The sequence below is a fragment of the Miscanthus floridulus genome, chromosome 19 (assembly GCF_019320115.1).
Source record: "Miscanthus floridulus cultivar M001 chromosome 19, ASM1932011v1, whole genome shotgun sequence".
Lineage (NCBI taxonomy): Eukaryota > Viridiplantae > Streptophyta > Magnoliopsida > Poales > Poaceae > Miscanthus > Miscanthus floridulus.
The window spans coordinates 88,635,252-88,779,430 of NC_089598.1; the positions used below are offsets into that span (position 1 = coordinate 88,635,252).

The 144,179-nt window shown below is 45.5% G+C and overlaps 2 protein-coding genes and 1 pseudogene across 9 annotated transcripts; 2 read left to right on the forward strand and 1 right to left on the reverse strand.

The window, feature by feature from the left end:
* The first annotated feature begins 54,830 nt into the window (after positions 1 to 54,830).
* On the forward strand, positions 54,831 to 63,045 carry LOC136528063 (probable F-box protein At3g22720; annotated as a pseudogene).
* A 7,716-nt stretch (positions 63,046 to 70,761) lies between these two features.
* LOC136526906 (ABC transporter G family member 36-like) lies at positions 70,762 to 101,926 on the forward strand. The gene is made up of 22 exons (XM_066519479.1): positions 70,762 to 71,081; positions 87,426 to 87,546; positions 87,665 to 87,753; positions 87,829 to 87,913; positions 88,154 to 88,313; positions 88,401 to 88,477; positions 88,584 to 88,637; positions 88,721 to 88,811; positions 88,930 to 89,231; positions 89,319 to 89,600; positions 97,271 to 97,587; positions 97,693 to 97,853; positions 97,940 to 98,200; positions 98,408 to 98,688; positions 98,798 to 99,127; positions 99,198 to 99,488; positions 100,053 to 100,136; positions 100,212 to 100,345; positions 100,540 to 100,767; positions 100,855 to 101,026; positions 101,127 to 101,381; positions 101,464 to 101,926. Exons 1-22 carry the CDS (start codon positions 70,762 to 70,764, stop codon positions 101,731 to 101,733), a joined length of 4,365 nt encoding a protein of 1,454 aa, XP_066375576.1. The 3' UTR covers positions 101,734 to 101,926.
* Positions 101,927 to 102,444: 518 nt separating this feature from the next.
* LOC136525286 (stromal processing peptidase, chloroplastic-like) lies at positions 102,445 to 113,229 on the reverse strand. Of its 8 annotated transcripts, none has more exons than XM_066518291.1 (24): positions 112,991 to 113,229; positions 112,677 to 112,875; positions 111,735 to 111,964; positions 111,173 to 111,371; positions 110,855 to 110,902; positions 110,533 to 110,640; positions 110,197 to 110,385; positions 109,809 to 110,105; positions 109,419 to 109,520; positions 109,181 to 109,315; positions 108,186 to 108,410; positions 107,868 to 108,071; positions 107,559 to 107,729; positions 107,270 to 107,419; positions 106,903 to 107,040; positions 106,563 to 106,790; positions 106,273 to 106,425; positions 105,815 to 105,938; positions 105,545 to 105,659; positions 105,125 to 105,245; positions 104,937 to 105,017; positions 104,561 to 104,662; positions 103,461 to 103,611; positions 102,445 to 103,073 (listed from the first exon to the last, which is right to left on the reverse strand). In XM_066518291.1, the coding sequence occupies exons 1-24, from the start codon at positions 113,206 to 113,208 to the stop codon at positions 102,991 to 102,993; spliced, it is 3,771 nt and encodes a 1,256-aa protein (XP_066374388.1). In that variant the 5' UTR covers positions 113,209 to 113,229; the 3' UTR covers positions 102,445 to 102,990. The 8 variants fall into 8 exon arrangements, with proteins under 8 accessions (XP_066374388.1, XP_066374387.1, XP_066374389.1 ...); XM_066518290.1 differs by having other exon boundaries at positions 105,545 to 105,662; XM_066518292.1 differs by having other exon boundaries at positions 105,545 to 105,626; positions 110,855 to 110,920.
* Positions 113,230 to 144,179: the final 30,950 nt, after the last annotated feature.

Consider the following 144,179-nt stretch of genomic DNA (forward strand, 5'->3'; position numbering starts at 1 on the left):
AATGATGGATTAATTAGGCTTAATAAATTCGTCTCGTGGTTTACTGACGAATTCTGTAATTTGTTTTTTTTATTAGTATCAAACACCCCCATACGATACCCCTTATAATATCCGATGTGATACTCTAAAACTTTATATGCTGAATCTAAACCAAACGTAAGCTGAAATTGTCTATGATAGACGGAATAGTGGCATGGCTTTTGGGCGCCAACTGCGAAGAAGGGTAGCGTTCTGCTTCCATCAGGAAAGTTACCCACCCGGCCAGAGTGGTTGGGCCGTCCTCCAGAGTCCAGATGGCTGGCCGTTGCGAGGCCCAGCTGCATTCGGCGACAAACAAAACCGTACGAAATGTCAGGGTGATGGGGATGGGGACAAAACTCGCTCCACACAATTCCTGCGATGTAGGAGTACTTTCGTACGTTCACACAGCAGTCTCAGTTGAAGGACGAATTTAAGACCGACGAATTCTTCTTTTCGTATTCTATCTACGTGCAGAAATAATTCATTTACTTTTAATACAATCTTTCTTTCCCGTCTAATATGGCGTGTCATTGCACGTTCTAGAATCCATGCTGCGTACAATTGTCAGGCCTTGTTTAATTTTAGGGGGTAAATTTTTAGGGTGTCACATCGGGTATCATATTGGGGTATCGGGGGTGTTCAGATATTAATAAAAAAATTACAGAATCCGTCGGTAATCCATAAGACGAATTTATTAAACCTAATTAATCCGTCAGTAGCACATGCGATACTGTAGCACCACATTGTCAAATCATGGACTTATTAGGATTAAAAGATTCGTCTCGCAAATTAGTCGTAAATTATTCAATTAGTTATTTTTTAGTCTATATTTAATACTCTACGCATGTGTCTAAATATTGAATAGCATAAGGAGTAAATTTTAGAGGAGGAAATAAATAAGGCGAAACCAAGAAACAAAATTGTGGCCCTGAAGGCGTGACTTGAACGCTATGACCGGACGGAGGTCCAGTGGCAAATGAAACCCTGCCGAGTGCCGAGTCCAGAGTCTGCCTGGAGACTGTACTGGAGTGTCAACGCTTTTGACAGACGATGGATGGACCACCAACGAACCCAACGGCCCTCCCAGAGTCCCCCAGTCCCAACCGAAACAAAAGCTAGGAAGCAGCCGTGAAAAAGGCGCGCAAGAGGGTTCCCGGGCGGGTCAGGCAGCCGCCGGAACCGCTCGCCGTCGCCGTCCCGGTGTCCCCCACCCACCAGCTTACTAACAGCGGGCTTGACGTGGGTGAGGATGGAACTGAACCGGGTTTAAGGATCTGTTAGTAGCTACTAAATTCAGTAGCTTTTAGTCACTTTAGTAACTTTTTAACTAAATGCTATGATTAAAAACTACTAAAAGAGTTTTAGTTCTCTCTAGTAACTCTGGAGTTACTAAAAGTGACTAAACCGTTTAGTAGCTACTAAAGTTTAGTAGCTCAAATCAAACACCTCGGAATCTATTTTATCTGACGCACAATTTAAACTATAAAACAATTAGGCTAATACTTTTTAACTATTATAATATAAAGTTTATATGATTAGATTTATAAAGAATTATACTATCCCATAATTATAAGTTTATAATTAAAAAATATAATATAAATCAAATAAATAATCAAAGTGTAATCTAGGAGACCATATCATTATGACTTGCGCCACATAAAATGAACCGGAGGGAGTATCTCTTATAAAGGTAATCCCCGTTGATAATTTATCTTATGCAAAGTGCCTACATCAGCCTTCACTAGAGCATCTTACTAGCACATTCAACTATCTCGCCATACAAAGTGTCCATATCAGTATCCACTAACACATTCCATTATGTCTTTATTTAAGCTATTCATATTAGCAAACCATATCATTTACTAACATATTTAGTTGTTCACATTAGAATAATAAAAATCATCTACTAACATGTATTATGATATTTATTTAATTGTATTAGTAAATATAAGTAATATAATTTTATCCGTGGACGTTCTAAGTGTCTCTTGTGGCCAAGTGCGCGGCTCAATAAAGAAAGAAACATCGTATGGTGGTGCACTCTGGACGGCGACTAGGCTTGTTTGTGTTCCGTGCAACTGTGCTCCAGCCTTCGTTGCGATCGAGCCGTCAGCCGTCAGCCGTCAGCCGTCTGATGGGACGTCACCATCAACTAAGTATGTTCTGTTCGTTCGAATAATAGTACTCCCTCCGTTCAAAAAGACTGCAATCCTACGGTTCAAAAAATTTTCCAAAAAAAAATGCTAAAGTTAGAATACATGAACCCACTTGTAAAAAAAAAGAGTAAAGTGCACCGACGGTCCCTAAACTTGTACTGTTGTGTCATTCTGGTCCCTAAATTTGCAAATCGACTGTTTAGGTCCTCAAACTTGTTCATTTGTGTCATCTCGGTCCCTAAACCTGTTCGGTTGTGTCATCCCGGTCACTAAACTTGCAAATCACCCGTTTAGGTCCTCAAACTTGTTCAGTTGTGTTATCCCGGTCCCTAAACTTGATTTTGAGTCTCATCTGGGTCAAAACAGGATGATCTAAAAACTTTATATAAAAAAATAATTCATAACGTTTTTATATGAACTCGAATGAAGACAAACTTTATATCAAAATTGAAGCCCTCGATGCGATCTACGACTTTATTGTTGAAAAGTTTTTGAATTAAAATTGTTTAAGGTCCCAAAATATTATTGTATATTTATAGATTTTAAAATTGAAATTTAAAATCACGAGATGACACAGATGAATAAGTTTGACGGTTGAGGGGTTCGTGCCTACGCTCGAGTTTGGCGATCTTATCCTCAAGCTGTTCTGAATGAATGCTACTTTTGATTCCGCCAATGCGGCGATGTAATAAATTATGTAATTCTGCACTATTTGTACTCTGATATTATCGTTGTATGGGTGTGGTATTCGACTGGAAATCTGGGTAATATGATTTACAACGGTCTTATTACACTTTGACTCTGTGAATTTACCTTCGTAAAAATCAGGTCGCTTCACTGACCGCCCCTGAAACCCCTCAAACGTTGCTATAAAAAAGAAAGAGTAAAGTGCACCGAATCGACTGTTTAGGTCCTCAAACTTATTCATCTGTGTCATCTCGTGATTTTAAATTTCAATTTTAAAATCTATAAATATACAATAATATTTTGGGACCTTAAACAATTTTAATTCAAAAACTTTTCAACAATAAAGTCGTAGATCGCATCGAGGGCTTCAATTTTGATATAAAGTTTGTCTTCATTCGAGTTCATATAAAAACGTTATGAATTATTTTTTTATATAAAGTTTTTAGATCATCCTGTTTTGACCCAGATGAGACTCAAAATCAAGTTTAGGGACCGGGATAACACAACTGAACAAGTTTGAGGACCTAAACGGGTGATTTACAAGTTTAGTGACCGGGATGACACAACCGAACAGGTTTAGGGACCGAGATGACACAAATGAACAAGTTTGAGAACCTAAACAGTCGATTTGCAAATTTAAGGACCAGAATGACACAGCAGTACAAGTTTAGAGACCGTCGGTGCACTTTACTCTTTCTTTTTTATAGCAACGTCAATCCGTCAGCCGTCTGATGGGACGTCACCATCAACAAAGTATGTTCTGTTCGTTCGAATAATAGTACGTACTATCTGTTCTGACGGCACAACACCTTGGGCCGGCGATCGCCTAGGGCCCAGGCCTGGAGGGGGACATCAGCCCACGGGAGGGAAAAGGCAGCACCTTGCCACAGCCCACGGGAGGGAAAACGATTGGTTTTCTCGAGTCTGGACTCTCTACTTCCAATGACGCCACGACGATTGGGGACCTGCGCATGCTAGATACTCCCTCCATCTAAAATATAAATGACTTTCTAAAATGTTCTAAACAGATTAAAGATGATAGCAAAAGCAGCATGTATTCTTATCTTCTTTTCTCTCCTGAAGAATATCTTCTAGATTTGGTAGTAGTTATCATCTTCATGTACCCGTAATTAGCTTTCGCAGAATATGATCTATTTTACTAAGTTTGGGCCATGGAGTTAACTAATCAATAAATAATAAATAAAGATATATAGTGGCCAGATGCCTTATCATCATGCTGCACAACTGTAGAGTAGGTCAATGGAATCAATCAGGTGAGAAAAGTTTAAGTTAAAAGGAAGAATATTTGAGAAAAAAAAGGAACCCATCACCTACTTATGCAAGGAGAACATAAAGGAATATCAGGATTTAGGAATGCATGGCGCATAAAATTCTAGAATTGATACTTTACTATTACAGTAAACATCTTTAGAGGCAGGTAAAATAGGTTTTCAGGGGCGATCAGCCCAACCGCTGTAATGTCACCGATTGTGAAGATGGGGCGTCTCTAGCGACGGGCTTTTAACCGTCCCTGAAAATGCATTTCTAGGTGCGGTTTTGTTAGGATCACCACCCCTGAAAATGGTATTTTCAGGGGGCGGTTCCATTAGGAGAACCACCTCTGATAGTGCATTTTCAGGGGCGGTTGCAGTAGGCAAACCGTCTCTAAAAAATGCTTTTTCAGGGGCAGTTTCAATAGGGGCAGTTTCAATACATGAACCGCCCCTGAAAATGCATTACCAGGGGCGGCTGCTGCAATGGAATCATCCCTGAAAATGTTTTTCAAGGACGGTTGTGGCAATGCAACCACCTCTGAAAATGTATTTTCAGGGACGGTGTTATCAACCACCTCTGAAAACCAGTTTTAAATTTTTGAATTTGAAATTTTCTGCCAAATTTGAAATCGTGCTTTCCCACAAAATTTCAGACCCGGTTGTAAATGATTCAAATTAACTTCATAAATACACAATAGTGCACTAGTTATACACACATGATGAACAAAGTATTTGTACATTACAAATTACAATTCAACATTAATTGTGCTCCTGTCCAAAGAATGAAAAGAAGGGATACATGCATTTTAGGCGAAGGGACTTAAACTTGGGATGTGTTGCAAACTCAGAGCCATGATCATAGAATAAGCCCTTCGGATTAAGAACTTCCAAAAATCTTCTTAAACAAGTTGAACATCGTTTTGGGTAATTACTTCGTTTGGCCTCATTACTTCATGCTACACAAAAAAGGAACAAATTAGCTAGATTCATATTAATTAACATATGCATATGATATGGTTTGATAGAGCAGCTTACGTCTTCAGGGTTATTGCGGTAAGTCCCTGTGGGGGTATAACCCCCGATACCCACAGGGTTGCACATGGGCCGAGCTGCTAGGGGAGGCCTAGCCCACGAGACCATGCAGGGGACGCGCTGACAATCGAGGCCCAGCGTGCAAGACGCCGCCGCGTGAAGTACGACGTAAGTCAGCGTGCCTCGCAAGACTATGTGATGATCCTCGACGATCTACAAAATCTGCTCAGATATGCTAGATTGTCGTGATATCTGTAACTTCCTATCTTGTAAACCGATCAAGATAGAAACAACCGATCTGTAACCCTACCCCCCGGCTATATAAGGCGGGTAGGGACCCCCTTTGTTTTTCATCTGAACACATGCAATACAATCCACAAAGACACATGACGTAGGGTATTAAGTTAAGCCGATGACCCGAACCTATCTAATCGCTATCTCTTGCGTTTTATGTCACCATCCGGTTTGCTCACGTACACCTCCACCGATTCATCTACTACCGTGGGCATATCCCTCGGTAGACTGCCGACCAGATTTCATTGACAGTGGCGCGCCAGGTAGGGGGTGTGCATGCTGAATTCATGGCCAACCAGATGGTTACCTTTCCGAGCTCCATTGCCCTTCCCGAGCCGGGCCAGATCTTCACGATCAGATCCATGACTTGGGTCATCGGTCTTGACGACAACGAGAGGATCATGGAGGTGGTGCAGGATCACCCTACACCGATGGCACCAACATCTGTAATGACATCTCTGATCTCGATGCCCCACCGCTGGGTTAGGAGATCTATCAGCAGTGATGATTTGATCACATCCATCGATTGGGTCACTGATCGCCTAGCGGAATGTTAGCTTCTCGTGGATTCAGTCCTAGACCGATCTAGAGCGGGTGACGGCTTTCCTACACTCCAAGATCACCAAGCCGCTGCAATTGAGCGACCTGCTTGGCCACACCATTTGAGGCGACTAGACTCTGATCTGGTGATCATAGCTACTCCAGAGGGGCACACGGTGTGGCTCCAACCACTTCCCGCTACCGGCCTACGCTTGGCTGACTATGAGGCCCTAACGGAGAACTCACGGAGAACTTACCGCTACACGCCAGCCACCAAATCTTTGTCGACCACGTTGAGCGCAACCACGCTGCCGATCTCTACATGATTGACCCAACTAACTTCGGTCAGCCTGCGCCCATGGTCAACATGGTGGCTATTTGCCAGCTTTTAGATGATTCCGATCTTCTAACTGAGTCTCTCCACAACATTCTGGATGAAACCCCCGATGATTATTCTAAGGGCTCAACCCAGACCGTGTCGAGCTACCCTACTTTCCCTCCAGGGTTCATGGGCATGATTTTCCACGTCAGCCATGACAACATCACCAAGGATGGCGAAACCACTGAAGAGCACGAAGCTCGTCTGGCGAAGAACACCGATCGCCAATGTTGCTGAGATGCAGAAGTAGCCCATGCGGCCGATGAGGATGGTCACGGCCCATCCCGCCATCAACGTAATCTAGAAGAAGCGTTCGACATGGTGGACGACTAGCCAGTTTACCAGTCCCCGAGCTCCAATCTAGCCATCAGTTTCAACGAGCTCGACAAACTCTCTCACACTCTAGAGGTCGAGAAGGTCTGAGCACATATCATAGCTGCACAAGTCTAAGTCAATGAGTTCTAAAACAATGCCCCATCTTACTCCACCGTGTCAGCTCATAGTCGCTACTCTCGTCGTGACGGAGGAGGCCAATAACACGATGCCGATGGCCCCCAACCTATGGCCAGAGGTCCCTACCTCTATAGGGGATCTAGAGGCAACTACAAAGCTTTGCCACTACTTTGATGCCTACCACATAGCAGTAGTCACTGAGTACCTGCTCGGTGACATCCTCTGTAACAAGGAAGCTAGCGGCCGCATCATTAAATGGGCGGTCAAACTCGGCACCTATACCATTGACTTCAGGCCCCGCCACATGATCAAGTCGTAGGTGCTCACTGATTTCATCACCGAGTGGACGGACATGCAGACTCCTATCCTAGTTGACTACCCCAAGCACTGGACCATGTACTTCGACGGGTTGCTCAACCTTGATGGTGCTGGGGCAGGTGTGTATTTTATCTTGCCATCAGGGGATAAGCTTCGCTATGTCCTCCACCTACACTTTTGAGCATCCAATAATACCACTGAATACGAGGAGGCACTTCATGGTCTCTGTATAGCTATCGAGCTCAGCGTTAAACGCCTCTAGGTGTACGACAACTCCACACTCGTAATCAATTAGCTCAATAAGGATTGGAATTGCACCAACGAGAAAATGGATGCTTACTGTGCTGCGATAAGAAAGTTAGATGACAAATTCTACGACATCGAATGCCACCATGTGGTCTGGGCCAATAATCAAGTAGCCAAGGAGCTATCAAAGATAGGATCAACCCAGACTAAAGTTCCAACCAGAGTGTTCATCCATGACCTTGTGGCCCCTTCCATTAAGCAACAAGAAGGCATTGAAGAAAAAACACCTGATGAGCAAATTGTCGCAGCGGTCCCTGGGCCAAGCAATGATTGGAGGGAACCCTTCATTAAATACCTCACCACTATAGATGTCCTGGCTGACAATATGGAGAGAGAACACCTTACTCACCGCAGTAAGCATTACATCCTAGTTGAAGGAAAGTTGTACCGCAAAACCACAAAAGGGGAGCTACTCCAGAAGTGTGTCTCCGTGGAAGAAGGTGAGAAGATACTCAAGGAGATCCACGCAGGCACCTGCGGCAACCATGCCACCTCTAGACCACTAGTCGAAAAGGCTTTCTGAGCTGGTTTCTATTGGCCCTTAGCCATAGCTGATGCTGAAGCACTCGTTCGCTGATGTGAGAACTTCCAGTTTTTTGCCAAATAAATCCATGTCCCAGCTTAGGTCTTGCAAACGATCCCTGCATCATGGCCCTTTGCATGCTAGGGTCTGGATATGATCGGGCTGTTCAAGCCCACGCTAGGAGGTTTCCGCTGGGTCTACGTCTGCATTGACAAATTCTCTAAGTGGATCGAATATAAACCCCTAGTCCAAGCTACAGTGAAGAAAGCAGCCGAGCTGCTCGATGACATAATCCACTGATTCAGCCTACCGAATAGCACATCATCGACCTAGGGTCCATGTTCACCAGTAGCAACTTTTGGGATTTCTATGATGAAAGATGCATCTCAGTCAAGTATGTCTCTGTGACACACCCAAGGGCCAACAGCCAAGTTAAGTGCGCCAACGGTATGATCCTAGATGCATTGAAGAAACAGCTCTATGAGAAGGAACAAAAACACCTAGGCAAGTGGCTTAAGGAACTACCAGCTGTAGTCTGAGGACTAAGGACCTAGCCTAGTCGTAACACCGGCGTCTCTCCGTACTTCATGGTTTTTAGCTCTTAGGCTGTATTGCTAGCTGACGTCGCCTTCCGAGCACCCAGGCTAGAGAATTACAACATGGAGAACTCTGACCAAGCTTGGCTCATTGAAGTGGATAGCTTAGAAGAGGTACATCTGGTCACCTATGTTCGGACGGCAAAATACCTCGACAGCTTATGAAGATACTACAACCGTAATGTCAATGATCGATTCTTTGTGGTCGGAGACTTAGTACTCTATAGAAAATAGAAGACAAATGGGATGCACAAGCTCTCCTCACCTTGGGAGGGCTCCTTCATCGTCAAGGCGGTCACTCGACCATGGTCTTATAGACTATGTGATATGGATGAAAGAGACGTCCCAAACTCTTGGCACATTGACATGCTTAGACGTTTCTACCCCTGAAGCGTCCACTTCAAAGATATGTACCTTTCATATTTAAGTATTCAATAAAGTTTCTTACACTGATGTTTCTTCATATTGTTTTCTCCACACTTTTCCGCTAAGTGATTCTGATTCTATGTACATCTCAAAGATGACACGCCAACTACGCCTAATGCAAATACCTGATCAAACACGTTGACGCTCGGACGTGTCCAGAAATGACCCTATCTCCGACTTCTCCCTGCACGTGTATGAGCGTCTGCCCTCTGTGTCATGGGTGGTCGGCAGCGGTTCCTTAGTGATGCCCTATTCTTCCCACACACACACGGCCCCAGCGGCTCGTGTTATGGTTAACAAGCTAGCTAGGGCTAGGGACTCAGCTACACACCACCGATTGGATGGTTTATATCAAATATAAACTTAAACATACCATAGCTACAAGTGTTCAACAAAAATTGCCATGTACCCAACACTAGTTTTTCCTAATCTATGGAGCACTGCTCTCCCCCTCAACAAATAGCTCAACATCTTCGGCCAACCTCTTCGCTGGCTCCTCCGCATCATCTTCTAGCCTGGCAATCTTCTCCGCATTCATGCCCTATGCATATTCAGTCGCCACTTGTTGGAGATTCATCGAAGGGTAGTGTGACCTCAGCCACGTGAGCGTGTGGACGATGGCCCCATGGGTCGCGCTACGTGTGAACTCCTTGAAGTCTATCCATGCTGTCCAGTAATGATCCACGACCGATCGGTATGGCCCATCACCGGGCAGGCATCCCCCCTTGGGTTGCTCAGGACCGACGCAATCTAGCACGGGCTAGATTCCTATGATCATTGTCTCTAGCTTATCATCACGTGCCTTCACTTGTTCCACGAGCACCTAGAACTATGCCTGGGACTGGTGTTGATACTCTACAAACAATACAACTATATGCTAAGCATGCGCCTAACACCACACAAGTCAAAATTGCATGAAAAATACTCACATTAAAGATCCTCAATGGCTTTCTCAGCTTTCTCCTCCATTTTCTCCTTCACCTCTAGAAGCTGGCTGAAGGCTTCCTAGGAAAGGCTGAGCTCCATCTCCAGTGCTGCATATAATCGACAGACATTTCACAACGCTGACTACCAGCAAAGCAAAGTTATAAGACATACCTTTCTACCGATCAGCGCTATGGCTAAGTTGTTCGACCATCGACTAGCTCTCCGCCTAGCTCTCCGCCTCTATTTGCTGACGCTCCTTCTCCAACGCTAGAACCTTCACCTCTAGATCCTCGCTGTGGTGGTGCTCTTGGAGCAGGCGTGCCTGGAGGTCGTTCACCGATGCTTGTAGACTCTTATTCTCCTCTAGTACCAGAGTCATCTCCTCCAGCTGCCATCGGCGCTGCTCAAACACCTTCATCACATTCTACAGAGGACAAGCGGATTAGTAGATTGCGTTCTTCAAGGGACAAAAAAGATCTCTTCAAGCTTACCTCAATACGGCCAATCATTGATGTCAGATTGGCCCTTAGCTTCTTTGTTTCCGTGCTCACCTCCCCCTCCTCCAGCACCTCAAACTCTTCACCGTGCTGAATGACAGTGTGAAGAAGTTGGGGAGGTGGGGTGGGCTCCCGCACTATCTCTTCGACCTCAATGGCGGCCACCAGCAAAGGCGCCCTCCTCGGCTGCTGCCATGCTTAGACAGGGTGTCCGAGTGCTGCCTCTGCCATCGCCACCACTTGTTCAGCAACGATAGGTGGGCATCACATCACACTGGTCGATGCATCACCTGCAGTCTTTGTACTTGCTTCGGCAAGGCCACTTGACGTCGCTGCCACACCCCACACCTCCTCCACACTAGGATCGCTCTTGTCATACAATTCGCCGCCAAGTGAGGTCGGTCCAGTTATTGAGGGCTCCTCCATAGTAGGTGTTGTTGGCCTTGCAATCATCGATTGCTCCATGGTGGGGGCAGCCGGATCCATTTTGGCATGCTCTGCCTCGACATGGGGAGTTGATGGCTATAGGTCCTCCATTGATTCTGTGCATCAACAAACAAAAATTCATCAAGAAATAAACCACTGCGCTGAAGAAATATGTCAAACAAGATAAGACACTTACAATTGGGACTCCCGCTGTGTAGACTAGAATTAGCGCCCCTGCCTAGAACCAGTCTGTCCAGCGACCAAATCGCTCGGCGTCTCCACCGCCACCACCAAAACCGCCTGGGTGGTCTCGGGGACTGCGGTGGTCACTCGTGCTGCTTCCACCAGGGGCGTAACTATGGTCTTGGGGTCTCTAGCAGCCACTCGGGAAGTTGCCCCTAGCGCACACAAGTTGTTGCTCCTGCTAGCATGGTTGGTGGGGGTGTCCCAACCCTTGGTGAAGGTGGTGCCACCAGACCATCATCATCTGACAAGCTCGAAACCACCATTTGCTGCCTCCAGTGTTGAGTGGGAGCGATGATGCTCACCGGCTGCTCTTCTCGACGGGACGACCCTCCTGTTTTCCTTCTCTTTAGGGATGGCTTCTCGCCCGCAGGCCACTTCCCCTAGAGTTTCTCATGGACATGCAATGCCTACTCACCTCCATCTCTGTCATTGTGATCATCTGAGCTGTCCCCACCAGCTTCAGAGCTGGCCCGATGCTGGGGACTGCTCGGCCGAGCATCAACACCCCTCAGCCAGTCGGCTGATGGCACTGCCGAAAAGTACACCGCCCGGTCCTACCCATGAATCTTCAAGAGCACGAATGACTATGCTACAACAAAAAAAGAATCAAACAAAACTAGAAACAAGACTTTTACCCATGGTGGGAGGTTCCCTACACTAAAGGCTCTCTGCTGGTCGTCAATCTTACGGGGACCCATGAGGTTAAACAACACCCCAACCCATCGCATGACTTCATCTCGGTCAATTGGCTCGGGCACCTCTCGGGTCCCATCAATATCCCTACAGAATTCATATGCGGGATGTGCCCTCTTCTTGATGGGCTAGCATCGCCAAAAAGTGAAATTCATCGCTACTATAACCCCATCCACCCTTCTCTGGTCGACCAATGTCAAGAGCTCTCACTTGCTCCATTCCATTGACACCAGGTCTCTTCGACCACTTGGCATTGCTCACGGGAATCTGATCAATGTCACATGCCACATGGTGTTCCCCCTATGGCATGTAGAAATTCACTGCGCCCAATACTTCATGTTTGTGTTCAACGGGGTAGATATGTATTGGCCAACCATCCCATCCCGAAGCTGCAAGTATGCGCTTCCTACTATCCTAGATCCAGATCCCCCTCGAGCTTTCAAACAGAAGAAGTGGTGGAAGAGATCAAAATGTGGAAGAATGCCAAGATAGGCTTCACAGAAATGGATAAAGATAGAGACATGAAGGATGAAATTTGGGTCCCGATTATAGAGACTAATCCCATAATAGTCTATCAACCCATGAAGGAATGGATGGATCGGAAAGCCAAATCCACGATAAAAGTAATCTTCAAAAACCACTAATTCATCACCGTGGGGGGTAGGAAAGCTCTCACCATGAGTCGAACGCCATCCCACCGTCACCCTATCAGGCAGCACACCGTCCACCACCAACTAGTTGAGCGTCGCCTTGTTGCTCATGAAGCTCACCCATTCTTTGGCATGGTTGAGCTTGCGCGATGCCCTACTCGAGCTGCTGTGGTTTCTTTTGGGCGCCATCTAACAGATCTGTGGCCTAGAAGGAGACTATGAGCCTACGGTTACCTTGATGGCAGAGCAGTTACCGAGTGATGCGATGTGGGCTCGAGGAAGAAGATGAAGTGGTGAAGGAAAGGGTTTTTGGGACCCCCTCGCATTCTCCCTCGAAACCTCCACGCGTTGTTGGGTGGTCAAGCGGGCCTTATTGGCCGATGCGTCAAACTGCGTTGAACGTGGAGTGAAGAAACAGAGTCCAATGCTACGCGTAGTTTCAACGGAGTCAAGATATTTTATGACCCTGCTACAAGATTCCTTCACTATCTTCCAGCATGCTCGGGGACTAAGTGTGTACACTTCACCTAACGGTGAATGTACTGATTGCCTGGTCAGGATATTTTTCTTTTACCCTGCTACAAGATTCCTTCATCATCTTCCAACAGGCTCGAGGACTACATTGTGTACAATGCACCTTGCGGTGCATGTACTATTTTTCCCACGGTGTTTCAACTAAGTCAAGTCTATCATCTAATGCCTCCGCTTTGCCCTGATGAACACATCATTAGAGCCATCGCAATAGGCACTTAAGTGTGTACACTTCATCGGCTGAGACTTCAATTTTTTTACTTGAGCTCCTTACATCCTGCTGGCAAACCTTGAAGCTTCAAGCGAGCCCGAGCTCGGCTCTCGGATTGAAACACTTGGACATCTGTTTCTATAGCTCGAACACCATGTTCAACAGCTTGGATGACGTATTCAATAGCTCAGATGCCTATTTCAATAGCTCGGCTACCAATTAATCTGGACGGACGCCTATTTTTGACGACTGACGACTAGCTAGATTGCTCAGATAAGCTCAAGACGGCGTTGCTCAGCAGATACAAGGTGCTCGGGGACTAGCTGTGAGGGTATAACCCCCCGATAGCCATAGGGTTGCACATGGGCCGAGCTACTAGGGGAGGCCCAGCCCATGAGACCACATAGGGGCCATGCCGCTAATCGAGGCCCAGCGTGCAAGACGACACCACGTGAAGTACGTCATAAGTCAGTGTGCCTTGCAAGACTGCGTGATGATTCTTGGCGATCTACAAAATCTGCTCGGATATGCTAGATTACCGTGATATATGTAACTTTCTATCTTGTAAACCGATCAGGATAGAAACAACCGATTTGTAACCCTACCTCCCAGGCTATATAAGGTGGGTAGGGACCCCCCTTGTTTTCATCTAAACACACGCAATACAATCCACAAAGACATAGGACATAGGGCATTACGTCAAGCCGACGGCCCAAACCTGTCTAATTGCTATCTCTTGCGTTCTGTGTCACCATTCGGTTTTCTCATGCACACTTCCACTGATTCATCTACTACCATGGGCATACCCCTCGGTAGACTGCCGATCAGATTTCGTCGACAGTCCCGTTGGCTCTCATCCAATGACATACATAGTAGACACAAAACACGCTTCCGGTAGGCTACCTCGAGGACTGTAGGTCGGTGACATGCAAAAATAATAATATAGTGAAACACATTGTTTTATATAAGGAATATGAGAAGCTATCTGAGTTAGAAAATTGTCGTACCCATTGATTTACACAAACATCCATCTTCTTCTTCTTCACTGGGTCATGCACCCCACCTTCTTTAACATACCATCTGTACGCGCTATTTAAGAAACAAAATAATCACTTTCACTATAACGATAATCGGATGAAAAATAGTGTCACAAGTAATGAAGTACAATTACTTACATTTGTAACACGTTGATGAAATTTTGGTACATTTTTCTCTCTTTTCTCAAAGAGTCAAAGATGGAAATCCTGCCAACTCTCGAATTGATGCTTGCTAAAATGAAGTGGTCGCCACATCAGTACAAAAAACATAATAGTGTCAATGTAAACCATCTACCAGATAACATCGTTGTTAAATCCCAGCCTCCTCCTTCCTCTCTAGCCGGCAATTTGCCATCCCCGCTATACACACCGCCCAACCGACGACCTTTCCCACAACCTCAGCGGTGCCGCCCTGCCCCACTCACATCTCGGTCGCTACCGGTGTTGATTCCCAGCGCCCTTCTAATGTTGATATAGCTTAACACATGTGTCTATGTGCATGCCCAAAGTTTAACACCGTGCGCATGCAAAATTAAACATTTGCAAGTTATTAATGGTTAAAGCTTGACTTGAGAAGTTGTCTTATGCATTTTTTCCAAATATGTATACCGTCATCAAAACTATATTACTATATCATCAAAAATTTTGTGGTTATTTTTTCTAGCTTTTCCTCCACCAGTTATTTATAGATTAATCTTCTTTGGTTTAGAGATTCTAGTTGATCCACCTGGTCATCAATGGCACTTGTTTTGCATGTAGTGTGTTCCTTTCAATCGAACGTGTTGGCGGGGTATCTCCAATTGGCTATTGCAAAGCTTGCAGACTGGGTTATTCTCTTCCAACCTTGGTTTTGTTTAATATAGTTTATTAGGCAAATAAACTACATTTGGGTTTGATCTTTGCCCTTCCAGATTGACAAGAGCTTCATCTTTAGCATGTTTCCACTAAATTGGGTGAGATATGCAGTACGAGTTGGTGTAGTTCCTATCATCTACGGTTCATATCCTCATATCCAATTGATGGATGCAATGAGAAGGGACGTGAAATTGTCTCATGTCCTTACATAAAGAATGAATGATTTATTATGTCATCAAGAAAGAGGATCATTGGCAAGGAGGCAAGCAAGAAGCAAGATGAGAAAGCATCTTATAAGAACAAGCATCGCATTTGCTACACTTGCTATGGTAAGGAGATATCACCCTATGCTTTGATGTCAATATGCATCTTAGAAACAATAAAAGCTACTCCAAATAGGCAGTATTATATGTACTAATTAGGTGCTATTTAGGATTTTCTACGTGACAAATAAATAAATAGGGGGGAGAGAGAGAATGAAAGTATATCATGGGCAAGATACAATTTTATCACGATATTATGTTTTGGCACTAAAGTGAATGTTCAACCTCCACTCTCATAGACACAACATCACAACATTATTTTTAAAACACTAGAGGTGAAGGTGATGTTATATGAGGTGACAGTATTGATACAGGATCAAGCTACTCCTAGTGGACAGTATCATATACATTTAATAGATGACCCAGGGATGTTTTGAGCATTAACTTTGAAAGAGAATGAGATACAACTTTAGCATGAAACCAGCCATTTAGTACTAAATTTAATAGTTTGCACCTAGCTTTCATATGCGAAGATATGAATCGTTTAATTAATTTGATAGTGTTGGATATTGTAGCATAATACTATGCATTGTAGATTTTTTCTTTTCCATAAAATTTATACCCTCCATTTGACGTGGAAACCTATATACATGAGTATAACACCATTGACTGGGACTAACCTTACCACAAAGAAGTAACACTTTCATCAATATAGAGTACTCCGAACTTAGATTCACTTCTTAATAAGCATGCCACCACCAATCAAAGGCACAAATAAATCATTAGTATAGAGTACTCCGAACTTAGATTCACTTCTTAATAAGCATGCCACCAATCAAAGGTACAAATGAATTATCGAAAATGTTCCATCTTAGGATTATTTAGAATTTAAGATATGTGAATAATAGTGCATATGCATTTATGATCTAGTGGAGTGCTAACACTCTTGAAAACAGTTGTGAAAATATGCTAACACATGTGCACAAGGTGATACACTTGGTGGTTGGTACATTTGAGTAAGGGTAAAGAAGATAGAGTTGAAAAGGAGTTAGTCGCGCTGGTTACAGAGTGACCGGACGCGTCCAGTGTGGCTACCGGATGCGTTCGGTATTTTATCTAGACTTCGGGTAGTCAGATGGAAGTGACCGAACATGTCCGGTGTGGCTACTGGACGTGATCGATATTTGGACCCAAGGTGGGCGACTAAGTGAAAGTGACTGGACTCTAGCTCAATGGAGTGACTGGATGCTGACGAGTTACTGTTCAGCGTCCGGTCAAAGTGATATAGCCCGATTCAGGATTGCAGAAAGCGACCGGATGCGTCCGGTCTCCATACCGGACGCGTCCGATGTGAACTAGCTATTCTCAGGTTTTCAGCGCTATAATTGATTGGACGCTGGGAGCATCCGGTCCGGTGTGATTGGACGTGTTCGATCGGCCTAGAGTGGCTCTAGGAGCTCTATAGACTCATTCGGACGCTGCGTCTCCTACATCCGGTCCGGTGTGACCGAACATGTCTGGTCGGCCCAGAGAGGCTCTAGAAGCTCTCTAGACTCGACTGGACATTGCGTCTCCTGTGTCCGGTCCGGTGTGACCAGATATGTCCGGTTGGCCTAGAGAGGCTCTAGGAGCTCTCTAGACTCGATCGGACGCCGCTTCTCCTATGTCCGGTCATTTTCTTACAGCGCATCCGATCACGTGGTATTATTGTGCGCAGTGATAGCCGTTCGGCGCCAATGGCTAAACTACTTGAAAGGGGCATGTGGTGGTCTGGCTATGACCAGACGCTATGACCAGACACAGCGACCGGAAGCGTCCGGTCGCCACATCGGACGTGTTCGGTGCACACGACCTGCGCGTCCGGTCGTCCCACAGTCAGCCTAATAATTGGGCCAACGGCTCTATTGTTTAGGGGTGTTTATAAATATTGTTTGGCCGACTCTAGCTCATGGTCTTGGCCATTTGCATTGACATAGCAACCTTGTGAGCTTAGCCAAAGCCCTCCCACTCATCTCCATCATTGATTCATCATCTTTGTGAGATTGGGAGAGAATCCAAGCGCATTGCTTGAGTGTTTGCATATAGAGGCACTTGGTGTTCATGTTTTGCTGCAAGATTCGCTTGTTACTCTTGGTGGTTGCCGCCACCTAGACGGCTTGGAGCAGCAAGGATCGTCGAGCGGAGATTGGTGATTGTCTCCGGCTCCGATCGTGGTGATTGTGAGGGGTTCTTGACCTTTCCCCGGTGGAGAGCCAAAAGGTACTCTAGTAAATTACTCGTGGCTTATGTGATCCTCATCTTATGTTGGTTGTGCAGCACCCTATTGAGGGTTTAGCGTGTGATGCCAATTAGCACGTGAACCTTCAAGTGAGTGAATCGCCACAACAGGGACTAGCTTGCCGACAAGCAAGTGAACCTCGAAAGAAAAATTATTGTCTTGATTGTATCCTTGGTATTCATTGGTATTCACTCATTGGTCTCTTGCCACGGCGGTATACCTCTCTACCACTCTCTTGTATTTCATTATACATTCACTTGGATAGATCTATTCACCCCCCTCTAGCCATTAGGACCTTTAAAGTGGTATCAGAGCAGAGGTCACCGTGATTTGAGGCTTAACAACCTTCAGTGTAAAAATGTCTCAAATCAACAACACCAAGAAGCCACCCCAATTTGATGGCACAAATTATCCATATTGGAAGTCAAAGATGACCGCACATATCAAGTCAATCAATAGAAGGGTGCGGAAGGTGGTAGAAACCAAAATTGAGATTGCCGATCTGGAGAATCCCCTAATTTGATGGCACAAATTATCCATATTGGAAGTCAAAGATGACCACACATATCAAGTCAATCAATAGAAGGGTGAGGAAGGTGGTAGAAACCAAAATTGAGATTACCGATCTGGAGAATCCCACCGTGGCCGAAGAAGTGCTTCTTCAAAATAATGACATTGCTCTAAATACCATTCATGATGCAATCAATGAGAGAACATTTGAGAAAATCAAGAACAATGAGATGGCTCATGAGGCTTGGAAGAAGTTAGAAGAATAATTCGAGGGCACCAAGGCAATGAAGGGCACAAAAGCATACATTCTCAAGGAGAAATTTGCTAGCTTCAAGATGAAGGAAGATGAGAGTGTGCCGAACATGTTCCATCGGATGGAAGTGCTTGTCAATGATCTCAAAGCACTTGGTGTGAAGGTGGAGGACAATGACTTCTCTCATAAGTTCTTGAAATGCTTACTCGTAAGATTTGGTATGTTGGTCACATTGCTAGTGAGGACCGGTTTAGACACAATGACACCAAACCAAATCTTGGGAGATATCAAGACCGATGATGCTTATAGAGATAATGATGAGAAGGGAGAAAAGAGGGAGAATAAGGATGACCAGAAGAAGAGTGTGGCATTCAAGGCCATATCATCTAAGGGCAAAGCAAAGCAAGAATCATCAAGTGAAGATGAAGACTTGAGCTTTGATGAGATGGATGATGAGAAGATGTCTCTCTTTGTCAAGAGATTTGGCAAGTTCATGATGAAGAAGGGCTACCATGCTATAAGAAAGAAGTCATCATCCAAGAACAAGGAAGAGTCAAGAAGGTGCTTCAATTGCGGAAGCAAAGATCATCTTGTTGCTCAATGCCCATACAATAGTGACAATGATAATGACAAGAAGAACAAGAAGAAGGACAAGAAGGAAAAGAAAGTGAAGAAGGACAAGATTACCTTCAAGAAGAAGAAGAAGGGTGGTTCATATGTGGTCACTTGGGATAGTGATGCTTCCTCAAGTGATGATGATAATAGTGATGATGACAAGACCACCAGGAAGAAGACACTTGAAAGCATTGCTATCAATGAGAAGCCTTCTCTCTTCGACACTCCATCATGCTTCATGGCTAAGGCCACTAAGGTACAAACTTGTGATGATGGAAGTGATGAGGAACATGATAATGAAAATGAAAATGAAAGTGATAGTGATGATGATGAACCAACTAAGGATGAACTACTTGACATGCTAGATGATGCTAAAGAACACTTTGACATTTAGAGAAGGGAATGCAAAAGCTTGCATAAGGAAATAAAAGCCCTTAAGGAAGCCCTTGATGAGCTCAATGCATCTCATGAGAGGCTAGAGGAAGCCCAGAAGAAGCTTGGCAAGGCTCACAAGAAGCTTGAAAAAGCTCATTCCACTTTGCTTAATGAACAAAATGAGAAGGAGCATGTTGAGGCATATGATGTAGGCTTAACTTGTGATATAATTGATGAATCATTCTATAAGTCTATCGTTGTTGCTCCCACTAACCCTTCTTGTAGCACTTCTACTTCCACCTCATCTAGTAGTGATGGTTTCACTTGTGATGCCTCACTAATGGTTGAGAATGCAACCCTTAAGAAGGAGGTCAATAAGCTCACTCACACCTTGGCTAAGGCCTATGGTGGTGAGGACTGCTTGCTTATGTGCTTGGGTAGCCAAAGAGTTTCTCTCTACAAAGAGGGATTGGGCTATACCCCCCAAAAAGGCAAGGCAACCTTTGTACCACACAAGACTAGTTTTGTAAAGAACAATGGTTGGTTTTGCACTAGTTGCAAGCAAGTTAGTCATAAAGAGCATGAGTGCAAGAACAAGAGCAAAAATGGTAATGTATCCTCAATTAAGATTAATTCTTTCTATGTGCTTACTAATGGTACAAATGGTGTGAAGGCTAAGTTCATTGGTGCACCATGGATGGGCTCAAAGAAGAAAGCCATTTAGGTACCAAAGAGCTTAGTGACTAACCTTTAAGGACCCAAGCAAGTTTGGGTACCTAAAAGGAATTGATCTTCTTTTGTAGGTCAATTACAAAGCCAGAGGAAGGCATTGAGTTCTTAATAGTGGGTGCACTCAACATATGACTGGTGATGCAAGAATGTTCAACTCAATCAACACCAATGGCAATGATGGTTATGATAGTATCACATTTGATGACAATGGTAAAGGCAAGGTCAAAGGGCTTGGTAAGATTGCAATATCCAATGATATGAGCATTTCAAATGTGTTGCTTGAAGAGAGCTTGAACTTCAATTTGCTATCCGTGGCTCAATTGTGTGATCTTGGATTCAAATGCATATTTGGGATAGATGATGTAGAGATCATAAGTATAGATGGCTCTAACTTGATCTTCAAAGGCTTTAGATATGAGAATCTATACTTGGTTGATTTTAATGCTAGTGAAGCTCAATTATCTACATGTTTGTTCTCTAAGTCTAGCATGGGTTGATTATGGCATAGAAGGCTTGGTCATGTTGGAATGAAACAACTGAATAGATTGGTTAAGCATGACTTGGTTACAGGCTTGAAAGATGTAGTGTTTGAAAAAGACAAGCTTTATAGCCCTTGTCAAGCCGGAAAACAAGTTGAAAACACACATCCTAAGAAAAGCATGATGAGAACTAGTAAAGCATTTGAGTTATTGCACATGGACTTGTTTGGGCCAACTCAATACACTAGCATTGGTGGTAACAAATATGGCTTTGTGATAGTGGATGATTATACTAGATACACTTGGGTATTCTTTCTAGTGGACAAAAGTGATGTGTTTATAACATTCAAATCATTTGTCAAAGACATTCATAATGAGTTTGAAACAATCATCAAGAGAGTTAGAAGTGATAATGGTAGTGAGTTCAAGAACACTAGAATTGATAAGTTGTGTGATCAATTTGGAATTAGACATTAATTCTCGGCCAAGTACACCATAATCAAATGGCCTTGTTGAGAGGAAGAATAGAACACTCATTGATATGGCAAGGTCTATGCTTAGTGAGTACAATGTGAGTCAATCTTTTTGGGTCGAAGCTATCAACACGGCTTGCTATTATAGCAACCACCTCTATTGTCACCCATTGAAAGAGAAAACACCATATGAGCTCTTGAATGGTAGAAAGCCCAACATTGTATATTTTCGTGTCTTTAGTTGCAAATGCTATATCTTGAAGAAAGGCACTAGATTAGGCAAGTTTGACAAGAAATGTGATAAAGGATTTCTACTTGGATACTCAACTACTAGCCAAGCATATAGAGTTTGGAATTTGGATAGTGGTACTCTTGAGGAAGTTCATGATGTTGAATTTGATGAAACCAAGGGTTCACAAGAACATGAGAACTTGGAAGATGTTAGAGGCATTCAACTTTCAAATGCCATGAAGAATATGGATGTTGGTGAATTAAGGCCTAGGCAAGTGAATGATGATGAAGATAATCAAGTGCAAGTGCTCTCTAACTCAAATGTGCAAGATGATACAAATTAAACTAGTACAAGTGGCTCTCATGATAATGAACAAGATCAAGTGGCTAGTGCATCATCTCAACCCAATGATCAAGCAAGTGCAAGCAATCAAGTTCCAATCCTCCAACCAACCAATATTGTAAGGGATCATCCATTGGACACTATCATTGGTGATATTTCAAGAGATGTGCAAACTAGATCAAGATTGGCTTTATTTTATGAGCATTTCTCATTTGTCTCATCTATTGAACCAAAGAAGATAGATGAAGTATTGAAACATGTTGATTGGGTGAATGCTATGCATGGAGAATAGAATAATTTCACAAAAAATCAAGTATGGGAATTAGTAGAGAGACCAAAGGGACACAATGTGATTAGAACCAAATGGGTCTTTAGAAACAAGCAAGATCAAGATGGGATAGTAGTAAGGAACAAAGCAAGATTGGTAGCACAAGGATATACACAAGTCAAAGGTCTTGACATTGGAGAAATATATGCTCTGGTTGCTAGATTAGAAGCAATTAGAATCTTGCTAGCCTATGCTTATGCCCACAACATCAAACTCAATCAAATGGATGTCAAGAGTGCATTTCTCAATGGTTACATCAATGAATAAGTGTATGTTGAGCAACCTACCAGTTTTAAAGATGATGAGAAGCTCAACCATGTGTGTACAAGTTGAAGAAGGCATTGTATGGCTTGAAGCAAGCACCTAGAGCATGGTATGAGAGATTGAGGGATTCCTACTCTCAAAAGGGTTCATGATGGAAAAGGTTGACACCACTCTTTTCATTAAGAGGATTGGCAAAGACTTGTTTGTGTTGCAAATCTATGTTGATGACATCATATTTGGATCAACCAATCAAGACTTTTGTGAAGAGTTTAAAAAGATGATGGCTAATGAGTTTGAGATGTCCATGATTAGAGAGTTAAGTTACTTCCTTGGTCTTCAAATCAAGCAATTGAAGAATGGTACATTTGTGAGTCAAGGCAAGTATATCAAGGACATGATCGAGAAGTTTGGCATGAGTGATAGCAAAGCCATTAGTACACCAATGGGAACAAATGACAACTTGGATAGTGATGCAAGTGGCAATATGGTGGATCAAAAATTATATCGGTCTATGATTGGAAGCCTACTCTATGTGACCGCATTAAGGCCGGATGTCATATTTAGTGTATGCTTGTGTGCAAGATTTCAAGCCTCACCAAGAAAAAGTCATTTGAAGGCCACAAAGAGAATATTGAGGTACTTGAAGCATATATAAAATGTTGGTTTGTGGTATCCCAAAGGAGCAAAGTTTGAGCTAGTTGGTTACTCTGACTCAGATTATGTAGGATGCAAGTGAAAGGATCAAGATGCCCAAGAGAGGGGGGGGGGTGAATTGGGATAATTCTAAATTTTCTTGCAATAATCAAATCCTACGGTTAGCCCAATTAACCCCTTGTGCCTAGAAAAGTGTTTCTATCAAACTAACACACAAAGGACTTGCAACCTATGTTCCAAACTTACTCCAGCATGACAATTCTATGAATGTAAGAACAAGTATTGAATTGCTTAAAGTAAATGCTCAAAGTAAATGTTCAAAGTAAATAGAGAGAGAGGAACACGGTGATGTTTTGCCGAGGTATCGGAGAGTCGCCACTCCCCACTAGTCCTCATTGGAGCACCCGTGCAAGGGTGTAGCTCCCCCTTGATCCGTGCAAGGATCAAGTGCTCTATGGGTTGATTCTTCGACACTTTGTCGCGGCGAATCAGCCAAAGCCGCTCACAACTTGAGTTAGGTCACCCACAAGCTCCGTCAGGCGATCAGCAAGCTCCCAACCACCACCAAGCCGTCTAGGTGATGGCGATCACCAAGAGTAACAAGCATGAACTCTCACTTGACCACACAAAGCCTAATGAGAAGATGGATGCGCACTTTGCTACTCTTGATTCACTAATGAGGCTACTCTCTTGGATTATCAAATCTCAATCACCTCACTAGGACCTTGCTCTTCTTGGCACTCACAAACGTGTTTCTCAGCTATTGGAATGAGCAAAAGTAACTCCACACACGAGTGGAGCTTCTATTTATAAGGCAGCCTGAAAAACGAACCGTTATGAGCTTCTGCGGGGTGACCGGACGCTCCGATCATGTTGGCCGGATGCTCTGGTCAGTTCAACCCACGAACCAGTGATAATGTGTTGACCGAACACTGGTAGGGTCCGATCACCACTGACCGGACACGTCCGGTCGCATTAAACCCTCACTGGATGCTTACTGTACTCGACTAGATGCTGAACCCTCAGGGTCCGGTCAGTACTGACTGGACACATCCGGTCACAGATTCCCTTCTCTAAAACCTTACTGGAGTCAACCGGACGCTAGACTTCAGCGTCCGATCAGTTGACCTCTCCAGTGTCCGGTCGCACTGAACACAGTCACCTTGATCAAATGTACTGACCGGACCCTGCGGCCAGCGTCCGGTCGCACTGGAGCCAGCATCCGGTCAGCATTTGACCCTCCATTCACTTCCAACTCTCGATCATATGTGAATGAAGTTTGCTCCAAAAGATCTTAGGCATTCATAGGAGCTACCTAGAGCTAGTTTTAACAAGTGTGCACCACACCTAACTCACTAGACTCAACTAGGTCAAGCTACCCGTCCATACCCCCCTTAATAGTATGGCCAAAGGAAAAACAAAGTCCTAAACTACTCTAAGTGTCTCTCCAACTCCAATCGACACTTAGAACTAGTCATCCTTAACCTTGTCATCCATCCTTTGAAAACCGAAACGATTTCCATCATAGGGGCATGACCACCTCGATTGCCCAATCGATCTCCATTACCATGACCTAACTTAATTGCCTCTGCAAAACACACGTTAGTCTTAGCAATCTTGTATTGACATTAATCACCGAAATCCAACTAGGGGCCTATATGCTTTCAATCTCCCCCTTTTTGGTGATTGATGACAATACCACCTCGAGTATGTTAAAGAGTGAGGTTTTTGACGGGCTTGGTTCATATAAGCTTTTGTCAATAAGAACAAAAGAGTTAGGCAAGCTTATATGACCCAAGCCAACACAATGTACTCAAAGGATATGAGTTAAGCATGAGTACAAGTAATAAAGCTCATTTGCATCGGAGTATAAACGCGGAAGCAAAGGCAAATGAGCACAACACAAGTGATATGACATATAAAAAATGCAAAGTAGAAAGGACACATGTCATATATCACAATCACGTAGATATCACTATCACATAGATATAATAATATGCATGAAAGTAACACACAAATGCATAATAGTAATAGTGTATCACACAAATAAAACTCCAAATGTATATAATAAGCTAATAATAGATATCTAGTTCCCCCTAAATGTCGCTCCCCCTGAGTCTACATACTTGAACCCTCTCTCCCTTTGGCGTCAAACACCAAAACCTAAGGGTCGGTCGGTTGGGCTGCAGCGGACGAGTCAGGCGCTGAAGTACGTGGAGCAAGATGAAACTGGGTGCCATCATCATCTGACCCTAAGCTCTGTACAGACTGACCCTCTGTGGCTGGAAGCATGTTTGAAGCGGTCTGGGTCTGAGCTGGGGTAGGTGCTGCCTGTGATGCTACTAGGACGTCTATCATAGGATCTGAAGAGGCGACAGATGAGGGGAGCCTCTGAGTAGTCACGGCGATAGGGGCTGCTGTAGAAGGACCAGCGGTATGCATATGAGGCAGTGTAGGCATGCTGGTCAACTCACTGAAGGATGCTCCAAAACTCCTAGAGACTAACATGTCAGGCACAAATAGCGAGGAAGACTGATCCAGTGAGAAGCCCATATGATATGGTGTGAACTGCGGGGCAACCACTAGTGAGGACAACCACTGGGACACCTGAACTATGGGGAAAGCAAACGGAGCTAGAGGCTATCCCTGACTCTAAAGCCCACTGGGCTATACTGCTGGAGTCGTCGTAGTGGTGGCAGGCTGAGCTAGCTAGGGCAAAGGCTATGGCTGTGGGGCCCCAAGTGCTGTTACTACATGCTGCATGAATCCCATAAGCTGCTGCTGCATGAGTAACTGCTGCTGATGCATCTGCTGCTGCTGCTGAAGGAGCTGCTGCTGCCGCTAGAACTCGTCCTAACGAGCCTGAAACTGTGCAAAGTTGGCAGTTGTCTCCTGAGCCTGTCGTGCCTGATCCTGCTGCATCCGCTCAAGAATAGCAATCAATGCGGGGTCCATCTGTGGTGTAGGTAGAGCTGAGCTAGAATTACTGGCCTCTGCATCGTGTCTGCATGGAGGCATATGAGGAATCGGCAGATAGTCATCATCCGAGCTGTCACTAGACTCGGTCGCCTCCTGTTGTGCCTCAAGCTCCTCCTCCTCAATAGCGGCTATGCCTCTAATGATCTCGTCCTGTTGAGCTGCTGACTCTGGAACATCTAGATGATGGCTGGGTTGAGCGGGTGCCTGTGGAGTGCTGTGCCTGATCCTCTATGCCATGTTATATGCTAAAAACTCTGTGGTGGCACCTCTGTACTCGGCAACCATCTCTGGGGTCCTAACCTGCATAGACTGGAGCATCAGGAATGTAATCCAATGTGCATATGGAAACTATCTGTGACCCTTGAAGCCCTCAGCTATAGTATCCGTCATCTCTGACAGAAGGAGGTCCCAAATGTCAAACATGGTTTGCTGCATCAGGGCATTAAGGAGCCAGAGCTATAGGCGAGTCAAACCCTCTCTATATCCCAACCTAGGAAGTAGTGTCCTCCTGATGATAGCCTCTAGCACACGAGTTGTAGGAGTCAGGTCACTGGGGTTCCTCCTCGACCCCTCACCAAAAGGCTCCTTGAAGCAATGGCACACAAGATCTGTAGGGGGCACCATCCCTCCATGAGGACGCCTGGGAGGCTCCTACTGTCCATAACATACCTCATGCAATCTAATAGGCTAATCCTGTAGCCTCAGTATCTCCTGGGTCCTGAAACTCATCACCCTATAGTCTCTACCATTGAATGCAAAGTGTATGAAGTTGTGATGCGGATCAACATAGAGTGAAGCATAAAACTACCGAACCCAAGATGGTACATATACTCCTGTCCGGCCAATCAGATCTGTCAGCCCCGGCAAATATGACAAGTAGGGGTGGATATGCTCTCCGACTGCTGCCACAATAGACTCTATACTGCAGACTCTCTGAGATCTGAACACTGCCCCACTGTTGAGATAAGCATTATAGAAATCCTCCTAGAGTGGTGTATAGAAACCCTCTGCTGCTCTCTCATCCCTCCTCAGAGGGAACCACACGTCAAACTCAACAAACCTTAGCTAGCAAACCTGTCTGGCTGTGGCGACCCTCAAGTCAAGATGTACCACTGGAGGCGGACCTTGTGGTCTGGGTGGTGGGCGTGAACCCCTGTGCTATGTAGCTGGCCTCGGTGGAACTGTTGCACTGGTATGACCAGAGCAGCGTAGCTAGGGTGCCTGCTCGGTCTCCTCGGCCTGCTAGCCCTCCTGAGTCTCCTGAGCTGGCTGAGGCTCTGCTGGTGGGGGCTGCTACTGTGGCTCCTGCTGGGGCTCCCCCTGAGGTTGAGACTCCTCAATAGCCAATCGACGTCCTGCCATCATGACAGACCCAGGTGGACTACCATGAAGTCGCTCAATCTCTTGAAGTTTGCCCTGCGCATCTAGTGCCAGATGATCTGCTATGACAACTCCACTGCGAGCACCGCCTCTCTCGGCACACTCTGCTACCTCAACAACTGCTGCAGCTCTCGTTGTCTCTGCATCAGGGTACTTGCGCTTCTTAGATGTAACTTGCTTTGTTGCCTTGCCTTTCGGTCCTGCAGGCTAGCGAGGCGGGGGCCTCCAATCGTCATCTTCGGGACCACCACCAACATTCTTTGTGCGAGCCATCTGATCTGAGAAGAGGATGAACTACCGCTGACAAAGATCAATTGTCAAACTGACACTCCCAAGGCTTGGCCTTGATCCGTACTCATGAGCTTGGCTCCGAGTTAACTGACAACTGCCACAAGAACCTCGATAGAACCGACTCGCTGCACGATGGAATAGATGGATATATAAATGAATACAATATATCTAATAGATGCAAAAACCCTAGGAAGCAAGCAATAGGTACGAAATTGAGGCGTGGGCATGCTACCTGACGAACCTGTGACCCGAGAAAGGATGAGACGTCATGCGGGGAATCACTGAACTGGCTAGGGTTAGGGTTCTCGAAGCTCTGTGAAGAATCGGCCAGGGATCAGTGACAATGTGATGAAGTTAGGGTTGCTGCGCTGAAGCTAGGTAATGTGATGAATTGGTAGTAGGTCCTTACCGGCACGGAGCGAGGACAGCACTGGAGAAGACACGTGCACGGTGAAGGAAGGACGGCGAGGCATTGCAGGCATGGGGAGGCGCTGTAGGTGGCGCTGTGGTCACGCGCGGTGGCTTAGGCGCGTGAGGAGGTGCGGTGGCATGCGAGGCTAGCGAGGGCAGCACTGGCGATGTCGGCGACGCGGGAGACTCTCAAGCGTGGAGGCAGCGGCTACGGCGATTAGGGTTAGGTGCTACTATGGGATACGATTGAGATCAAAAACACGGGTGGTTAAAAGGAGATCCCACGCATAACGGAGAAGGAAACAGGGAAAGAGTTCGGAAACCGCACGTTCTCCATTGACCGGACGCTCCGGTGGTAGCAACTGGACGCTACCACCTAGCGTCCGATCGATTCCAGAGAGGTCCAATTCCTCTGGAATCGCGACCGGACGCGTCCGGTGGTCCATGACCGGACACAGGCAGGGTCTGGTCAACTCAGCTGTTCCTTCTTCAAACGATCGGACGCTGAGATCCCTTCCTGACCGGACACACAAGCGCAGCATCCGGTCACTTCTTCAGCTTCTGTTCACCTCCTATGAACTGACCGGACGCTGGACAGCAGCATCCGATGCAGTGTTTGGTGGTCCTTTTCTAGCAAATCTTCAAAGTTCCTTCGCGCTGCCTATTCCCAATCAAGTCCCAACTTAAATAAGATCCAAATAAATACCAATTGGGACTGATGTGAGTGACCTCTCTCAAACCCTCATATTTTTTAAAATATTTTGCCTTAGGTTATAATTCTTTTTAAGAAAATATGCAATAAGAGGGCAAATGGAACAAAATGACAAAAACAATATCTATGCATATGCAATACTTGTAAGTAAATCTAGTTGCTTGTCAAGTTTGATCCAAGGTTAAGCTTCTTCACATGCTTTTCGGCGGTTATCTTAACCATGTTAGACAAGCCCTATATGCATTGCCAAAAATTAAACATGTTGTATATTACAATGAATGCAAGGGACAACATAAGCTCAATTTTTAGTGAAGTTGCTAAAGTCAAGTACATTGAGCTCATTCCGCAATCTACAAAATGTAGCCTCATCTAGCGGTTTAGTGAAGATATCCGCTAATTGATCTTCGGTTCTTACACCTTCTAGTGATATATCATTTTTAGCAACATGATCTCTTAGAAAGTGATGGCGGATATCTATGTGCTTGGTGCGAGAGTGTTGAACCGAATTATTTGCAAGTTTTACCCCACTTTCATTGTCGCACAAAAGAGGTACTTTTTCTAGAACTACACCATAGTCTAGCAAAGTTTGTTTCATGTATAAAATTTGTGCACAACAAGCACCCGCGGCAATGTATTCCGCTTCGGCGGTGGACAAAGCCACACTATTTTGTTTCTTGGAGGACCAAGACACAAGTGATTTACCAAGCAAATGGCACCCTCCGGATGTGATCTTTCTATCAACTTTGCATCCGACATAATCCGAATCAGAATAGCCAACTAATTCAAATATAGCTCCTTTGGGATACCAAAGGCCAATGCTTGGTGTGTGCTTGGGATACCTAAGGATTCTTTTTATAGCTGCTTGGGATACCTAAGGATTCTTTTTATAGCAATTAAATGTGTTTCCTTAGGATTAGCTTGAAATCTAGCACACATACACACACTAAACATGATGTCGGGCCTAGATGCGGTTAAATATAACAAGCTACCAATCATAGAACGGTAGAGAGTTTGATCAACCGGGTTACCTCCCTCATCTAGGTCGAGATGTCCATTTGTAGGCATTGGTGTCTTGATTGGCTTACATTCATCCATCTTGAATCTATTGAGAAGATCTTTTGTGTATTTCTCTTGAGAGATGAAGATGCCTTCTTTCATTTGCTTGACTTGAAAACCAAGAAAGAATGTAAGCTCACCAATCATGGACATCTCGAACTCCTTCGACATCAATTCACCAAATTTTTTGCATGAGTCTTCATTTGATGATCCAAAGATGATATCATCAACATACACTTGACAAATGAAGATATTCCCATCAAGCTTCTTGGTGAATAGTATGGTGTTGACCTTCCCAATGGTGAAGCCCTTCTCAATGAGGAAATCCCAAAGGCGCTCATACCAAGCTCTGGGGGCTTACTTAAGCCCATATAGTGCCTTGGATAACCTATAAACATGATTAGGATATCTAGGGTCTTCAAACCCGGGAGGTTGATCAACATAGACTAGTTCATTAATAAAGCCATTTAAAAATGCACTTTTCACATCTATTTGATATAGTTTCATTTCATGATGTGATGCATATGCAAGTAGGATATGGATGGCTTCTAATCTTGCAACCGGTGCAAAGGTCTCTCCAAAATCCAAACCTTCAACTTGAGAGAACCCCTTTGCCACTAGTCTTGCCTTGTTACTCACAACAACACCTTGATCATCTTGCTTGTTGCGGAACACCCACTTTGTTCAAATGACTCTTGCATCTTTTGGTCGCTCTTCAAGTGTCCAAACTTCATTGCGAGTGAAGTTGTTCAACTCTTCATGCATGGCATTGATCCAATCCGAATCTTTAAGAGCTTCTTCTACCTTAGTAGGCTCATAGCAAGAGACAAAAGAGTGATGAGCAATAAATGAAGTAAGTTTTTGAGATCGAGTCATTACACCCTTTGATGAACTCCCTATGATGAGATCTTGTGGATGATCTTATAGGAGAGGTGTATTTCTTATATTGACCACTTGAGGAGGAGGTTGTGGAGCATCAACATCTTGTGCTTGTACCACCATTTGCTCATGGGAGATATGAGTATCTTCATTTTCTACTCTCCCATCTTTTTCACCATCTTATGGCACACTTGATGAAGAAGGTTGACCAATGACTTGCACATCATCTTCATCATCCTTTGGCTTGATGTCTCCAACCAGAATATTCTTTATAGCCTCCCTCAATGGTTCATCACCTACATCATCAAGATTCTTATATGCTCCTTGGGAGCCGTTAGATTCATCAAATTCCACATCATATGTTTCTTCAACCAAGCCGGTGGCATGATTAAATACTCTATATGCTTTGGACTTCGATGAGTAACCAACAAGAAAATCAATATCATAACATCTTTGGAACTTCCCTAGGTGTTGCCGCTTCTTGTAGATGTAGCATTTGCAACCAAACACCCTAAAGAAGGAGACGTCCGGCTTCTTCCCATTGAGCAACTCATAAGGAGTCTTGCCAAGGAACTTTTGAAGGAATAGGCGGTTGGATGCATAATATGCGGTGTTGATTGCTTCCATCCATAGAGCTTCGGGGGTGTTGTACTCATCTAGCATTGTCCTTGCAAGAGTGATCAAAGTCCGGTTCTTCCTCTCAACTACACCATTTTGTTGAGGAGTATAAGTTGTGGAGACTTCATGCTTGATCCCAACTTCATCACAATAAGCTTCAATGTTTGTGTTGTCAAATTCTTTTCCGTTGTCACTTCTTATCTTCTTGAGCTTCACTTCAAATTCATTTTGAGCTCTCTTGGCAAACTTCTTGAAGCAAGATGCAACTTCTGATTTGTCATGAAGGAAGAATACCCATGTATACCTTGAATAGTCATCAACAATCACAAGACAATAGAGATTCCCTCCCAAACTCTTGTATGTTGTTGGTCCAAATAAATCCATGTGTAGGAGTTCTAGCACTCTTGTGGTTGACATGAAAGCTTTGGTTGGATGAGTATTTGCAACTTGCTTGCCGGCTTAACATGCACTACAAAGCTTGTCCTTCTCAAACTTCACATCCTTCAACCCTCTCACCAAATCATTCTTCATAAGCTTCTTGAGTGAGCTCATCCCAACATGAGCAAGTCTTCTATGCCATAGCCACCCAAGTGTTGTTTTGATGAATAGGTAAGTCTTCAAATTTGCATCTTCGGAGGTGAAGTCCACTAGATATAAGTTGTTGTATCTAAATCCATTGAATATCACTTAATTGTCATCTACCTTGGATACAACAACCTCCTTCTCGGTGAACAAGCATTGGAAGCTAAGATCACACAATTGTCCAACAAATAGCAAGTTGAAGCTCAATGAAGCAACATAGAGCACATTGGAGATGGAATGATCATTTGATATTGCCACTTTGCCCAATCCTTTAACCTTGCCCTTTGAATTATCTCCAAATGTTATTTTCTCTTGTCCATCTACCTCTTCATCTAGTGAGGTGAACATACGAGGATCACCAGTCATATGTTGTGTGACAGAACCGCCCAATTTATACAAGATCAAGTATGGCTGTCCCCGCTAATACGTTGACATGTGCATACTTTCACTTATATAAACCTGGTAGTCCACCGAGTGTCCCAAAAGACCTTGGTAAATCAACATCACAACCAAGATCGCGTGATTAAGCAAATACACATCACATACGCAGGGTTGCAGCAGAAATAATATTACAAATGGGTTCACAAATAATAGTACAAGTTTGGGTTTCAAAACCGCTTAGTGAAAACAACATAGCTTTCAAATGATTACATTAATATAAGTTTCAAATACATTGCTATCATAAGTGGCATCCTCAGACAAAAGCATATAGATGAGAAGTAAATATAGAATCACCAAGCCCACCGGTGGTTAGCCACCATCTTCAATAGGCCGAGAACTTCACCTGCAACATGGTGGGATAAACCCTGAGTACTCAAATGTACTCAGCCAGACTTACCCATCGGAAACCAAAATTTATGACACCAAGGATCATGCATGGATTAATTTAGTGGATCTGGCTGGACAAACTTTTTGCGTAAAAGCTTGAGTAACCATTAGCATTATTCACCTATACTAGCAGTGACTTTTAGCCATTACCTACCCTCTATATTAGCACATGTACTAATCAATCACTTGATTAAGTTGCAAACAATAATAACCATATTAGGTATTTCATGGCTCATTGTCATTATCATCATCATCATCATTCTTTAACCATATCTTTAAATTTAGTGAATCTACATTGCCGCTGCTCAGTCAAGTTCTCACTATCCGGGAGAGACAGCGATTCGAATCGATTCCTATCCAGCTGGAGGGTTATTCCTAACACAAACCCTGCTTCCCCTGTCAGGGTCGCAAACAAGTCACCTTTGGTGCAACTCAGGAGAAAAATAAAAGAAAAGACGTGGGTCCGGGCCGCCCTACATTCTCAGAGAACCACTCTGCCACGAAGTGCAGGATTTTAAGCACCTGACTTCCCTTGGGCTTACGCCAATGGCTCTCCGCATATCCTTACTACCTCTAGAATGTATCCAACCCCCATGGTTCCCGGCCTGAGTTGAGCTACTCAGCTTCACGGTCGGAATAACTTATCTGGCTAGCTAAGTGTTAGGCTGCGTTCAACATGACATGTGGACGTACAGCGTATCGGTCCTTAAACGACATAGACGGGCATAGATTCACACCCAAGACCTCCATGCCTTGTTGCTGCACTACCATCATCCCGTCCAGTCTCTTTTTATTATTAACACATGGTTCTTTTTCATGATAGCAAATATAGCCAACCATGACCAGAGCTCAACCTACATCTCGCAGGTGACAGGAAATCACCCGACTTCTACCGGTCTATGCATAGCTAAGCATCAATCGATCCTACACTTAATTAGGATTCACAGGATTTTATCTGGACAAGGTAAGGATATAATGCAACAATTGGTTCCAACCAATTCCTATACTTAATGCATCAGCAACAATAAAAGATACTCAAGATATTTGTAAAAACATAGGAGACTTAGAATGCTCCGAGGCTTGCCTGGGATCCGACACAAGTCAGTTCAGTTAGCTTGCACCATCTTGGTGACATCTCTGGTCCTAGCACTTGCTTAGTCCTTCCATCTTCGGGATATATCCACCAAACCAAATCTTTGAGTTCGGCTCCATCTCACATCCTTCACGTGGTTCATCTAGCGTACCTAAATAAGATGCAAGATGCATGTGTATGAATGTGATGAATGGTAACACAAGATGCATCACATAAGCATTCAAGACAAACACAAGATTATGCAAGACATAGACACCAATAGCTATTTAACTAACATCACACAACTAACTATAGAGAGGAAGCTATTCACATCAAACCAAACATCAAGATAGCAAGTACATCAAGCATGGCATATTAGTTTACTTAAGTTCTATTCAAATCACTTTAACTTACCAAGTTTAGACAACCTAATATACAATTGCTCATCTTCAGTTAAGGGCCTAGCATCTGCAACTAACAAGTTATCTTAATTAGCCTAGCATCTAAATCATCACATCCACTCATATCAAGCAAACAAGTTATTCACGGCAATCACAGAGTCAAGGCTGCAAACAGCAGCAGCTAATTTTACTCATCACAGGTGTTGTACTAATCCAAAAGACATGAAACAAGACAATCTGGAAAGCTTATGGAATTTTATACAACTCATATTTAATCATCTTAGCATGATTCTCAAGTTAACTAAGTCAAATATACCCATTTATAGAAACTGGTCCACAATTGACAGAGAGCAGCCATTTCTGAAACCCAAATTTAAATAGGCATAACTCACAAACCACAAGACCAAATACCACCAAATTTTAACAGAAGCGAGATACATGAATTATCTACAACTTTGTTATTATCACCAAAAGCTCATTCAAATCCTAACTAGATCAAACACTAGCATCTTTCAGATCTGCTCAGAATACAATCAAAACCTGATAGAAGACTTAAAAGTCATGTAACTCCTACACTATCAGGCCTATGGCCTTAAAATTTGAACACAAGCAAGATCATGAAATTTTCTACAACTTTTGTATTCACTACAACCATAGCAAACATCATTTACACCATGAAAATAATTGCACAAGCAAAACTGCAAATGCAACCCAACAGCAGTGGTACAGAAAACAGATAGGAACTTCATAGAAGCATAACTGGAGTTCTAGACCTCCAACAAACATGAACCATAACTTTTTGAAAAGCTTAGGAAGTTACCTACAACTTTCTTATTCTCATATTAAGATGATTCTACAGTTAGAAGGGTCAATTAATCCAATAATTGCATCTCTGTCCAAAACATAGACAGAAACTGACATGCCACTTTAAATAGCTATAAATGGAGTTATACATGTTCAATAAATGTAGTTCTAAACTTTTTAGAAATCTTATCAAATTCTAAACAACTTTTTTGTAAACACCTCAAGCTAATCCTACTATTAAGAAGGCCCCACAGTAAGAACAAGGAAACCCTCTCTGGGTTTGGGTAGAAACAGCCACACAGATTTAAGCAAGTATAACTCAAGATCTACTTAACCAAAAATCATGGTATTTAGCTTTTTGAAAAGCTTAATAAAAGTACTACAACTCATGTATTATCATGCAGTCATTATTGCATAACTTAACTAAGCCAATTAATTCAAACATGCAGGACTATTCAGAATAGGAGCAAAGCAATACAGTACATTTGTTATTTTTATAACTCTTAAAATATAAATCCTACACTTTTGAAATTTTTACCAGACAACAACAATCACCTTATGAGAACTCCATAAGACTTTCACATTTATTTGAGCAAAATAACTACAGTTATGAAAAAGACAAATACAACTAGCATTAAAAACCTAACTGCATAAATCTATTTTTACATCTAAACCTTTAAACTAAAACATGTAATATTATAGATCTAGTGCATAGATAATTTCACAAGGATTCAAAAAAGTCCTCATTTACTATTTTACGATGTTTCTACAAATTACTACGAATTTTCAAAGTGGAGCATTCAAATCTGTAAAAACCAGAGAAAAGGAATTGAATTCTTGCATCGGGGTCCCTACGGAAAATATAAATCAAACATTAGCGAAGAGGTCCTCCTAAGCACTATTCACATGTGTCACAACTTCACAGAAAGAACTTTCCCTTTTCTCGAACTCGAGCGCGAAGTCCTTCTCCTTGTCCTGTTCACCGAGTCGGAGCAGAGGCTTGGCCGGCCGGCTCGGCCAGCGAGAGCCGGCAGCGGCGGCGCTGCGCTCTAACCTAGGCCCGCACGCGCACATCTTGGCACATGGTGGCCTGAGACAGCACAGCCGCATACTACAGCGGCAGCAGTGACGGGCGCACTGGTGGCGGACGGCGACGGCGCTGCTCGTTGGGGCCTGGCCAGCTGGCTACGAAGGAGAGCTGTGGTCGCGCCGGGGCCCTGGCTCAGCCAGCCGCGTGTAGCAGCGGCCCAGCTACAGCCTATGTGAGCAGTAGCAAGAGCTGGCCGACGACATCAATGGCGGCCACGCCCTGGAGCTCGCGTGCGATGCCAGAGAGCGAGGAAGAGGCAGAGAGGGTGCGAGTGAGAGGGAACAAGCTCGGCACCCACCTCTGGAGGGCGCAGCGGTGCAAGCATGTGCACGCACGTGGTAGCGAGCAGGACACGCGACAGCAATGGTGGGCGCGCTCTGTGCATGGCGGCCACGCCCTAGACACGCGCCGCCCATTGGGGCTTTTACCGAGCACGTGGCGGGTAGCAAAGCGATCAGCGTGGGGCACGATTCTAGGCCATTTGCAGGCCAAATTTGGACATGGGCCCAAAAGCAAAGTTGCAGCCCACATAATGCTCTACAATTTCTATTTAAGGTGCACTGCCATAAGGGCTATGGATTAGCGATTAACTATGCTCCAAAGTGAGAGTGTCTGCGCATTAACAGTGATGAACAAAAGTCCAAAATTGATGGTCAAAACGAAGTCCAACGAGTGCCATCTTTTTATATGCTCTTCTCCATGAACTTAGCTCCAACCTTTATTTTGGGGTCAAGTCAAGTTGCTTAACGAATTTTGGAGAACGTGGAATGCCAACGTCGTTGCTTAGCGAAATTCCAGACTTAGAATAGTTCTAAGTGCTGAAGACTACAGCCGAATCAATCTTGTGACCTTTGTTTGTCAAGCTTAGATATAGATTTAGACTTGGGTCCTTAAATAAAGTTTGTAGTACACAAACTATACTACAACTTTTATTTAAGGTCAAACCTTGTATCTTGATATAAACCATTCTTTTACTTTGGTCAAAGCAACATCTCGTTAACCCTAGAATTAGAGTTTTCGACCAATTGAGGCCTTTTCTTGACATGTGCTCAACACAAACCCTTCATGACTTTGGTTGTAGAGTTCAATTAGAGTCATTTGGGCAAGGTTGCAAGGTTTGGTTGTTGACCTATATTTCCATTCACTTAATATTGCAATTCAAGCACTTAGTAAAGCCATTCCAATAAGGATATAACTTATCATTTCATGTGACTTTTTTATTCCAAACTTCATGAAACTTTTCCAGTGATCCATATAGATGGGTATTGATGTGAGAGACATGAAGATATTCCAATAACACCAGCCAAGCATCATATCTTGAAAAGGGCCTATATGTAAAGCAAGGGTGCAATATCCGAGTTTAGGTTGGGGCTCATTTCCATAGGTTCGACCTTGACATCTTCATCTTCACTTAATCTGTCATGTTTGAGCTCAAACCCATAGCTTAACTGGTGATAAACACCTAGAGTGTTACAGCCCTCCCCCCTTAAAGGAATAGCATCCCAAGATTCGGTGCGAAAGACTTTTAAGGGAAGAGAAACATGTCATCTAGTTTCCAACATCAGTGGTAGCATTAGGCTACTTAACTTTGGAGTATCAGAGAGGCTAATTTGGTCATGACACTTTCTGATACTTGCTCTTTGTCGTAAGTTGTTGTCTGAAGAATTTCCTTCATTGGCATCCATAAAGCATTGTTACATTGGGAGGAATCCAAGATAGCACTGTCCTACGTACTTCATCCTCGATGTACGAAGAGTGATACAAGCGTAGATTAAATACTTGTAACATCTACTTCCCTAGTGGATATAGCACAGAACTTATGGACTTTGCACTAGATCACAGTCGGTTGACGGATATTCCATGCAATGGTGTTATATTGGCTCCTAAGGTTTGAAAAACAGTTCTCTACTAAAGTGTCTTGAGCACAACTTTTCATAAAGGATGTGATCATAGATGGGGTAAACATCTATTGAGGGTATAAGAAGCTAGTTAACCAATATCCAAACTGGTTGTAGCGGTGCACTCACTCATATGTCAACTTATGGAAAGCTACATAATGTTCCATGTGTGCAATGCTCTTTCTCTGATAACAATACTGTATTACCTGAGTTAGTTGAGTGAGCGGTGAATGTGATAGCTGACTCTGTTGACTTAGCATTTTCGACGACCATTATTTAAGGGAATTCTCGTATCCAAGCGACAACAGTTATCTGAGTTGTATCTGAGGCAACCCCTTAGGTAAAACACATAGAAGACACCAAATGACAAGGCAACATTGGTAAACATTGCCAAGGATGATGGATAGCGAGGCCTAGAGTACAATAAAAGTTGCAAGTATTTCCTCAAACTAGGGAAATAGTTCCCTACCATGCATTTTGAGTATGATTTTCCTTCATGGTGTAGTTGCTCAGTACATTGAGTTGACTTGCACTATATCAAAACTATCTTTGTGGAACTACTTTTGACATTGGGGCTTCATTTCTAATGTCAGACAATATCTCCAAATTACAATTTTGAAATATGTTGTTTGACACCTTTCAAATTGCTTTCGAGTTGCAAGGGTACAAATTGACTCGTAGAACACCTTGACTGCTCACGCATTGCTGATCTAAGAGGGCAAAAGCACGGCACATAGGGGTGCAATTAATCTTCTCAAGGGTGTGGAGGGTTGCCTAACAGCAATGCACCTACAAGTTGTAATTTCTTGGCATGAATTACAAACACAACCGTCTAATGCAAAGGATGATCGCAGTCACAGCGAAATTGCAGATTCTGTACCCTTTTGTTTTCTATTCATATTTCACAAACTATTGCTCCAATATGCACAAATTTTGGTGGGCATGTAGATCCATGGGTCTTCTAACTACTCACCAAAATTCAACACAACTGGACACAGTTTGACCATCCAAACAATTCATCTACCAAAACTGCTCTATTCTGAAATGACAGCAAACCGAGCCGACAAGATATCTCTTAAATCTGATGTTTTACTCAACCAATACTCAAACCAACTTAAGATATTGAAGGGTCCTAAGCAAGGAATGAGATCACCAAGTTTGGGGTCAATCCAACTTCGTTTGAGTCACTAATCGCCGGCTTGAAGATAACCGGTTTAGTGCCACAAAATCTGGACAGATTTTGTGTTCTTTCTTTTCTTTGCTTCACACATTGAGGTATGTGTTTTGCACTCTATAATCTTTCTCATAGCAACAGCCTTTCTCTAGCTGAAGATGGAGGCTATAGTCTTCCTGACATGTTTCTTAGGTAACAATTTCCGCCGTTGATCTAGACACCAACTTGACGATGCACAAGCATTGAACTTGTGGGCTAATTTCACAGGGCGCGAAGCATTACTCCACATGGAGGGCATCCCTATATAGATAAGGAACCATTTTTGAATATTCTCAGGCACTTGGTCCAATAGAACCTTGAACAAATCCATTTGTGGTACCTATGGGCACAATGATGCTGATCGAAACTAGGCACATGCTTTCGCTAGCTCCTTACGTAGCCGATACAACGTCTTGTTCTATCTGTGTGATTGTCTAAGATGGAATTGACTTGATAGCACAGGTTTTGGAAAATAGAGCAGTAGTTGCATTGCTAAATGGCTTGCTATTACATTGCTTAACATTGCTCTGTGAGACATAGCCTTTGTAATTAGCAAAAGTTGTCACCTAGCTAGAGGTTAAGCTTCCGACTAGTAACTAATCAGTTGTCTCTCAACACTAGAAGTTCTCAACCTTCACTCTTGCCAACAATAGTTGTGATTAATGCATAACATATGGTCGCCATCGAAGTTAGCAGACAAGGGGTCACACTAGAGATTGTTGATCTCGACTATGCGATCAACATGCACATAATAGTCAAGACTTGGATAGCCAAGTCATAATCATAATGTGACGTTCGATTCTTATCCGACTAACCATTTGTCCAACATTAAGTGTTGTATGCCTTTCTGATCCAACAATGATGACATAAGTTGTTCACTAGGTGACGGACGTCAATACTGGGACAACCAAGTGGAGTCACTTGTCTACCACCTCTTGTAGTCCATTAATGTTTATGTCGATGACCAGTTCTTCAAAGGTTATCCTTTTTGTGACTTCAAAAGAAAGCTCTACTACTTTCGGTCTGATATATGGATCTTCGATAAGATATGGAGAGATAACCAAGGAAGAGCTCACGTGAAAATAACACATTAGTATAGTTCGACAATGGATCATGACTAGAAACCTCAATACCAGCGCGCACCCAGCAGCACAACCATGTGTCGACCACCCACAAGGAGGCCCTAGGTTCTGTCGTGGCACCGTAGATCGCTAATCGTGGCACCATTACTAAACATACAACCCACCAGAATTCTCATGTGGCACAAATTTGGTTGCATAGGAGCAAGCACAATGAGAAGGAGGGATATCAAACAAAGGTAGTCACAAGGTTAGGACTTAACAAGGAGGCGATCAGAAGATCAAAACACAGCGCAAAAGAACATAGCCTAATTGCCGAAGGCAACTAAGCAGGAGACTCTTGCTTAATTTCCATATACGCCTCTTGTCCACCAAAGTGATTACCAGATAAAGATTAACATGAGATTTGGTCTTGTCGAGCAGCAACATAAGATCAAGACTGATAAACATCCAGAGACTTGAAAGAGTTGGAGAAAAAATACATGAGATTCGAGGGACAGAGCCATTGCACTGACTAGGGACTCAGTTGATAAAGCAATGACATGATCTGTGAGGAAAAGGTTCCAAAGCCAGGGCAGATAGCGATTAGCGTTGCACCAGATCATCAGTAAAAGGAAGGAGCAATGAGATCTAATAAGGATTTTTACAGCAGGGACCTCCCAAATAGGAGTGGAACAACTATGAAACATGCAAGCATTCAAGGGAACTAAGCTTGGGCCTAAGGTCAAGCAAAGGCATGGATAAAGGTCTTCGTAGCACAACGTTCAAGGCTAGCAACCACATGTACAGGCTTAGGTTCCTAAGAGAGAACTTAATTGGAGACGACAACCATGAGATTATCAAAACTTAGACGCTGCTCTAGGATAGCGCTCTTCCACACTCATATGCTTACCGAGGACAAAAGGGTGACAACTACGGCACTACCTAGATAACGAGCATCCACGCCTACATCATGGTCTTAAGCGAGCATTTTGAAACACTCAATCCGATTAGCTTAAGCAACTATTACTAAGCACAAAGCTCGTACATAATAAGCAGTCACCTACAACAACACCACTACACATATCATGCAAAACATGGTGGTAAGGCACTATTATCTTTTGTTTCCTTTTTACTGAGTAGGTGGATATCTCTATAAAACAAGGTTTACTTACATTTAGCAATTTAGTTTTCAAAGGGGTGAAGTTTTTGCTAATTAATAACTTGTCATCTATTTCCTTTGGAAGCAAACATACAAGACGAAACTAATCACACACTAACTTCAAGCATAGCTATTCAAGTAGCATGGGACAAGGCATTTTGGCTAGCTTCACACAGGGAAAATAGTGACATCACATTGATCACAAGTTACTTAGCATAAGGACAAGGTGAGAGAAGCATATTTATGCACAAGCACAATCATGATGCATGCTCGTCCTATTCGTCCTCACGAAATTGCCAGCCTAAGGTGGTAATCATGTTCTATGTCGGTGGCATAACACGTACTCCCTCGATATATAGCTAGTCGTTAGCTACATTCAATCTACACATTCATAGTTAGCGTACCTGTAGACAAATTCATTGCAGCCCATCCCCACAAGAGATAAATAAGCACATAATGAAAGCAGTAAACTAAGATACTCTCCATATATACATCCCTAGCTATATATACTTCGGTATCCATAGTTACCCAACAGATATACCCACAATTAAGTACCTTCATATATACATGTGTGTAACATGTAAATATTCCAGTAACCAAAGCTAACTCTCCCCTAGACCAACAGTTGGATGGTCATGCTCTCACAACTCACACTTACCTAGGCGTAGAGGTAATTGATCCATACATTACCATTCAAGCGAATAGCATCCATACAATAGCACGCCGTATGGATGACAAAAGTAAAACCCCCATGTTAGTACTTAGATAGCCACCTAATAGTCCTTAACTAGGCATAAAGGAGGATGTCGCTAGCATAGTTTTGCAAATAAGTTCTGACAAATTTGCCTATAGCTAAAGTTTTAGTCAAAATAGGCTTTTTAAAACCAAAACTTTGTTTTTAAAACTATGTACCTGATAGTATTATGCTTAATCTTGCTCTGATGCCAGCTGTGATAGAACCGCCCAATTTATACAAGATCAAGTACGGTTGTCCCCGCTAACACGTTGACACGCGCATACTTTCACTTATATAAACCCGGTAGTCCGCCGAGTGTCCCAAAAGACCTCGGTAAATCAACATCACAACCAAGATCATGTGATTAAGCAAATACACATCACATACGCAGGGTTGCAGCGGAAATAATATTACAAATGGGTTCACAAATAATAGTACAAGTTTGGGTTTCAAAACCGCTTAGTGAAAACAACATAGCTTTCAAATGATTACATTAATATAAGTTTCAAATACATTGCTAGCATAACTGGCATCCTCAGACAAAAGCATATAGATGAGAAGTAAATATAGAATCACCGAGTCCACCGGTGGTTAGCCACCATCTTCAACATGCCAAGAACTTCACCTACAACATGGTGGGATAAACCCTGAGTACTCGAATGTACTCAGCCAGACTTACCCGTCGGAAACCAAAATTTATGACACCAAGGATCATGCATGGCTTAATTTAGTGGGTCTGGCTGGACAACCTTTTTGCGTAAAAGCTTGAGTAACCATTAGCATTATTCACCTATACTAGCAGTGACTTTTAGCCATTACCTACCCTCTATATTAGCACCTGTACTAATCAATCACTTGATTAAGTTACAAACAATAATAACCATATCAGGTATTTCATGGCTCATTGTCATTATCATCATCATCATCATTCTTTAACCATATCTTTAAATTTAGTGAATCTACGTTGCCACTGCTCAGTCAAGTTCTCACTATCCAGGAGAGACGGTGATTCAAATCGATTCCTATCCAGCTGGAGGGTTATTCCTAACACAAACCCTGCTTCCCCTATCAGGGTCGCAAACAAGTCACCTTTGGTACAACTTAGGAGAAAAATAAAAGAAAAGACATGGGTCCGGGCCGCCCTGCATTCTTAGAGAATCACTCTACCAGGAAGTGTAGGATTTTAAGCACCTGACTTCCCTTGGGCTTACGCCAATGGCTCTCCGCACATCCTTACTACCTCCAGAATGCATCCAACCCCCACGGTTCTTGGCCTGAGTTGAGCTACTCGGCTTCGCTGTCGGAACGACTTATCCGGCCAGCTAAGTGTTAGGCTGCGTTCAATATGACATGAGGACGTACAGCGTATCGGTCCTTAAACGACACAGACAGGGATAGATTCACACCCAAGACCTCCATGCCTTGTTGCTGCACTACCGTCATCCTGTCTAGTCTCTTTTCATTATTAACACATGGTTCTTTTTCATGATAGCAAATATAGCCAACCGTGACTAGAGCTCAACCTACATCTCACAGGTGACAGGAAATCACCCGACTTCTACCGGTCTATGCATAGCTAAGCATCAATCGATCCTACACTTAATTAGGATTCACAGGATTTTATCTGGACAAGGTAAGGATATAATGCAACAATTGGTTCCAACCAATTCCTATACTTAATGCATCATCAACAATAAAAGATACTCAAGATATTTGTAAAAACATGGGAGACTTAGAATGCTCTAGGGCTTGCCTGGGATCCGACACAAGTCAGTTCAGTTAGCTTGCACCGTCTTGGTGACATCTCCGGTCCTAGCATTTGCTTAGTCCTTCCATCTTCGGGATATATCCACCAAACCAAATCTTCGAGTTCGGCTCCATCTCACATCCTTCACGTGGTTCATCTAGCGTATCTAAATGAGATGCAAGATGCATGTGTATGAATGTGATGAATGGTAACACAAGATGCATCACATAAGCATTCAAGACAAACACAAGATTATGCAAGACATAGACACCAATAGCTATTTAACTAACATCACACAACTAACTATAGAGAGCAAGCTATTCACATCAAACCAAACATCAAGATAGCAAGTACATCAAGCATGGCATATTAGTTTACTTAAGTTCTATTCAAATCACTTTAACTTACCAAGTTTAGACAACCTAATATACAATTGCTCATCTTCAGTTAAGGGCCTAGCATCTGCAACTAACAAGTTATCTTAATTAGCCTAGCATCTAAATCATCACATCCACTCATATCAAGCAAACAAGTTATTCACGGCAATCACAGAGTCAAGGCTGCAAACAGCAGCAGCTAATTTTACTCATCACAGGAGTTGTACTAATCCAAAAGACATGAAACAAGACAATCTGGAAAGCTTATGGAATTTTATACAACTCATCTTTAATCATCTTAGCATGATTCTCAAGTTAACTAAGTCAAATATACCCATTTATAGAAACTGGTCCACAATTGACAGAGAGCAGCCATTTCTGAAACCCAAATTTAAACAGGCATAACTCACAAACCACAAGACCAAATACCACCAAATTTTAACAGAAGTGAGATACATGAATTATCTACAACTTTGTTATTATCACCAAAAGCTCATTTAAATCCTAACTAGATCAAACACTAGCATCTTTCAGATCTGCTTAGAATACAATCAAAACCTGATAGAAGACTTAAAAGTCATGTAACTCCTACACTATCAGGCCTATGGCCTTAAAATTTGAACACAAGCAAGATCATGAAATTTTCTACAACTTTTGTATTCACTACAACCATAGCAAACATCATTTACACCACGAAAATAATTGCACAAGCAAAACTGCAAATGCAACCCAACAACAGTGGTATAGAAAACAGATAGGAACTTCATAGAAGCATAACTGGAGTTCTAAACCTCCAACAAACAAGAACCATAACTTTTTGAAAATCTTAGGAAGTTACCTACAACTTTCTTATTCGCATATTAAGATGATTCTACAGTTAGAAGGGTCAATTAATCCAATAATTGCATCTCTGTCCAAAACATAGACAGAAACTGACATGCCACTTTAAACAGCTATAAATGGAGTTATACATGTTCAATAAATGTAGTTCTAGACTTTTTAGAAAGCTTATCAAATTTTAAACAACTTTTTTGTAAACACCTTAAGCTAATCCTACTATTAAGAAGGCCCCACAGTAAGAACAAGGAAACCCTCTCTGGGTTTGGGTAGAAACAGCCACACAGATTTAAGCAAGTATAACTCAAGATCTACTTAACCAAAAATCATGGTATTTAGCTTTTTGAAAAGCTTAATAAAAGTACTAAAACTCATGTATTATCATGCAGTCATTATTGCATAACTTAACTAAGCCAATTAATTCAAACATCCAGGACTATTCAGAATAGGAGCAAAGCAATATAGTACATTTGTTATTTTTATAACTCTTAAAATATAAATCCTACACTTCTGAAATTTTTACCAGACAACAAAAATCACCTTATGAGAACTCCATAAAAAATTCACATTTATTTGAGCAAAATAACTACAGTTATGAAAAAGACAAATACAACTAGCATTAAAAACCTAATTGCATAAATCTATTTTTACATCTAAACCTTTAAACTAAAACATGTAATATTATAGATCTAGTACATAGATAATTTCACAAGGATTCAAAAAAGTCCTCATTTACTATTTTACGATGTTCCTACAAATTACTACGAATTTTCAAAGTGGAGCATTCAAATCTATAAAACCAGAGAAAAGGAATTGAATTCTTGCATCGGGGTCGCTACGGAAAATATAAATCAAACATCAGCGAAGAGGTCCTCTTGAGCACTATTCACATGTGTCACAACTTCACAGAAAGAACCTTCCCTTTTCTCGAATTCGAGCGCGAAGTCCTTCTCCCTATCCTGTTCACCGAGTCGGAGCAGAGGCTTGGCCGGCCGGCTCGGCCAGCGAGAGCCGACAGCGGAGGCGAGCGGCGGCACTGCGCTCTAACCTAGGCCCGCACGCACACAGCTTGGCACATGGCGGCCTGAGACAGCACAGCCGTGTACTACAGTGGCAGCAGCGATGGGCGCACCGGCGGCGGACGGTGACGGCGCTGCTCGCTGGGGCCTATCCAGCTGGCTGCGAAGGAGAGCTATGGTCGCGCCGAGGCCCTGGCTCAGCCAGCCGCGTGTAGCAGCGGCCCAGCTACAGCCTACATGAGCAGCAGCAGGAGCTGGCCGATGGCATCAATGGCAACCGTGCCCTAGAGCTCGCGTGCGACGCTAGAGAGCGAGGAAGAGGCAGAGAGGGTACGAGTGAGAGAGGGAACAAGCTCAGCATCCACCTCTGGAGGGCGCAGTGGTGCAAGGACATGCATCGCACGTGGTAGCGAGCAGGGCATGCAGCAGCAATGGCGGGCGTGCTCTGTGCATGGCGGCCATGCCCTGGACACGCGCCGCCCATTGGGGCTTTTTACCGAGCACGTGGCGGGCAGCAAAGCGATCAGCGTGGGGCACGATTCTGGGCCGTTTGTAGGCCAAATTTGGACATGGGCCCAAAAGCAAAGTTGCAGCCCACATAATGCTCTACAATTTATATTTAAGGTGCACTGCCATAAGGGCTATGGATTAGCGATTAACTATGCTCCAAAGTGATAGTGTCAGCGCATTGACAGCGATGAACAAAAGTCCAAAATTGATGGTCAAAACGAAGTCCAACGAGTGTCATCTTTTTATATGCTCTTCTCCATGAACTTAGCTCCAACCTTTATTTTGGGGTCAAGTCGAGTTGCTTAACGAATTTTGGAGAACGCGGAATGCCAACGTCGCTGCTTAGCGAAATTCTAGACTTAGAATAGTTCTAAGTGCTGAAGACTACAGCCGAATCAATCTTGTGACCTTTGTTTGTCAAGCTTAGATATAGATTTAGACTTGGGTCCTTAAATAAAGTTTGTAGTACACAAACTATACTACAACTTTTATTTAAGGTCAAACCTTGTATCTTGAATATAAACCATTCTTTTACTTTGGTCAAAGCAGCATCTCGTTAACCCTAAAATTAGAGTTTTCGACCAATTGAGGCCTTTTCTTGACATGTGCTCAACACAAACCCTTCATGACTTTGGTTGTAGAGTTCAATTAGAGTCATTTGGGCAAGGTTGCAAGGTTTGGTTGTTGACTATATTTCCATTCACTTAATATTGCAATTCAAGCACTTAGTAAAGCCATTCCAATAAGGATATAACTTATCATTTCATGTGACTTTTTTATTCCAAACTTCATGAAACTTTTCCAGTGATTCATATAGATGGGTATTGATGTGAGAGACATGAAGATATTCCAATAACACCAGCCAAGCATCATATCTTGAAAAGGGCCTATATGTAAAGCAAGGGTGCAATATCCGAGTTTAGGTTGGGGCTCATTTCCATAGGTTTGACCTTGACATCTTCATCGTCACTTAATCTGTCATGTTTGAGCTCAAACCCATAGCTTAACTGGTGACAAACACCTGGGGTGTTACATGTTGAGTGCAACCACTATCAATAACCCAATGACTTCCACCGGTTTTGTAGTTCACCTACACACAAGAGATTCAAGCTTTAGGAATCCAAACTTGTTGAGGGCCCTTCACCTTCTAAACAAGTGACTTAGCCACCCAAATCTTCTTAGGCCTATTCTTGTTAGGGGGTCCTAAGAATATGACTTTCATCTTTCCACTAGAATCCTTTCTAAGCATGTAGTGAGCATTGAAGGCAAAGGGTCTAGCATGCTTGGGCAAGGGTTATGGCGGTGGAGTTTGACACTCATGAGCAAAGTGGCCTTCTTGTCCACATTCAAAATATCTCTTTGGCTTTGGCTTTGGCTTTGATTGTTGTTGTTGAGCTTGAGCCTTCTTCTTCTCTATACTTGCCACATATCCAATGCCACTTCTATCCATCTTCATGACAGTGTTCATGAGTAGCTCACTTTGAAGGTGCTTGCCTCTAGCAAACTTGCTCAACCCAATCTTGAGATGCTCTTTCTCTAACTTAAGCTTCTTATTTTCTTCCTTTAGAGCATCATCTTTCTTCTCTTCCTTGAGCTTCTTGTTTTCTTCTTTGAGCTTCTCATTCTCAAGGACCAACTCTTTGTCATGATCAAGAGTTTCTAGCACAATGGTGTTGTGGCTTTTCATTTCTTCAAGATCTTTCATAAGCTTTTCATTTGTGTTCTTGAGCTTGACATATTCATCATAGTCATTGCACTCAACCACTTGCTTGCCTTTGCCACTAGAACCTTGCTCAATGCTCTCATCAATCAAATCATTACATGATGTAGCTATATCAATCTTAACAACATGGTTAGTAGCATCATGTGGCTCATTTGGTAAGAATTCTTGAGCAATAACAAGAGTATCATGATTGATCTTAAGAGTTGTATACTCATCTTTTAGCTTGTTGTGACTAGTGATGAGCTCATTGTGCACCCACTCAAGTTTATCATGTTTATCTTTAAGCTCTTTCTTAGAAGATTTGAGCTCCTTGAGTTTGGATGATATAGCATCATTAGTTTCTCTAAGCTCATCATTAGCCTTTTCCAATGTATCGCACTTAGCTAAGAGTGAGTCATTTTTAGCATCAAGCTTTTCATTTGTAGCTCTACTCTTTCTAATGATCTTAGTGTATTTTCTTAGTATTTTGACAAGATCATCATATGTAGGTGAATCATCATCATCGCTATCGCTATCATCATCACTAGCTTGCTCATCATCACTACTATCATCATTCTTAGTTACCTTGCGTTCACCCTTGGCCATAAGGCATAGGTGTGTAGAGGATGATGGCGATGGTGGCGGTGAAGATGCAAGATCAATAGCAATGGTGGCCACCTTCTCATTGTCACTATCATCATCGGATGATCCACTTGATGAATCAATGTCCGTGAGCCAATCACCGACAATGTAGGCCTTTCCACTCTTCTTCTTCTTGTAGAAGTCCCTCTTTTTGCCATCTCTCTTCTTGTATGGCTTGTTCTTTTTCTTCTCATCTTTATCTTCATTGCTTGAGTCATCTTTCTTGCCCTTGTTCTTGTTCTTGAACTTGTCTTTCTTGGGCTTTGTGCATTGATGAGCTAGATGGCCAAGTTTACCACAATCGTAGCAATCCATCTTGGAGATTGGCTTTCTTCTTGAGCTAGTGAAGAACTTCTTCTTGCCGTCAAACTTGATGCCACTCTTGTTTAGCTTCTTTAGCATCTTGGCGGTCTTCTTCACCATGAAAGCAAGACTTTCTTCATCATCTTCTTCATCACTTGAGCTCTCATACTCAAGTCTTGCTTTGCCCTTATCTTGGCTAGCTTTGAATGCTAAGTCCTTCTCTTTCTTCTTTGTAGAGGATGAGCCATCTTGTGGCGTGATGTGCATGTACATCTCATGAGCATTGATCTTTCCCAAGATTTGTGTCGGTGTAGCGGTGGAAAGATCACCTTGGTGTAGCATGGTCACAATATGCCCATATTTGTCAATGGAGAGGACACTCAAGATCTTTCTCACAACATCGGATGGTGTCATTTGAGTAAGTCTATGCCCATTGACTTCCTCTACAAGAACATTCAAACGTGAATACATCTCATTAGCACGTTCTTTGGGAAGCATCTCAAATGAATTTAGCTTTTTAATCACAATATGATAGCGTTCCTCATGCTCACTCTTGGTTCCCTCATGGAGCACACAAACGTCCAACCATAGTGCATGGGCATCTTTGTGGTTCCTTATGCGGTTGAACACATCTTTACAAAGGCCTCTAAAGATGGTGTTGCGAGCCTTTGCATTCCATTTTTCAAAATTAACCTCATCGCCTTGTAGGTTAGTGGCATCCTGAGGTTTTAGGAAGCCTTGTGAGGCGGCTCTAAGAATACCAACGTCTAGAGCTTCTAAGTACGCCTCCATGTGGATTTTCCAATATAGAAAGTCATCTCCCTCAAAGATAGGAGGAGGTCCATCCCCGTGAGACATCTTGCTCTAAGCGGTTAAGCTTAAAAATGTGAGCACGAGGCTCCGATACCAATTGAAAGGATCAAGATGCCCAAGAGGGGGGGGGGGTGAATTGGGCTAATTCTAAATTTTCTTGCAATAATCAAATCCTACGGTTAGCCCAATTAACCCCTTATGCCTAGAAAAGTGTTTCTATCAAACTAACGCACAAAGGACTTGCAACCTATGTTCCAAACTTACTCTAGCATGGCAATTCTATGAATGTAAGAACAAGTATTGAATTGCTCAAAGTAAATGTTCAAAGTAAATAGAGAGAGAGGAACATGGCGATGTTTTGCTGAGGTATCGGAGAGTCACCACTCCCCACTAGTCCTCATTGGAGCACCCGCACAAGGGTGTAGCTCCCCCTTAATCCGGGTAAGGATCAAGTGCTCTCTACGGGTTGATTCTTTGACACTCCATCGCGGCGAATCACCCAAAGCCGCTCACAACTTGAGTTGGGTCACCCACAAGCTCCGCCGGGCGATCACCAAGCTCCCAACCACCACCAAGCCATCTAGGTGATGGCGATCACCAAGAGTAACAAGCATGAACTCTCACTTGACCATGCGAAGCCTAATGAGAAGATGGATTCACACTTTGCTACTCTTGATTCACTAATGAGGCTACTCTCTTGGATTCTCAAATCTCAATCACCTCACTAGGACCTTGCTCTTCTTGGCACTCACAAACATGTTTCTCAGCTATTGGAATGAGCAAAAGTGACTCCACACATGAGTGGAGCTTCTATTTATAAGATAGCTTGAAAAACGAACCGTTATGAGCTTCTGCGGGGTGATTGGACGCTCCGGTCATGTTGACCGGACGCTCCGATCAGTTCAACCCGCGAACCAGTGATAATGTGTTGACTGGACGCTAGCAGGGTCCGATCACCACTGACCAGACATGTCCGGTCGTATTAAACCCTCACTGGATGCTTACTGTACTCGATCGGACGCTGAACCCTCAGGGTCCGATCAGTACTGACCGGACGCGTCCGATCATAGATTCCCTTCTCTAGAACCTTACTGGAGTCGACCGGACGCTGGACTTCAGCGTCCGGTTAGTTGACCTCTCCAGCATCCGGTCGCACCAAACACAGTCACCTTGATCAAATGTACTGACCGGACCCTGCGGCCAGCGTCCGGTCACACCGGAGCCAGCGTTCGGTTAGCATTTGACCCTCTATTCACTTCCAACTCTCGATCATATGTGAATGAAGTTTGCTCCAAAAGATCTTAGGCATTCATAGGAGCTACCTAGAGCTAGTTTTAACAAGTGTGCACCACACCTAACTCACTAGACTCAACTAGGTCAAGCTACCCGTCCATACCCCCCTTAATAGTATGGCCAAAGGAAAAACAAAGTCCTAAACTATTCTAAGTGTCTCTCCAACTCCAATCAACACTTAGAACTAGTCATCCTTAACCTTGTCGTCCATCCTTTGAAAACTAAAATGATTTCCATCATAGGGGCATGACCACCTCGATTGCCCAATCGATCTCCATTACCATGACCTAACTTAATTGCCTCTGCAAAACACACGTTAGTCATAGTAATCTTGTATTGACATTAAGCACCAAAATCCAACTAGGGGCCTAGATGCTTTCAGCAAGGTTGAAAGGAAGAGCACCTCGGGGCATATGTCAATTGTTGGGAAGATCACTTCTCATGGTCATCAAAGAAGCAAAATAGTGTTGCATTATCAACCGTCGAAACCGAATGCATATCCACCGGTAGTTGCTGTGCACAAATACTTTGGATGAAGTTTACCTTAAGTGACTTTGGAATCAAGTTCAAGAAAGTGCCATTGATATGTGACTATGAGAGTGCAATCAAGTTAACCAACAATCTGGTACCGAAGATGTCCGCCACCATTTCATAAGAGATCACCAACAAAAAGGGGACATTTGCATTGAGAGTGTAGGCACCGAAGATCAACTTGCTGATATATTCACCAAGCCATTGGATGAGAAAAGGTTTTACAAGCTAAGGAATGAGTTGAACATATTGGATTTCTCAAATATGTGTTGATGCACCCCCCACTCATATAACATGCCTCTCCTTCGAGCAATCCAATGTAAAAGTTGATAGGCATGGCATACATCCTTACTAAGGACATGGTTAGTGCATCTAGTCATCTTTCATATTTAATAGGCTCATTCATGAAAATCAAATGAATTTGACGATTGTATGGTACCACTATTGCGTCTATGCTTAATTTGGTCTAGTGGTAGCATATGACACATTTGTGGGCTTGTAAACCTAGTGTTTGATCTAGAAAATGAGCTCTAAGTGTTTAACTCAACATGGTACAAGATAACCCTTATTTGGAGGTGTGATGAAGCTTGTCCTTGGATCAAACCAAATTAAATATCTTTGACAAGTATTCTAGATTGAACCAAATTTGGGAAAATGATCATCACCCCATTGATAGATATTGATAATCTTAACCTATCTATCATTTAATCCTTTGTGGTCATTGATGACAAAGGGGGAGAAAAACAAAGATATAAGTGATAGGGGGAGAAATAGTGTACAAACATAGTGAAAAGACAGCAAGGGGGAGAGATATGGATCAATTAAAATTTTGAGCATACAAGTAGGGGGAGCAAGCTCATAAGCTTGGTGAATGCATTTGAATGTGCATTTCATATGTTTGATTGCATGGCACAAGTTTTAAATTTCAATATCCATGCTTGTGTGGTGTATGCTAGTTGTAGGTTTGAATGATGAAATAAAAAACTAGTATGCATAGGTTAAGTAACTAGACTCATGCTCACATTATGAAAACTAGACCCTCACTTCTAATGTTGATCTCATGGGATATTCTAGTTTTTGTGTATGACTAGTTACTAATGGTGCTAAGGATGGTATATTGGTGCACTTTGATTGGTATCACGCTTCAAAGGTCCATCTTTTATACCTTAGCATCATTCAGTAGACATTGTCTCATATATTTCCTATCTAAGTATATGTGCAAGCTACAATCCAAACTCTTAGCACATATGTAGGGGGAGCAATTGCTACCATTTGGGGTTCATAAAACTTGTCCATATCCTTTTATACATGGTAAATATGCTTGGGCAAGCAACATGGATTCAATTAAATTTCAATTCATATCTTTGTGTAAGGGTTGTCATCAATTACCAAAAAGGGGAGATTGAAAGCTCTAGTTTGGTTTTGGTGAATTGATGAAACCCTAAGTGCTAACCTAGTTTATCAAAGTGATTATGAGATAGGTAGCACTACTCCAAGTGGTGAGGCAAATGAAGATCATGACATGATGATGGTGATGACTGTTGAGCTTTTTGTTTTTCTTTCTTCTTTTCCAAGTCCAAGCATTTGATCATCATCATGCCATCGCCACCATCATGTTATGATCTTCATTTGCTTCATCACTTGGAGTAGTGCTACCTATCTCATAATCACTTTGATAAACTAGGTTAGCACTTAGGGTTTCATCAATTCACCAAAACCAAACTAGAGCTTTCATATGTTGGCACCATAAAGCGATGACATGAAGTCCGATTTCAATATATATTTGTTTCTGTGCAATGCATGATAAAATTTGGAGTGGGTTGTAATAAGAACAATAAATTGTGAAAAAGAGAGAGGGAAGGCACCCACAGTCTGTTATTTCAATTCTAAGCCGACTCATGGAGCAGAATAGTAAAATTTTCTATGGCCTATGTTCTTGTGTAGGTGGCCTTCACTCTACACTGAGATTTGTATCCTGTGGAATACATAGGAATACAAATATACAATTAGCTAAGAGCACCTCCAAAAGTTTTTCTAAAATTTACTCACTAAATCATCATTTAGAGAGTTATTTGAGTGAAAATCATCTTCTATATCCTTGTACCCTCCAACAACTTTTTTATATCTTATGTACACTGTAGAGAGTCATCCTCGCTCTCAATCTTTGACCTAGCGAGAATTCCGGAATAGAGGATATCTATATTTGAAGATCTAATTAAAAAGACCCCTGTTGGGAGGCATTTTTCACCAAAAATATCTATTTCTATAAATTAGGTAGGATATAAAGAATCTCTTGGGGATGCTCTAACATTAGTCTTAGGCCCTATTTGGATTCATTAGCTGATAAAGCTAGCTACTTATTATCTAATAAGGAGGGTGTTGGGATACACAGCTAACTTACAAGGTTGGGTTGTTGGTCCACCTATTAGCTGATATTGTCTCATTTGGTCCAACTAGTGATATCTAAAGATCCAGCTGACAAGTAGCTATCTATTATCTATACCTATTTGGATAAAAAAGATAATTATTATCAGATAGTATAGAGAACAAAACAAGGCCTTATACAACAATCTACTATACAATGGTATTACATCAGCACAACAGGCCCACGCGAGGAAACATTCACTCACGGGCTTACCATTACTGGACCGCGTGTGTTTTCATGCTATATACAATGCGCAGGTGGTGTCCTCCAGTTCTCAGCCAGGTCATACATACATATCCTACCAAACGCGTCGCTCCCCTTCCTCGTGCTATGAGCATCGTGGGGAGGAAGATGATTTCGAGGGAGGGAGGGAGTCGAAGGTGAGCTCGCCCGCTCCAAGCACCCATTCCTCTTGATTCCAGCATCTCTTGTGTTGTTTTGAGGTGCTGGATCGGTGCTCCCCCCACTTTCCTCAAAATCTGTGGAGATTTGAAACCATTTCGTCGCTCACGATCGAACACGTCAGAGGTTTTGCAGGCGGATCGTATGTAGCGTGGCTGGCATTCGTCGGTGGAGTTGGAGTCCATGGAGAGCACCGCGGGGCTGAGGAAGAGGCAGCAGGCTGCGTCGGCCTCTAGATCCACCGTGGCCCCACACTTGCCCGAGGAGCTCGTCCAGAACATCCTCCTCTACCTGCTTTCTAGGTCCATCCACCGCTGTCGCGCCATCTGCAAGGACTGGCTCTAGATCGTCTCCCACCCCGAGTTCGTCGTCGGCCACCACCACCTCCAGCCGATGCTACCCCTCGTCTCCTTCCTCTGCTCCATGGACTGCTACGTCGACGCTTTCGACCTCTGCGCCGCCGGTAGTTTCCGGCCCATCGTCTGATTCACCCACAAGGAGGAGCGGTACACCGGCGGCAGCATCCACATCCTCGGCTCCTACGACGGCCTCCTCTTGCTTAGCTTTGAGGACCGCTTCTATGTATACAACCCGGCAATGCACTAGTGGACGCTTCTCCTGACTCCGCTCCGCGCCTCATGGTTCGCCGGCTTCTACCGCCATGAGCCTATAGGAGAGTACCGGGCCTTGTTCTACTAGGGCTAGTGGCCCGGCGAGGACTACTACATCATGGTGTCGGATGATAGACTTGACACGATCCACTAGACATAGATCTAGCATGTATACTGATGTTTGAAATAAATAACTAATCCTAGAATATGAACTAGTACGAGATTTAGAGATATAGGGAGAGAGAGGGTACAAAGGTGCAAACCATCGATCACCTTCGTAGAAGACGAGTTGGCCATGGGGTTGCTTGTCGGTGGCACGGTGAAGCCCGATGGTGAAGGCATGATCGCAGTGGTGGCGGTGGCCGGTGGCCGAGCTTTCCATTCCTAGCAGTGCCCCCTCTCTAGATTGGCTAGGGTTAGAATGTCGGTGGGGTGTCTAGCGGCTCAGGTGAACCTCATGCCTTGTGTTCTGGCCCCCACCTCCCTTTTTATGGCGCTATGCGACGAGGGTCCACCAACCATAGAACGGTTGGGTGCCTCCGATCAGGGCACGGATCTAAGGGCCTAATTGACCGTTGGGCCAATTGGTGGAGATCAATCTAACATTCTCCCCCTTGATCTCACCTTATGACTTAAACTTAACTTACTTACTTTATCTTGTTCCCATTTCATCATAGATCAGTGCATAGAGCATGCCTCATCATCACGGTTGGTTGCCATTATTTTAAACAGCTACAATGCACCTCTCTGTTTTGAAATAGATTCTCAACTAGGCCCCCATTGTCCAGGAATCATAGGCTTTCCGTTAAACCTATGCCAGCTAAGTGTTCTCTGAACACGCCGGGTGGTAAGCCTTTTGTAAGTAGATCCGCGAGCATCTTTTCTGTTCTTATATGCTCAAGACTAATTATATGATCCCAGACTTTATCTTTCACAACATAATACTTTATGTCAATATGTTTGGCAGCACCATTTGACTTATTGTTATGAGCATAACATACTGCTGGATTATTATCACAGTATAACTTGAGTGGCTTATGTATGTCATCTACCACTTTCAACCCAGGCATGAATTTCTTCAGCCAATTCACCTGCCCTGTGGCATCATAACATGCTATCAACTTGGCATACATTGTAGATGATGTAGTGACAGTTTGCTTTGAGTTTTTCCATGATATAGCTCCTCCTGCGAGAGTGAATATGTATCCTAACATGGACTTTCTATCATCTCCCACATAATCAGAATTTGTATACCCCTCTATGTGCAGGGAATCAGATCTTCTGGATGTTAGCATGAGACCCTTCATACCTTGCAGGTAACACAAAACTTTCTTTACTAATTTCTAGTGTTCTATTCCTGGATCACTTTGATATCTGCCAAGTAATCCGGTAACAAATGCTAAGTCAAGGCGACTACACATTTGAGCATACTATAAATTTCCGACAGCTGAACTATATGAAACCGGTTTTATTTAATCGATCTCATATTGGTTCCTGGGACATTGAAATTCCCCATATCTATCGCCCTTGACTATGGGAGTAGGTGAAGACTTACAATTTTGCATACTGTATTTCTTTAGAACTTTTTCTAAGCATGCCTTTTGTGATAATCCTAAAACCCTCTTTTCTCTATCTTGGTTAATCTCTATTCCTAGGACGAACGAAGCTTCACCAAGATCCTTCATATCAAACTTCGAGGACAAGAACTTCTTTGTTTCTAGTAGTAGATTAACATCACTGCTAGCGAGCAAGATGTCATCCATATACAAGACTAGAAAAATGTATTTCCCATTCTTTAACTTTGCATAAACGCAATTGTCCTCTACGTTTTCTTGAAACACAAACTTTCTTATTGTACTATCAAACTTCAAATACCACTGTCTTGAAGCTTGTTTTAATCCGTAAATATATTTCTTTAGGCGGCATCCCATATGTTCTTTTTCTTCCACAACAAAACCTTTCGGTTGTGCCATATAAACATTTTTCTCCAGATCCCCGTTTAGGAACGCCGTCTTTACATCGATCGGATGTAATTCTAAATTGTAATATGCTACAAGCGCTATTATGATTCTAAAAGAATCCTTACATGAGACTGGAGAAAATGTCTCATTATAATCTATACATTCTCTTTGCGTGAAGCCTTTCGCCACAAGTCACGCTTTGAATCTTTCTATATTCTCTTTGGAGTCATGTTTGGTTTTGTAGACCCATTTACAGCCTACTGTCTTGGCTCCTTTAGGAATTATTTCTAAGTCCCAAACACCATTGGTTTTCATTGATTTCATTTCATCTTGCATGGATTCAAGCTACTTTAATGAGTGAGCGCTTCTCATGGCTTCTTCAAATGAAGTAGGATCACCCTCCATTTGAAATTCCTCACAATCATAAACTTCGTAGTCATCAGGAATGACTGATCTTCTGACTCTTTGAGACCTTCTAGGGGCCTCGTTAGATGATGCTTGTTCTATATGAAGATGTTGCTGCTCTTCCTCATGTGTGACAATAGGTTCTATAGGATCCTGAACAATAGGTTCCTCATGTTCATTCATTGTTGCCACAGGAGAACTAACAATAGGTGATGTTACTACAGTGTCTTGCACTATTGGTACAGCAACAACAGGTAGCGAGAAGAATGGTTCCTAAACCATCGGAGCAGGCATGTATACCCGCTTCTCTTCAAAATTAATTTCTCGCGCTACCATGCTACCCCTGATCATATCATCCTCCAAGAGCACAACATGTCTTATTTCTACAAACTTCGTTTGTCTGTCAGGACAATAGAAGTGATAACCTTTTGACTTTTCTGGATAGCCAATGAAATGGCAACTAACTGTCTTGGAGTCTTTGCATCAAACATAAACTCGATGCAATACTTCGTATTGCATCAAACATAAAATCGATGCAATAGTTCATATTGCATCGAACCAAAATGGTGATGCAATAGGTTCTATTGCATCGAACCTAATATCGATGCAATATAGTCTATTGCACCGAACGTTGGTTGTTGCAATAGATGTATTGCATCAACATGATTTGGATGCAACAAGCTATTGCATCTCTCAATTTTGATGCAATAGACAACGGACGGACGATGCAATAGCTACTTCTCGCATCAACCACAAGTAACTGATGCGAAAGGCTATTGCATTAAGACCACTTGCATCGACTGGCATCAAACGAGAAATTGATGCGACACCGAACTATTGCATCTATTTTAGACCTATAACATCAAAAATTGGCCGGTGCAATAAGGTCAAAATTTAGTAGTGCCTATATTTGGGTTAAAGACTTTAGCCTGAGCTGGACAACCCCACACACAAAAATAGTTTAGTGAGGGTTCATTTCCTGTCCATAACTCATACGGTGTTTTGGGCACCGACTTACTTGGCACTCGATTAAGAATGTGAATGGCGGTTTTCAACGCCTCTATCCATAAACTTGTTGGTAAAGAAGAGTAACTTATCATGCTTCTCACCATATCCATTAAGGTATGGTTGCGTCTTTCAGCTACTCCATTCTGCTGAGGCTCGCCCGGTGTAGAATATTGGGCAACTATGCCATTTTCCTGTAAGAACCTTGCAAAAGGTCCAGGAACTTGGCCATATGGGGTGTGTCGACCGTAGTACTCTCCCCCATGGTCGTATCTTACTACCTTAATCTTTAAGTTGTGCTGATTTTCTACTTCAGCCTTAAATAACTTAAATTTATCCAATGCTTCCGATCATTCCTTAATTGAATAAATATAGCCAAAACGACAATAATCATCTGTGAATGTTATAAATGAATCATAACCATCTATACTTTTCATAGGAAAAGGACCACAGATGTCTGTGTGAACTATTTCTAAAATTTTTGCGCTTCGTTTGGTATCTTTCTTTATTTTCTTAACGTACTTTTCTTTTATGCATCAATGCATTGCTCTAAATCTAAAAATTCTAAAGGCGGAAGAATTGATTTCTTAATCAATCACTCTATTCTTCCCCTCAAAATATGACCTAAACGACAGTGCCATAATTTTAAAGATACATCATGTACTCTCTTCCGCTTATTTGTTGCAATCATAGACGAGGAAGCATTCTCATTCCCAGTGCTCACATCATTCACATTCTCAGAAAGTGATAATAAATAAAGCTTGTCTTGTCGGAAGGAAAGACCAACACACTTATTATTAATCACAATCCAACATTTGCCATTACCAAAATGGCAATCATATCCATCATCATCTAATCTAGAAACACTTATCAAGTTTCTCGCAAATAGGGTACATAAAGAATATCTAAAAGTCAAAGTCTAAAACCATCATCTAATTCTAGAGAAAGATCTCCAATGGATTTAACTTCAGCTTCAACTCTATTTGCAACTTTAATTCTTTTTTCTCCTCTTTACAGGGTTCTCCTCGTATGGAATTCCTATAATGAATTTGTAATATGAACAGTTGCACCTGAATCAATCCACCAAGTAGATTTTGCATACTTTAAATACAAGGATTCATCTATGAATGTAATGAAATCCTCACCTCTCTTCAGAAGGTTTTTCAGAAAGTCTGGACAGTCCCTCTGGTAATGTCCATGCTGCTTGCACCATTTGCATTGATCTTTTTCAACTTAGGCATTGTTGTTCTTCAGATGGTGCTCAGTCTGAGGGGCTTTCCCTTGAGGTTTGGCATTCTTATTGAAGTTCTTCTTCTTGTTGTCCTTCACAAGGTTAGCAGAGTCACCCTGTGAGCTTTTCAGTCTCTCCTCTTCTTGAACACACATTGCAATGAGCTTCTCTATATCGTACTTTTCGGGTTGCATGTTGTAGTTCACAACAAAAGTTTCATATTCTTTGGGTAAGGAAGCAAAAAACCAAATGAATAAGGAACTTATCCTTGAGCCCTAAATTCATTGGCTTCAGCTTTGAAGCCGTGTTGCTCATCTTCAGTATGTGCTCTCTGATACCGTCACCAGTGTATTTCTCATTGAACAATTTTTTAATCAAAGTACTGGCATAAGCCTTTGAAGAGCCAGTGAACTCACTCTCCACTTTCTTAAGATACTCTGTGGCGGTATCACAATCTAGGATAGACCCCCTTATAGCATATGAAATTGTGGACTTAGCCACTATCAAGCACTTGTGGTTTGAAATATCCCATTTCTTACGTTCAAGATTATATTTCATTCGCACTTCTGCATGATCTCGCTGCCGAGCAGTGAAATCAGCATCAGTCTCATTTTCTTTCCTCATCAGGTCCACTGGCTCAGTAGGACACGGAGAGGTAAGCGCTAGGTCATTTTCAGACAGCGCAAGTGCTAGTTCATACTTCTCTCGCCATACCCTATAGTTGCCCCCTTCAAGAGGTGGTATGTGCGAAATAAATGCCATTGGGCTGAGTCCTGAAAAATACCATCAGAGATAGTGAGAAAATATGACATCATAATTGCATGCTTTAATTTAACGTTGATCAAAATTAAAACATACAACATTCTTATACACTAATTCTACATCACCGTTGGGAAGAAATAGAATTAATGCATGGAAAACACATGAATAAACATTATAATATTACTATTATCAATGTTGGTCAGAAAAATAACAATATTATAATTTACTGATAAAAAATGACTGCACTTCAAATTAAATTCTCCCGTTGGTTCGAATTTAATTAGAAGATAATAAGCTTTAACATTGCAGCGGAAACATGAAAAATTATTTATCTACTTTTTAGAAGCATTTTATTGTACCAATCTACTCTCTGAAAAAATTATCCCGTTGGTTCAAATTTTGACAGAGATTTAAACTAGACAAAAATCATAAAAAATGCTTCTGAAAATGAATAAACTAATTCTAATCGGTAGTGTGCAATTGGGTCGAAACCGCTCGCGCGCTGCGCACTATCGCGGCCCAGCAGCAAAATCGGCCCGCGGCGGCCGCTCGCGACCATGCTCCCCCATGCCCAGGCCACAACCTGGGCCTGGGCCGGGATTTCTCTCGCTCGCCTGGGCCAAATCCGGTCCAACGAACGTCGTCTGTTCATCGCGATCCGACAGTCGTCCGTGCTCCTCGGCGGATCAAAACGGCGGCCGCGGCCGCGGCTCCCGAACCCTAACCTCATTCGGTTCTCCCTCCCTCTCCTCTCCTCTCCTCGCCGCAGCCGGAAGAGAAAAGGCAGCGCAGCGGCACCGCCGCCGGTCCCCTCGCCGGCGCACGCGCTCGCCCTAGGCTGAGTGCACCGCCGTCGAGCAGTCTGGGCGACGGTGCCCTGATCCCCACACGTGTTGCGGTGGGCTCGCCCTAAACCCTAGATCTTCCCCCTTTCTCCTCAGTGCAACCGATGTCAGAGAAGAAGAGTGTGGTGCCGCTGCGGGTCCCCTCGCCGAAGCGCGCGCTCCCTAGTGGGTGAGCGCGCTGCCATCGAGCGGTCCTGTGTCGGCGCCCAGAGCCCACGCGCCGACGACTAAGTGTCGAGCGGCGGCTTGGCCCATTCTACCCACGCGACGGTGGGTTTCTTCCCGCACGACGACGATGGTGACGGCGGCGAGAAAAACCGGGTAGGAACTCCCCTTCTCCGTCCTTACTTCTTCTAGGGTTATAGTTAGGGTTAGGGTTAGGGTCCAATCCGTTTCTTCAAATTGAATCCCCTCCTTCTACTCTTCTACTCGGTTTTCTACCTCGATGAGCTAGATCTACGCCTAGATAGGTGATTGATACCATTGATAGACTTGACTGGATCCACTAGCCATAGATCTAGTATGTATACTGACATTTGGGATAAATAGCAAGTCCTAGAACATGAACTACTACGGGATTAAGAGATAGAGGGAGAGAGAGAGAGGGTGTGGAGGTGCAAACCATCGGCCGTCTTCGTAGAAGACGAGCTGGCCATGGAGTTGCTTGTCGGTGGCACGGTGAAGCCCGGCGGTGAAGGCGCGGTCATGGTGGCGGCGGTGGCCATTAGCGGAGCTTCCCGTCGCTGGCAGCACCCCCTCTCTAGATCGGCTAGGGTTAGGATGTCGATGGGGTGTCTAGTGGCTCAGGTGAACCTCGTGCCTTGTGCCTCGGCCCCAACCTCCCTTTTTATGGCGTTATGCGACAGGAAGCCACCAACCATGGAGCGGTTGTGCGCCCCCGATCAGGGCGCGGATCCAAAGGCCAATGCCTTTGGGTCAATTGGTGAAGATCAATCTAACACTGAACTCCAGGAAAGGGAGGGGAATCGGCCTGCCGGCGGAGAAAGACGGGTACAAGTTCAGTGGACAGCCGTATGGCCCGCCGGTCCTGCTCCGCGGCCACCTCCACTGGATGCAGCGGCAGACGGAGGGCTACGGGATACTGGCGTTAACGCGACCACCGAGGCACTTACCGTTTTGTGCTCTCCTGTGGTTCGGGAGCACATGTCGTTGGCTGAGGTCGGCGACGAGCTCGCCATGCTCAGTTGCGGCAACAATGTCACAGTGGTCGAGCTCTGGGTTCTCAACGATTACGAGAACGAGATCTGGGTCTGCATGCACCGGATCCGGCTGCCGGCCGTGAAGGTCAGCACCTTCACGTTCGATGAGTCCTGGCGCATGTTCTTCATGTCAGGAGAGGGAGTTGTGATAGTCACCCCAGAGCATAAGCTGGTGCACTATGACATGAATGGGACTCTGCTGGAAAGCTTCCCTTGCGATAATGGCCGCCATCTCAAGATTGCTCCGTACACCTTCAAGGAAAGCCTCGTTCGGCATGCATTGTTTGAGAAACAGGATTGCAATGCCGGTGATCATGAAGATGAACCAGAGCCACCGCCTTTCTTCCAGGGGCTGTAGGCTCGGTGGTGACTTCCTGTGTGGACCTTGGTTGGAGTTGATGTTGATCGATCAGCAATTCATGCTTCAGATCGATCGATATTACAACCTCGGTAGATGGAGTGAGAGTAAGCTAGCTTTTCTTCTGCATCTCTTTTATGTTCATCAATAATGTCACTATGTTTGTCTCCTTGATTCGGAGGCGGCATTGTGCAAACTGATTCCCATCTCTCATTAGTTCGATGTTCCAAAACTATTTCTGTTGCAGTTTTGAGTATTCCTTAACATTTGTTAATGTAAAAGGCTGAGTTCGTGCTTCTTGCAATAATGCAATATAATGTACTTTCTGGCCATGGTGGCGGCTGTTCGATTTATTTTCAACTATTCTACTATTCGATCTAGATGTTGTGTCTCCAGTATTTAGCGCATTTGTTTGATAATTGATGTATTTAGCGCATTTGTTTGATAAATTATTCCATTATTTGATCTAGATGTTTGCCTCCAGTATTTAGCACATTTGTTTGATAACGGATGTGCTTAGTGCATCTGTTAGATGATGGATTCTAAATGGAAAATTCTTGTCTATGTTCGTTGGATTTACGAAGCGAAGAGCTACTAGCGATGCCTGCCCTCTTCTTCTTTTTCCACTTTATTAACAGTATTTTTGCTGGTGCTGTTTATTTAACTGCATATCTTTGGTGTGGCGCTGTACACTGTTTCGTACTAGCTGTGAAAGTTATTTTCCCTAGTTGGTGCCAGATTCAGGTTCGGAAGCTGGCATGACCAGTAATATATGGAAACTGCCGCTACGGAAACACGTGATTTGTCGAGTATAAAAATCTTTGCCGAGTGTTAAATTTCGGACATTCGGCAAAGACCTACTTTGCCGAGCGCCGCACTCGGCAAAATATGACACTAGGCAAAGAGGCATTTGTCGAGTGCCTGGCACTCGGCAAAGGCAGACACTCGGCAAAGATTGGTAGGGCTTAACGGCATCCAGTGGCGTCCTCTTTGCCGAGTGCCCCCCGTTTGGCACTCGGCAAAATAAAAAAAAAATTGGTTTTTTGCCACCAATTTTTTTGAAGCTTTAGTACACTACCACAAACAACATGTTTAAATTTGAGATATTTTCATTGCCTTTTGGCATATTTCTATAGTTTATTTTGTTTTGTTGAATTTTTCGAAAAAAATGTAAGTTTGAACTGCAGGTGCATCGAATAATAGATTATATTCGTTCAAAAAAATATTATCCTTGTTTCTTAGTGTACATTTAGGCTAAATCCAGGAACTGTCTCAAAATTTCGATCAACGTGCTCATGGGGCAACGCCGCCAACTTGCGTGGGAGTGGTTTTTTAATTGTATAAAATGCGAACGAATTCCGAAAATCATGAAACTTGTCGAGTTGTCACCGTATCGTATGCGTATGCCGTGGAAAAAATTTGAAAAAGTTTCGAGCACGTTGTCACGTACGATGCTCACAAACCAGGACATCTCCACATGTGATCACACAACATTGATGTAATGCACACAGAAAAGAATATCGCCGAGGCGCTTTTTGCAACACTCATGGACATTCCTGATAAGTCAAAGGACAACGTTAAGGCTAGACTGGACCTAGCAACGATGTGCGATAGGCCAAAGCAAGTGATGAAGCCTCCCGCGCCCGGCAAGAAATGGAGAAGGACTCCGGTCGATTTCGTCTTGAAAAAGGACCAAAGGAAGGAAGTACTGCAGTGGATCCAGACGTTAATGTTCCCTGATGGGCATGCGGCGAATTTGAGTAGGGGAGTGAACTTGTCCACTATGCGAGTCTTAGGGATGAAGAGTCATGACTACCACATATGGATTGAGCGGCTCCTTCCTGCGATGACCCGGGGATACATCCCTGAGCATGTGTGGCGCGTGCTGGCAGAGTTGAGCTATTTCTTCCGCCAGCTTTGTGCCAAGAAGTTATCTCGGGACGTGATTGATAACTTGGAGAAAGTGGCACCTGTGTTGCTCTGCAAGTTGGAGAAGATCTTCCCACCCGACTTCTTTCTGGCGATGCAGCATCTGATTTTGCACCTACCATACGAGGCACGAATGGGGGGGCCTGTGCAGGCCCGTTGGTACTATACAATTGAGAGATGTCTAAAGATTCTTCGGAAAAAGTATAGAAATAAAGCTAAAATTGAGGCTTCTGTGGCAGAGGCATTCATTCTGGAGGAGGTGTCAAACTTCACAACAGCATACTATAAGGACGGCCTTCCCAGCGTGCACAATCGTCCCCCTCGTTACAACGCGGATGAGAGTTCATCGAACCTCAGCCTTTTCAAAGGGCAACTCGGAAAGGCAAGCGCATCGGGCACCAAGATCTTGCGGCATGATGAGTGGCGCACTATCATGGTGTATGTGTTGTTGAACCTTGATGAAGCGAAGCCTTATGTGCAGTAAGTTCTCAATGAGCTTGTTACATACGCCCTTGTCACTATCCTCCATCTATCGAACCCCCTTATCTCTTGTTTTTTCAGGGAATTTCTGAATAAATACTAGAGAGGGAATAGGGCTCCTTCCCCTCAAGAAGAATATAGTCTTCTCAAAGATGGTGTGCCCGATTTCATATCCTAGTTCGATACGAAGGCACCGTCCAATTTACCTCGTTCAATCTTTGACATCCCACTTTGCTCCTACGACCGAGTAATGTAACGATCTATCCGGCCTCACCTTGCAGGCCCGCAAGGATGCGGAAATGGATGCTGAGTTGAAAGGGCTCGCCAAAGGCTTCGCCTACAAGGTAAAGTCATTCACCGTTTTGATGTAAATGGCTATCGCTTTCACACAAGAAACTACGAGCGGAGTTGGCCCAATCGGAAAACCACGAATACCGGAGTTCGTACGCCCGGCACCGATGAGCGCGACTACTACGGCATAGTAGAAGAAATATACGAGCTCAATTTTGAGTGTCGCAAAGCTCCTAATCAAGTCGTATTCAAATGCCATTGGTTTGATCCTAATGTCACGAGAACAACCCCTGAGATTGGACAAGTCAAAATTCGACAGGATTCTGTCTATCAAGGAGAGGATGTCTATATTGTGGCTCAATAGGCCATGCAAGTTTATTATCTTCCATGGGCGTGCCAAAAAGATCCCAATCTTATCGGTTGGTACTTTGTGCAGTTGGTATCGCCGCACGGTAAACTACCTGTCCCAAACGATGAGGATTACAACTTTGACCCAAACACACGGGAGTTCTATCAACAAGAGGGGCTAGAAGGGAGGTTTGACATAGACATGTTTTTGCTGATAGGCATGGAAGTAGACAATGACATTGATCAGGATGATGGAGATGAGGACGACGGAGAAGAGGTGCAAAATGCTAAGGACTTACAAATGCTTGAGCGATTACAGTTAGGCGATGACAATGATGACAACGATGGAGATGAGCCTGATTTACTCGACAATATTGATAGTGATGACGACACCTATGATCTAGCCACTGCCGATTATGAAGAATATTTCTAATTCATGTAATACTATATTATTATTATTATTATTATTATTATTATTATTATTATTATTATTGCAATTATGTTTCGTTCATTTTGCATCTCTTTATAAGTACTTGTAATTTAACTGTGCTAATTGGTTTACTCTTTAAAATTGCAGGCACTCGACAAAATGCCGAGCGGAAGGCAGGCCCGTCGGGGGGTCAACTCCCTCTACATGAGGGAGCGCTCACCACCCCACGCTGAGGAGGACCCCTTGCCAGAGCCGCCGACGAGGAGGACGAGGAGCGGCCGCCCCCATGGCCGTCCGAGGACGAGGGTGTAGCCGGCTGCCACCCCGTCGGTGGACGAGGATGACCAGGTGGTGGGCCTGCATATAGGAGGGGGTGGCACTTCCTCTGACTCGTCGGACCACGGGGAGGCGGCGATAGCGACACCAGGGGGTTCCACTAGCACTGTCTTTGGCTCTACCTCGTCGGGAGTCTACTTGCGTGGGCCCTCGCAGCTCCCGGTGCGGCCGATCCCACTTCACCGGCGCCCGGTGATTCGACCCAGCGGCGACAAGTAAGTATTATTTCACTACTATTTCATATGACATGTTGAAAATCGAACTGGAGACTAACAATTCTTCTTAATGACTCTTGCACCAACTGGGAAGTTGTGTCCGGAACGGGCCGACACATCAGTGGCACCCTGGGCCTTCTGATTCGGCAGCACTACCCTGGCATGGTCACCTACGCCTCGGTGACTTCACTGCCCTAGACGTGGGACCACTTCTATGCCACCGAGGACAACGAGTTCGGCACTGTTGTGGCGCGGATCAAGGCCGAGTTCTGGGTGAGTCTTCATCGCACTAAATTGGTCAATACTACGCATTCATTGGTCGTTCTTGAAATAATGAAACGATACATGATGTCTGTATGCAGGACTTCTTCAGGTGCGACGAAGGGTTTGAGGACCGGGCGACGCGAGTGCAGAACAAGGTCTGTAGGTCCCGAATCTCGGACCTGTACCACGAGACGTGGCTCCAGTGCATCATCAACTACAGCACCGACGTCCTTGGTTAGGTGGTGAGGAAGGCCGATGCCAGGACCAGGACGCTCACCAAGGAGCAGTACCTCTCGGTAAGTACGAAACATTAATACTGACTCCTTCCATGAACAATAGGTAGGCTTCATTTCATCTTCTGACATATCAATAACTTGATGGCATGCAGCAATGTCCTGATTGGTGCGCCAGGCACCGCCTCTGCTAGGAGGCCATTGTGGACAGGTGGCTCTCGGAGGAGTGGGCGGAGAAGCACAACATCCATTGGGACTGCCGCCTGCAGATGGGTGGGGCGCCACACCACCAAGGCAACTAGAGCCTCATCGCGTACGCCCAGACATGGGTAATCTTCTTTGTGTTTTCATCTTTATTTATTTATTCTAACGCTCAATTCTCATTACTTATAATCATCTTTGTGTTTTCCTCGTAGTCCTAGGCGCACCAAGGCCAGGAATGCAACGAGTTTATGGCGTACGCCCTGGCACACAAGGGCAAGGCGATGGCCCCAGAAGTCACCTACAACCCGGTGGACGGGCCCGAGGCGTACACCAGCGCGAGCGTCCACAACAAGCTTAGCGAGTACACCTCGGCGGCCCGCGAGCGCCATGGGGAGGACTTTGATCCGGCCACCCATCCCCTGGACACAGACCTCCTAATGAGGCTGGGAGGAGGGAAGCAGCACGGCCGGTACTGGATGGCGGACAACATAGTCGACTCCGCCTCTGTTCCCAACCTCACCGACATTCAAGCAAGGAGCACGAGCTCCTCCCTCCCATACGCTCTCGGCAGCAGAGCTCACAGCAGCAGATGGCGGAACTCTAGGTTAGTACTATTTTATTCGTCGTCCATTGCTTTTACACATCTACCTTGCCTTTGCATTGTTTAAACATTGCGGGTGGAATGTTGTAGGCTGGCTTACGGAGGTTGGAGGCCTAGCAGGCGGCCCAGGCGGAGGCCCATCGGCTGGAGATGGAGGCTGTACAAGCCCAGAGGGCGGCCGAGACGCAGAGGCTGCAGGACATGTTTAGCTTCATGGCGAGCCTTCAGGCCTTGCCAGGTGTGGTCATGCCCCAGTCGCTGCTCGCTCCAGTTGTGGCTCCTCCTCCTCCTGTAGGGACTCCGGTGAGTATATATGGTTGTTTATTCCTTTAGCTTATGCGGCCCTCCTATAGATACTTATGAATTCGCTTCTCCTTTGTACAGCAACAGTCGGCGGGTTCGAACCCGACTCCTCAAGGTGGCCCTTCTCCACAGGCCGGGTGGACAACTGGCCCTCCTCAAGGTGGCAGTTCACACTCTAGGTGGGAGGCTGGCAATAGGTACCGTTTATTTGTTTCTTTTCATGTTGCATGGACTTGTGTTAGACTTAGCCTTACATTGGACTACTACTAGAGACATATATATATTGTGATGGATATTGTCATAGATGATGCGAATGTATGTGATGGATTATGGACAATGGATTTGTATGTGATGTATTATGGATGGTGGATGTGTATGTGATGGGTTATGGATGTGTATGTGATGGAATATGGATGTGTATGTGATATATCATGCGCTGTGTGTTGATATATATGTGATTTCTTTGTTTGCGCTGATGGAAAGCAAAAAACAAAAAAATAGCATTTTTCCCCTCTTTGTCGAGTGCCACACTCGGCAAAGAGGGCTTTGCCGAGTGCCGTGACCATGGCACTCGGCAAAGCTGGGAAGCAGAGACCCAATTTCCCAGCTTTGCCGAGTGCCAGAGCCATGGCACTCGGCAAAGATTTTTTTTAAAAAAAAGAAAAAATTTCTTTGCCGAGTGCAAGAGTATGGCACTCGACAAAGAATTTTCAAAAAAAAAAAGAAAAATTCTTTGTCGAGTGCCGCTGAGGTGGCACTCGGCAAAGAGGCCGTCAGAGTTGACGTCGGTTTTTTTTTGCCGAGTGCTGACATGACACTCGGCAAAGGCTTTACCGAGTGCCCGATATGTGGCACTCGGCAAAGAAACCTTTGCCGACGGGTTCTTTGCCGACTGCTCTTTGCCAAGTGCGGCACTCGGCAAAGCCTTTACCGAATGTATTTCGGGCTTTGCCGAGTGCCGCAGGCACTCGGCAAATTGCCGGTTTCCAGTAGTGTGCCATCTAGGTTAATTATTGTTTTTACCTGAATCTTAATCAAAGTAGTAGTAAACAAGTAAACGATCATGGTATGTATTTGTTTGACTGATACTAAGGCCCCGTTCGCTTCGCTGAAAAAATAAGCTGAAATATTGTTCCGACTGATTTGTTGTGAGAGAAAAACACTGTTCTGGCTGAAAAGACAAGTCGAAAAGTACGGATTATAAGATAACGAACAGGGCCTAAATACTAATCATGTAACCTGGACCATCAGCTGCGTATAGCACTAATCATGTGATATGTTGCTGCTTATGTACCATGGAAACTAATGTTTGAACATGTGTATTTGATTGGCAATTGTTATGGATTGTAATATGTGCAGTGTTTTCTTCTTTTCTTATAGAAAAAAACTATATGTTTAGCTTCAGTTGGTTAAATTTGTCCTGAACTTGCAATCCTACACCATCAGCATATATATTAGGTACTCTAAGCTTTTAGAGACTGCTTTATTTTATTACTCAAGCTAGTCTTGAGGGTGACATGAAAATGAATACCGTTGTGTTGAATTTGAGCTAGTTATGTTTGCTTTATATCTCAGTTCCTCCTGTTTTGCGACCCTTACAATTTGAGAATTTACCTGTGTAATGTGTTTTTATTTATCTTATGTTTATGATATGAGATAATGTTAGTCATGTTCTATTCTATTTATGCGGTGCGCTCTGTGAGTGGACTCGGACCTGACGTCCTGACTCTCAGCTTCTAGAATCTAGAGTTGCTTGTGTTTTCTCCCATACATGCTGCGAGCGAATGGATATCATTTTTTTTTTTTGCCGTGCCGTAAAGTTTAGCTGCGTTCAGAAGCGATGGGGTTCCGTGGACGTCCAGTAGGTAACAAATTCATTGCTAGGTTTCACAGTAGCATCGATGAATTCCAAAAAAACCACACTGCAGCAATATAATGCTGTCCTCCTCTGCACATAGCTAGCGTTGCTAGTTTATTCCTCCTGGACTCCGCCGGGAAAAACAAAGAACCAAGGCTCCTCCTGTCACTATATACAGCTCGTCCTGCCTGCCGTGGCCCGACGGACCAAAAGAAGCGGCCGATATGGAGTCGTCGGCGGAAACAGAAATGGCACACGCTGCGGCGGCGGCACCACACAGCGCCACCATCACTAGGCCCCGTGCTGGCTGCTGCGGCGGTGACGAGGACGAGGAGGAGGTGCGGCTCTGGGCGGCGCTGGAGCGGCTGCCCACGGCCCAACGCGCCCGCAGCGCGATCGTCGACGATGGCGCCTGCGGGAAGGCGGTGGTGGACGTCGGGGACCTCGGCCTGGCGCAGCGCCGCGCGCTGCTGGACCGCCTCGTGGGCTCCGTCGACCGGGACAACGAGGGGTTCCTGCTCAGGCTCAGGGAACGCATCGACCGGTACGTATACACGCGTGCGTGCTCATTGTTCTCGCTTGATCGTGTGCTCGAGCTGGCGCTCACATTTCTTAGTGGAGAGAGATCTAGAGAGAGTTCCTGTTCATCCACTTGTATTCGACTGATGACTTCCGTCATGGATGTCGTTGGAGCTGTGTTCTTGATTCCCATCCTACATCGCACTCGCGCGCTCGGACGATTACAGTGCCATTGGCAGGGCCACGAATAGAGGTGGGACTTAGGCCGGCACGGTCCTCTCGTCCTTCGTTCCATTCCAGATCGTGGCCTCTAGGCTCTAGGCACACGAGGCATGTTGAGCCATACCAATATGGCATGACAGTCTTTGCTTTGGCTTAAGCACAACCCATGGCACGTCGCATCTTTGTATAGGGTTTAGGGTTTGGTTTTTGGAATGAGAATCGAGAGAGAGAGAGAGAGAGAGAGAGGAGGAGGAGGAGGTGAAGCGTCGAGCTATAAGGAATTGAAGAAAATTGGTCTACTAGGCCTGAGATGACGAGTCTGAAAGAGAGTACGAAGAGGCTATTGTTTTGGCTCAATTCATGAATACCCTATTGATTATTTTAGCTCTATTTTCGTTTTTCCTATTACACATGTATGTATACACTGTACACTATATGTATTTACCAGAAAACTACCAGAAAACTATAGGTATTTAGCTGAATACTCTTGAATAAAGTTAGGTCTACCCCATTGCTCGCGTACGTAACTGTCAAAAAATGTTTTGCGATTGCGAACGATTTGTTTCAATGAAAAAAAAAATTACCCAAAGATGTTGGCACGAGGCTGGGAGGGACGTCTAGTAGTTGGACCGACCTCGGTGGGCAAGGATCTTGTTCCAACCGTACCTGGATGAGGTTTGTTGGATCCATCGGAATTTTGTCATGACGAGGAGAAATCTAAGATACATATATAGGCCATGTTTGGATTTCATTATGTGCTAATAATTAGCTGGCTAATAGCTCATATCTAATACTAGCTAGCTAACTATTAGCTACCTATTAACTGGAGGGTGTTTGGAGGCACAGCTAATAAAAAATGTTACTAAGATAACTATTAGCTGTTATTATCTGATTTGATCTATCTAGTGAGCTAGTCTGTGTAGAGATCCAGCTAATGATTAGTTATTTTATTAACTGCACTTATTTAGATCTAAAAGAGATAACTATTAGCAGACAGTAGCTATTATCTATAGTAGGACCGTCACATCATTTATTACATCTTGTTAGAAGTTGACATTGGTCCTTACTCCTTAGGATCCATGATCGTGCCGGAAGTCCGAGCTAGAAGGCGTCACTTTGTCCTGATCGGGATCGGAATGTCTTTATAAAGACATCAGCTATGACGAGATAGACATAGTGAAGAATAAAAAAATAAATACATAATATAACTGAGAGGCGGGGGCAGCAGCATGGATGGGAATGGGATTGAGCTGTGAGGGATGGAAAAGCAAGGGACGACAACGAGAGTGGTGGCATTGGCAAGGCCGTTTGGATTTATTTTTTGGTTTGACTGCTATGGAGGCCAATCTTTCTTTCTTTATTTTCCATGTCTCCACTTTGTGCTCTCCGCTAAGGTTTCATAGTGTGTGCGCAAGGATTACTTTTGTAAGCATCCAACTATGTTGGATTTTTTTTACGAGACTTTGTGCAAATGCGCAAGGATTACCATGAATGTACGCAAGCACATCTTACCTCTATGATGAGCACCTCCGAATAACTGAGCTGGATCGGCAAATGTCGAGATTGACAATAGTAGAAAGTTTTGTTTCATAAAAAATAGACAATTGTACAGAAATTAGTGGTACGAGTTAATCCGTATATATTAAAGCATAAATCCTTAATGGCCCTGTTTGGATCCTTGAAATTGAATTCATTTCAATAAATCATAATTTAGGCACATATTAATTAAGCTAATATGATTATTTTTTTACCATAACCTAATATGATTGTATATGGAATATATTTGTATACTATTGTTAGCCATGCAAGGGAGATGTTTATATGTTGGACATCTACTATAGAGAAGCTAGTTAAAGAGCGTGCTATAAATTGAAGAGTAGAAATATAGCATGGTGATCTATAGAATTCATTTTCATCTTCCGCCCTATGAATTTGGGATGGGCTTATATTGAACTTTGGAAAGTTGTGCAATCTCAAATTCCAAACCAAATAGCATATCCATTAAGTAGATTCTATTTTCTCCAAAATAAAAGGATCCAAACGACCCCTATTTGATTTATTTGAAGATAAATTGGAATTTGTTAAGAAAAGCTAACTAGAGGGCTCTCATTTTACTAAAACAAGAGACCTCCTGATTTGGAAAACTATCTCATTCTGGAAGCAATTTATTTGAAGGAAGCAAGGGGAGTAAGTAAAAATTGTGGTGAACTGACGCCCTTAAGGTTCATGATTGAGTTTACGTATGGACTATGGTACCAATGCAAGACGAAGTTCTAGCGAGGCTGCACTGCAAACAACTGTGGTAGGAGATTGCTGGAAGGTGCTAGAGGAGGTAGGGTGTGTTGGTGCCAAGTAGTTCGTGTCGACGGTCATGAAGTAGGGCAGAAGAAGAAGAGGCACAAAAGGAGACATAGTTGGCCCATGTATGTGTAAGTATATCTTATCTTATTGATCTGAAGGTGTAGTTGAAATATTGTTTTAAAAATGGCTATTGATGCATGTAAGGCAAGCCAAAAGACAGCTCTAAAAAAAACATTTACACGAGCGTGTCTAGAGTCTAGACAACCCTTTGATGCATGTAAGGCAAGCCAAAAGACGAAGCAACCCTTTGATGCATGTGCTCTGGTTGGGATGAACCAACTTGTCCATGACCAGAGCGAACTGTGTTGCAAGTCTTTAGAGAAAAGCTTCCCAAAAGTTGTTGATTAGTCTTATCGGTCGGTAGGCCTTGATTTCCTATGCCTAACTTGTTCTCCTTTAAAACGATGAGAAGGGCATAGTTAATCAAGTGGAAGCTCCTCCCATCAAGCGACCAGCGAGCATGGAAGGCGTTCATGACATCAGCCTTGTAACTAACCAAGTTGTCTTATAAAAGAGGCCAGTGAAACCATCTGACCCTGGTGTTTTTTTCTTATTGTATGTCCTAATGACCCACTAGATCTCTTCTCCGGAGAAACAAACACCCAAGGAAGAGAGATTGACATCATGGCAAGGAAACATGAGGGCAGCAAACACAACTTCTATACATGGGGTACCAAGCAGCTCGTTGAAGTGATAAAGCCTCATCTACCTTCTCTTCTTCTTGCACCAACGAAAGCCCATCGACTCCGAAAGATTTAATGCAGTTCTGCCGGTTATGGTGGAAGTCTTTTAAGTGGAAGAATTTGGTGTTCACATCTCCATTGGCAAAAAAGAACAAACACGGCCTTTGATGAGCTATCGTGTTACAGTGATGCTAGACCCAAATAGTGACCATTCAACTCCTTACAGAGTTGGAACTCGTCAGCGCTCAGTGACCTAGACTCTTGAGCAACGCCCAACTTGAATACCACCTCCTTTGTGATCGTGAGTTGCAGCCTTATACTACCCATGATTTTTTTACTCCAACATTGGAGGGCTTTGGAATTGTTTCATAGTCATTGATCCAAAGTACAACAGGGTTGGAATAGTCCACCTCCACACTTCATCCCTCCTAGACCGCTTCAAGGTATCCCTTGAACTTTGGACATATGGACTCAACACCAAAATGTTCCTTCGCAGGTGAAACAATGTTGTTTTTCAAGGGGGCACATGATCATAGCGGTTAGACGATGCCACCCATAGCATATGGTTTGGGAATTTGTCAACCCAATTTGATGTGGTGAAGACTCGATCAATGCATTCCAATGTTGGGTGATGGTACTCATTACTCTATGTAAACAAATGTCCATGGAGGTGTATCTGAAGGAGTTCAAGATCCACTAGGAAACATCAGAATTAACCTATTGCCCGGTGGTAAGAAGCTCACTGTTTTTGTTCACCTTCCTATAGATAATGTTGCAATCCCCCAAAGAAGCCAAGGTCGCTAAAGCCGGTCTTGGAGCTCTTGAAGAAAAGTGACCTTATCCAAATCTATCTATGGCCTATATACTGTTGTCAACCACTATGTCATCTCACTAACTGGTGACTGACACTTTGGATCCAACCAAGTACCACCGACCAAGCATAGTGTTGGACATCGTCTACAAATCAAAATGCCATGCTAATATGACACAACCAAAAGACGGCACAACTGGCAATAGCAAATGCCAAACTGGCTTCCAAGCATGTCACGAACCATAGAACTGTCTAGAAGGTCTAGTTTAGTTTCCTACAAACACAAAAAAAAAGAGATGTGTATTCTTTGAACTAAAGTTATGCTCTTATTTCCTACAACTAAAAAAATAAAGTGTGGATATTTTTTTGTACGACATTTGTTTTGGTTCGTCCATCTACCCACGCCTGCGATCCCACGACATCTCCCGCATACTGCGTCCTTTGGTGCGAAGAAAACACGGAAAGTCTTGACTCTGATTTGCATGCGCTACAAATACGGAAAGTCTTGACCCTGATTTGCATGCGCTACAAACACAGAAAGTTTTGACCCTAATTGCCTCAAACAAGGAAAGTGATCACCCACATCTCATGCTCGATCATACCGCCCTCGTGCCACAAATATAAAATTCTTGACCCTGATTTGCATGCGCTACAAACACGGAAGACCGTCGTCACTCGTCGCTGCACGATCGAACGCGTATTCTTGGTAGGACTCAAGCACGTCATTGGTTGCTGCACGGAGACGATCGTCGTGCGCCCCATTCCTCAAGCCCCTGCATGATCGAGCCACCCCTACTTCTTCCTCGTCGTGTAATGGAGAAGCAACAACAATGGATCATCCACCGTCTGCCTACCAGTGGATGCACCTGTGGCTACATCATCGATCGCCGCAAGGTCGCCGCAAGATCACCTCCCTGTGCGATCTCCCTTCCCCGTGCGATCTCCCCTCCACGACCTGCTCTATCGTCTTGTCTATGCGTCCGCACCGTCATCCTCCTCATGCACCATGTACACTGCCGCCTCCACGACGTTGCGCCGTCGTCCTCGCCGTTCACCCACATTATGCACCTGGAAACACCGCCGCCTCCACGATGTCCGCGCCGTAGTCCTCGCCATTCGCCCACGCCATCCACTCGAGTTGTCATCCTTGGCTACCACGCCGCTACCTTGACGCCACCTGAGTCATGCACTCGAGCTGTCGTCTTCGCATATGTAGACCGATTGACGTCGCCCATCCTCCATCGCTCGTCGTTCATGATGTTACACAACCATAGTTCATGATGCTGCAGACGTTCTTGTTATATAGTTAATCATCTATTTTTTCGATATTGTGTGCCTGCACATTGGATGCCATTGTTTTTTAGCATAGTTAGCCTTTTATCTATACCAATCTCGTTTCAAGTAGCTCGAGCCTTATTTATTTACTGATAGTCTCAATTCATGAGCTTGGTGTACCAATGTTAGATACTTTACTGGTAGAATATATTAGATACTTTTCTCTTGTCAACTTTTTTTACAGCCACTGAATTTTTAGCTTGCTAATTTTTTTATTAGCACTGGATGGTATTCAGATGTTTGGCATTAGGCCTTTGCACCTCTAGACCTCGCTTGCTGAATTGGTGTTCCCGTAACAGCAACACCAAGCCAGGTCACAAAGTTATCTCTTCACTGCAAAATGTATGTGGATTGATCTTTGTTTATTTTTGAACAATCTGATGTAGGCAGGCAAGAAAAAGAATGATGATTTCTCACTGAAGTTAAACCTTGAAAAAGAGGGATTTCTCACTGAACTTGCCCTGAATTGTTGCAATTTATTGCCATGGCTTACATTTGTAAACTCTAGAGGATGAGTCAATGGTTGGCATTGATACACTGATGCTTGATGCGATATTTTTTGGTGCGACATTTGTTTTGGTTCGTTCGTCTACCTACGCCTGCGATCCCACAACATCTTAATTACTGATTGATTATGTCATTCTCCTTGATTAAATATTGCTTGTCATGTGATAGAGGAATCACGGCAAAATAGGAAGTAGAAAATTATTGTGCTATCCATATACACATTGCATGTTTACATGCACCAGCATATATGACAACGAGCAAAAGGAAAGAGAATTAACACAGAAGGAAAGAGAATTAAGACAAAAGGAGCCTCTTTGCATTTCTGAGAACCTTGCCAAATCTGCATACATTTAATTACTTCCCCTCTTTGCATTTGCAAAAGGGATAACTTTTTTCTTCTTTCATTTGGTTTCACGCTCACGTGTTCCATCACCCTCGCTTGTTGTTTCTTGCGTGAACCATAGTTGATGTCATCTGTCTTTCATGGCTCCGCCTCCCAATCCCAAAAGAAGGTCCCTACCTCTCCCTGACTGGAGATTTGGCCTGCCAGAGGATCTCCTCGAGTCCATCGGGTAGCGTCTCACATCAGGCCACGACGCGGCGTCCTTCCGATCCGCTTGCTCCCCATGGTGCACCGCCATCCCGTTCGCGGCCTTCGGGCCGCTCCTGCTGCTCCCGTTTGACCCCGACTCAGACCGCGTCGGCTCTTACTATGTCCTGGAGAAGAAGGTCTTGTCCAAGACGCTGCCCGACGTGCGCGGCAAGGTGGTGTGCGGCTCCTCATGTGGGTGGCTGGCGCTCATGGACGAGGCGGCGTCTGTGACGCTGCTGAATCCATTCGCCGGTGCCCGTGTCCCCTGAAGGGGACCATGATGCCTAAGAGGGGGGGTGAATTAGGCAACTTAAAAATCTAACTCTGAAACTATGGCCTCTTTTTCTAACCCTAGCAAAACTTATGCAAAAGATAAACTATCTAAATGTGCAACTACGGTTTTCTAGTGTGTTGTTATCTCTACCGCAAAATGAGTAATACAATCAATGTAAATGCGGAAGCTAAAGAGTAAGGTAGAGATATGCAAACTTCCATCGATGACTCTGATATTTTTTCTGAGGTATCGAGAAGCGCGCAAGCTTCCCCTAGTCCTTGTTGGAGCCCCTCGCAAGGAATCCCTCGCAAGGGCCAAGCTCTCGATCGGGTAACTCCGTGGATAGCCTCGGACCTTCCCCACGCGCAAGTGGGTCTCTGATGTGCCTTCTGGCAAGCCTCTCCTGGATGCTCCCCGCCATCTTCACTATCAAGCTTTCGGTCAAAACGCCGCGGGTCTTGTTTCCTCCGATACACGGTGGCGGCCACACCACAAACTTGGTTGGTGTGATCTCATAAGACTACAAGCCCCTCTGATGTACAACAATGGTGCGCGCAAGCATCGAGTGGTAAGAGGTATGCAAACCTCACTAAACACTTGGCCTAAACCTAGAGCAAGCGCATAAGCGGTGGTCTAATCAACCTAAGCACTTCATAAAGCACCTACGCTAATCACCTAATAAAACACTAAGCACTATGCAAGTGGAGATCACTAAAATGGTGTATCAACACCCTTGATATGCTTCCTTAGCTCCACCCATACCATTTGGCCGGTTGGGGGTTGTATTTATAAGCCCCACTGAGAAAGTAGCCGTTAGGGATGAAGTTCCGCTTTTCTGCTACTGACAGGATGCTAGAGTCGTCCTGATCGGACGCGTCTGGTCGTCCCGACCGTTGGAGCCATGAACAACTGATCGGACGCTGCCAGTGTCCGGTCACATGCCACTGGATGTGTCTGGTCGCAAGTTCGCCGCTCTGGAACCTCTCTGTACTCGATCGGACGCTGTTCTTCTACGTTCGGTCGGTTTGCTGCCAGCGTCCGGTCCAGCATCCGGTCGTTGTTGCTGTTGCTGAGCCTCTGATCGGAGCGTCCAGTCGCTTTCCATTAGCGTCTGGTCCAGCGTCCAATCACCTCTGTGAACTCATTTCTTCGTGATCTTGCGTGTGGTTTGGTTCCTATCTTCGTGCTTGGACTTTGCTTGATATCTTGGGTCTTCTCTTGTGCTCCTAAGGTCTTGCTTAAGGTGTTGATCATTGGATCATCACATCGTCTTTGTCCAAGTCACGTCTTGAATCCTATTGAACTACAAAACAATCACATGCAAATTCATTAGTCCAATTTAGTTGTGTTGGTCATCAACCACCAAAATCTAAAGTAAATGGGCCAAGGGTCTATTTTCCTTACAATCTCCCCCTTTTTGGTGATTGATGACAGCTCGACCAAAGCAAGCAAATAATAAAATTTTGAAATTTAAAAACTACCTACTTGCTAGGATGCAATGCAAGGGGCAAGGTTATATGTTGCTAAAAGATACTACTTGTAAGACTACATAAAAACTTATCTTGCCCTTGCAAATATTCCCATGTGGTATTATGGATTTAAGCCTTGCTTCCTATAAATTCTTTCCATTACATAGGCTAATCCATAATCCACTATCCTCCTTTTCTTGGACCATTACTATAAATTAATGCTTGCTTTTGGTCCTCTAAATTCCCCCCCTTTGAAATCAAACACCAAAAAGGAAGACATTAGTAGCACAAGGGAGGGTCAAACTTTGTGATCCTTTGTGTGTAGAGTGAAATAGATCACAAATTTTGACTCTCACATTATATAGACCAAGCTCCCCCTAAATATATGCATACATATGATAGAAGTCAAAGCATATGCATAATTGGCAAAGTATTGTATAAGGGAATTTAATCTATATAATGCACGGAGAAAGCATATAAATATCAAAATGAAATCAACATGATGATATTGGTTTAGAAATACCACATGTAGAAATAAATTTGATTTCTACCACTTGCAATCGATGGTGAATATTTGAAGTATGATGCTTAACTCCGGGGACTCTATTTTCCTTGCAATGAGACTACTACACACATGATAAGCTTGAAAAAGTGTTAGTCTCAAAGTATCCAACTTGTAGAGTAACATCCCCCTAAATTTGTGCACACAAGTATGGAATACTTGCAGGAAATATGCACATTGATTTTAAAATAAAAAATACCACTTGAAAGATGACATCACATGAATGTGAGAGTCATTTTCGAAGGCGATATTCGGGAGAAATTATCTACAATTTGGACTTTGGCACATATTAGATGAACAATTGAAGGACAAGCTATGTGTCATGCTCCTAAATAATTTTAAACCATGTAGGATTGCTCCAAGGAATAAGAATGAAACCGAGCAAGCCTACCATATGAAATACCTAGTGTATGCATGAAAAAATATATAAGAATACAAATGCAAACCTAGGCATGAGGAGTAACTAGATGCTAAAAGATACCAATTGTAGGAAAGTTTAAATCTAATACCAATTGAAGTAAATTGAATCTAGTTACCTAATATGGGAAGGGGAATTTGGGTCCATAGTATTCACTAACCCACTTGACAATGATTTTGTCCATCATGATGCACCCCATGAAATGCATCCATACTTTGCCAAGTCTCCAAATTCCCGATGTCCATTGGACTTCTCACTTCCCTTTCGGGATCCAAACCTCTTTGGTGCTCTTCATGTTGGAAATGATTTCCTTTGGCACCCAAAAACGTTTGGCCCCATTATTGGCTTGCTTGTTCACCTTGATGGCCACCACCTTGTTATTTTTCTTATTTTTCAAGAGATAAGGTGTGGAGGTCTTCTTGTCCACCTTGTTAGTGTAGGTGTTGGAGAGCTTGCTTGTTTGCTTTTTCTCCTTCTTCTTTGCGCCTCCCCCATTCTTCACCTTGCACTCATATGACTTGTGTCCTTCCTTGTGGCATACATAGCAAACCATGGTTTGTCCTTCATCAAGCTTCTTCACTCCCTTGACAGAGTTATCTTGATGAAGTTGGGCTTGCTTCGCCTTGCCTTTCACTTGAGTCAAGTCCTTGGTGAGGCGGGCTACCTCTTGCTTGAGTTGCTTATTCTCCTTTGTAACCTCTTGTGTGCATGTATCTACAACAACTTTCTCAACACAAACTTGGTTGCACAAAGGTGAGTCTAAACATATATCATTACAAGAAGTAGAGGCATCCTTTTTAGACATATTAATGATAGAACTTTTCTTTTTAGATGCCTTGGTGGGGGTTGTGCAAATGGCTTCAAGATTAGCAACTTTATTAGTTAGCTCACCATAATGTTTGCACATAGTTTCCATTTTAGCAAGTAAACTTTTATAAGCATCTTGTGAGCTAGCTAACTTTTCTTTTAATTTTTCATTTTTATTTACAAGTTGCTCATCATTGATTGTGCATGCATTTATTGTTGCACTAGCCTCAAGTCGTTCAATTTTAGTAGATAGTTCAACATTAAGATTAGCAAAGTTCTCATATTGTTCAAGCAAAGTTTTGTATGTTTCTTGTGAACTATCTAGCTTTTCTTTAATCTTTCTGAGCTTCTTTTGTTGACTAGTGCAAACTTTAGCATAATTAAGATTTTGTTGTACAATTTCTTCATAAGAAGGCATTTCATCATCACTATCACTCTCACTAGAGGATGAGCTTTTGTTACCTCGTACCATAAGGCACACATGAGAAGAGCTTGATGATGAGTGCTTGCACCCTCACCTCTTGTGATGGTATTCTTCTTCACTTGAAGAATCATCCCATGTCCTTATTGATGTGAGGTCTTGTTTCTTGCATGCCTTTTTCTTTGTCTTGGATGTGGGCTTATTTAGACAAGCTTCCACAAAGTGCCCCAACTCACCGCATCCATAGCATCCTCTCTTTCTTTACTCATTTCTTTGATTTGTGAAAATAAGATCTTGGATTTGGATGGGCACGCCCTTGACATTGAGCTTTTGGATCATCTTCTCCAACTTGTTGTTTAGTTTGATTGATTCTTCATCAAGGTCAGAGGTGGAGGAGGAAGATTGATCATCATCACTTGAGTCTTCATCATTATCATCATCATCATCTTCTTCTTCATCTTCACTTGAGGAGCTTGAGCTTGAGCTTGTCTCAACTTGCTTGCCCTTCATCTTCTTTTTCTCATCACATGCGAGAGCTTTACCTTTGCTTGATGAAGAGGCTTCTTCTTGACCCATCTTACGTGACATTTCAAATGTCACTATCTTGCCAATGACTATGGCTGGGGTCATGGTGCTCAAGTCCTCTATGTTGTGAAGGATGGTGATGATGCTTGCATATTTCTTTTGTGGTAGCACAAAGATGATCTTCCTCACGATGTCTGCATCATCTAGCTTTGTTAATCCTATAGAATTGAGCTAATTGATAATTAGATTCCAACGAGAATACATATCACGAACAAGCTTATCATCTTTTATTTCGAAGGAATCATAATTTTGTTTAGCTAGACAATGTTTTTGCTCACGGACATTACTTGTGCCATCATGGAGCTCTTGAAGTTTTAACTAAATTTCATGTGCCATATTTAAAGTGAACACTTGGTTAAACACATCCATGCTAAAAGATTCAAACAAGCAATTTTTTGCTCTAGCATTAAAATGAATTTCCTTTTCATCACTCTTCGTGTGTTTATCGAGATTCTTAATGGGTTTCATCCCGTCACGAGTGACTCTCCAAACTCCTAAATCAACCGCCTCAAGGTAGCAAGCCATTCTAGCTCTATAGTATGGGAAGTTAGTGCCGTCAAAGTGTGGAGGCCTAGAGGTATCCATCCCAACCTCTCTAAATAGCGTCGGCTCAACGGCGGTTAAGCCAAAGGTCCAAATTGAGCCAACTGACTCTGATATCAATTGAAGAAGACCGTGACACCTAAGAGGGGGTGAATTAGGCAACTTAAAATCTAACTCCAAAACTATGGCCTCTTTTTCTAACCCTAGCAAAACATATGCAAAAGATAAACTATCTAAATGTGCAACTACGGTTTTGCTAGTGTGTTGCTATCTCTACCGCAAAATGAGTAATACAATCAATGTAAATGTGGAAGCTAAAGAGCAAGGTAGAGATATGCAAACTCCCATCAATGACTCTGGTATTTTTACCAAGGTATCGAGAAGCGCGCAAGCTTCCCCCTAGTCCTCGTTGGAGCCCCTCGTAAGGAATCCCTCGCAAGGGCCAAGCTCTCAGTCGGGTAACTCCATGGATAGCCTCGGACCTTCCCCACACGCAAGTGGGTCTCTGACGTGCCTTCTAGCAAGCCTCTCCTGGATGCTCCCCACCGTCTTCACTATCAAGCTTTTGGCCGAAACGCCGCGAGCCTTGTTCCCTCCGATACACGGTGGCGACCACACCACAAACTCGGTTGGTGTGATCTTGCAAGACTACAAGCCCCTCCGATGTACAACAATGGTGCGCGCAAGCACCGAGTGGTAAGAGGTATGCAAATCTCACTAAACACTAGGCCTAAACCTAGAGCAAGTGCATAAGCGGTGGTCTAATCAACCTAAGCACTTCGCAAAGCACCTACGCTAATTACCTAATAAAACACTAAGCACTATGCAAGTGGAGATCACTAAAATGGTGTATCAACACCCTTAATATGTTTTCTCAGCTACACCCATACCATTTGGCCGGTTGGGGGTTGTATTTATAAGCCGCACTGAGAAAGTAACCGTTGGGGATGAAGTCCCGCTTTTCTGCTACTGACCGGACGCTGGAGTCGTCCTGATCGGACGCGTCCAGTCTTCCCGACCGTTGGAGCCACGAACAACTTATCGGACGCTGCCAGCGTCCGGTCACATGCCACCGGACGCATCCGGTCGCAAGTTTGCCGCTCTGGAACCTCTCTCTACTCGATCGGACGTTGTTGTCCTGCGTTTGGTAGGTTTGCCGCCAGCATCCAGTCCAGTGTCCGGTCGCTACTGTTGTTGCTGAGCCTCTGATCGGAGCGTCCGGTCGCTTTCCATCAGTGTCCGGTCATCTCTGTGAGCTCGTTTCTTTGCGATCTTGCATGTGGCTTGGTTCCTATCTTCGTGCTTGGACTTTATTTGATATCTTGGGTCTTCACTTATGCTCCTAAGGTCTTGCTTAAGGTGTTGATCATCGGATCATCACATCACCTTTGTCCAAGTCACGTCTTGCATCCTATTGAACTACAAAATAATTACTTGCAAATTCATTAGTCCAATTTGGTTGTGTTGGTCATCAAACACCAAAATCTAAAGTAAATGGGCCAAGGGTCCATTTTCCTTACATCCCCGCATTGAGCTCCCACCAGCAGGCGAACACATCGCGGCGGCGTTCCGATCTAGGGTCCATGGTCGGTGGGTCCTCCATCCCACTAATGGCTACGGGGACGCGGATGCCGCAGGCAGAGCCATCAAGCTAGAAGACATGAGGGACACGTTCTTCCGTGAGATCGTGCTCTTGACGCTGCCTGACGTTGCCGGCCGCAAGTGCGTGGCCATGGCCATGCTTGGGTGCTCCACGTTGGTCGCGTTCTGTCGGGTTGGAGTCGACAGCACGTGGATGTTGCTTGACACCAAACTAGAAGTTCTCCATGGGGTCCATCGTCTACTGCCAAGACAAGTTCTTGGCGATCGACTGCACTAGAGAAATCTTTGTCTGCAGCAGCAACGCCGCCGGTGCTACTCCAACCGCGATGCTGCTGCCATCGCTGTCGCCACCTGCGGGGCTCTGCCACCATAGCTACCTGAAATCAAACGGTGAGCTGCACATTGTGGGTGCCATGATGAGCACGTTCCATGAGACACAGAGCTTCACCTACAACAGCGTGATCTATAAGTGCAACCTCCACGACCGTACGCCGGAGTGGTCCAGGGTGAGGGACATCGATGATCAGACATTGTTTGTGTCTAAATATTTCAATGAAAGTTTCAGTGGAACAAGTATATCCAAGTACAAGAAGAACAAAATCTACATGACTGAGCCATTGTATGGGGATCCATACGACTCCATTGACGGGAGATCGTTGATATTGCTATCGGCGCATCCGAAGTGAAGCCCGTCCAGAAAAAGATGCAGGGTTCCGAGGCTCTAGGTTAGATTCGACCCAATCTCTGGAAGCTCTAGAGTTTGTGAGCCTGCGATGCCGCGCACTCCGTGACTGTGTTAAATTCATAAACTTTGCTTTTTGGATTAAATGCCACTTTAACATTGATATTTAATTTAACAGTATTGTTATCTTATCATGCGATCCGTGTGTTTTTAGTATAAATTATTAGTTATCCCGTAGCAACGCACGGACACGCTACCTAGTACAAAGGATAAAAGTTCAAGAATTCATTTTTTATAAGGGCAAAAAATGAATCACTTGTTTTTCGGCTTTTTGACCCCATATATTGTAGGGTGGATCTCGAAAGATATAGGAAAGATCTCCCTCCAAGCGGTACATACAACTTTCATCAAATACGGTTTTCCACATAATTCTATAGTAATCTATGAGATTGAGTATGGAATTATGTTTACCCACTTTAAATTTAGTACATGTTTCCCGCCTTTTCATGTTAGGACCGAAATCCTGTATTCTCCGTATCCATTCGATCAAGTCCTTGGGTTTCCAAAACAGTGTAGTGAAAAAAGAAGTGCTTCGAATTATTACTATTTGATGACCTATTCTAAAAAAAGTCAAGATGTTTCGAATTATTTGTTGACCCAGACATAGTAAGAAAAAATCTCTGAAAAGAAATTCTATATATTCTATATTGACCTTGGACAAATAAAAGTTCCCAATCAAATCTCTTTAAAAGAAAATATTTTGTCTCTTGATAGCCTGCTCAAGTCCTCTATTGGGTTTGGTACATATAGTATAGATTTTTTTTCTTATATTTTTCTATTAAAAATGGCGCATTTGCTGGTCGTTGAACTGGTTGAGCGAGGCGGCTAGGCCCGGCCATTCTCGGTTTAGTCTTCTTCCAACGTGGCTGCCGGACACCCTCTGCCGCCGCCGCCGTCCTAGCGCTCACCTCCGCTGAGGTCGCCCTCGCTCGATGCGACGTCTACCTCCTCGCCCTATGAATTCCGAACCGGTAAATGCCGCCGTTCCTGGAGGCATCCACCTCACCCGCTGACCCGCACGGCCCTAAGCGACTGGCGGCCATACCCATCGTCTTCGTCGTCTACGGGCGACAGATGAGTATGTGAAGATGGACTGACAATATATGGAAGGTGTTGGAGACGAATCGATGGGCTCATCTTTACCAGATGCTTTTCGTCGCGCTTGGTTTCATCCCGCGACATAGAAATTGTACAGCGCACGCTGCCGCACTCTTCTTCGATGCAAAGCTGACCCAAGATGTAAGATTTCCTCGCATTGTTGCATTTTATTTTGCTTCTCAACGCGCACCTATTTGCCTTTTTTTAGTTAAATATAACGACAAAACTGCTTGCTGAAGTCAGAAAGAAATTTAGGAGGGGCTGAACAAAAGAATACAGGCTTACCTTAGCCCCTCCTATCTAATGCATATATGCATAAAATTTTAAGGGAGAACTTAGGGGGCTCCACGTGCCTAGGGTCGGTAGGGGGGCTAGAGCCCCCAGCACTACGGGAGACGCGCTCTTTATCGAGTGCTCGGAGCTTTGCCGAGTGTCGAAACACGGGCACTCGACAAAGAGGCAGTTTGCCGAGTGCCGCACTCGGCAAAGCCAGCCCTCGGCAAAGGCCGTATTTGCCTTGTGCCAAACACTCAGCAAAGAGGGACACTCGGCAAACGTCCTCTTTGCCGAGTGTCAGGCACTTGGCAAAGAAGAACCCTCGGCAAAATACCTCAGCCGACGCCGGTGGCCCCTCCGTCATCCTTTGCCAAGTGCTAGCCGTTAGCACTCGACAAATGTTCTGTCTTTGCCGAGTGCTGCAAGCCTGGCATTCGACAAAGAGGTTCCTTTGCCGAGTGCCAGTTCCGACACTCGGCAAAGTATTTTTATTTTTTTTATTTTTGTTTTCAAATTTTTTTTGTGGCATTTATACAGTACCTGGAAGCACATGTTCCAATTTGGAACTTTTCTATGACTTTTTGGTATATTTTTTAAATTTTTTATGTTTAGGTATTCATGTTTTTTAGTGTATTTTGAGGACGTGTGCAGGGACATTCGTGAAATTTCGAACATCTGTTTCACGAAACATGACCACCAACTTGTTAGAAAAGTGTTTTTAAATTATATAAAATGCAAACGAAGTCCGAAAATCACGAAACTTGTTGAGGTGTCGTGTCATCGCATGTAGAGGCTGTGGTAAAAAATTTAGAAGTTTTCGAGCAAGTTGTGACGTACAAGTGCAAAGCCTTTGCCGAGTGCAATTGCACTCGGCAAAGGACGCGTCTCCTGTAGTGCAGCCCCACTGCTGCCTCCGTCGCTGCTTGTGTGGTTACAAGGACTAATTGAAAATGACAGAAAGGATATATTGAAGGGATGACAAAGGGACGTTTTTATTACGTTGCCATTAGACTGAATATATAAGATGCAATTAATGCTTCTGTTCCATATTTTGATTGTAGAGTTGGGATTGTTCTTCCGACAATTGAGGTGCGTTTCGAGCATCTGAAGGTCGATGCTGAAGTTCACATTGGAACCAGGGGCCTGCCAACTATTCTAAACTCAATCACTAACATTTTCGAGGTATATCTATTTGCCCCCCGTACAGTGTATGCAGCACTAGAATTTCAACAATATTAATCCCTGAGCTTCATATTGCTTAAATTTCATATGGTGTGAGACTTTTTGAATTCTCGTTCAGGGAGCTGCAAATACCCTACATATATTGCCCAGCAGGAAGCAGACGATGCCAATCCTCAATGGCATCAGCGGCATCATCAAGCCTCAGAGGTATATGTTGTTCTTCTTGAATGGACGGGTTCTTCATGAGTTCACTGTAGTCACCTTGCTCTAGCTGTTCTGCAGAATGACTCTGCTTCTAGGCCCACCAGGATCAGGGAAGACCACATTGCTTCTTGCATTATCTGGGAGGTTAGGCAAGAGTCTTAAGGTATACAAATTGTGCATTTACTTATACAGCCAAATGCTTTGCCTTGGAGAAATTATGCTTTTATGTATGAAGAAAAGAGCTTTTAGGCCAGGTCTTAGGTTTTGTTAATTACTGAATATATAACTGCTGAAAGTATATTTGGCTGTGCTTTCAATCTACTAAGAACCATTCATTATCCTTAGGCATTATTTAGGTTAGGCATTGACGCTATAATCACATGCCAAATTCCTCTTCTGGCAGGTTTCAGGAAAAGTCACTTCCAATGGGCATGAAATGGATGATTTTGTGCCCCAAAGGACAGCTGCATACGTAAACCAGCATGATCTTCACATAGGGGAGATGACTGTGCGGGAAACGCTTGCCTTCTCTGCAAGGTGCCAAGGAGTTGGATATTTCTACGGTATGATGTAACAATTAAGCTCTCACAATAGAAAACACCGCTGGTACTTACAAATTCCTTGATTGGTACTGTATTTCTGTTACTCAGACTTATTGTGTGAATTGTTAAGGCGAGAGAAAGAGGCAAACATTAAGCCTGATGCTGACCTTGATGCTTTCATGAAGGTATGACATGAAAATCATGCATACATAAATAGTTTTTCATGCTTCCTAATCATTTGCATGAATACCAATCAGAACAGGAGCACTAAAATTGTTATGCTCATTTCAGGCAGCTGCACTGGGAGGGCATAAAGCTAATGTGGTAGTGGAGTACATGTTGAAGGTGAAAATTGGAGATTACTTGTAGTTTGCAATATTGAATGGCCTGAAGTTTACATGGTCTAGGTTTACCAATCATTGTTGTAGATATTAGGACTAGAGGTATGCGCAGACACAATGGTAGGGGATGAGATGTTCAGGGGTATATCTGGAGGACAACGGAAACGTCTTACTGCAGGTACAGACATAACAACCAACAATTATGTCCTGGATTCAGAACTCTGAAATTTTCATTTGTCCTCTAGAAACAATAATAATCACTGCCTGGTGGTATTTGACTTTGGTACAACCTGTAGGTGAGATATTAGTTGGTTCAGCGAAAGCATTGTTCATGGACGAGATCTCCAATGGGCTTGACAGCTCCACAACATTCCAGATTATCAACTCTCTCAGACAGGCCATTCACATCCTTAGTGGAACAGCAGTCATCTCTTTGCTACAGCCTGCACCCGAGACATACAACTTGTTTGATGACATCCTACTCCTCTCAGATGGCCAGATTGTGTACCATGGGCCCCGTGAGGATGTTCTTGATTTCTTTGAGTCCATGGGGTTCAGATGCCCTGACAGAAAGGGTGCCGCTGATTTCTTGCAAGAAGTATGACCAACTGAACCATGATATTGCTACTTACATTTATGTATAACTCTTAGTAAATATATTTGTTCATCTGCTAACTCTGAGTAGGTGACGTCAAAAAAGGATCAGAAGCAGTACTGGTCTCAGCACGACCAGACCTACTGCTACATCTCAGTGAAGGAATTTGCAGATTCATTTCGCTCGTTCCGTGTTGGACAGGCCATGGCAAATGAGATTTCCGTGTCATTCGACAAGAGCATGAACCACCCTTCAGCTTTGGTAACCTCAAAGTACGGTGTAAGTGCAAAAGAGCTGCTGAAAGCCAACATCGATCGGGAGATTCTGCTAATGAAAAGGAACTCATTTTTCTACATGTTTCGAGTTGTACAGGTAATTGGCCCCTGAACTTACGCTCCTCTCCTCCGCCCCCACCCCCGCCCCCGCCCCCGCCCCCGTACGCCGCCCACCAGCCCAGATCCGCCGCCGCCGGCCGCGGCCCCCGGTCCCCGTGTGTTCCTACGCGCTCCCCTCCCCGCGGCCGTCCCCCACATCCCGCTAGCTCCGCCCGCGGTGGCTCACGGCCACAGATCGAACAGCCTTACTGCCGCTGCGCGTCCCGTACGCCGTCTCCCCGCCGTCCGGGCCCCGGGGCGTCCGCCGCTGCTTCCGCTGCGGCGCACGGGGTGTCCTCTGCCCCCTCTCCGAGGCATCTTCTCCGCCTCGGCGCCACCTCCGCCGGGTCCGCTGCTGCTGCGGCAGGGTCGGAAAGGACGGAAGGCGCGTCGTCCCGACGCGTTAGGTTCGCCGCTACCCTCTCCTGCCGTCCGGGGAGGCGTTACTACCCCACCATCACTGCGCCTGCAAGATCCTGCCTCAGATCCGCGTCGGGGAGGCGCGGCACTCTTTCCGCCGACCTGTCATCTCCAACTATCCTGTCTCCGCCCGGCTTTGGGGGTACTTCGCCTTCCCGTGGGGGGAGACCCAACCCCGTCTCCGGGGCGTGGCAGGGGGCCGGTGCGGCGCATTCAAGCGAAGGTGAGGAGGGCTGGTCTATGGTGCGCCCGAGATACTGGTGGCGTCTCCCCGGGTTCAAGACCAAGGCGCATTCAACACCCTCAACCACCCAGGTCATTTCAGCGCGTCATCATCTCAGTGAGGAGCTGCTGCGGCGCTTGCGAGGTAAATGCTTCCGCTGCCTCGCCCCTGGCCACGCCGCGGCGACCTGCAGGGACCCGGTGCGCTGTTTCTCGTGCGGCCGCTGGGGACATAAAAGCAAGGTGTGCGCTACAAGATCTCCAGTCGCCAGGCAGCAAACAACACCGCCCAAGCCTGCTCCTCCTCCCCTCGACGTAACAAACTTCCCACCTCTGCTTGCGAGCGGCATGGCCAGGCCCGGGGACCCCTCCGTCCGTCCCCTGGACACCTGTGCAGTGGCTCTCTCCGTGGGCTCAATGGACCAGGAGCTCGACCGCCTCTCCATGCATGGCATGGTGGCCTGGCTGGGGGGGAGCCGCCCGGTGGTTGAGCCGGACATCATCAAGCGGGCCATCTGCAACCAGTTCCCGGTTCGTCCGGAAGACGTCTCCGTCGTCAGGCACGCGCCCGAGGACTTCTTCGTCGACTTCAAGCACCGGCACCACCGCGACGAGGCGGTGTCGCGGGGGACCTTCCCCTATCGCAACCTCGACATCCACACAAGACCTTGGCAGCTGGTGACACACGGAGAAATCTGCGACCTCAAGTTCCGCGTCCGCCTATGCCTCGAGGGCATCCCCCTCCACGCCTGGAGCGAGAGCATTGCCAAGAGGGCGGTCGCCAGAGCTTGCGACATCGACTACGTTGAGAAGACCTCGCTGGACCGTGCCGACACCAGGGCACTCTGCGTCTGGGCGTGGACGCACAACCCATCCGACATCCCGAAGGTAACCTGGCTGACTTTGTCATGCAGAAAGACGGAGGCCCACTGTTCGCAGGATACCCGCGGCCGCCGGGGACTCACCTTCAGGGTGCTGGTGCACCTTGACTTGGTGGAGGACCCTCCGGGCAGAGACGGCCGGGCCGCTGCCCCCCGAGTCTTCACGTGGGACTACGGGATCGTGGATGGAGAAAGGATGCCGCGCGACCGCCACGACCCTCCACCGGCTGACACCCGGGGCGGCAACCGCGACGACGACAGCGACCATCGTGGGCGCCGTGAACGCCACGGGGACAGGTGGTACTCGCGGCTCGCCCGCAGCCTGTCAAGGGCACCAATGGACCGCGAGCGGGAGCGCTCCGCGTCCAGGCACGGTGGCCGCCGACACCAAAGTCCGGAACGTGGGGGTCGCCGACGACCACTGCACAGCGACGCGGACGGCCGCGGGGATCGCCAGACGTCCGCAGGCGGGGACGCGGCTCGCAAACGTGCACGACAACCGAACCACGGCGACGCTGCAAATGCTGACACGGGGGATCGGCACCACCTCGTCATCCACCCGGCTGAGGCCCTCTGCGGAGCCAGGGGACGAAGCAGGGAAAGGGCGACCCACCGTAGGCCGCACAGGCGCGCGCGCTCGGAGCCGAGGAACACGACGTCGCGCTCAAAATCACCGTCGCCGCGCCTGCGCTGCAAGTCACCGGACTTCAACGGAGGCAACGGCAACAACCACCACCCGTCGCCGAGCCCTCCCAAGGTGCGTGTAGAACAGAGTCAATGCGACGACTCGCCCGTCATCCTTTTGGTCTCTGCCCCTCCAACCTGCGAACCGAACGACCCTCCAGATGCCGCTGCACATGGCACATACGAACCAGCTAACGACTCCTCTTCGGGGCACCTAACCGGAAACGTTTCTCCTACCTGTATGAATGAACTGCAGGTTCCCCCCGCCGACGACCGCGACGTCGTGACAGAGCAGCGTGCACGCCTCGTGGCTGACCGACGCTTCCGCACGGGCCAGGTCTACGCCAGGAGGCCAGGCCCCCTCCGTGCGCCCCGCGCCCACACACAGCAGGCCAGATATGCCCAGGTGGTGCGTTTCCGCCCTGGCGCGGTCTACTCCAGGCGCCGTGTCCGCGGGGTGTCCGGCAACAGCACCAGCCGCACACACATGGCAAATGAACCTCAACAACTGGGGCAGGAACAGAATGCCGACGACGAGGAGGTAAACAATGCCGGCCAAACGACGAACGCCAATGATGCTCTGGTATCTGATTTCCTACAGGGAATTTCACAATCCCTGCCTCCACCCTTCTTGCAGGTCCAGCCGCGTCAGCACAACACACCAAATCGACGCAAGAAGCCCCCGCTACCGGCGCGTAGAAGCGTCCGCATAGCCGCCATGAATTGGCCAAGGGGTGACACCCAAGCGAGGGCCAGGCAGGTGCTGATGAAAAGACTGGGCATCCTCGACAGGGAAGGACTCAGCCATGACGACGCGTTGCTGCGCTACTTCGGCTTGTACAAGGGACCACTTAATGACGACGCCGTGAAGGCAATGACGGCTCTGTGTGGCCTCGACGCCAACGAGGCGCTGCCGCATGCCTAGAGGTCTGATGTCGCAAAGGGGTCGCCCGTTGTAAAAAAATGGTAGTAATCGTTTGCCACTGCGGAAGCTCTTCGAGCTCCACATCTTTTGTGTACCGCTTGGGTTCGGCGACAGCCAGAGGCCTACAGTCGCCTTCCCACCCAACTGCAACAAACCGTCACCTGGTAGCGTGCAGGGAGCAAGTGCTCTGTATCGTCGTGCCTACAGCCAGCGGCTTTCAGTTGTATCGGCCACTACGTGTTGATGTTTTCATAATCTGTGTGTGCTTTCGCCACTGTGGCCTTACCTTGTTGCCTATTGACTATACTGAACCAACAAATGGCTTCCGACTTGCCTACTCACGAAGAATTATTGTACGTAGGGTACCAGTAGTTCACATATGGCACAGCTGAATTGCCTGGTTCTAAATTGGAACGTCAGGGGGCTAAATGATGGCGCCCGACAGGACTCAGTTAGTGAGCTCGTGAGAACCACCGGCGCCACCATTGTATGTCTACAAGAAACAAAGATGCAAGCTATGGAACGTAATGTAGTTCGCCGAACAGTCGGAGCGAAATTTGAAAACTCCTATAGTGTGCTCCCGGCGGAACAAACACGTGGAGGCATCTTCCTGGCGGTCAACGAAGACTTCTTCGACCTATCCGACATTGCACTTACCGCGAACACTATAACTGCGCAAATCAAGATGAGGGCAGATGCAAAAACGTGGCAAATTACTGTGGTTTATGGGCCGCAAGGGGACGACGCCAAAATTCAATTCCTCCAAGAACTGAAAAGCATTCCGCCGCCGGAGAATGATAGATGGCTCATCCTCGGAGATTTCAACCTCATCTACCAGGCGGAAGATAAAAACAACACCAATCTCAACCGACGTCTCATGGGGGCATTTAGAGCGACGATCGATCACTTGGGACTCAAAGAAATCAAGCTAAATGGCCGTAGATTTACCTGGAGCAATCAACAACAAAACCCCACGCTCACTAGAATCGACAGACTACTATGTACCCCCCAGTGGGAGCTGTCCTTCCCATCATGCTTCTTGCACTCCCTACCTTCGCTCATGTCGGACCATACACCGCTGCTGCTCCAGGGACAACTTGACCACAATCACACCGCTTCCTTCCGCTTTGAAAATTACTGGACTAAGATGGACGGCTTCCAAGATCTTGTTCACGACATTTGGAATAGACCGGTCGCCACCGCTCTACCGATCAAACGCTTACACATCAAAATGGCACGTGTGGCAAAAGGCATCAAGCGTTGGAAGAGAGAGAAGATAGGGGATACAAGGATGCAACTCGCAATAGTGAAAGAAGTGCTACTACAATTAGAAGCAGCCCAAGAGCATAGGTTGCTCACGGACATAGAACTTCACCTATGTCGCCGCCTCAAAGCCCGCAGCACCGGACTCGCGGCCATCGAAAAATCAAGAATCAGACAGAGAGCAAGACTAACGTACATTCGCTGTGGGGATGCTAACACAAAGTTCTTCCACACTAGAGCAAATGCACGCCGGAGAAAGAATTACATACATTGTCTGCATACGGAAGGGGGGGTCGCGGTGGCTCATCAAGAGAAAGAAAAGGTCATTCGAGAGTATTTTAAAAATCACATTGGTGCCGCGACACAGCGAGTTTCCACACTAAATTGGCAATCCCTTGGATACAACCAACACGATCTCTCCGATCTAGAGTTGCCTTTCTCCCAGGAAGAGATAAAACACAATATCTTTTCCATGTCTTCTGACAAAGCTCCAGGACCAGATGGTTTCACGGGGGCCTTCTTCAAAGCGTGTTGGGAAATCATTAAGGACGATATAATGGCGGCACTGAACAGCCTATTCAACTTGAACGCCCAGGGCTTCGAATGGCTAAATTCGGCGTGCATCATCCTCCTTCCCAAAAAGGCAGATGCAACAAGAGTTACTGATTTCAGACCCATCAGCCTCATCCACAGCATTGCGAAGATCTTCTCTAAGGTGTTAGCAAACAGACTTGCCCCCCGACTCAACCAACTTGTCTCCAATTGCCAGAGCGCTTTCATCAAAAAGAGAAGCATCCATGATAACTTTCTATACGTCCAGGGCGCGGTTCAAAGGTTGCACAAGCAAAAGATACCGGCTTTATTCATGAAATTAGACATCCACAAGGCTTTTGATACGGTCCATTAGGGGTACCTGCTTGAGATTCTACAAGCCCTAGGATTCGGACAACGATGGCGAGAATGGATCTCTATCCTCCTGCGTACATCCACCTCCACACCGCTGATTAATGGCCGTCAGGGGACTCCTTTTAGCCATGCAAGAGGCGTCCATCAAGGGGACCCGCTATCACCCATGTTGTTCATCCTTGCTATGGACCCGCTTCAACGACTGCTTGACCGGGCAACCGAACAAGGGGTACTCACCCCTCTTCCAATAGCGGCGGCAAAATGGAGAACCTCCATGTATGCGGATGATGCCGCCATTTTCATCAGCCCAACGAATGATGATGTTCAATCCGTCAAAGCCATCCTGAACGCTTTTGGTTCATTCTCGGGGCTGCATATCAATCTACAAAAGAGCTCGGTACACCCAATCAGCTGTGCAGACGTCGATCTAGACCAAGCCCTCTCACCCTTCAACGGTCACAGAGGGACCTTCCCTTGCAAGTACTTGGGCCTGCAGCTACACATCAGAGCATTGCAAAAAATACACGTGCAACCTCTCATAGACCGTATTGGGCAAAGGTTACCCAAATGGAAAGGAAGATGGCTTAACAAAGCGGGACGTCTCACTCTTGTAACATCTGTCCTCTCCTCCATGCCAACCTACCACCTCACTGTGTTTCCTCTAGCTGCTTGGGCTAAGAAAAAGATTGACAAAATCAGAAGATCGTTCCTATGGAGGGGGGAGGAGAACGCCAATGGTGGACACTGCCTTGTTAACTGGCCAACTGTTACCAGGCCAAAAGATCTGGGTGGTTTAGGCGTCATCGACCTTGATAGATTTGGGAGAGCCCTCCGGTTGCGATGGCTTTGGCAGGAATGGATGGACGACCACAAGCCTTGGAACGGCTATGAGCTTCCATGCTCTGATGATGACCGTCTCCTCTTCAACTCCTCAATCGATATAACTTTGGGGGATGGTACAAAGACCAGTTTTTGGCACCAAAACTGGCTCGATGGACACGCGCCTAGGTACTTAGCACCAAACTTGTTTTGCCTAATTTCAAGGAAAAACCGAACGGTGAAACAAGAACTCCGGAACAACAGTTGGATACGCAAGCTACAGAGAAAAATCACCTCCGCTGTCCACATTGAGGAGTTCGTGTCCCTTTGGATACGAATACAACATGTACACTTGCAGCAAGGCGCCCAGGACACCATCACCTGGCGGTGGACCGGTGATGGGAAATACTCCACCCGCTCGGCCTACAGGATACAGTTCAGAGGTTCGCTCGCCTCATTCAGTACAGAGATGATCTGGAGTGCGCATGTGGAGAACAAATGCAAGATTTTTGCCTGGATCTTAGTGCAAGATAAAATTCTTACGGCACAAAACCTACAGAGGAGAGGGTGGCCACACCATCAACAATGTGTGCTCTGCAATGGCCCTTTAGAGACCGGCCTCCACCTATGCTTATGTTGCCCCTTCGCGAAGGGGGTTTGGAATCATATCCTATCGTGGGAGAACTTCCCTCAGATCCAGCAGCAACCCCAGGTGCAACCCACCGATATAAGATCATGGTGGGAAGATGCGACGACGAAAGTGCCAAGATCAGAACGTAGGAGGCTGAACGGGGCACTAATCTACACCTTCTGGAACGTTTGGAAAGAAAGAAATAGGAGAATCTTCGACAACAAGATACATACAGTGCTGCAGGTGGCATCAAAGATAAAGGATGATATAGAGCAAAGGAAGAGAGCAATCGATTATGGGTAGCAGATGACCCCTCTCCGGCGGGCCGGGTGTTTTAAATGCTACAGGGGGGGAGGGGAGGTTCTTTTCCTTTCCTCGACTAAATTAGGTTGTACATAAACTATCTTTTCCCACTTAATTGAAAGGCAGAGCTCCTGCCATTGCGTTCAAAAAAAAAATACTATTTATGCAGCACTGACATGAGCAGTTTGTCTCTCTTCTTACCAAATAATATATCGTTCAGTGTTGTATGTTGCTAAAAGCCAATAGCTATATTTGGCTAAAATCTAAATAACCTGCAAGGAGGGTGATTTCCTAAGATAAAGCATAATTAGCATAAACATATTTCCTTTGTTGAATGTCTCACCAACTAGCAAGTTGGGATGCTCCTATTAGTTGGAATGTCCAGTTTTCAGTGTCTTTGGAATGTAGGAATTTAAAAGAAAGCACAATTCCTATGAAAATGTGGAAAATTGCCACGTTGATAATGGAGCCTTACGGTTTCAAATGCCATGAATATAATGAAAACTTGAAGTGTTGATAACATGGCCAATGATGACTAACACTAGCTATGCTTTGTTACATTCATTACTTAACCAAATACACAACTGTGTCTACTTGTTCGTTTGGCAACACAGCTGATCCTGTTATCAGTCATTGAGATGACACTCTTCTTCCGTTCGAAAATGCACCGTGATTCTGTGGCAAATGGAGGCATATACATGGGTGCACTCTTCTTCACAACACTCATGATCATATTCAATGGCTTCTCGGAGCTTACCCTCACCATTTTTAAGCTACCCATTTTTTTCAAGCAAAGAGATCTCCTCTTCTATCCTGCTTGGACTTACACTCTACCATCATGGATTCTCAAGATCCCCATCACATTTCTTGAAGTTGGTGGGTTTGTTTTCATAACTTATTATGCCATTGGATTTGATCCAGATGTAGTCAGGTGGGTTTTATTAATCATGTCCTATATTTACCCTATGTATTTAATCACTTGCATATGCTATTCTCTCTTTTTTATGACAGACTGACAGAGTCTCATTATCCTTAGGCTTTTCAAGCAGTATCTGCTTTTCTTAGCAGCTAATCAGATGGCAGCTTCCCTCTTCCGGTTCATTGCAGGAGCAGCAAGAAACATGATTGTTGCATATGTCTTTGGATCATTTGCAGTTTTAGTTGTTATGCTTTTAGGTGGATTTGTTCTTTCTAGAGGTAAAAATCCGTCATCCTGTTCCATGATTTTGAACTCATTTTGCAGCTTTTGCTGCTAAGTTGCCCCTTCCTTTCATGACTTCCAGAAGACATGAACAAATGGTGGATTTGGGGATACTGGACCTCTCCGATGATGTATGCACAAAATGCTGTCTCAGTGAACGAGTTCTTGGGACAAAGTTGGCAGAAGGTCCTTCCAGGCTCGACTGAACCCCTTGGTGTGCTTATCCTCAAGTCCCATGGAATATTTCCAGAAGCCAAGTGGTACTGGATTGGCTTTGGTGCATTGCTTGGATTCACGCTTCTCTTCAACTCTCTCTTCACGCTCTGCCTTGCATACCTCAAGTGTGAGTGCACACCTTCATTTACTAACTAGTACCTTTCTGGCAGGACTGTTAAGTGATCAAAACTTGGTACATTACCATGATCTACACTATTTGCAGTTACAGTATGAACTGAAACAAGGAACTGCAATGCCTTACAGAATGCCTTGAATCTACCAAATAGCTTGATAACTTTGCTAAGAGGTATGTATGTCCTGTTTGGTTTTACAGCATATGGGCACTCGTATCCGTCAGTATCAGAAGAGACACTAAAGGAGAAACATGCAAATTTGACTGGTATGACTGTAGATGTGTCATTACATGAAGAGAAGGAATTTGGATGTAATTGCCAGTCATATGAAAGTGCTTGTCAGGACATAGGCAGCTACAATGAAACGAGTTTGGCTAGTACTGATACCAATTATATGTCTGCACAAAGGGGGGTGATTCTCCCCTTTGTTCCACTCTCACTAACTTTTGATGGTATCAGATACTCTGTCGATGTCCCACAGGTGAGTTTTCTATAGGACTGAGCAAATAATTGTAAGTTTTTAACTATCAAGTTTCTCTTTTTTCCTGAACTATAAGTGTATAAGAAAAATTGTCAATGGAAAACTTCAGGAAATGAAAACACAAGTTCTAGAAGATAAATTGGAGATCCTAAAGGGCGTTAGTGGGTCTTTCAGGCCAGGAGTACTGACTGCCCTGATGGGCATCAGTGGCGCTGGCAAGACAACTCTGATGGATGTTCTGGCAGGAAGAAAGACCAATGGATACATCAAGGGGAGTATCAGCATTTCTGGATATCCAAAGAAACAAGAAACATTTGCACGCGTATCAGGATACTGTGAACAAGATGATATCCACTCCCCACATGTTACAGTGCATGAGTCGCTGCTGTTTTCGGCATGCCTTCGACTTCCAGGGGATGTGAGTTCGAAGACAAGAAAGGTCAGCTGAATCTGATAAGCACTCACTTTTAGTTTATTATTTTCTGAACATCCATGATTTGGGGATGCAGATGTTTATTGAGGAGGTGATGGAGCTTGTGGAGCTCACACCGGTAAGAGATGCTCTTGTTGGATTACCTAGAGTTAATGGCCTGTCGATCGAACAGAGGAAGAGGTTGACGATTGCTGTAGAGCTTGTTGCAAACCCTTCAATCATTTTCATGGACGAACCAACATCAGGACTCGATGCTCGTGCAGCAGCAATTGTGATGAGGACAGTGAGGAACACTGTTGATACCGGTCGAACAGTCGTCTGCACAATTCATCAACCAAGCATTGACATATTTGAAGCCTTTGATGAGGTAAATGAGCTATTGCCTTAAAGCATTAGGAAATTTTATTTTTCAATGGGCCTCATTCCCTCTATAAGTCTATATTCTTCTTAGTTACTACTCATGGGAACAGGTGAGCCTTGGTCAAATGACATGTTCTATATTTCAGGAATTGAGTTTTAGGTGTTTTTTCTTTAATTGTAAAGATGCCTAGTTCCTGTGACGTATTATAATTAATTTTATTTTTGAATGAATAATAGTCCCTAGCAACACCAACCAAGCAAACCATACAAATTTACAGGAGGAAATGGTGAGGGACTGATGGGGAACATTGAATATAGCGGTCACTACAACAGCATGTCAACTAGTTGGGTGGTAGGTGTGGTTATGCACCCAACCACCCAGGTTCCTCTCTGTGCTTGAATTTGGGTGTCTATTCTCTTCTTAATGAAAAACCGCCTAGTTTCTCCTGTGTTGTATCTCTTTTTTCTGCTTGAATAGATCAAACTATGGCAATTAGCAATAGTATTTGTAACTTTTGATTGTCTGAATAATGATGCAAAGAATCCTGAATTCATGATTCCATTCACGCAGCTTTTACTGTTGAAGCAAGGTGGAGAACAGATCTATTTTGGTCCACTAGGCCGTCATTCCTCAGAAATGATCAAGTATTTTGAGGTAAATACGACTTAAAAGAATTCAAATGTTTCTACACTGCAATTTCGAAATCAAATAATCTTTCATTTTGTTCAGGAAATTGAAGGAATCAGCAAAATCGAAGATGGTTATAATCCGGCGACCTGGATGCTGGAAGTGACAACAGTTACACAAGAATTTGTGCTAGGAGTTGATTTTAGTGACATATACAAGAATTCTGAACTCTGCCAGTCAGTAACCTACTGCCCTACTAGTATATATGTGTATAATGCTACTTGTAGAGTTGTAGTTTTTGGTTTTTAATATGTGAACTGTTTGTATTTTGTTTTTCTAGTTGGTTGCTATTATATGACTGACAACTAAAGGAATTTCTTGTTGCAAGTTGTAGCAGCACCAGTAATGTCTAATTTTTTATTTTATACAGGAGGAACAAGGTCTTGATACATGAACTGAGTACTCCACCAGCAGGTTCGAGCGATCTCCACTTCTCCACCACGCACTCACGGTCTTTCTTCACACAATGTCTGGCTTGCCTCTGGAAGCAGAACCTGTCCTACTGGAGGAACCCGCAGTACAATGCTGTCCGGTTTTTCTTCACCACCGTTATAGCTCTACTCTTCGGCACCATCTTCTGGGGTATTGGCACCAAAAGGTAGAGCATCAGTACATAGCAAAAATGATGTGATCTTGGTGTCACCTATGAAAGTGGCCACTTATTACCCTTTGTCTCTTAATCCAGGGAGAAACCACAAGATCTGTTCAACGCCATGGGGTCCATGTATGCTGCTGTTCTAACCATGGGTGTGCTGAACGCGGCAACAGTTCAGCCAGTGGTGTCTGTCGAGCGAATGGCCTTCTACCGGGAAAGAGCTGCCGGCATGTACTCAGCTTTCCCGTATGCATTTGGGCAGGTAAAAATTCTACACACTTTGTTGCCTTCGATGGGTTGAGAGAACATGTAGTGCCTGAAAGGGGAATCTCGCGTCACACCAGCCAGTGTCTCTCCTGCAGGTTTTAATTGAGCTCCCCTACACATTGGTTCAGACTTGCATATATAGTGTCATAGTGTATGCCATGATGGGGTTCAAGTGGACAGTAGCTAAATTCTTCTGGAACCTCTTCTTCATGTACTTCACACTGCTGTATTTCACATTCTGTGGTATGATGGCGATCGGGTTGACACAGAACCACAACGTAGCATCCATTGTATCCGCAGCGTTCCACGCCACATGGAACCTCTTCTCTGGTTTTCTGATCCCTCAAACTGTAAGTTAGCTGTACCTTCGTATTGCATTTTTGAATGACTTGACTACTAAATATTCTACCTCATCTGTGATGTTTCAATCAGAAAATTCCTATCTGGTGGAGATGGTATTATTGGCTCTGCCCTGTCGCATGGAGCTTGTACGGGATGGTAGTGTCGCAGTATGGTGATGATGTCGATACTCCGCTCTTTGACGGCGTTACCAACACCACCGTGGCGAATTTTGTCAGGGACTACCTCGGCTTCGACCACAGCTTCCTCGGGGTGGTCGCCGCGGGGGTTGTGGCATTTGGGCTCCTCTTTGCGCTGTTGTTCGGTGTTGCCATAATGAAGCTGAATTTCCAAAGGAAATGATGAATGGTACATAGGTACCGATGATTTGAAATTTGATTGGATTGTTAGTAGATTCTGGTCTTCTTTTTTCAAATTACTTGGTCCCAGATACAAATGCTTCAATTTGAACGCTAGAAGACCTTTTTTTATGTTAGAAGACATTGGTTTTGCATGAACATATATCTTGCATTGGTTCCAGGGAAATAATATAAGATTTTCGTTGTACCAGTTGGTTGTTCAACCTGGTTTTATTTTCTCGATCTGGTTGTTTCCCACCCTTGTTCGAATATTCAGAGGGGTTACTGGAATCGATAGACAACTAGCCTGTTCGCTTTTCGGTTTCAGCCAGCCCAAACCAGCCAGCCAACAGTATTTTTCTCTCACAATAAACCAGCACCAACCAGCCCAGAAACCAACAGGGTGTGGCAGCCATACTGTGAAACCAGTACTGTAAAAGACTCCAGTTCTCCACCTCTACAAAAACATTGCTAACTGTAACGGCAGCTTTGATACTCGATTTACACTTGCACATGACTACATGAGTAACAAGGGCACATGGCCCTTATTCAACAGACTGGTGGTGAAAGGAAAATGGAACAGCGACGTAATGCTGCCCAGTTATTATGAACCATCAGTACAGCTCTAATTGTAACACCCCAAATGTTAAATTCGCCACACAGCAGCAGTACGAATCATGACCTGGCTGCACACTGTGAAGGTTAAGATTTGCAGTATCAGCATCAAAACTGTGGATCTATTTATTATTAGTAACAAAGGCTATAAATATTTGATCAAAAGAATAACAACAAAATGTTACAAGCCTATTTCGTTACAAATGCCTTATGCTATCCGCAGCCCAGTAACTTTATCTGTGATTCTACTGTCATCCTATCTTCAATGCCCTCAACGACCTAGTTACAACAATTGGATGCAAGAATCACCTGCTTTACTGTACATGTGAAGCTACATGACCTCAAATAATAAATCATTAACGCTTCTCAGGAAAAAATGCAACAACCAAGCTTTTGGTTGTGGCTCATAGGAAATAATAGTCTCCCTGATCCAGATCCAATGCTTCAATGATCTTTAAACAGTTTTGCTGGGAAACGGCAGTCAACATGCCGTCTCCTAGGGCCATGTGACTACTGTCTTCAGGAGCAAGGTTAATCACCACATCCATTTCCGAGTAGAAGGTTTCAGCACATCTTTTCCATGGTGCAGTAACACAGAAGCATTTAATATGTCTCACCTTGGAAGGCTTGTCCATCCCAATGCTGATCATGTGGTTGGTCTGGTCATTGTTGAAAACCCCCGGCCTCCCATGGGAGCCATGCCATGAAGATCCATATCAGGCTCCTCATCTGCAGTTCCAACAAAAAGTGGATAAAATTAACTTCGATAAAAGTAATAACATAATACCGACTAAAAAACAAGCCCAAAAAACCCCACTCCAGGTTAGTCCTCAATTGGTAGGCCTACATGCTTCTACAATTTCATGGGAAAAAGGTCCTACCCCTCATGTCAGCAACTAATGATATAAAATGGCATGCATATAATGGAGTGCTCTACTGGTTTTGCTCAAGTGATATACACATGGGAAAGAATCCTTACAACACACACCCACAAATAATACCGTTCTCATGTGATAAATATATATAGTTTGATATAATAGTAACCATTTATTTGAAGTTTAAGCCCAGTCCGGGAAATAATATTTAAAGATTAGCTTAGCATGAGTAGCTTATTACCATTTGTATCTTCACCAGCTTCAGCGCCAGCAATCCCAATGCAAGCAAACAAAGAAGAATCGTCAACTTTCAGATGCTCATATGCAAGATACAGATCCTCAATCGTGGCACTTTCATATAACGTCGTCAATTCCTTGATGCATGATACATCCTGCATTTGTTTGGAGCACATGAATGATATTGAGACAATAAATTTTAAAAAGAAAAATTCAGGTATTAAAGCTAATAATTAAGGATAATAAAGGTCCCGGGTTCGAGTCGCGGTCTCCTCGCATTGCACAGGCGAGGGTAAGGCTTGCCACTAACACCCTTCCCCAGACCCCGCACAGAGCGGGAGCTCTCTGCACTGGGTACGCCCTTTATGCAGAAGATCTCCATCCACTATATAATATAAAGTTAGAAACCACAAGAGCAACCACCTGATTTAAACAATCTGAATGGGAAGCCGACAGGTGCCAAAAATTCCAACAAAAAAGGTTACCAACTACCTAACATCATCCACATGATAGGCTTGCAACTGCGCCAGGTCAGTTGGCCTACAATATTGCTTCTGTTTTCATTCTGCTAGTTGCAGGGAAAACATTAGCATGAATCTAAAATATGCAGTCCAAGGGGATCCCAAAAAGGCCCTAGAATTTTTATCTGCATGCATCCAAATTAAGCAGTCTGTAATATTGTTTTTCGGCCAGTAGATAGCTTTAGATTCATTTTCTTTCTCAGTGAGAGTTACTATTAGTTTCCCAGTTGAAAAAACTTCTATTTGTGTATTACCTGTGGCTGTAAACTCCTTTATATCTCAAACATGAGCTCTCCTGCACATTTTTGATAAATAATTTTGTGATTTCTTTTATAGAGGATTATGTTTGGTCATAGCATGCCCCAGAGATGGTATCAGGTCCGCAGGATTCCAAAGTTACATGCAGAAACTATTCAAAATTACCAGCAATTTAGCAAAATTAGCTAGAACATGAGTTCACAGATCACAAATTTTCTATCATGATTCATGAGTTCACAACATGGTTAAAAAAAGTGCCAGCACAAGAAAAGCTTAGTCCTTAGTTCTTGAAAATATGAGATGATAAACAATAAATGAATTTCACCTTTCTTGGTACAGACGAAGACTGTAGATGGGCTAGCAAACCAAGCCAGTAGGCATTTGTCTTCATCTCAGCCTCATGTTTCATCAACAGCGTCCTCTTTGCCTGAAAATTATGAATTTCAGATGGTATAGATGCATTCTAAGTTCAGTACACTATACAGCTAAAATGGTGTATCTTAATCTATGAGATGCATGATTTAATTTTTAAGATGTGTATTCAACCAAAAAGGTATTAAATGAAATTACACAAAAAATTAATGTGGCCATATGTAATATTATTATACTGACAACACAGATCCATAAGCACACCAATCCTACATGTACTGGTTCTGTGATATGAACTACAGAATGAAAAGGGCAAGCAAAGTTCGACTAACCCGGTCGAGCTCCCTTTCCACAATTCGGCTACTATGTAATCCTCTCAGAACACCTTTGCAAGCATCAACAGCTTTATGGACCTGGAATTAAAGATGGTTAGATTTATTGCTCAAAAAAAAAAAAGAAAGGCAGATGTAGGAAGCACACTGAATACTTGAATTCAGTAGGGACCAAAAACACAAAATACCTTGCTCGGAGTTGAAGTCACCGCGATCACATACCAACCAAGATCCAATTTGTCAAAAAGGTTTAATTCCAAAGAAACATCATATGTTAATCCCATGGAATCTCGAACTGTAGTAAATAACCTGGCAATAAAACAGTGCAGCACATTATGTTAGGACTGCCAGCTAAATACCCAACAAAACTATCCATCACCATGCACACTATCTATAATGTGATTTTCTAGTCAAGAATGGTGTGACTGGCATATTAACTGGTATGTACGCATTCAATTTATATGAGCAAATTAAGGTTTAGTAAGTACCAAACCACAGCTTGATATACTAATATGCTCATCTATCCAAGGTACATAGATTATGGCCTTTGTCATGTTTGAAGAAGCTCTGTATTAATCTACAGAAGAATCGTATAGAAATATTTTTACCTAGAATTGATAATTTCAGCAAGCAGACTCAAAGTGATGCCAAAGAAAAGAGGGTGGCTGCGAACATCGATGCGTCTCTTCCCTGTTAGATCCAAGTTTACTTGCTCAGATATTTCTGCTGAAATAGCACGAAAAATATCAACCAACATACAAAGAAACATTAGTGCAAGTTGCTAACATAAGTAGGAAGTTCCTCAAAGAGTACTGTAAGATATTTGGAATCAACTACGTGACAAATTACAAGCCTAGCACATATCAAACTGGAATTACCATCAGCATCAGATCTCTGAATAACATTAAATAGGTCATTTCCTTCAGTAGCGAATCCCCAACGGTTAGGAGCAGGGCCTGCAATATACGCACAGGCTCTCTCATCTGTGTCCTTTATGTATACCTGGTGAAGAAGCAGCACAATCAACAAACATGTCTTCAAAGCACGAGCATCATAAATGGAAGACAACAAAATGATTCAAGAGTTATGGTTCAAAAAATAAACTTGAAGAAAATCAAAATCCTTAAGCATGTATTTTTTTTCCCATGCCTCATCAACACTTCAATTAATGAGTACTGTAACGATGATTTAGTCACATTAATGCCTCAACTAACATCAGTATTGTAATGACAATGTAATGATCTCTTATATTATTGTAGCAAAAGAAAACAGTGGAACTAGAAATACTTATGCTAAATTGAAAAATTGATAATGGATGCCACACGGGACTTCATACTTGCTGGAAATGAACATCTGATGGAAACGGTCGGAAGGAAATCTTTTCAATACGCTCCTCTGTGTTTGGAGAACTTGCAGCCCTCACAGTCCCAAGATAATCAAGAACACAAGATTCTACTTCTTCCTCAGTGAAATCACCAACAATGCTGACCTGAAAACAAAATGATACAAAATCAAATAAACATGGAAAAATTATTAATTAAACATATGTTGGAGCAAGTAAAGGTCAACGAGAACACTTGAAGAGAAAAGAGAAGAAATGCAAGAAGGGAAAAGCCATTCACAAACCTCCATATTGCCACCCACAAACTGGTTCATGACAGCATCTTTAACTGACTGAAGAGTCAATTTCTGCAACGAATGTGGTGAAGGCTCTACAAACCTTTCATCATGGTTTAGCATGGCTAACATAAGCTTATGAGCTGTAGAACGTTCCAAACTTTTGGGGATAGAGCGATAGTAAGACAGATATAACTGAGTTGCTCTGTCGAATGCATCTTCTAGCCACACATTATGCTGTAATACAAAAGGGGAAATCTTATAAATGTTAGACCTCCTTTATTTAGAGAAAACTAGTTCTCCACCATGTGGCAGGTGAGTATTATGTATAGTAAAATAAAAAGCATACCTCGAGGACCATATGAAGGAGTTGGAAAGCAGCACGCATGCCGTTGTCTCTTAAAGCAAATCTAAATTCCATAAATATGAATTCCTCGTTTGATTCCAGTGAGCAGTTGATAAGATTATTCACACAGAAAAGTTCAACCTGAAATCAATATCCATGAACTTCTATGAAGTATGAAAACAGCCAACCAATAATAAGTACTATTGAACAAATATTAGCATTCAAATTCAGAAGATGAAAGGTAACCAAAATGTCTCTTTCTTTGTGTCTGGAGGGGGTTCTTGTGTTTGTATAGAGATATAACAAATGTAAGGATGAAGTACAGACTACAGTATCATGATAGAAGTTAGATCCCATAAGTAGAGTATACCTGTTCCCTAGAAAAGTTACCAACACAGCCACCTTCACTCAGGGTACGAACACCAACAATGACAGATCCCTTTGATTCAGAATCTTCTGTTGCTCTCCCTCCGCCTACTATGAGCCGCATCACACCAACCCTTGCTTCATTTTGTGTGATCTGTGATATCATAGACCAACTTTTTAGAAAGGCTGTAAGGGACATGATAACAGGCTGAACTACATGCAAATAGGAACATGAATGTGAAAAGGATTCTCCTATCCACTGAATAACAGGAGGCAAACGATTGAGGAATTACCTTGTAGTTGACGGAAATTCCATTAGAAAGACGGCGTTGTGCTATACCAGTTTCACTGTCAAACACTTTCACCACATTCTCCTCTTTGGTTAAAGGAACAAATGACGGTTTGTGTTGCAATTTCAGTTCATCGAGCTCTGATTGGGTGATCAATTCCTTTGGCACCTCAAGCTGCAATAGGGAAAAAGTAGTCAATCAGCAGCCCAGAACCCCAGAAAACCATATGTTGCTTGGAAGTATCCTGTTTTTAGTTCACAGAGGTTCCAAAAGAAACTCCAAACCAAGAGAAATGGAAACTAACCAACATACCTCAGGCTCTGGGTAAATAGGTTCCTCAAGACCTGACTTGATGGCCTCTGTGATTTCTTCTGGATATATCTCAAATTCAGTTTCACCTACGCCATCAACATGCACCATTCTGGGGACACATGCCACAATAGCAGCAGGAAGGGGTGCATTGGGTTTTCCAAAATCCGAAATGAATTCCAGTACTTCCGCGCCAACAGTGTTGACCTATGTATGGCAAACACATATTATAGTATCATAAATAGTTCCTTTGCAGAGGTAATTGGAGTGATGCCATCATACCTACAGCAGTTTGTACATACAAATAAAGAATGAGAGTACCTCTTCAAGGGTGACAGTTTCAGCAACTCCAAGCAAACTTTCATGTCCCTGCAATTGATCCATGACAGTGTGGCCAAGTGCATCACTCTCCATGATGAAGTCCAAGTTGTCGACTGAGGGAACACTGTCAATCATCATAGCCAACTGCTCACTATCTTTTATTAAGGCGTCCATGTAACGGGTCATTTCTCCCATTGTAACACCAAATTCTTTCAGTCTTCGCACCTGAAATAGCACAAAGAAATGTTGCTAAAAAGGACAAAACACTTATTTTTATTGCATATAAAATTGAATGTAAAACCAATTCAACTTTAGTGCCATAATGATAGAACTAGATGGTGGTCATTACCCCATTACCAAGTAATATCCATACATCAATTGAAGTTCCTTGCATACAGAATATTACTTGAGGAAAGCAAAGCATGGTTTAGGAGTAGATTTGACCTGGTTCAAACATGGTTTAGCTGTTCTTGGGTCCAACTCAGGTTTGGGCTAGGTTTGGCACCAGTTGCTCGTGTGCCAAGTTCTTAAGGGAGGTTTGGGATGGGTTGAACCCCAGAATGGGATTGTATCATGCTGCAGTATTAGGCTAATTCACGATTGGGCTTGCATTATATCCAGCATTAGGCTGAAATAGTGAGCTTCAAGCTGGACATAGGTTCAAGGACTGGCAGGAGTCGGGTATGGCTCATGCTGGCATAATCTTGGTTAAAATCGTCCATTTTCGTTCTTTGTTATCTGTTCGCTTTCAAAAGTCGTAGTTCCTAAATCGATTTACTTGTGCAGAAAGAAACAGGAACTATACATATGCACTAATCAGACAAAATGGTAAAAGTTTCCAAGACTGTCATCATATGATCAGAATAAATAGGTTTATTCTAGTACCAAACTAGATCAAAGCTTATATAACTAAAGCATTTTTGCAATCAAAGACTATATACATTTCATTCAAGACCTAAAATACAATGAGCTATAACAAGATTTGGAAAACAAACCTCGTGAACAGCAACTTTGATTGCACTTCTCCAATTTTGGGGTTCAGCAGTTACTGTAAGAGTAGTGACCGTGCACCCTTCCCTTCCAGAGTCACTGTGGTCCAGCTCAACTGACGTAAAAGGAGGGTTTGAGCTCTGTATAGAGTCCAAACAGGAAACAATTCATTCAGTTGTAACAAAACAAAAAAAAAACTCAGATGCAACTGGCAACAATCAAGACTTATGAATAATCACAAACCTTGTATCTTGTATTGATTCGAAAATGTAGGGCAGACAAAAATATCCTTTTCATGAGTACACTACGAAGGTCCTTGTAGGTCTGAACTTTGCTGACAGGTATCTGTCCAAATGAAAAACAATATTAGGAATATGCAATCATTGCATTCCTAAGAAAGTGTCCTATTCGAATATTATAAACATGAACATTTTCAGCAAGCGCCGTTGTTTACATGAGGGATGATACAGCTAATGAAGGTGCAAAAGGCATCAAAACTTGCAGGCATTAGTCCAAAGGCTGATTGGTTTGTTAATCCAAAAAAGTAACAGGAACTACTAACGAAACATATGGTGTTACAATTTAACCACAAAAGCATCACTTAAGACTAGAAGAAACAAAACTTGAGCATACCTTACAGAACATGTTGATAGAGAAACTCTGAATCAACTCGTGCTGAAAAATTGCTGGGGGTTTGGCATCCTGAGAAACACCAGGAAGGGACCACTTATGCTCTACAGGTGGTCTAACTGCTTGTCTTTCCCTTTTTACAGGCTTTATTTTATCTGTGGCAGGTGATTTTTCACCAGATAGGTTTGCAGCAAAGCCACCTGGGAGCTTTGGTGCAAAAAGGCTTGCCATAGCACCAAATGGACTAGAGCTCGGTACAAGGTTTCCTTCATTTTCTGAAAGAGTGTGTTCAAATACAGCCTGCATTGTAACAAGTCAAACCATCAACCTGCTATGTGATCCTAGAGGCTGCCAAAATTATCAAAAACACTTCAGCGTATTTTCTCATTACCTCTATTTCCCGCACAGCTCTAGGAATATCATCAATTTCCCCCACCAGATATAAAGTGGTATTAGCAGGATAGTACCAACGCTCGTGAAATCTGCGGATCTTATCAGGGTCCCATTTATGTATTTGCTCTTCAAGTCCAATAGGAAATCTGTTGCTCAGTTTGTTTTCTGAGTGCAGATGTTGCAACAACTGCAGCAAACAAATTATAATTAGCATACCAATATGGTGCGCTCATACATTAATCGATTTAGCACGAGTTTTCAGGAGCAATAATGATATAGCCCTTCTCAAATGAAGTCCCATATGGGTATAGGTCGGTGTGAACAGTTCACTTGCCTGGCAATCAACGCGATACTCTATTGTGTTCATCATCTGGAGCTCAGAAAGAATTGCTCTTCTCTCCTTCTCAACACGAGATGAAGAAAACTTTGGATGAAAAGCTATCTGGAAAAATAGATTGGCAGACTTGTCATATTCTGTGTAACCGTGTTACAATAGAAAGAATTTGTTACAAAGATTTCCAAACACTCTGGCAACATTGACCTAAAAATTCAGGTATTCATTGGACATGCAGAATTTCAAATATTCATAAAATGACCAAAATTGACATTTTCCAGATGATCGCTCCAAAAAGGAATGCTATTTAGTAACACTTTACCTCATTCAATGCATCCAACACAGAAGGGAGTAAGTCTTCACCATATTCCTGCAAATAGAGGACAAGCTAAAATGTAAACATTAAATAAATACCACAAGGAAACACATCTAACTAGGATCATAACTTCTAAAAATTATAACTTCACAGTCAACAAATACATTATTCAGTCCATTTATGCGTGATTTTTGTCCAAGGACACTAACAAGAAAACAAAATTGGGCTCCAACAAATACAAATTATCATAAGATTATTTCCAATTTAAAAATGGACAGTGATAAGTTCCACAAAGAACTGAATAAAAGATAGAAAAATAAAGACCTTTGTTTTAGTTGGAGAGTGGATATGAAACACAGTATGGTGGAAGTCTGTATATGCATTAGACCTCGCACCGGTCCCCAAAAGCTTTTCACGTTTTTTACTGCCAAGAAACGCGACATGTTCAATCATATGTGCAATTCCCTGCTCGTCCTCCTCCTCATCAATTGATCCAACGTGAACTTCCATGTGAGCCTCAAACCTGCAAAATAGCTAGTTGAAACCATAATACACATATTCTCCACATATATCAAAGCAATGTTTGGTTGTTTCACAGTTAGCATGAAATGGGCATCAGGATAATATTTGTTGCTTGATTTATTTACTATTACACAATTCTGATGTTCAACAAATCAAATAAACACTTCACATTAGTTCAGAATTTCAGATGTTCAAGACTCCACCCATAGTTGTCAACTTTCAAGTATCTCCAAAATTCAAATTAAAAAATACAGAAAACCATCAAAGTTCCAACCATTATATGAAAATTAAGGGTGGAATTGTACAAAGTAAGTCCTTTGCCATAAAAATTAATAGATACAAGCAAGAAAAAAAGTTTCCTAACCTGTTTGCTGGAACTTTATTTGGCAAAATAAGATACCGAAGGCCATTCTTCAATTGCCCACGAATTAGTTTTGGATGCTCAGGAAGCGGCGTGTTGAGAACATCTTCAAGCTCCTCCTTACTAATAGCATGATCCATGTCAGGTGTATCAAGGGAAGTGTCAGACCATGTTGGACTTGCAACATGTGGTTCATCAGGTCCAGCGGCGCGCAATATATGGCTAGGCCTGACCTGAAAATTATCAAGGAAATGATTCAGCAAAAGGCTGCCCACATCCTACGGGACCTTTAAGAGGACACAAAGTTGACATGGACAAGAGATCAGATTATACTCTGCGACGCAATGTAAACTTGCTGTTTCCTTCTTTTTTACAAAAAGACTCATCTTTCTAATAAATGATATAGGAGTAAGTGCATCAGAACAAACATATGACAGCCCCAGAAACAAAATAATGCTACCAATGCAACAAACATGATTGAGCTGCACCATCAAGATAGATGAGATATGGAAAACTATCCAGGCAAAATGGAGGTTGTTACACTGATACTCAGTACTACTGCACAGGACCTCTCACTAGGTTCAAATTTTGACGTTAATTCAACAATTAGCCTACCAGATATTAACAACTGTGATTGCTCCTGATAAAATCCAGAGATGTGGAACCTTAATTTTTTGAAGACAAGAAAAAGCACGGTGGTACTACTTAGTACTGACAAGGACAGAAAAAAAAGGTTGAATTTCCAATCCGTGCATTTATTGTTCTGAACTGATGATACGCCCGTTGCATCCCTCACACACACAGTTAGCAAGCAAGCGAAGAAAAGCTAGCCAGCCATGGAAGTAAGGTACTAAGCACTTTATTATCGCACTCAATCCATCCTGATTCCTAATCTGATAATTCACTCGAGCCGTCGATCCTCCAAAGCAATAGATGAGAACGAACCTTGAACCCGCTCAACCGGCTGCGAAACGATACTCCCGAGGCGTGCGGGAGCGCGCACGGCGCGAACCTCGCGAGCCCCGACCTGCCCCGCCTGCTCTTAGGGAAGCACGAGAGGCAACCGCCCTTCTCCTCGCCGGTGCCCCAGGCCGACGCAGCCAACGCGGACGCCGCGCCGAGCCCCTGCGCGCGTCTCCTCGACCTGCGAGGCACGCAATACGGCGACGAGGGTCAGCGGAGGGGCGACGCGAGCCCGCCAACAGGACGGATGAATGAACGCCAAAAAAATTGGAGCCGGCAGGGTCGGAAGCACCCACCTGGGGGAGACGGCGCGGCGGTGCGTGCAGCGGAGGGTGTTAGCCGCGACGGCGGAGGAGCGGGGCGGGAGGAGAACGGGCCGGCGCGGCGCGGCGGGGCGGAACGAGAGCGAGGAGCGGCGCGAGGCGGCGGCGGCGGCGAAGGGGTGGCGCGGGGCCAGGCGCGGCGGCGCGGAGGCCGCCGACGCCGCGACGGGCGGGAAGGGGGCCGAGGCCATGGAGGTGGGTGGGATGGCCTGGCCGCGGGGGAGGGAGGATAGGGGGACGTCTCCTCTTTGTTTTTTTTATATAAATAAATAAATTTATATGTAATTTTCTCTGCTTTTCTTGATGGTTTTGTACTTTTGTGAAAGGGGCAAAGGCACGGCGGCCGCGTTGCTTCGCGGAGACGAGGCGTAGCGCAAATATCGTGGGTCTCGGGCTGGCGGTGCTGCTGACTTGGACTGTGGTTGTGGCCAGGGTTTGGCTTGGGGTTTTGTGCGCGATTGGATTTGAGTTTGAGGACTCAGTGTCGGTTTAGTTACCAAAATTTTGCAAAATTTTTTAAGATTTTTTTGTCACATTGAATCTTTAGACATATGCATGAAGCATTAAATATAAATAAAAAATAAAGCTAATTACACAATTTAGATAAAATTCACGAGACGAATCTTTTAAGCCTGATTAGACACTAATTGTCAAATAACAACGAAAGTGCTACAGTACCATTTCACCAACTAAACAAGGCCTAAGCCTGACCACCAAGATATTTGAGACCTGTGTTGATTGATGAGTCGTGACCGGCCATTCTTTGAATTTTGCCATCTCTGTATAAAGTTAGGGCTTGCTCGCACCCGTCCGGACAGACGGCCGTTTCCCACGTCCACGTGGGGCTCACGTCGCCTCCAAGGTTACCAGCATCAGAAAAAAGGGAAAGGAGCAATGGATGCCGAGCTAGCGTCGAGATGAGAAGGAGACAACGAGAAAGGCAACAGAAAAGCGAAGAAGAAGATATAACACTCGATCTACTTTTAAAATATTCAAATGCAACAACTGCAACATACGTCTGAAGGCAGATGAAACACTTAAAACATTCATCTGAAACACTTGCAAAAACACATAAAAAGGCACTTGAAAACCATTGTAAAATATACGCAACATCCAGATAAAACACTTGCAGCATATACGTGAAACATATGCAATATCCAAATAAACATACTTGTAACATATGTCTAGAAAAAACACGGATGAAACATTGGGAATAGAAGCTTGCAACATACGTGTACAACTATTGCAACATGGGCAACATCTCAGCTTTTGCAATATCCGCATAAAACACTTGCAACATACCTCTGAAACATATGCTTGCAATATGCGCTTTGTCGGGATTATAACCCCGGGGTATCTCAAGGCATCGATTACATGGCGGGCTACATAGCTCACAACGCAACAATTGACAAAGGCCCAAACGACCGAGGCCCAGCAAAAGCCAAACAGGTCAGGCCAAGCGCTGAGGTCGAAGTTATCCACGCCCCCTTCCACTTGCCTTGGTCTCACCACGCTTGCAAGGCGTACGATCTCTCTCCGTCACAACCTCCGGAAGAGATAGAAAGAGGTCGCGTCTTGCCAAGCGAGTCTACCTTGACAGGGGCAAGCATGCCGCACTGACTCCGTAAGGACCAAGGTGACGGTAGTCACCTCAGCTTGGTCAGACGCCAACCCTGCGTCACGCTACACGGACAAGACAACACCGCCTCGAGGCGGTAACGACGGGTACGATGACCACTGACCGGGTATGGCCCAACCAGACAGGTATACGGTCCTACCCACTATGGAATGGAAGCCACGATAAGGGTCTCAGCGCAGAGGACGACTAGGCCGGTTGAAAAGCCCCGGCCCCGACGATCGAGGTTGTGGTCCTCAGTCCTAAGAAATGACCAGACGAACGACGACCTAGGGCAGCTATCTACTACAGGTACGACACCCCACGAACCTAGAAGCGGCAACGAAGACCATGACGGACACTGTGTTGCACAGGACAGCTGACGAACCACCGATGTGCCTACAATGCCCACCACGGTCGACACAGTAGCACCACGTCTCGCTCCACCGCAACATGGCCACAAGACCATGACGACAAACACACTCGGGCGAGCACCAAAAGATGGCGTAGCTTGCAAGCCAAGTTAGCTAGGACCTCCCTCAGGCTCTCAACCCTTCGGTCAGGGAACCTCCTCTTTGTAACAAGTTATGGCCCCGAACTCTATATAAGGGCAGCCAGGGCTCCTATCTCAGGGATCTTCACCTTTTTCATCCTCTACCATTCCTTCCATAGTAGTAGGGCTCCTAGAGCTTCTCTTTGGGTTGCCCCTCTTCTAGCATAGGTTCTACCACCTCTTTCACCATTCTTGCACCCTCATTGTAAGAACTTCAGAGCATTCAAGCGAGGAACATGCACTCAATCTTCTCTGAGACTGGACGTAAGGCTCTAACCTAAACCAGTATAAATCCTCGTATCTATTAGATGCTACCATCATCTTTCTAGAGCAGCGTGGCAATCATATAAATTTACTAGTCTAGTTTACGAAACACTGATAGTTGGCGCGCCAGGTAGGGGATAGTCGCGCACTCTTGACTATTGAGAAGGAAGCGATGGCTCCCTACACTCGCATCGGACTCGCTCTTGGCATGGCCCTCGGTGGCGCATCTGATTCGGAAGCCTTGAGTTTGCCGATATCGATGGGCTAGCTCCCATCAATGGCCTTATCCCCAGTCAAGCTCTGCGCTTTGGGGACCTAGACTTCGTAGCCGACCCCCTAGGCCAGTTGCAGTTAAGTGAAGAGAATGTAGCTCCACCGCACATCTCAACGCTTGATCATGGGTCTGTGCAAGCTGGAGGCACGGTCATCGATTCTGGTGTGCTAGCATGCAGGATCAACACATACCTCGGGGCGACCCCCGAACCAGAGCTAAGCCGACGCGTGTTTTATGTGTTGGCAAATGCTTTCGCCTAACTCTTTGGAGGCAGGCCCTTGCCGCTAGAGGCTGAATTATGGAACCCCAACACTCCACTGCCCTTCAAGATGAGGGACGTGATCGCTCTCTTCGAGCGAGAGCTGGCCAGATGTAATGGCCACACAATGACATCGGATTCCCCTGGGTTCATGAGGATGATGGAGCGAGACCCAGAGTCCCTCTATGACCTCTTACTGGCAAGCCCAGAGAACATGGACTCCGAGTCTGATTTTGAGGGAAGCTAGCCTCCAATGAGGGAATGCAACATGTTGCACCTCTTGAAGGATGGGGCAGCGCCGGTGGAGGACGCAGAGGATGATGCCTACCTGATTCCTCGCACCCCTGGGGAATAGGCCGAGTATGACCAGGAGTGCCCAAAGCGAGCTAGGGCACGAGAAGCTGATCAGGCCGAAGCACACCATGACCACGAGTGCCCTAGCCCTCAACACCTCGACACTGAGGGGACGCGGGCACAAGCGCACCGTGTTTATCACCAAATCCAATAGGGAAGAAGGGAGACACCAATCTTCCCTCATGTCAGCTAGAACGTCATAGCAGCTGCCATCATCATGTGTACGGCCCCTGAACACTCAATCGATGAGGGAAAGCGCATCCATCAAGAGTTGCAGACCTGCTAGAAACCGCGGAGGTGCAATAGGCCCAAAGCTTCGTGGAGAGGTGACATCCTGAAGCTAGCTTCATGCACATCTCATCGGCACATGGCCCCCCCGAAAGGCACCACGCGCTAAGCGCGCTCCGATCGGACGACGACAACGCAACACGTAGGCGGGAACCCTCCCCAATGCGTAGCCATCACATCAGAAATCATAATGCCCACCTAACTCAAGGCGCTAGGTGCCCTAGGCCCAACCGGGTGGGCAAAGACCAGGTACACTACGACGACAATGACTTGGATAACCATGGCCCGCACCCCAGGGTGTGGGATGTAACACCCTAGGTGTTTGTCACCAGTTAAGCAACGGGTTTGAGCTCAAACATGACATGTTAGGTGTTGATGAAGGTGTCAAGATCAAATCTACAAGAGTGAGCTCCAACTTAAACTTGGACACCAAGGTGCTGATGGATGGAGGCAGTGGCCTCAACATCCTCTACGTCGACACCCTCGACGCCATGCGCATCCCTCGGTCGGGGCTCCGCCCAGTGAGCTCTCCCTTCCACAGCGTGATCTCAGGAATGCAGGCATACCCACTCGGGTAGATTGACCTGCCCATCACGTTTGGCGACCGAGCCAACTTCTGCTTGGAGGTCCTCACCTTCGAGGTGGTGGACTTCCTAGGGTCCTACCATGCCATCTTGGGGCGGCCATGCTACGCCAAGTTCATGGTGATCCCTAACTACACCTACCTCAAGTTGAAGATGCCGGGACCGAATGGCGTCATCACTGTGGGTAGCACCTTTTCGTATGCCTACACATGCGACTACGAGTATTACAAGCTCGCCACTGCCATTATCAACTCAGCCGAGCTCCCTCAGCTCGGAGAATCATAGACCCTAGTAGTCCTGGACTACAACAAGCCAACCTCCTCAACTGCCTTCCGCCCACTCGAGGAAACTAAGGCGATGGGGATCGACACCACCAACCCAACCAAGACGGTGCAGATCGGGACCTAGCTCCCGGCTAAATAGGAATGTGAGTTCATTGACTTTCTATGTGCCAATCGCAATGTCTTCGCATGGAAACCTTCTGACATATTAGGCATACCATGGGAGGTCACCGAGCATGCATTAAGCCTCATCTCGGGCTTAAAGCCCGCCAAGCAACGTCTACATTGCTTTGACGATGAGAGGTGCAGGGTCATAGGCGAGGAGGTCACCAAACTCCTAGCAGCTGGATTCGTCAAGGAGGTATACCACTCTAACTAGCTAGCCAATCCTGTTCTTGCTAAAAAGAAGATCGAGAAATAGAGAATGTGCGTTGATTATACTGGCCTCAACAAGGCGTGTCCGAAGAACCATTTTCCATTGCCACGCATAGACCAGATAGTCGACTCCACCTCAGGATGTGAAATCCTCTCCTTTCTAGATACCTACTTAGGCTACCACCAGATTGCGATGAAAGAGTCCGACTAGCTCGCAACTTCACTCATCACCCCGTATGGTTCGTACTGCTACGTAACCATGTCTTTCGGTCTAAAGAACACTAGCTCCACCTATCAATGGTGCATGCAGCAATGCTTCGCCAACCAAATTGACCCACACAACTAGCCTGACCAAGTCGAATGGCCAAAACCAACAATCACCGTCTATGTTGATGACGTAGTGGTCAAAACGGCTCAAGCTTGCGACCTGATCGCGAACTTGGCCACAAGGTTCGCATACCTCCGAAGGTTCAACATCAAATTGAATCCTAAAAAATGTGCTTTTGAGGTTCCAAAGGGGAAGCTGCTTGGATACATCATGTCCAAACGCGGCATCGAGGCCAATCCCAAAAAAATCACGGATGTCTCTGTGGGGTGTATGACCCTGGATACCCATGGCAGACCACATGGGCTATGCCCCTAGGGGTAGCCTAGCCCACAAGAAGAAGCCTTGTGAGGCATGACTCTGCTCAGCGCCTCCCGCAAGACATTAGGAAGATATCCTGAAGATATTACGAGTTCTATTAGGATATGTATGATCCCAAGATTCCTATAATCAGTTATTACTTTTTGGTTATCTCTTATATCTAACTGACTTGTAACCCTGCCTCCTGGACTATATAAGGCAGGTAAGGACCCCCTCTAAAATCACGGCATATCATACGATAGCTAATATAAACCAACATACCACAGGAGTATGGTATTACGTCATACTAACGGCCTGAACCTGTCTAACTCGTGTGTCTCTATTGCCTTCTTGTTCTTGATCTCGCGCTCCTCTGTCGATCAATCTACCTTTGTGGGATACCCCTCGGAGGACTGCCGATGATATTCTATCGACAGTTGGCACGCCAGGTAGGGGTGTGCGTGTTGTTTCCTTGTCAAACAAGATGGCTTTTTCCGCAGGCTCTTTGTCCCTTTCGCAGCCCGGTCAGATCTTCATGGTCGGATCCATCTCGTGGGTCATCAACACTGACAGAGTCGAAGAGCTCCTTGAGCCAGAGCAGATCGGTTCTACGCCGGCCACCCCTGCACCTACAACTGCAGATCCGATCTTGGAGGTGATTTTGAGGTCTCTTTCGACAACAACTCGCTATCTGCTTCCTCGCTACAAGAGGAAGCCGATCAACAACGATGATCTAATCGAATCCATCGATCGGGTCGGACTGAAGCTCGCCGATTGTCTCTCCATCGCTGAATCGGCACTAGACACTCTGGTTTAGCGCCGACCACCCTCTGATCTAGATCTATCAGAGGGTGCTCGGGAAACTGCAGGGGCTACGGCCCTACCCTTCAGATTCTCCAACACCGCCGCCGCTTACCAGCATGCCCTAAGGGGCAAACTCACCGACCAGGTCGCGTGTGCAGCTCCTGCCAGCCATCAACACACTACACTTAGGCTAGACCCCTAGGGCGCACCTCCAGACCATCTTGGAAGAAGCTTCGGGCTTCGAGTCTTAGGGCTCTACGGAGACCCTTGCCGAAACCTTCTCCGATCAATTTCTCCTTCCACCCTTCTGGGGTGGTGCGATCTTCAACGTCAGCATTGATAGCCCTCCTTGGAATGGCGAAACCAAGGAGGAGCGTGTTGCTCGAGAGAACCAAAACGTCAACCATGCGCAGCGGTGAGAAAATGAGGTAGCCATCTTGTGGGCCGAGGCTGCTCGGAATAATCGGCTTGACTCTCAAGGAAGACCACTCTCGCTCTACTGCGACCTCGATGAAGAATTCCTCCACGTCGACGGCCATGATGTCTTCAAGACTCCAAGCGCCAATTTGGCAGTAGCCGCCAACGAGCTCGCTCATTTCCCTTAAATGCCTAAGCTCGCTAAGATCGCCGCCATGCTTAAAGTGGCTCACTGTCAGGTCAATGAGATCCGTGAGGATCAGAGACCTTCATGCTCTACGAACATGAATCACCGATCAGCTGCGCCGAGGTCCAATCGCCGCTCAAGTCAAAGCCATTTCGCTGACCAGTCACTACCTCTCAAGGGGGACCCGGGGGGCATCGCACTGAACACCATCGCCAACATGACCAGGAGGTCGAACATGATGCTAGAGTACATCTTAGCAACCTTCGGGATGCACGGCGGTGTATCAAGCAACGTTGCTTTAGTCGCCATGAAGACAAAGTATGTCGCTGCCAGGATTACGAAAGGGAGTACGGTAACCCAGACTTAGCCCTCGAGCCTATCCCCGACCACAACGCCACAGACTACGGTGTTGACAACCCTAAGGGGCCTCTGGCTTTCACAAGAGCACTCCGAATCCTTCGATGGTCCTGTGGTTTTAAGATCACTAGAGTCGAGCCCTACGAAGGAAGAATGAACCCACCTCAATGGCTGTAGGCTTATGCCACTACCGTCCGTGCCATGGGAGGAGACACCAGCGTCATAGCAAATTATCTCCCCATCATGCTCATGCCACCCACCATGAGCTGGTTCACCAGCCTTGCGCCGGACTCCATCAGCTCATGGGAAGAGTTGAAGAAAGTCTTCACCGACAACTATATGGCCATGTGTACTTGACCCGACACGAAGCATGATCTCAGCCGCATCAACCAGAAGTCATCCGAGCTCCTCCACAGCTACATCTGGTGTTTCTCTGAGATGAGGAACTCTATCCCCGACATCATGGAAGCTAAAATCATCACCACCTTTATCCAAGGACTCCACCATCATGAGCTTCGCTTCAAATTCAATCATAAGCCACCGACCGGTATCGGCGAAATGATAACTATCACCAACCAGTATGCCGATGCAGAGGAAGCCGAGGTGCGCTTCAATGAGGACATAGGCACTCAGCGACCACCTCACCGATACGATGATCGCTCCAACGACCGACGTCACAGCAACCGCTGTCCCGATGACCGCAGCTATCATTGCAATAGCGGCCATGATTGAACAGGAGGACACAGGCCTGGCCAAAATCACCGCCGCCGGCCAGAACACATCTTCACCACCGTTAGTCAACCTCGCGCCAAGCGTAACTACGACAAGCAGTACCAAAAGATCCTCGATGGCCCGTGCCCTCTTCATAAGAACGCCAAACACAAGATGAAGGACTACATTGGTCTAGCCAGGGAGTTCCAGGACAAGAGGCTCAATGACGATGCCAACGATGGAGCCAGAGGTTGCCGACCGCCTGGAAACAACAACAACGCCTTTCAGGACCATGACAAGGTGGTCGCCACCATCTTCGGGGGCCTTGCCTCCACTGAGAGTCAAAGGGAACGGAAGCTTACTGCTCGACGAGTGCTCGCCGTTGCTTTAGAAGAAATTACCACCGACCCCAGCTATCGTCCATGGTCCAAGATCCCCATCACCTTCAGCAGGGCTGACTAGTGGGCAGACATACCATATACAGGGCGTTTCCCCCTCGTCCTCGATACAACCGTCTAGAAGGTGCTCTTCAGAAAAGTCCTTGTTGATGGTGGCAGTGCTTTGAACCTACTCTTCGCCGGAGCCCTAAGGGAGTTGGTCCTCGCAATATCAGATCTCACACCCTCAGACTCCTCCTTCTGGGGTGTGGTACCTGGAAGGGCATCTAGACCACTTGGAGAGATTACCCTACCAGTTTAGTTCGGCATGACAAAGCAACTACCATGTCAAGCATATCAACTTCTACGTCACCGACTTCGACACCGCCTACCATGCCATACTTGGCTAGCCAGCTCTGGCCAAATTCATGGACGTACCACACTACGCGTATCTAGTGTTAAAGATGCCTTCGCCTGCAGGAGTCCTGGCTCTGCGGGCCAACCTTTCCATTACCTATGCCTGCGAGACAGAGAGTCTCGCTCTCGCTGAAGCCACTGACCTCTCCATCCAGATGGCTAGCATTGTCGCTGAAGCCAAGATAGTACCCGCTGATGACATGGAGATTCTAGAGCTAGAGCTTCCCTGCGCCTCCGCCAAGTCTAAGGAAATCAAGGAGATCGGCCTCGGCCTCAATGACACCTCCAAAACCGTGAAGATTGGGGCTCACCTTGACCCCAAATAGGAAAGCATACTCATCTCCTTCCTACGTGCCAACACCGATGTGTTTGCTTGGAAACCTGTAGACATGCTGAGGGTACCACGGGAGAAGATCGAGCACTCCTTGAATGTCTCACTGACCGCCAAACCAATCAAGCAAAAACTCCGCCAATTCACGCCAGACAAGGAGGCTATTAGGGTAGAAATACAACAGCTCTTAGCTGCTGGGTTTATAAAAGAAGTGTATCATCTAGATTGGTTAGCAAACCCTGTTCTCGTTCAAAAAAAGAATAAAGAATGGAGAATGTGCGTTGATTATACTGATCTTAACAAACATAGCCCTAAAGACCCCTTCGGCTTGCCTTGGATAGACAAGGTTGTAGACTCTACCACTGGCTACGAACTACTCTCTTTCCTTGACTGTAACTCTGGCTATCATCAAATCTCCCTCAAGGAAGAAGACCAGATAAAGACGTCGTTCATTACACCTTTCGGTGCATACTGCTACAAAACTATGTCCTTCAAACTCAAGAACGCTGGGGCTACCTATCAAAGGGCCATTCAGATGTGCCTCGACCAGCAGATCGGCTGCAACGTCAAAGCCTACATCGATGACGTGGTCATCAAAACCAAGAGAGCCGACAACCTTATCGTCGACCTCAAAGAAACCTTCGCCAACCTAAACAAGTATCGATGGAAGCTGAACCCTTCAACGCGCATCTTTGGAGTTCCATCCGGTATACTACTGGGCTACATAGTCAGTGCTTGAGGTATCAAGACTAATCCTGACAAGGTCTCTGCCATCACCAATATGAAACGGCCAACATGTGTCAAGGATATACAAAAGCTTATAGGTTGCATGGCTGCTTTAAGCCGCTTCATATCATGCCTCGGTGAAAAAAGGCTACCTTTCTTCAAGCTCCTCAAGGCCTCCAAGCACTTTTCCTGGTTAGAGGAGGCAGACTCAGCTTTCAAGCAGCTCAAGTTGTTTTTGACAAAGTCATCGATCATGACAGTGCCAAGGTCAGATGAGACTCTGCTCATATACATCCCCGCCACTTGTCGCGTCATGAGCACAGCTATCGTCGTCGAACACGAGGAAGCCGAGCACGCTTACAAGGTGCAACATCCGGTCTACTTTATCAGTGAAGTACTTAATGAGCCAAAAACTCATTATCCTCAGGTACAAAAGCTGTTATACGCAATTTTGATTACGTCACGCAAGCTCCGACATTACTTCAAGTACTACAAGATTGCCGTGGTCACTGAGTTCCCATTAGGGGACATTCTTTGCAACAAAGAAGCCAATGGCCGCATCATTAAATGGGCTATTGAGCTCGGCACCTATTCCATTGAATTCAGAAGCAGACCTACCATTAAGTCATAGGCGCTCGCTGACTTTGTTGCTGAATGGACTGAGATCCAAGAGCCCATCACCGCTGCTTTCCCCGAACACTAGGTGATGTACTTCGATGGCGCCCTTAACATCAACGATGCCGGTGCGGGCATTCTGTTCATTACGCCGACCAATAATAAGCTACATTATGTTCTTCAGATACACTTCCCGGCCTCCAACAATGCCATGGAATATGAAGCATGTCTCCATGGTCTTCATATATGGGGACTCTGCACTAGTTATCAACCAGCTCAACAAAGACTGGTCCTGTTCCAGCGAGAAGATGGATGCTTACTGCACTGAAATCAGGAAGCTTGAAGGAAAATTCTATGGCATCGAGTATCACCACATGGTATGTGACCAAAATCAACTCGCCGACCAACTATCCAAGCTCGGTTCTTCTCGCGCCGTGATTCTGCCGGGGGTTTTCATTCAAGATCTCCTAGCGCCATCCATCAAAGAAGATAAGGAAGTGGAAGAAGTTCCCCCTGCCGAGCAGTTGGTACTTGCGGTACCTTCGCCGGTCGCCGATTGGAGGGATCAATTCATCAAGTACCTCACCAGTGCCAAGGTACCCATGGACAAGACTGATACTAAACGCCTAGTTCATTAGAGCAAGCTTTACATGTTGGTGGACGGCAGCTTGATGAGGAAAAGTGCCAAGGAAGGGATACTACAGAAATGCATCACCCAAGAGGAGGGAGTGGAGTTGCTTCTTGAAATTCACTCTAGTTCCTGTGGCAACCATGTGGCCTCAAGAACATTAGTCGGCAAGGCCTTCTGAGCTAGTTTTTATTGGCCCACAGCCATCACTGATGCAGAAGATCTCGTCCGACGTTGTGAAGGATGCCAATTCTTCGCTAGCAAAAACACGTGCTGGCGTAAGAGTTGGAAACCATCCCAGCTTCCTGGCCCTTTGCATGCTGGGGACTGGACATGATCGGGCCTTTTAAGCCAGCATTAGGTGGTTTCCGGTACGTATATGTCACCATTGACAAGTTCTTCAAGTGGATTGAATATAAATCGCTCACCTCGGCTACTGCAAAGAAGGCAGTTGAGCTCTTTGAAGATATCATCCTCAGATTTGGTCTACCAAATAGCATTATCACCAATCTCAGAACTACATTTACTAGACATCATTTCTAGGATTTCTACGAAGACCATTGCATCTCCGTCAAATATGTTTCCGTTGCCCATCCAAGAGCCAACGGTCAGGTCGAACGGGCAAACGGCATGACCCTTGATGGCCTAAAAAAGCGATTGTATCAGAAAGAAGAAAAGCACCTAGGCAGATGGCTCAAGGAGCTTCCAGCTATAGTCTGGGGACTGTGTACTCAAGCTAGTCGCGGCACTAGCATAACTCCATACTTTCTGGTCTACAGCTCAGAAGCCATACTACCAGCGGACGTTACTTTTCGAGCACCTAGAGTGGAAAACTATGATAAAGAGCAGGCCGAGGCTGTTCGGTCTGAGGACGTCGACAGAGTCGAAGAAGAGCGCCTAATCACCTATGTCCATACAGCTAAATATCTAGAAGGCTTGCGAAGGTACTACAACTGAAACGTCAAAGGTCGTTCATTTTCTATCGACGACCTCGTTCTCCACAGGAAACAAAGGACTGAAGGTCTACACAAGCTCTCTTCCCCTTGGGAAGGGCCTTATGTCGTCAAGGAGGTTACTCGAATAGGTTCTTATCGCCTAAGTGACTTAGAAGGAGTCGATGTTCCCAACTCGTGGCACATCGAACACCTTATACGTTTCTATCCTTGAAACACTACACATATATACTCTACAAATTTATATTCAGTAATGTTTTTTGGTCTCCATAACTTGTCTCCATTTTGTCTTTATTGTGGATTAACAACCACTTGTGGTCGCCGAGCTATATGCTACTTCATAACGAACTCTAATACGTAATCGTTGTAATTACACCGAACATGGTTTCTCCAAATCGCCGAACACGATTTCTCCAAATCACCGAACACGATTTCTCCAAAACACCGACCGCGATTTCTCCAAAACACCGAATGCGTCTTCTCCAAATCGCCGAACACGATTTCTCCAAATCACCAAACACGATTTCTCCAAAACGTCGAACACAATTTCTCCAAAACACCGACCGTGATTTCTCCAAAACGCCGAACGTGTTTTCTCCAAATCGCCGAACACCATTTCTCCAAAACACCGAACACGATTTCTCCAAATCGCCAAACTCGATTTCTCCAAATTGCATAGCATGTTTTCCATATAGCGAAAACATTTTTTTTGATCGGAGAGCAACATTTATTCTCTTCTATTCTCTTCAGAGATGACCCAGTCTCTGACTTCTCTCTACACATGCTATGGGCTCTACGCTCTGCGTTATGGGTGGTCGGCTGCGGTCCTTTGGTCACACCTATTTTTCCTACATGTCAACGGGCTCCGGGCTCGGCGTTATGGATTATGGGTCAGCCAAGGCCGAGAGTTCAACATAGAATACATTGCTCGGACGTCGCTTGTGTTGCCTTTATCTCCAAGTTCGTATAACAGCTACCGACCAGAACACGTTCAGCATTGTTTTTTTATGGAAAAGACTCAGCCACCAATTTTTCCCTACACATGCCACGGGCTCTGTGCTCTATGTCATGGGTGGTCGGCTGTAGTTCCTGGGTCATGTCTGTTACTCCTACACGTGCATGAGCTCCGCGCTCGACGTTATGGACTATGAGCTGGCCAAGGCCATAGGGACCAGTAGCAGACCAACTGGTCGGACATTAGTTGAACTACGCATAACCACGTCAGGTTTGAAACTTCAAAGATTATTTCGCCGAACTATAAGCAAACTGCATATATTACATATACAAGCACCTTATAACAAATATTTGATAAGTACTTGTTTCTTGCGCTATCGCGTTTTCTAATACACAATCAAGGTTTTATAGATGGTCTTCTATAATTAGATTAATGAGCTCCACCATCACCATCCGTCTCATCAAACAGATCTATGTTGCCGGCCAGCATTTTTGCTGCATCCTCCACTTCATCCTCCAGCTGCTAGGTCTTCGCGTCGCTTAGTCCTTCTGTGAACCCACCCTCTATGGACTAAAGGTCGGTGGTCGAATAATGGGACCGAACAACTACAAGGACATGGGTAGCGATGGTAGTAATGGCATCGCGGTTGAAGGTTTTGAAGTTTTCCCATACTGCCTTGCATCTCTAGATGACAGTGTTAGGGTGTTGCCACCGGCCGTCATGCTGAGTGGCCGTTCTCGGGTCGATGTAGCCAAGCACCAGCTTAATTGCGGTGACTACAGTATTGAAGTTCTCCTTCTAGACCTTGGCCTCCTACACTAGCACGTCGTATTATGCTTTGGCTTTATGATGATAACCTGCGAGAGTTATAATGATCCGTTATACGAGGAGCTACTACAACAATGATACCGACCAGAAGGAATTCACCTTTCAACTCCTCAACAAGTTTGGTCGCCCGCTCTGCTTCCTTTGCTTTTTCCTGGTGAAGTTGATCGATGGTCTGGCGCATCTGGCCGAGCTCAGCATCTTGCTCTACAAGCACAGCAGTTGTTAACGAAAATGAGGTTGTTCAGCAATACTAAAGTACATTCGTTGATGTACCATACCTGCTTTCTATTTGGATACACTGTTGAGCTATTCGCTTTTCCTCTCCAGCTACTCGGAAGCACATTTTAGTTGGTTGGAGATAGCGGCCAGCTGCTCGGACTGGCTCCGCACTTGCTCGGACGCAGCCGCCAGCTTTTCGGTAAGGACCCCCTTTTGGTATTCCAGGTCCCGCGCATTGGACTCCACAAGGTCTCGTTTGCGTTAGGCTTGCTGGATATTCTTCTCCAAGAGGTTTCTGGCCTCTTTGAGTTTTTCGTTCTCCGCTGCAAGGGGCTCCATTCGCTTTATTAGCTGGCGGCGCTGCTCGGCAACTCGAGATATTTCCTACAACAAATATGATGACATTATTGTTAACCAATGCCAACAAATGACTAGGACTTTTCTAGAAGAAGTATTCACCTTGATCTATTTCATCACACCAGTAAGGGAAGTCTCTAGTCTCCTGAACTCCTTGGTGGTGTCCTCCTCTTCAACAATAACTATTTCTTCACCGCACTTTCAGAGGATCTGGACTACTTGAGCTCGAGGTTCATTGCGCATGATCTCCTCCACCTTGTCCTCTTCCAATGTAGCTGGAGGGACTACCTTGGAGCTCGGTGGTCGGATAGCAGTTCCGACCATGCCCTCTAGGGAATCGGGGACTGCCGTCTGTTCATTTGACTCTAAAAGCTTTTCTGCCCCTGTTTCCATCATCGTAGAAGGAGTTGTTGCTGATTTGCTTGCCATTGTAGGCAGTCGCTCGCCGCTAGGAAGCTCACCAGGGGCAGCAATTAGCTCCCCTGCGTGCTCCTAAGCACTCGAGGACTCTAGGATGTGGTCTGTTGTCGTCTCCACCGCTCCAGGACAAGTTTCTGATCGCCAATCAGTCTGAGCAGGTGGGTCTGGATCTATTGCTTGCCTTGCACTGTGTCAAATCAATTATTCAGTAACAACAAAAGTAAAGAAAATATAGAAAATTAACTACAGCACAAGAGTACTTATGGTTTGGTCTGATGGTTCAATTTCTTGAACGGTGGTGCTGGCCAGAGCCTCTAGGCGCAGCTGCAAGGTCAACTCCTATGCTCGGTGGGGGAATTCTCGGCTCTTCCTCAGTTGGCCTTGGTTCAGTCTGTTGCTCTAGGGCTGCTATCGTTTGTTGCCTCAGGATCTTCGTTGCCCGCTCCGTGGGGATTTTCGACGTCTACTGCGTAGCAATTCCCTCCGCTCGATGCTCGGGGACTCTCCTTGTTAGAGCCTCAAGGACTTCTTCGCCTACACTGGTTTGTTGCTCCGTGCGTGGGTAGAGCGGAGGCCCTTTTGTGCTCGAGGGAGGGTTCGTGAGAATTTTGTCGTCGTCAGACCAATCGAACACCGTGGTTCTTCATGTTTGATTGGTCTGGTCATCATCTAGAGAGATCCTGCCTAGTTTGTGGGGAGCAGTCGCTGCTATTTTCCTCTTCTTCTGTGCTGGCTCATCTTTCGCCTGCCGCTTTCCCTTATTTTTTGCAGGCACTGAGGGAGGACTCTCCGTCCGACCAGTGTCCATTCCTCTGGATTCTGAGGAGACACCAACGGAGCTCTCCTCAATTTGAACAAGTCGACATGCATCAACTAATGGCGGCCAATCATTTCTTGGTACGCCCGAGAAATACACCGCCCTATCCTACAAATGGATCTTCAAATGAGTAGGATCAGTTTATTGCTTGGCAGTATAAATAAAATTCTTAGAAACATAAAGTAAAGACATTCACCTGAGGGGGCAGATTCTTGCAATTGAAGGGCTTCGTGTACCCTGATAGCCTGAAGGAGGACAGCGGAGCGAATAGCTCGACAATTCGCTCTTCGACGTTGCTCCTAGAAAGTATTTTGGGCCTCTCTCGAGTCCCGTCGGTCTCCCCTTTGAATTCAAAACCTGGGCGCGCCCTCTCCTTACAGGGTTGTATGCAGCGCACTATGAAACTCGCCGCTACTAATCCGCCATTGGTCTTCACGCCCTTTATCAAGCCGAGGAGTTCATTCACTTGATTCATGTCATCCTTGCTCAGCAGCTCCGACCAACTCCTTTGGCTTTCTAGGATGTGGTCGGCATTACAACGCACTGCTGGGTGGCTTTGTCTCATGTAGAACCATCTGGTGTTCCACCCCTTCAGCAAAGTGTTTAGTGGTATGGTAAGATATTAACTTGCCATCCCATCCCAAAGCTAGAGATACACCCCGCCGACCACCTTCGAACCAGCGCCGCCTCTCTTCTTCAGCCAGAATAGGTGACGGAAGAGATTGAAGTGGGGTAGGATGCCAAGGTATGCCTCACAAAAGTGGATGAAGATAGAGATGTGTAGAATGGTGTTGGGGTGAAGGTTGCACAGAGTAACCCCTTAGAGCTCCAACAAATCCCTTAGAAATGGGTGCACAGGAAACCCTAACCCACACTAGAAATAGTCTTCGAATACTACCGCTTCATCAGTGTGAGGCATGGGAAAGGACTCACCGAGAGCTAGCCGCCATTCGGTGGTCGCACGGTCGGGGAGAACGCCGGCTTCCACCAATCGGTTCAGCTCAGCTTCTCCTATTCATGACAGCACCCACTCCTCATCACATCGGGCCACGACATCCACCTTCTTGGGACTCATCTTCTTCGGTTTCGTAGCTCCTCTCTTCGGCGCCATCTCTCAGATCTAGTTAGGGTTTGGCGGCGGAGGCAGCTGTGGTTGTGGATTTGGCAGCGCGAGAAGTGAGGAGGAAGATGAAGTGGAAAAGGTGGGAATGGGACTATGGCGGCACTATTATATAGGATCCTTTCCACCGTTCCGCATTCAAGGGTTTTTTGGGAACCATTCCCACGATCTACGCCGCTACGATTTCTCCGATGCGGCAAATGGGCCGTTACCTGGGCTTCTGCGCAAACCATAGCCCATGGTGCTCATTTATCACTGCCTTTAGTTGTTCCACACCAAAACATCACCGACATCTCCACCATTTATTGAGGCTAAGTAACTGACGTTGTCTAGCCATTACTCTAGTTTTTCCTCCATGATTGGATTTCTCCGATAACTCCATCTGCAGCTCAGGGACTGGTGGTCTTTTCCATTGGTTTTTGGTTGTTTCTCTATTTTTTACCCTGGCACCACATGACTGCACCACCTACTGTCAGGCTCAGGGACTAAGTGGGCACACTTCACCTTGCGGTGAATGTGTTTTGTCTCTTTTTTGGGCCACAACCGGGGACTGGCTGCCTGCTCGGCTAGTTTCCTACTATTCTTCAAGTTTCTAACCCTGGCACCACATGACTACGTCATCTGCTGTTAGGCTTAGAGATTAAGTGGGCACACTTCACCTCGTAGTGAGTGTGTGGGATTTTTTCTCGAAGACTATACGCCTATAGAGGAAGATTGACTCCAACAAGTTTGTTCGGATTCTAAGTGGGCACACTTGGTCCACTATGGATAAATTTTCGATTCTAAACTTGAGCTCCTTACACCCTTATGGCAAGCCGTACTTTGGTCACTCTACTCGGCGATGATTCATGGTGCTCGGCAACATGTCACCCTACTCGGTGATAGATTGTGCTGCTTGGCAACGGTTCACACTGCTCGGCGACGGCTCACGTAGCTCGACAGTTCAGCATGGTGGTGAGACCATAAGCTTGACTGCTCGGCGTTGTTCGCACCTGCTTGGACAAGCTTAAGATGATGTTGCACAATAGGTACAAGGTGCTCAGGGACTAGCTATGGGGTGTACGACCCCGGATACCCATGGGAGACCACATGGGCTGCGCCCCTAGGGGTGGCCCAGCCCACAAGAAGAAGCCTTGTGAGGCACAACTCTGCTCGGCGCCTCCCACAAGATATTAGGAAGATATTCTGAAGATATTACGAGTTCTGTTAGGATATGTATGATCCCAAGATTCCTGTAATTGGTTATTACTTTCTGGTTATCTCTTAGATCTAACCGACTTGTAACCCTGCCCCTCGGACTATATATGGCGGGCAGGGACCCCCTCTAAAATCACGACATATCATATGATAGCTAATACAAACCAACAGACCATACGAGTAGGGTATTACATCATACTGAGGGCCTAGACCTGTCTAACTCGTGTGTCTCTGTTGCCTTCTTGTTCTTGATCTCACGCTCCTCTACCGATCAATCTACCTTCATGGGATACCTCTCGGAGGACTGCCGATGACATTCTGTCGATAGTCTCCAACATGGGCCCTATATGCAACGTCAAGGGCGTACAAAGGCTCATCGGCCATTTGGCTACCCTAAGCTAGTTTATCTCCCAACTAGGCGAGCGAGGGATGCCTCTCTATAAGCTTCTCAAAAAGACGGACGCGTTCGTCTAGACTGAGGAAGCACAATAGGCTTTGAAGAGCCTCAAAGCGTCACTAACGTCAGCCCCAATCATCATCGCTCCCAAACGGGGAGAACCCCTCCTCCTCTATGTCGTGGCAAGCAACCACGTGGTGAGTGCCACCCTAGTCATCGAAAGGGAGGAGCTGGGACACCACCTTAAGGTCCCACGACTAGTATACTTCATCGGGGAGGTACTCACGGACTCCAAGGTTTAGTACCCCTAGGTGCAGAAACTTCTATATGTCAAGATGATGGCGACACGGAAGCTCCTATACTACTTCACCGACCATGAAGTCTTGGTCATCACTTTATACCCGCTGGGAGACATCATCTGCAACCATGATGCCGTGGGACAAATCTCCAAGTGGGCACTCGAGCTGATGGGCCACAACATCAGGTATATCCCCAGCACCGCTATTAAGTCTCAAGCTCTTGCGGACTTTGTCACCGAATGGACAGAGGTCTAGCTCCTAACCCCAGACGTCACCCATGAGTAATGGACGATGTACTTTGATGGATCCGTAATGGCACCCATCTTAGGGGCTGGAGTGATTCTGATCTCCCCAGAGGGGGGTAGGCTCCACTACATGATCCGCCTCCATTTTTCAGCCTCAAACAACACCACATAATACGAGACCCTCATCAAGGGACTGCACATCGCCATCGAGCTCGGCACTATGCGGCTGTACATCCACAACAACTCAGAGTTGGTCGTCGACCAAGTCATGAAGGAGTCCTCTTACAAAAGCCCCCTCATGGCAGCATACTACTAGGAGGTGCACAAGCTCAAGGATAAATTCTAGGGGATCGAGCTACATCATGTCCCCCGAAAGGACAATGATGCCACCGATTTTGTCACAAAATTGGCTGCTAGACGGGTTCTATCTCTAGATAGGGTCTTCATCAAATGACCTTCACAAGCCGTCTACCCACGTCCTAGAAGGTCCAATCCAGACACACCTCGATACCAATCTAGCACTTGGGAGCTCCAACCTCAGTGCCTCCATGACAATGTCATCCGTCGATGTCGCTGTGGTAGCACTCGATTAAGCTGACTGGAGAGCACCGCTACTCGACTACCTCCTCGATGAGATTCTCCCAACAGAAAGGACTAAAGCGCAATGAATCACTCGGCGCACCAAGACGTTCGCCATATTCGGTAATGAACTTTACAAGCGGAGTCCGTTCGGAGTACTCATAAAGTGCGTCCCTACCAACCAAGGGAAATAGCTCCTCCTTGATGTCCATGCTAGAATCAGTGAACATCACGTGGCCCCGATGTCGCTGGTCAGAAAAGCCTTTCACTAAGGTTTTTACTAGCCCACTATGCTACGGGATGCAGAGGAGGTCATCCATACGTGTGAGGGATGCCAGTTCTACGCTTGGCAAACTCATTTGCCAGCACAGGAGCTTCAAACCATCCCTATCAACAGGCCATTTGCGGGTATGGGGCCTCAACATGGTCGGACCCCTCAAAAAGGGCCCAGGTGGCTTCACTCACCTACTCGTAGCGGTGGACAAATTCACCAAGTGGATAGAGGCGAAGCCCATCACCAACATTTGCTCAGAAGAGGCGATCAAGTTCTTCCTTGACATCATCTACCGTTTCGGTGTTCCTAACTATATCATCACTGACCATGGAACTAACTTCATCGGGAAGAAGTTCCTAGACTTCTGTGAAGGATACGGCATCAGGATTGACTAGGCCTCGATCGGACATCCACGTACTAATAGTCAGGTTGAGCGGGCCAATGGCATGGTCCTCTAAGGACTAAAGCCATCTTCGATCGACTCAATAAGTATGCCGGGTGATGGGTTGCAGAAGTCCCAGTGATCCTCTGGAGCCTAAGAATGACCCTAAACCAATCCACAGGGTTCACTCCCATCTTCGTGGCCTATGGAGCTGAAGTAGTGTTGCCCTCCGACCACGATCATAGTGCCCCAAGAGTGAAGGCCTTTGACTGAGACCAAGCCACGGAGGCTCAGCAGGACATGGTCAACCTGCTCAAGGAGGCTCGTGAGATGACCATCATCCACTCCGCTCACTACCAACAAACTCTCCTCAGGTACCATGAAAAAATCAAAGGGAGGATCCTCAAGGTCGGTGATCTCGTGCTCCGGAGAACCCAATCAACCAAGAAGAAACATAAACTCTCTCCACCATGGGAAGGACCCTATACGGTGAGCGAGGTGATCTGACTGGACTCCTACTAACCGAAGGACAACAAAGGCAACATTCTCACCAACACATGGAACATCGAATAGTTACATTGTTTCCTCCCCTAAAAACTCTGTCTTACTGCTTTCTTTCATTCAACGTTTGCTCCTACAAGCACCCTAGCCCGAGCACTCTCGGCCTGGGTTGCTCGGGGGCTCCACGAGGGTGCGATGTCACCTCTCTTTTTTACTATCATATAGTAAATACTTTTTACCCGAATGAAAGGGTAGTCCATTCCTTTAATTACCCTACGTAACTTTATTTTAAACTCCCAACCGATCCCACCCCACCACGACCTACGGTTACGAGCAGCTAAGCCTCGCGGGCCACACCCGGGTTCTTAAGGTTGTAGCCTATGGGTCAAATAGGCAGGTGTGAAAAAGAAAGGATAAAAAACAAAGCTATGCTAGGGTAAAAACAAAGAAAGGATGGGACATGCTTCCCCTTATAAGTGATTCCATCACAAAACAAAACTGAAGAATTCATGAATACAAAAAATTGTTCACACGGGGGCTCCCCCATGAACTTACCCTTTACATTTACTAATTGTTTCTACTCTAAATTCTATTGTGGTCACCCGGTGGCATCGGATGACGGTGCCGTCAACAAGGATAAGGGATGCTCGCTTGCCGATAGGACGATGTTTGGCTTGGTCAGAGGCAGGACGATGCTTGTTTCTAACCTAGTCTCCACTTCATCCGCAGGCTGGATGACAACTTTTGGGTGCACTCCTTTAGCCATGCTCGAATGGTGAGCCTCCATCACCCACTGCATGGAGACTTGCTCGGCAACCATCTATGTGTATGGCACCACTCTCCCCGAGCGCATGGATGGCATCTGCACTCTAGCCATCACCGTACCCTCTACAGATGGTAGTGCAGTCCAGGTCTAGGTGGTGTGTCACCACTAAGGTCAGCACCCCCGATGTCCCATAGAACATCCCATCAAAGATGAGCGCCCGAACCTCATTCGGGACCTCTGCTAGCTAGACGGTGGGCATGCTGGTGCTCGGTGCCGACCCAAACACCTTAGAAATGACCACCTAGGCGATGTTGCAGATCTGGTCGAGCTCCCCCTTGAGAGCATGTCACTCTTCAAGGGACTTGGCTAGTGCCTCCATGCTCCGACCGATCACCGCCTTACCTGTCTCTAGCTCCTACTCTAGAGAACCAATTTTTTTTGCCCAGTTCTGAAAAAAGGACGACAAGCTCAGAAGCAAGAGGAAGGAAAAACCAAGACATCAACCAAAGGTGAAATAGATACATACTGAGGCGGGTGCCTTCAAGGATGGAAAGCCCTTCCTCTTGCTAGGTGACCTTCTTGAGCAGTCGGGTGTTTGACTTGTCCACCCCAAGCACTTGCCCCTAAAGCACGAGCACTTCTCGATTAGCCTCCGACTAGGCCTTCCGCTCCATCTCTAGAGCCTCCAAGGACTTCTAGAGTGTTGCCTCAGTCTCCGCCAGGTGGAACTTAGCTGGGTCAAGTCCCCGCTTGACAGCAGTTGCCCATTCCGCCATGAGCAGTTCTACCACCAACGCTCCAGTCGCCTCGGCCGCCCTGTCTTGGGACTCACGGTGAGCAGATTCTAGCTAGTGCTCAAGCTTGTCGACCCACCATGACATCGCGGCTTCCTGCTCCATCCGACCATGCTCCTCCCAAAGGAAACATGACTTGTGGATCAACGTCGCCTCTAACTCCTATAAAGCAAGAAGCAAGCACGCTGAGACAACTAGTGGAAGACCAAGGAGTTGAGGACAAATACTAAAAACACAGAAGGCTTACCTCGGCGACACATGGTAGGTCAACTAAGACCACCTAATGGATGAGCTCAACCCATTCCAAAGCCTCCTTGAGCCTCACCTTGGTTTGGGCGAGGTCGGACTCCATCGATAGTCCTCTCTCCAATAGGAAGTGCTAGAGCGCCACCTCCTCGTTGTCACAAAGGATGAACCGAGCCTTCCTCGGGTCACTGGGGTAGGGCCACACTAGCTCATGGGTCGCCCCAACCTGCTGGAAGATCCAGTCATTGCAACATTGTGTGACGACCGGACCACTGCTAGCTCCTGCGACGGTGGGATGGCCGGCGACTCCACCCTAGCACCTACCTTGCTGGAGTAGGGGATCTCCACTATCTCAACTCCATGGCCCACTGGCAGATATTCTGCCTCCGGCCTAGCCATGTCTCCTAACCCCTCCAGCTTCGAACAGGAGGGCGAGCCATGTGTTCCTCGACCAGGCGTGGCAGGGAGCCCGTTCTCCCTCCTCTCTTCTAGTGTGGCTATTGGTGGAGGGATTGCAAGGGTCACTTCTGACCCAACCTCCACCATCACCATTGGGATCACCGCCATCACTACCACTGCCGCCGTCGTACTCATGACTGGCTAGGAGGGCGCAACCCCCAGAAGGGAAGGTCACACTGCCACCAGTCTGCTTTCCCCGCTGCCCATCGTGACTCACTACAGGCTAGGCCTCCACTCCTCGCACACGGGAGGCAGGGCAATGCCCAGTCCCATCAGTCCCGAGCCATTGTAAAAAAAAGTACAGGTCAGTCGTGTTCAAAGAACTCATCTGTGAGATCGAAAAAGGAACAAAGATGCATACCTAGATGAAAGCGGCAGATGGGTCACGGCCTGTGCCCCCTCGCATCAACCAAGGGAGGAGCCAACCCAGCCGATTCCTAATTGGCCCACGAATTACCGCGACCATCGGCCCATGGTGCACCCATTAGAGCAACTAATGGGGCATCTCCCCATTGTGGGTCGTGCGCACACACCGACTCCAAAGACATGGGGGTACGAGCACACTCCTTCGACCGACTAGCATGCCCTGCCACACTCGAAGCAGGTAGGCATGAAGCCAACGATGCCTTCAAAGGGTGCGGCAACTGCGCCCACTTCGCCTCTTGCTCGGTGGTGTCTGAGCTCGCGGCATGCTTCCTTGACACAGAAACATCACCGTGACTCTTCGTATCCTGCCCACCGAGAGCAGATGTGTCCGCAGGCTCACGACACAAAACCGAGGTCACGACGATGCCCTAGTCTCCTTCATCCTCAGAGGTGCTCGCATCACCACCCATCTCCATGGGCTCCTCTGACTTGAGCTCCGCCTCCATGTCGCTCCAATTTTCATCGCCCCGTACCCACCGAGCGATCTCCTTCTCCTTCTCATGCCTCCTCCAGGCCTTTTCAGCTCTCTTCTTCTTTTTGGCAACCGCTGCCTCTTACAAAGCGGCTTGCTGAGCTGTGCCCTCTGGCCCCCTCGAAAGATGCAGTTGGGACTTGTAACCCATGAGTCCCTACGAAATGGATGACTCAAAGTCAAAATATAGGAGAGCAAAAGGGGAAAGGACACAGAATAAGATGGGAGCATACTAGATTGTACAGCTTCATAGCGTGAAGAGGTCTAGGCTTTCCTTCAAGGGACTCTTTGTCCCTCAGTTACAGCACCCAGTCGAGCCGACTCCAGACTTCATCCTTCATCAACTCCTCCAATGATGCGTGGTCAGGATCCATTGGTCCAGAGTAGGCCCACATCGGTCACCTCCACTCCGCTAGCGGAGCGACTCAATGGTGGAAAAAAGTGTGGAACACCCATAGCCCATTAAGGTCATGCAACACTAGCTTTTGGAGCTTTGCCTCGATGACCACCAGCTTGTTCTGCCGACTAGAGGGCCCCCACGACCAGCTCTCCCACCTCTCCAGCCTTCTTCTGATGAACGACAAGAATGGTGCCTCCACTGGGTTCCTGATATAGAACCACTCCCCATGCCACCCCTGATTGGAGTCGCAGGAGGAGTACACAGGGTAGGAGCCTAATGGCCTTGGCTTCTTCTATAAGGCGAAGCCCCCAACTGGTGTGGTCCTGGGTGGCTTCCCCTCTGACAAGGCTTGCCCGGTGAAGATCCACCAGAAGAGGTCCATGTGTGGCTCCATCCCGAGGAAGGTCTCGTAGATAGCGATGAAGCCAGCAATGTGCAGCACCCCTATCAGATTGAGGTGCTGCAGCTCTAGGCCCCACCCATTGAGGAGCTTGCGCAAGAACCAGTGCACGGGATATCCTAGCCCGCGCTTGTGGATGGCGAGGAAGGAGACAACCTTGTTAGCCTGAGGTCGCGGAACAGCCTCCCCTGGCACAGGAGCCCTCCAATGCACCACCTTCTTTAGCGGGAGCAGCCCCTTCTTGGTGAAGGCAGCCAGCACCACATCATCTATGTTGGATGGCCTCCAGTTCAACATCGTGCTCTGGATTCACGAACAAATCTATGAGTTCTCCTCTCCCTCGCTTTACCCTCTCTCTCTCAGAAACCGCCATAGCGCACGAACGCGCTTGGCAAGAAGGAAGGAGGAGGAGAGGTGGTAGATGGAGAAAGGCAAAGGAATAGGATGAAAACCCTCTCCCTTCCCCTATTTAAATGCGAATTGGCATGCGATGGGACATGTCCTGATTGATGGGATGCACCTTGTCCAATGAAACATCACCCGGTTAAAGCAGAATGTGGACTGGGTTGGGCCCACCACTACCACAACCTAGGCATAGGAAACAAGGTGCAATCGCATGCAAACAATCCTCCGCCTTCCTAGGCAGGGTTTGGAAGGGCCCACCGATATGATCTTCATCGAGGAGAGACCAATGGGCTACCTGAGTCGATCGGATGGCTCAGGCGACTATCGAGAGATAGGTAAGGGGTAGTGGGATGCCCCATGTGGGCTATGTTGACTTTGTCATGAATGATGGACACGGATCCCATTCGGACATATCCGATAAGAGCTCCTCAAACCCGTCACTCGAGTCATCAAGGTAACTTTACCAAACCTTCTTACTTTATTTTCTAATGCATGATCATTCATTCATCCTTTATCATACATGCATCCACACATACATTCATACAATCATTCATTCATCCATACATCCAAAGCATCACATATGCAATTAATGCATCGCAACGCTTTGTGTTGCGTCACGAAGTAGTAGTTGCCTCATTCAACATGAGCAACGACCGACCGGGGTTCAAAGGCTGACCCATGAAGGGCTTGAGGCCACCTCACATCAAATAGAACCAGGAGAGAAAACATAGATGAGCCCCAGTGGACCTCACCTGGTATGCTCACAAGCAGACAGGGTCATCTCGACCTTCTTGTTCGATTCTAACCTCGAGCCATGCCCATAGAATCTCCATTGAGGGGAGGACAGTGAGCCACCTGAGTCAGTCTCCAAAATGACCCAGGCATCTACCAGGAGGTGGGTTAAGGAGCAGTGGAATGCCACATGAGGGCTATGGTGACCCCATTACGAACGACGGACCTAGATTCTGCTTGAACATGCACGTTAGTGAGCTCACTGAGCGCATCACTCGAGCCATCGAGGCAAGCGACGTTAGCTCAGCCCCTCTGGTTATGGAAACCACGAATGGGGTAACGCACGGAACTAGACCAACCCGTACCAAACCCAATGGGGCTCAGGGGCTCGGATCGCCAGACGCCAACTTGGGAAACCAATCGACAGCGCAGGTCGTGGGCGAGACAAACATGGGAGAACACCCCGACCAGCAGAAACACAAGAGTCTGCGAACCCAAAAAGAGTACCAAGATACTCAGGCTCCAACCGACTCACCAGTCAGACGCAAGCTCGGGGGCTACACCCACTGGGTGTGCTCGCGCGCACCCGATGGCAAGTCAAAAAATCCCCTAGATGATTCTACCCAAATCGCTCAAGGGATCAGGGGCTACACCCACCGGGTGCGCTCACGCCCACTCGCTGGCAAAACGAAAAATCCGCCAGACGATTCTACTCAAATCACCTAGAGGCTCGGGGGCTCCTATTGGGTTCATAAACCTAGGATCTCTAAGGGGCTCACTTCCCAGCAAAAGCTTGGCCCAACAGATGACATTACAAACGATGCGCAACTCCTGGGCTAGCCTAGATACGTAATGATAGGCCAGAAGGGTGATCTAGTCTCCAACCGAAAGGCCTGGCCAAGGAGGGGACGACATGTGCTTCTAACTCTGACTCGCTTCTCCGACCGAAAGGCCTGGTGAAGGGTCGAGATGGCGGACTAGAGGGGGGTGAATAGTCTTTTCTAAAACTTAATCGCGTCGGCTAACCGATACAAATGCGGAATTAAAACTATCGGTCTAGCCAAGACTACATCCCACTATATATGTTCACTAGCACCTTGCAAAGATAACAATTTATGCAACAAAGGTACCGGGCTAGCTAGAGCTCTCCTAAACAATTCTAGGAGCAAGGTTACACAAACCTATGCCACTAGTACTTTAAGCAACAAGGGAGCTCCTACATATGCTAGTAAGCAAAAGCACAAAGCTAACTAAGCTCACTAGCAATGCTCAATAACAAGGCAACCAATGCCTAATTAGAGAGCGCAAATACTTAGTTACACAAACTAAGCAATGTGACTAACAAGGTTACTAAAACCAAATTAGCCACGCAAGGGAGCTACTTCTATGCTACACAAGCAAGAAGGTAATTAGCAAGCTACACAAGCTATCTAATTACAAGAGCAACTACACAAGCTTAATATGTATAAAAGTAATTGCAAGCTTGTGTAATGGGGATGCAAACCAATGGGAAGAACAAGGTTGACACGATGATTTTTCTCCCGAGGTTCACGTGTTTGCCAACATGCTAGTCCCCGTTGTGTCGACCGCTCACTTGGTGGTTCGGCGGCTAATTAGCATCACCCGCTAAGCCCGCACGTCGGGCACCGCAAGAACCTACCCCTTGAGTGAGGGTAGCTCAATGACATGCTTTACTAGAGTTGCTCTTCACGGCTCTCGCGGGGCGAGCACAATGCCCCTCACAAACACTTCTTCGGAGCACCACACAAGCTTCTTGCGTGCTTCGACGGAGACCACCACCAAGCCGTCTAGGAGGTGGCAACCTCCAAGAGTAACAAGCACCACCGGCTTGCAACTCGATCACCTAGTGCCACTCGATGCAACCTCATGATGCAATCGCACTAGAATCGCTCACTCACACAATCGAATGATCACTATCAAGTATGTGTGAGATGGAGGGCTCCCAAGCACTCTCAAGCATGGACACAAAGTCCCCTTAGGTGCTCCACCCCAGCCATGGCCGAAGGCCACTTCTATTTATAGCCCAAGGGCTAAACTAGCCATTACCCCTTCACTGGGCAACGGTCGGGCCGACCGAACGCTCCAGTCGTGTTGACCGGACGCTGGACCTCAGCGTCCGGTCGCCCACAGATGGCCACGTGTCCTGGTTCCAACAGTCACTTGACTTGACCGGACGTAGTAGCTTTCAACTGACCGGACGCTGAACCCCCAGCGTCCGGTCGTTTCCAGTAAGGTACCGACCTCGACCGGACACGTTCGGTCACACATGATCGGATGCAGCCAGCGTCCGGTCACACTCCAGCTTCTGTGTCATCATACGTTAGCCTGACCGAATGCAGCCTACCAGCGTCCGGTGCTTTCAGACCCAGCGTCCAGTCAGTTGACCGACGCCAGCATCTTCACGATCAACTCGTTTTCACTTCTAACTTCTTCACCCTTGCTCCAATGAGTCAACCACAAGAATTTGCATCCGGCGCAATAGAAAATAGGCATTCCATTTTCCCGAAAGCGCCACCTCCTTTGTAAATGTGCCAACACCACCAAGTGTACACCACCATGTGTATGTGTGTTAGCTTTTCACAATCATTTCCCAAAGGATGTTAGCCACTCAACTTGCCACGCCACTCGATCCTAGCGACAATGCAAAGTTAGATCACTCGAGTGGCACTAGATGACTGATATGCAAACAAGTTTGCCCCTCTTGATAGTACGGCCATCTATCCTAAACCCGATCATAAACTTCTCTACACACCTATGACCGGTGAAATGAAATGCCCTAGGTTATACCTTTGCCTTGTGCATTCCATTCCATCTCCTTCAATGTCGATGCAACACATGCACCAACACGATCAACAATGATATGATCCACTTCATATCATCACATGATCATATTGGTTCATCGATCTTGATTCTACTTGCTCTTCACCATTGCCATCATCCATTGGCGCCAAGTCTTGCTCAAGCTTCACCGCCACGCGGTCCATCACTCCAAAGCCTTCGACTTGCCCTTCACGCTTTCAACCGATCCATCAAGCCAAGTCTTGTCTTGATCTTCTCCACCTTGATCACATGACTCAATGTCATGTCTCATGTGCATTTAAGCTCCTTCATCATCACAAGTGTGAGCTTTGCAACATTTCCAAGCCATTTTCACCTTCATGGCATATGTTGCTCACACACATGTACCTGTGGACTAATCACCTGTGTATCTCACATAAACACAATTAGTCCACCTAGGTTGTCACTCAATTACTAAAACCAAACAAGGACCTTTCACCTGGCTAAGGAGGAGATGACACTCACTTCTGACTCTGACCCACTTCTTCAACTGAGAATACACCAAACCTCTGCTTATGGCTCTTCTCTGACCGACGCGGTTGGAGCCAACTGGAACGACCGACCGGGGACACCCGCTCGGTGAGGACCCAAGAAATCAAGCGGAGCAGATAAGGTATGGCGCTCAAGTCAACTGCAATACCAAGGACTGTACCCTGCACACCTATAGGACAATACTGTTAGGCCATGCTAGAAGGGTACTTTGTAGCCTTCCAAACATGTTAGAACACAAAAAGTGTTGTAGGCGTTGACATTTGTCCTATAGTATGGTAGACACCGACATTTGCCATACCAGAAGAACACGATGGAGCCTGCCACATGCATCTGGGCATCAATAGTATTATTGGCGCCAATAAACTATCTTGTACCCAACGGCGTGGGCAACAAGACTAGAAAACACATACTATCTCTCTCCTAACTTTTAAAGCCGTCCCCTTCACCTATAAAAGGGGATGCGCTCTCTCCCAACATGTAACACCCAAAATTTTTACCACAAATTAGCAATTTATTCTTATCCTTTAATACATTTTCTAGGTATTTTAACTTAGGCCAAATAATAAATAGTGGATAAATAAAATAAACTATAAGGTTTAGAAACTTGTTTGCTGCATTTATGCTGGTGCATATTGGTTTTGGATGAGTGTAGGGTTAGATGAATTGAAGTTGAATTCAAATCACATTTGAATTTGACTTAAATCTAGGAAATAGAGGAAATAGATTTGGAAAATGATTTGACTTTGAAAAATTCATCTTTTTCCATTTTGGCCCAACTGAACCAGCCCAGCCCCTTTTCCTTTTCTTTTTTTTCCCGCGCTGGCCTGCTTCGGTGGCCTGTCCCGGTGGCCTGCCCGCAACTGCACCGTGCGGCCTGCTCGCTTGGGCCCGCTGCTCCCTTCCCACACTGAACCGCACCGCGCGTGGCCCAGTTTGGCGCCCCGGCCTGCTCGGCTTTTCCCACAGCACGTGGCCAAGCGCCGGCTAGCTCGGCCCACCGCTCGGCCTTCATCACCCGAAGCCACCGCGTCACTCGCCCTCTCTCTTTCTCTCTCGCTGCGCTCTGGCCCCACCGGTCAGCGCCCTTTCCTTCTTTCCTTTCTTCTTCCCTGAGCTTCCTTTCTTTTCCCCCGGCATTTTCCTTTCTTCGGCCGCCGATGGCGCGGCCATGCAGGGAAGGCCACCGCCATCGCCCCCGCATGGCAGGTGACCGAATCCACTTGCTCCCCTTCCTTATTCCACACACCACCCGGCCTATAAAACCCCGAGTCGACCCTGCCTTCTCTCCCCATCTTCGCCCGCTACCGAGAGCCACCGCCACCGGTGAGAACCCCCCCCCCCTTCCGAGCGCGAACGCCGACGCCAAGGTCACCTGAAGCATCGCCGGATCTTCCCGCGCCCGTAGGTACTCCCCATTTCGTATTTTGGCGCTGTTTTGCCTGGCTACACCCTCACCCGCGCTCTCTCTCTCTCTCTCTCCAGTTCGCGGCCACCGTCGATGACCCGCTTCGGAGCTCTCCCGGACGCCGCAACCACCTCCAGAAGCCTCATGGTGAGCTCCTCCATCTTCCTGTGCCTTCCTTTCGCTGCTTCGTGTGCTAGAACGCCGCATCCGTGAGCACCCGATGCCACCGGCCATGGCGCCCTCGCCGGAGATGAGGTGCAGCCGCCGGTATCACCTGCACGCGCCCTACGCCGTTAGATCAGAAAGGAATGGCCAAGATTAGAAGTACCGATTGGTTAAGTGGCCGGTCCACCGTGGGCCGTAGACCTAGTCCACACCGCCGCGTCAACCGGTCCACAGAGCCACGTGGCACACCGCACCAATCCTATGCCACCACGTGTCGACCCGTCAGCATCCCCAGTCAACCCGCAGTCAACATCCGGTCAGCCATGCACGTTTTGCAGAAAAGCCCCCGCTTTTTCCAGAAATCAAACCGCGGTCCAGTCCAGTTCAAACTAATTTTTATTTAGTCCTGTTTTTATTCATTCAGGTCCCTGAAGTTTCCAGAAATAGTAAGCCCGATCTAGATTTCATTTAAATTCAGATTTTTAATTATTTTAATTCGAAAATATGTTAGTTTATTTACAGAATTGCCATTACATCTTATTTCATGCATAACTTT

Bases quoted from the DNA above. Each gene is read 5' to 3' on its own strand.
- LOC136526906 (XM_066519479.1), top strand. From the start codon at position 70,762: ATGGAGTCGTCGGCGGAAACAGAAATGGCACACGCTGCGGCGGCGGCA. The intron at 98,201-98,407 runs GTGAGTGCACAC...TTGGTTTTACAG, and splicing joins CTGCCTTGCATACCTCAAGT to CATATGGGCACTCGTATCCG. The intron at 99,128-99,197 runs GTCAGCTGAATC...TTGGGGATGCAG, and splicing joins TGAGTTCGAAGACAAGAAAG to ATGTTTATTGAGGAGGTGAT.
- LOC136525286 (XM_066518287.1), bottom strand. From the start codon at position 113,208: ATGGCCTCGGCCCCCTTCCCGCCCGTCGCGGCGTCGGCGGCCTCCGCG. The intron at 109,521-109,808 runs GTATGCTCAAGT...TCATTTGGACAG, and splicing joins CTATCAACATGTTCTGTAAG to ATACCTGTCAGCAAAGTTCA. The intron at 104,663-104,936 runs GTTAGTCGAACT...CATAATTTTCAG, and splicing joins TGGAAAGGGAGCTCGACCGG to GCAAAGAGGACGCTGTTGAT.